The sequence below is a fragment of the Pseudochaenichthys georgianus genome, chromosome 17 (genome assembly GCF_902827115.2).
Source record: "Pseudochaenichthys georgianus chromosome 17, fPseGeo1.2, whole genome shotgun sequence".
NCBI classification, from domain to species: Eukaryota; Metazoa; Chordata; class Actinopteri; order Perciformes; family Channichthyidae; genus Pseudochaenichthys; species Pseudochaenichthys georgianus.
The window spans coordinates 21,527,352-21,671,530 of record NC_047519.1 but is presented as its reverse complement, the minus strand read 5'-3'; the positions used below and the strand labels follow the sequence as shown (position 1 = coordinate 21,671,530).

The 144,179-nt window shown below is 41.7% G+C and overlaps 4 protein-coding genes and 1 long non-coding RNA gene across 6 annotated transcripts; 1 reads left to right on the top strand and 4 right to left on the bottom strand.

Moving 5' to 3' along the window:
* Positions 1-1,063: 1,063 nt before the first annotated feature.
* Positions 1,064-45,836, bottom strand: LOC117461728 (myomegalin-like). Its single transcript, XM_034103615.2, is given in 47 exon segments — positions 1,064-3,899; positions 9,139-9,193; positions 9,389-9,435; positions 10,388-10,526; positions 11,115-11,258; positions 13,160-13,380; positions 13,586-13,687; positions 13,801-14,037; positions 14,348-14,469; positions 15,569-15,758; positions 15,840-15,956; positions 16,037-16,168; positions 16,404-16,652; positions 16,778-16,939; positions 17,045-17,149; positions 17,240-17,466; positions 18,452-18,506; positions 18,627-18,744; positions 18,881-18,998; positions 19,174-19,388; positions 20,418-20,677; positions 20,769-20,885; positions 21,012-21,216; positions 22,076-22,352; positions 22,465-22,607; positions 22,771-22,883; positions 25,177-25,279; positions 25,281-25,317; positions 25,402-25,508; positions 25,623-25,679; positions 25,767-25,883; positions 25,964-26,146; positions 26,231-26,425; positions 26,731-26,910; positions 27,039-27,176; positions 27,554-27,655; positions 27,741-27,899; positions 27,980-28,204; positions 28,313-28,405; positions 28,493-28,612; positions 28,684-28,821; positions 36,046-36,099; positions 36,728-36,884; positions 36,977-37,134; positions 37,226-37,349; positions 39,450-39,526; positions 45,243-45,836. Coding segments are annotated over 47 exon segments (6,666 nt in total). The 5' UTR covers positions 45,384-45,836; the 3' UTR covers positions 1,064-3,768.
* Positions 30,517-32,548, bottom strand: LOC139435561 (uncharacterized). Its single transcript, XM_071206294.1, has one exon. It carries the CDS (start codon positions 31,825-31,827, stop codon positions 30,517-30,519), a length of 1,311 nt encoding a protein of 436 aa, XP_071062395.1. The 5' UTR covers positions 31,828-32,548.
* A 12,303-nt stretch (positions 45,837-58,139) lies between the features above and the next one.
* Positions 58,140-61,455, bottom strand: LOC117461854 (uncharacterized). Its single transcript, XR_004553759.2, has 3 exons — positions 61,366-61,455; positions 61,180-61,273; positions 58,140-59,383 (listed from the first exon to the last, which is right to left on the bottom strand). It is a non-coding gene; the product is annotated as an uncharacterized lncRNA (long non-coding RNA).
* Positions 61,456-63,243: 1,788 nt separating this feature from the next.
* On the top strand, positions 63,244-73,797 carry tm6sf2a (transmembrane 6 superfamily member 2a). Its single transcript, XM_034104698.2, has 10 exons — positions 63,244-63,534; positions 68,907-69,010; positions 69,107-69,204; positions 69,308-69,411; positions 69,495-69,577; positions 69,655-69,779; positions 70,249-70,350; positions 70,470-70,562; positions 70,640-70,759; positions 70,844-73,797. Exons 1-10 carry the CDS (start codon positions 63,443-63,445, stop codon positions 71,051-71,053), a joined length of 1,131 nt encoding a protein of 376 aa, XP_033960589.1. The 5' UTR covers positions 63,244-63,442; the 3' UTR covers positions 71,054-73,797.
* Positions 73,798-73,851: 54 nt separating this feature from the next.
* LOC117462451 (neurocan core protein-like) lies at positions 73,852-143,046 on the bottom strand. 2 transcript variants are annotated; one of them, XM_034104695.2, is made up of 20 exons: positions 142,681-143,046; positions 130,852-130,931; positions 126,021-126,224; positions 124,886-125,068; positions 124,138-124,312; positions 123,263-123,390; positions 121,018-121,302; positions 120,450-120,593; positions 120,244-120,324; positions 119,993-120,150; positions 118,695-118,857; positions 102,679-103,764; positions 99,059-99,175; positions 89,624-89,737; positions 84,841-84,892; positions 84,549-84,655; positions 84,091-84,173; positions 83,140-83,284; positions 75,700-75,882; positions 73,852-75,058 (listed from the first exon to the last, which is right to left on the bottom strand). In XM_034104695.2, the coding sequence occupies exons 2-20, from the start codon at positions 130,922-130,924 to the stop codon at positions 74,940-74,942; spliced, it is 3,600 nt and encodes a 1,199-aa protein (XP_033960586.1). In that variant the 5' UTR covers positions 130,925-130,931; positions 142,681-143,046; the 3' UTR covers positions 73,852-74,939. The 2 variants fall into 2 exon arrangements, with proteins under 2 accessions (XP_033960586.1, XP_033960587.1); XM_034104696.2 differs by having other exon boundaries at positions 102,679-103,761; positions 142,681-143,045.
* Positions 143,047-144,179: the final 1,133 nt, after the last annotated feature.

Here is a 144,179-nt window from a genome sequence, read left to right as displayed (position 1 = left end):
GTACACCATGTACCTTTGAACTGTAGTGGAGTAGAAGTATACCATGTACCTCTGAACTGTAGTGGAATAGAAGTACACCATGTACCTCTGAACTGTAGTGGAGTAGAAGAACACCATGTACCTCTGAACTGTAGTGGAGTAAAAGTACACCATGTACCTCTGACTTGTGTTCACTGCCAACCTAAAAGTACCTCAACAATTAATCAATAATGTATTGAAAAGTTATTGGCTGATTGTTTTATATTGGCTCAGACAGGTTATATGGGAGGCCCAGTCTACGTACAGATTACTAATTTTGAAATATTAAACTTAGTTTTCTTTTCTTTAATTGTTCATCCTCATGTAGAATGCTATCATGAAACACACATTTGGTTGTTTATAGCATAAAGAACATCTGATTTAATGTGAGGTAGGGAAATATTCATTTGAGTATGTGTATATAAATATGTAATTTACAACAGCTGTAAGATGCTTGAAAAGCTGGAAAATGCACCTTGAAAATGCTTGAAAAGTGCTTGAATTTGACTTTGGAAAAGGTGTAAGCACCCTGAAATAACCTCAGCTCAGTGAGGTTAAGGCACACCTTGATATTATCATTATAGTTATTAATGAGACATTAGAGACTAAATGAAAAACAGGTATAAAATACTATGACAGTAACAAAAAAGTTGTTAAAAATAACAAGAATAGAGTTTAAAAGGGGAGTGATTTGTAAAATTCAATAATTTGTACGACCCTCGGAGGATGTTGTAAAAATTGAAAGGAAAAAGGTTCCCCACCCCTGCTGTAAATTATAATAAAAACCCTTGATTTATAACTTAATATCTATGTCTCCTATTGATCTGAGTATACTATAAAGGATAGCAGTTAATTGAAGCATTATAGCACAGATGGTATATTACGCTGTTTTTGTCCTGCTTCGAATAGTTCTCTCTTTTTTCACCATACCTGTGTTTGCATCACTGTTAGATACTCTTTTAGGAATAAAGGTCCAAACATTTACCCAGGCAGAAGCTAAAGGGGATTTAATATAAAATAAGAACCAAAAGTCATCCACACAAACTTTTTGAAGTGTTTTTTTATTCATTCTTTCCCCAAATCTGTCATTGCTAATACTTTTTCCAACACGGTACACTGTTAACTGTCATCAGAGACAGGATCTATTCGAGTCCTGTATCGGCGTCCTAGTTCCTTATGCACAAACTCAGAAAAAGCTGCTTTCCAACCACATAAAAACTGCACCAATCAAATAGCATTATATACACATGTAACGCAGAACCAACAAAACATCAAACTGCTGTTTGATTCCCTTCTTAATAACAAATAGCAAAAAGGCTTTGCTTACGCTCCAACAAGGTGCAGCGTCCAGGCAGCTCCCGTTCGAGCATATGCCTTGAGTAGACAATTCTTCAAAACCTTTCCCTTTTAAATTTCAAAAAGGAAATATCAAACTTGTTATCTCTATTAAAATACTTTGCATCTTCAGTCTTTTTCCTAAGACTCGAGCGCAAACAAAACCTAATTTGGCAGATCTCAGGTAGATGAGCACTAGTTCATTTCGACCGCTGAGAGCAGATTGCAGCTCTCAGGCTAAATATAAAGGCAAGCGAAGCAACATTATCAGAGCTTTGTTATCGGTGATGATTGTGATCAGTGACTTAGATATCATGAAGGCATAGTTTGTGGTTTCTAATCAGACACAGCCTATGTGACTAATTGATACAAATTGACACAATGCATATAAATCGCAGCAAACATACTCGTAATACCATGATGTTTAACATCAAAATAATATAAAGCTATTGCACAGCTACCCAGAAAATCAACTTGTCAAATGTTTTTTAACACACACACACACACACACACACACACACACACACACACACACACACACACACACACACACACACACACACACACACACACACACACACACACACACACACACACACACACACACACACACACACACACACACACACACACACACACACAACCAGCAGGTAATATACAGCATAAAATGGCAAATGTACAGCTAGAACACATCAAACTTAATTTGAACTGTTATGAGTGAGTGAATCAAAGAACAATGGTCCTACCAGTAGATTGCCAAAGTTTGCATCCTCTATAAGAACTTGATAACCTATATTGCCATTGCCATGGGAATGCTGGGACGGCCTGAACCAAGAGAAATAAAATAAAGACAATAGCATATGGCCACGTGGTAAAAATCCACTCTGTTGAGTTTTGGTCCAAAAAAGGAGCTAATTTCCGTCATACAATTCGAAATACACTGAGCAATCTGTCTAACGGTTACCGTCTCTGTGGTTCTGGAGGCTCTCTGAAAAGAAGACACCTCGGTATCCCTGCGGTCTGATCAGACCTGGGTTTGTCATTCGCATGGATAAGGCAAGTCAAAGTACTGTAAGTTAGAAGTTTAAACTTTGGCAAGTATTGGCAATCCCCTGTTCCATAGCTTAGGTGTTTACAATCTCTGTCATGCATCAACACTCTGGTAAATAGTACAATCGTAACACTAATCGTGTCCTAACGTTATATAGAGTGTGACTAATAATCCAGTGTCAAGCTAAATATTAAATAATAACTCGGTGCAGCATGATCATTCATGAAACATCATTATTGCACATGCTCGTATGAGAACTCCTACTGAGGAGCTTGAATACGCGTGTTTAGCCCGGTTCCATTTCAGCACTTTAACCTCTGTTTTTAATTTGTTTTCAATCCTGCATTTTGCTTCGGAAATCACAACCAACCAGATCGATCTACTCCCATGTTTTTGAAGTATTCAGTTTTTCAAATGTAGGTACATGCCAAAACGTACCATTAGAACCCTAAAATAGCATTCAGAAGCTTCCACAAATACCAGTACAGCTAGTACACAACTTGTTTCGCATCGATCACCTACCTCCTCTACATTCCCCTACTGTGTGTAGTGATACATCGTGGATGTCATTGTTCTTTGCATTGCATTTGCAACAAAAAAGTCCTTAAAAGCGCCACGAGAAGTACACTTGCATTTCTGTGGCAGTTGAAGTTGAGGAAGTGTTGTCTTTGAGTGAGCCGTTTTAGATCACACATACAGATATAAATGTGTGTGTACATGTGTACAGAATTCCTCTCTCAAGCCACGATTTAACATGCAGGAACATCTTTTCCGTCCACAGGCTGCCTGGCTCTCAAAAGAGGATGCTCTTACTGTAGATACAGATCTCAGGGTGTACTATGGAAACTCATGGTTTTAATTGAAAAAGTTATGTTATATTTTAAAATGCCTAAATCAGGTTTAATTATCCTGAAAGTTTCTGTTTTACAATCCATGAAACCAAAAATCAGTTTAAGAACAGACACCTGTTCTGAGATCAGTTTCTAGGAGCATCTTCAACCAGCTCCATCAGTTGGACGCACGTCACTAAACCACCAGAGGCACATTTCAAACACCTTCTTCTGTCACACACACGACGAGGCAAACTGCCAACTGTATCACTCAAAGACAATAATACATGGCGGGGGAGGGGGAAGAGTGTCAGAAAATTGGGGGTTTAGGAAGTTTGGTAAGGCTCAAGGTGCAGATTATACTGCGCACGTATTGCCTGGAGGAGGGAGGAAGCACTCTCATGGCGGGACGGAGGCTTGGTGGGACAAAAAGGCTGGTGTCGGGGGGCTGTAAAGAGGCTGGGGGGTGTTATATCTTGGCTATAAGAGGTTAGAGGTAAGAGGTGGTAGCGTTGAGGCTGGTTCTTTAAAAGTCTAAAGCAGGCATTGGCTGCTGCGCTTCCTCGCTGCTGGACGTTGATTGGCTGCAGCTCCGGAAGCACTGCTGATTTTCAGGAAACTGCGATGAGCAGGCCGCTCTCTGGCAGAAACTCCTGGGTCCTCATCTGGGTTTATGGACAGAAAGAGAGAGGGAAATCAGGATGCAAGTTATTATTCAACATTCCTGTTACAGGAAAAACTGCGTCCGAGGTGAAATGTTAAAGAAATATTTTAGCTCATACACCAATTTTGCCAAGAGTTGTATCAGAAAATACCACACTGTAAACCAATATGAAGCTAGATCCAGGAGACCACTTATTAGCTGGACAATTCCTTGATCACTGATCTATGCAATTAAGTGTTAATTAGTAAGCTTTATGGGTACAGGTATCTTCGGACGGTGTGGGCAACTGTTTCCAGACGTTATGCTAAGCTAGGCTAATCGTGTCCTGGCGGTAGTTTCATGTTTTACCTATAAAACATGATAGTGGAATAAATTGTCTCAACTACCTCATGAAAAAGAGAGAATACATATATTTATTAATATGTTGAATTATTCCTTTTAAATCAAAGTAACATCACAGCAAGAACTAGTTTACTGCTAATGTTTTTGTTATGTTAATGTTAATCGTAAAAAGAAATCACTCACACACACACACACACACACACACACACACACACACACACACACACACACACACACACACACACACACACACACACACACACACACACACACACACACACACACACGTTCTCACTCTCATCCCGTCACATATTGACGGACGGTCAGGGCCCCTCCCCGTCGCTATATTACGTACAGGGTACCCCTTTCCCGTCATTTTCTACGGGCAGGGCGTCCCATAGACCTTCATTGCGGACACAGCGGACCCCTTGCCCGTCAGGCTTCTACGGGCAGGGCGTCCATAGACCTTCATTGCGGACACAGCGGACCCCTTGCCCGTCAGGCTTCTACGGGCAGGGCGTCCCATAGACCTTCATAATGCCTATTTTAAGGTTAATTTGGCCATTAAAATGCGTTTTGATCTCATTTTATGCGAGTAATGAGTTTTTATTTCGGATTATTTGTGCAGTACATGTACATGATGTTTAGTTTGCTAGTTATGACGAAGATTACTTCATGAATGTGTACACATTCATGGTTGCTAAGGTGGTTGCTATGGACGCTGCAACAGCTCCCAGACCACGTGATCAACAACAATGGCTGTCCTTCGTGTTATTCTCGGTGGAAAAATGCCTATTTTAAGGTTAATTTGGCCGTTAAAATGCGTTTTGATGTCATTGTATGCGAGTAATGAGTTTTTATTTCTGATTAGTTGTGCAGTACATGTACATGATGTTTAGTTTGCTAGTTATGACGAAGATTACCTTACGTCTGTGAGGAACATGCATGGGGCTCAGAGCCTCGTATTTTTAAAATCTTTTTTTCCTTCTAATTTGTTATTCTTTTCAAAATAACACACTGTTATTTACTCACCAATAACATACAATTATCCTTGCTTTTATTTATTGGTTTAATTCCATAATCTCGGTCTTTTTTGGTGTTCGTCAGGAACTGAATATAAAAATAACCGGAAACAGACGTGGGCATTTCGAGCGATTACCCAAGATTCTCAGCTACGCTGATTGGATGTTTTAGCCGCAATGCATGCTGGGATTTGGTGTTTATATTATATGAAATCCGGAAAACATTTGAAAAGACTAAAATAATACTTAATTCCGAGTGCTCTTGCTTTTCTCTTTGAAAGTCATCACATAACGGCATTGTAATACACGGTTCGGCTGCATTAAATATTACAGATCTGCCGTAGTTCTTTATTTATAGCGCCCTGATGATGAGACCTATGGAAAAACTGAAGAAATGCCGCCGAAACTGAATACTTGACGTGGATCATAAATATATCAACAATTAAAAAACTTCTCAATTTCTCTTCACACAATACGTCTCCTTGCAGTATCAACACTAATTCGGCTGACTTTTACATTTGATGTAATTCATAGATAGGTTATATTTACACCATAACGGTGCACAGCTGATAAAAAAGGACTGTAGTTTTTAAAGATATTACTGATTTGAATTGGATTGCATTTTGAATGTAAGAATGTAAATACTGATTCTGAAATAGTATAGCAATATGCTGTAAAATTATGTGAAAGCACGAATAAAACTACACATCTTCAGATGTTGTACATAAGTGTCTGTGTGTACCTTGTGTGCCTAGTGGTTAAAGCACGTTATTGAATTATTGTTTTTATGTGTTATATTTGATTAAAAAAATATTAAGAGTACATATACTTTCATAGGGGGAAAGTAGAAGGTCTGTGATAGAAATATAGAATATAAAAAATCAAGAAGATACTATAAGTGATCTCTTCAATAAAACAGTTTAGTGCAGGATGTACAAAGATATTAATAGGAGGAGGTGCAAAACAGAAAAACGAATTAACCTTTATTTAAACATTAAATAACAGATTACGGTCTTCTTTTAAATAAGAAAAAAACGTTGGGGGTATCTATCTACAGATAAATACAAAGTACTTAACGTCTAATATATTGCTTTCCTGCAATGTTAACTATGTTGAAGCACTTATTTTAACTGATATTATACATATGGATTATACTCTTATGTATGTAGATAGAATAAGAAATGTGCAGAATATGACAGTTTAATGGTGGAGGTACACACATATTGATAGATGTCTTGTACTGCACTGTTGAGGGACCTGTGACCCACGTTTTTCATTCATTTCATAACTACACCGTAAGTTGTGTAAATGATATGTCAATACACCTTTAAAATCTTGAAATCTTGAAAGGGATGTGCAAAATAGCCATAATATATAGTCTTTAATTAACTATTAGTAGAGAATAACGAGTAATTAATATACTTTATTACTCGTTTCCATTAATGTCAATTGCAGATACATGTTTAGTCTTCTCAAGCACAAGTATCAAATATCTCTCCTGATTGTTGGCACTTGACAATCACCTTCCCTGAATTTTACTCAGGTGTAACTAAAGTCTGATTTAAGGGTTGTTTATATTTCACATCATTAATCAGAATCTGCAAAGTAACTCAAATAAATGCAGTGGAGTAAAAATACCAGGTTAACCTCTGAATTGTAGTGGAGTAGAATTACAAAGTATCAATGAGCTTTCATGTGGGTATATTAATGCTATATATTGATGCTGCGCATTATGGACAGCGATTTTTATCCATTTATTAATTATATGTTTTACATTTGATAACACCAATGTGTTTAATACTGGCAACTTCTAATTGTGGGAAAACGAAAAAGTTCAGTAGAGACGTCCCATAGAACATTTTGCGAAACACAATAGTGTAGTGTGTAGTTCTGGGGGGGCGTTCGATTCCAGTTTTGGATAGTCTGGCGTGGTTTCGTTCCATTTCACACAGCTGTTTGACGCTGTAACCTTGGCGCACTGCCACTCCAACATCCAATCCCAGACCTAGAAGAGTAATCACGGGGACTGTAGTCCTCAACGATAGCTGGGGATTCTGGGTAGTGTAGTGTCTTCGGCCGTCCTAAACTCAAACATTTTGACAATCGCAATGATGCTCGAACTATCCCTTATAGGCCTACGTCTGTTTCCGGTTATTTTTATTTTGAAATTCAGTTCCTGACGAACACCAAAAAAGACCGAGATTATGGAATTAAACCAATAAATAAAAGCAAGGATAATTGTATGTTATTGGTGAGTAAATAACAGTGTGTTATTTTGAAAAGAATAACAAATTAGAAGGAAAAAAAGATTTTAAAAATACGAGGCTCTGAGCCCCATGCATGTTCCTCACAGACGTAAGGTAATCTTCGTCATAACTAGCAAACTAAACATCATGTACATGTACTGCACAACTAATCAGAAATAAAAACTCATTACTCGCATACAATGATATCAAAACGCATTTTAACGGCCAAATTAACCTTAAAATAGGCATTTTTCCACCGAGAATAACACGAAGGACAGCCATTGTTGTTGATCACGTGGTCTGGGAGCTGTTGCAGCGTCCATAGCAACCACCTTAGCAACCATGAATGTGTACACATTCATGAAGTGATCTTCATAACTAGCAAACTAAACATCATGTACATGTACTGCACAAATAATCCGAAATAAAAACTCATTACTCGCATAAAATGAGATCAAAACGCATTTTAATGGCCAAATGAATCTTAAGATAGACATTATGAAGGTCTATGGGACGCCCTGCCCGTAGAAGCCTGACGGGCAAGGGGTCCGCTGTGTCCGCAATGAAGGTCTATGGACGCCCTGCCCGTAGAAGCCTGACGGGCAAGGGGTCCGCTGTGTCCGCAATGAAGGTCTATGGGACGCCCTGCCCGTAGAAAATGACGGGAAAGGGGTACCCTGTACGTAATATAGCGACGGGGAGGGGCCCTGACCGTCCGTCAATATGTGATGGGATGAGAGTGAGAACGTGTTGCGCACACACACACACACACACACACACACACACACACACACACACACACACACACACACACACACACACACACACACACACACACACACACACACACACACACACACACACACACACACACACACACACACACACACACACACACACACACACACACACACACACACACACACACTGTGCTGTTTGGGTGACATGACACCGATCATATTCAGGGGTAGCAGTGAAACCTTGTTTTTGAAGCGGTCACATACATGTTGTTGTGCGTTCATCCTATAGCAAGGCTGTGACATCACACACACACAGGATGGAAACTATGCAGCGTGCAGCTATTCCAGGGATAACTGTAGGGTTAGAAGCTATGAATAGACTCAACTTGAATACAGGGGCATGTGGAAGTAAACAATACTTTAGTGCAGTGTTATCCGAGTGGAGGGGTGTGTGTGCAATTTGGTGTCAGTGTTGTGGGAACAACTCAGGGCCTCTTAATGCAAAATACAGCTATTACAACAGCTGAGTCGTTGTGGTGGGATTTTAAGATCAGGTGAATACACACCGCGGTAAAATAAAGCGCTTCGTGGAGCCATGTGTTTTTTCTACTCAGGATAACCTCATGTTTAATCATCCCTAATAAACATTATTAAAGCTGAAATGTCATGTCATAAACAGTGAGTTCCAGGATGCAGTTGGCTGTGACGAGATGGCAAGGCAGTGATTTCAGCATGGTGAGAGAAAGCAAAACCACACGGAGGTAAAAGCTGCCCCAGACCACAGACCTTAAAACCTACAGTTTAAACAATAGGCCTCAAACTACTAAAGTCATACTGCATCTGGGACAACATGTACCTGTTTGCAAGATCACAAGATGTCAAACATTTACCAGCGTAAGGAGAGGAAGAGGAGGAGCTTAGAGAGGAAAGTCTCAGCTCATTCTTCTGGGGGGTTTCAAAGAGGAGAGACAAACGCAGGATGAAGGAACAAGTGAGGCAGAAAGCCGAAAGAGATGAATTCACATCAAAAAGACACCAGGGACATCACAAAGTACTTATACACATAATAATACTGTGGAGAATGCACACATATAACCTACAGAATGATGATATACTGGATATGAAGGTGATTTTGCTTACCTCTAAATTTGTTCTGGCTTTCTTCAGCACATCACGAGTCCTTGACACTGCAAAAACAACAAGGAAAATAGGTTTTTATATATTGTATTTATAAAAATGACAGGCAGACAGATGATACCTCCACATAAACACTGTATGTTCTGCATGTGTTAAGATAACTCCTTTTAGGTCTTTGAGCATTTGGACCTGGGTTATAATTAAATACAAAACTTGTCTTTTTAAGTGTAATCTCTAATAGTGTGCATTGCAGATCTGTGAATGATTGTTTATTGTTTCTGTCCAATCCCCAGCCAGGGATTTCTCCTCACTTCCAAGAGAGGACAAGCAGCAAGGCCGGATTAGTACCTCCAGGGGCCTGGCACTGAGCGCTCATGGCCCCCCCCCCCACCCCAACCAGTGGCGGACTGGGGGGAAAAAGTGGCCCAGGGTTTAATTGACTGACAGGCTCACTTAATGCGCGGCATATTGTATTTTTTTTCAAATCCGAGTGGCCCTCCGGCCCACGCACAGCACCGGCCCACCGGGAAAACTCCCGGTATTCCTGATGGCCAGTCCACAAAATGTGACATGAGTGAGGGTGGGGCTGTGATTCGGCTATACACCGCCGCCGCGTAGTAATAAAGCTGAGCGCATACATAGTGAGATCTACAGTACAGAGACTATTTAGAAAATATTTGACCCTATAGAAAAGCTGTGTTATTTATGGTGAAGAGTGAGTGTCATTTAAAACAATGTATGATGAGTGAGATTGTGCCCGAAAAAAAAAAATCCGGCCTTGACAAGCAGTGTTGTCTTACTTCCACACTCAAACCTTATTAGGTTTTGTTTAGCACTCGCCCTTCCTACATTTCTTTCCCCTCTCAGCCTGGGTCCAATTACATGGCCATGCACCAAACGGCACTTAAAATTATCCTTGTCCGTCTGTGCGACCAATACCCACGGCTTTGTGTCTCTCTTAATCTCCCCTGCTCTCCCTTTCACACACACAAAAACACTTACACTGGTTGACTATGAAGTGCTCCATGTTCTCCTTGGTGCGGCTGGTGCTCCTCAGTCTTTGAATCGTCCCCTTAAGAACCTCTTCCTGCTCCGACACACGTAGCTTCAGGGACAAGATCTCCTCCTGCATACACTGCTCCTACACAACATCACACACACACACACACACACACACACACACACACACACACACACACACACACACACACACACACACACACACACACACACACACACACACACACACACACACACACACACACACACACACACACACACACACACACACACACACACACACACACACACACACACACACACAGTGGCATTTGGTTAGAAGGTCTGCTTTCTTTTGAAACATGTTTGGGTTTCACTAGGATCGAGGTATTGATTTTTCTCAACAATTCATTGATCACTAGCACCACATAGTATTGCCTGTGTGACAGAGAGCTCCACTGAAAAACAATAGACACATCTTGAGCCACACAGGTGCTCCAAGTATCATGTTTACCATAACAAATAAATAAACACATTCTAAGCCTGAAAGTAACTTTTGGAAAGAAAATGTTCTGCTGTTTTAGGATAGATTTAACCGTGTTTGAAAATCTGTTTATATTTTAAAAACATTTAATGTGATTCGGTTCTTTCGTGGGAACAAATAGGCGTAATGCTGAGTGCTAGGGAAACATGCTGGGGTTATAATAAAATATCATAATGTCTCCTGCACCTTCTTGAGGTTCTGCATGGAGGGGTCAGAGCTCGGCAGCGCTGCTCTCCAGAACATCTTCAGCAGAGACATGGCCTCCTCCAGGATCTGCCTCAGAGTCTTGGTGTTGGACAGCAGACTCTTCACACATCCATAGTCCAGTCCCTGCATACAGAGCTCAGTTAGATATTTACTTTAAATGTGTCATAATTTTTGTAATATAATAAATAAATTAGGGCTGTCAAACGATTACATTTTTTAATCAGATTAATCACAGCTTAAAAATTAATTAATCATGATTAATCACCATTCAAACTATGTCCAAAATATGCCATTTCTTTATGTATATTGTAGGGCTGTCAAGTTAACGCGTTAATAACGCGTTAATAACGCGTTAATAACGCGTTAATAACGCGTTAATAACGCGTTAATAACGCGTTAACGCAAAAAAAGAATAACGCCACTAATTATTTTAACACGATTAACGCATGTGTATTTTTTTTCCTCGGCCGCCCCGTAGTTTCAGAGCGCATCGAGTTTAAAATACCATCTACAAGCTGATGCTGACAGCCCCGCTCCTGCCGCCTGCTTGCAGCAGACCACACTTCCACGCTCACCGGCAGGCACCGACTGGCCATCTGGAGGACCGGGAGGGTGTGTGTATGTGTGGTCCGAGCGAGCGAGAGAGATACCTTAAGTGTATTGTTGTTGTTAGCATCTGGTGCTAGCTAGCTGCGCTAACGGATATAAGGAGCTGTTTAAATGAAAACAGAGGAGCGACATTTCGCCACAACTGCGCCGAGCACTTGACTTTATGCAGGAAGCCAGACAGTGGGACATTGTAGGAGAAGTCAGCACACTCAGTACGGATAGTGCGCAACATGATTGCAGCGTCCAGGCAGCTCCCGTTCGAGCATATGCCTTGAGTTGCACATAGCTCCAACGATCCATATCACACACACACACACACACACACACACACACACACACACACACACACACACAAACACACACACACACACACACACACACACACACACACACACACACACACACACACACACACACACACACACACACACACACACACACACACACACACCATTTGTATTGTATGAGAGAGGTTCCAGGTTGAATTGAGGCGAATATTTGTAAAGTTCAGAGGTTGTTGTGTATTCGTGAGAATATTTGTCATTGTTCAAATGATAATAAACATTTGCATAAAGCATATTTGTCCACTCATATGTTGATAAGAGTATTAAAAACTTGAAAAATATTCCTCTAAGGTACATTTAGAACAGATCAAAATATGCGATTAATTTGCGATTAATTATGGACAATCACATGATTAATCGCGATTAAATATTTTAATCGACTGACAGCCCTAGTATATTGTTGTGGGAATGGAAAGATAAATGAAAGAAGGCGGATATATCCATTTCACATACAGTATGTATGTTTATTATAACATTTTTCTGTGTGTCAAAATGAAAGATATCCCACACACCTATCAATCATCAAACCGTGGGGTCTTAATCCATTACGTGTTGATTTCTATCAACGGGGGAGTACTTCAGGAAAGTCGGGCGGGGGGGGGGGGGCAGCGGCTAGTGGAGTACTTCGTGACCAACAACTTCCTGCAACAACACCACGCCGTTATCTTGATTCTGATTGACCAGAAGACATTATCAAAGATGTTCTATTGGGAACTACGTGACAAAAGTTTTCAAAACCGTTTCTGGTCTTCGGTATTTCCGTATTTCCAGACAAGTGGCTACTGAAATCAATCTTACTAACTGCTGTCTGTGCAATTCTCGGTGCGAGTTGGCGGACTTTATTTTGCTTACTTTAACATCATTTTTCATGGTGGGGCTAAGCCATTTCTTGGTATGGGTGTAGCCTACCCCAGCCATACCCTGACGCTGCCACTGGTGGGATGTATGGGGCGGGCCATTCTGCACATGCGTTAAATGCGTTATATATTTTAACGCAATTAATTCAAAAAATTAATTACCGCCGTTAACGCGATAATTTTGACAGCATTAAAATAAATACATGGCTCTCACCAGCTCACTGCTCTGTTTCCGGTCGCCCTCCAGCAGCGGGGGGCTGAGGCAGGCCTGCAGGGCGGTCTCCATGCGCTGGACGAGGCTCCGGCCCTCTAGCACTTGCTGCTGCAGAGCGCCGAAGTCATCCACATGGCCGATGGCGTGGCGCCCATTGCGGTTTGCAAACGATCCATCAGGGGCGTCGCCCTCCAACTCAGAGTGAGGGTCAAGAGGTTCTGCTGGAGGCAAAAAGAGCATGAATGTATATGGAGAAATAACTCTGAATGATGATTGTATTTCTTGTATTGCAGAAGAGAGTGATTCAAACATATTCTGTCAGGCAAACTACAGAAAAACAAGGAGTGATAACTGTTACAGAGCAACACAGTATCTTCACAGTCATTTAGATTAAGTCACAGACATGCAGTGCGGTTAAAGTCACACCATTGGCAGTGCTGTGGCTGTCATCCAGGTCTGAGTAGGGGGGACCGGGGGACCCGCAGTTAAACAGACCAATGTCCCTGACCGGAGGAGAAGGAGCAGGGTCTGTGGAGATCACAGAAACACACACCAGGCTTGGATACACAGCAAACCACACCACGATGAGCCGTACAAACATGATGTTGTTATTAAGTGTTATAGAAAGAAGAATGTCTCACCGTGCAGTAGCTGTCGCCTGTAGAAGTTATCTCTCTGCGGACTGGCAGTGAGGGCGGAGAGGGAGGGGGTCCGAGGGGAGCCCATACCCAGCTTCTGCTCCAGCTGCTTGTGGAGCTCCAGCTGTTTGAGAGCACTGTTCTCCTGGACGCTGTTCTGCAGCTGAGCTCTCAGACTCCTCACCTCCCCCAGCAGCTCGCCCAGCTCCACCGGCAGACCTGGCAGCTCACACAGGAAGCCTGGAGACGAAACACACCGTCACTGAGCGGAGAGTGGGAATAATTCTGTTACAGTGCATGCAGAATTCAAGGGTTTTATTCTAGCACAATATTACAGTAATATTGGGTAGATGTAGGCATTACTTTGGATTTTAACATGTTTAAAAGGTTCAATCATAGGCAGAATTTAAGCAACTTAGGTGTATTGTTTGCCAATTCATACCAGTGTCCCATAACGCCATTCTTAATACAATCACCAGATGGAGCCAAAGTGTTACATTTAAAAAGGAGTGTGTATTAAGCATAGCTAGTGTAAAAAGAGCAGACTGACCTTTCTTGGCTTTTGTGCTGGAACACACTTGATCGTACACTTGTAGTTCGTTCTGCAGGGAGTGTATGAGCTCTCTGCTCTCACAGAGCTGCTGCTGCAGGAGAGACACCTCATGCTGGAGCCTGAGGAAACATCACAGCGCATTTCAGTCAAAGAGTAGATATTTATACCCACATACATACGCAGTTTTCTCTACTAATCAGTCACTGTCAGGGGCGGCAGGTACTGTAGGCTAGGGAAGGCTAAGCCTTCCAAAATATTTGTGTCACTGCATCCTGGTAAAATAAAAAATATAATGTAGCCTATAATGTTTGTGTCTTTGACATTAGCGCTGCTATGCAGCCACCTGTGCCCTGTACTACGAAGCCAGTTCAACAGACCCTGGATATGTTTGAGTTATCTTAACTAACCCTAACAAACGAGATCTCGCTAAGCGGTCATACGACTGGTTATCAACTCGGTAAATCAAGCCAGGGTTTCTCTCTCCAGCTGAGAGCGCGTTCACATGAAGGGGGCTGGGTTAGCTACATGTGACCAATCACAAACAGGGACAAGCGTCATACTTCATTAATGAAAAGTAAACTAATATTAGACAAATATGAACTTTAAACATCCATGACTTAAACATATAATCCAGGATACAAGCCACATAGTTGTACCTGCAAGGTGAATATAGAACAACTTGTTACAAAATAAATAAACTACATGTGTTTGAAAGCGTACAGCAGTTTTATGATATCACTGCCCCGTCTAAGACACGAGTGGATCTGACTTTAATTACATGTGAGTGTTTCGTCAACTTAATGTGTTGCTTAAAATAATACTTCTGCATACAGTATGTGTGACAATGTAGCCTAAGTGTTGCACGGCCAGATACGGCTCGAGAAGCTGACTCAGACGGAAATATTGTTTTTGTAATATGACGGACATATATGATATTATATGATCGATGATGTGATATGAATGTAAGTGCGACACGTCGGCGTCTTCTCTGCAGGCTACTGCAGTTTAAACTGTATTACCTTTATCCTGTAATATGACTTGATAGATTTAAACTCCGCACACTGAGCTCTGATTGGTCAGCAGGCGGTGCTTTCACTGAGTTGATCTCTTTTCTATAGATGCTGGAAGCGGGCAGCGTCAGGTAAAACAAAGTTATTTAGCCTTCCCAAACCTGAGCCTCACGCGCCGCCTATGGTCACTGTTTGATTCAGCACCAACCTGTTGGTTTTCTCCTGGCTGGCCAGCCGCTCCTGCCTCAGGATGTGAATCTGCTGGCCCTGTTCCTGGCTGTGAGCCTGCAGTCGTCTCAGCTCCTCTTTCCACTGCTCCGCCTCCAGCTCTGCTTGTTTCAGGCGAGCGCGAGCTGTAAACACCGCTTCCCGCAGCTGCACCACCTCCTCACATGTGTCTGTGAGAGGAGAGTTTAGAATGGGTTACGGTGTATTCCCAAAGATCATAATGAAATATTTAGCTGGCTTTCAGATGTTACCTGTGCTGGCCTGCAGGCGTGACTGTAGGCCCACATTTTCTTCCTTCAGGACTCGGATCTCATTGGACAGCTGAGTGACTGTGTCCAGTCCCTGGATGTAGATGTTTGTAGGTGCCCCTGGAGAAATAAACAGGGGTTATGTTATGCAATTTATTGCACGAAGAACATGAAGAGTGTTGTAATGAGGGCTACAATACCTCCGTTACGCCCATTGGAGGCCAGTCTCTCTTCCAGCTGCAGTCGGAGCCTCTCATTGGTCCTGATGGACTCCTCGAGACGCTGACGGAGACACCGCACCTCCCGCAGGTGCTCCTCCATCAAATGTACCCCTAGATACAAACAGCATAAGAGTAATATATTTTCAGAAATTTCACAACACTTTCTTTTTTAATCTTGCTTTGAATTAATTACATACAATAATATCTGACTTTGTTATACCGGTGTTGTTCTCATGACCTATTTTGTTTTTTGTGTTATGAAAGCTGCCTTATGAATACATTTTATTATTATGTGACTGCTTGTTCGAATGTACTTTCATAATAAGACAACAGTATGGAGTCTCACCTGTATGGCTGCCTCCCTGCAGGTGTCCCGATCCAGAGTACCCTCCGCCCTGCTGACCCCTGTTGTCCATGTCCCACAGAGTCCCTCCTGTCAAAAGACCTGAGTCCGACTTCAGCGAGTGGCTTTCGGGAATGCCACCCAGTGGATACTGTTGAAAGGCATGATGATGGCTGTAGCTGGAGAGGTCGTGCTGGTTGTGGCCACCAGGTGAGAGGCTGAACAGAGGCTTGTCATGGGGGACTGCAAAGCCTGGAAACACCCACACAGAAGGGAAAGTATGTGACCCATGATGTAAGAAGGAAAGGGAAATGATCGTAGATATTATTATCTTAATTTAAGCTTTCTACACATGGCACACCACTCCCGGCCCTCACCACTGTTCCTCTCCATCATCTGTCTGTACAGCGTGTCCAGCTCTGGGCGGACAGCGAGCACAGACAGGGCCCTGGGCCGGGGGGCAGAATAAACCTCTCTGCCCCAGGCGTCAGGGCCACAGGGGCCAGACAAGGAGAAGGAGACGGGATCACTGAAAAGGGCTGGAGGAGGATGACAGGAAGTGACACAAACAGAAAATGAAGGATGAGGAAAAAGGAAAAATGTTGGGGTACTTTGCTTTTCATAGCCATCTGTAACTCTTGTACCTCTGGAGGAGTGACTTGTGAAACCCACAGGGGCGGAGCAAAGCATGTTGGGACAGCTGCTGGAGGTCTTGAGGAAGCCATGAGGAGGAATGGAGGATGGAGGGACTAAAGGAGGGGAATGGAAAGAGGGAGTGAAAGTGGATAGAAGAGGTATTTCTCAAACACGGAGAGGAGGAACAGGGGAATGAACTTTACCGTCTCGTTCTGATCCGTGTCCCGGCAGCCCCTCCTGGTATTCTAAATCGGAGCACATCTCCAGGTCTTCATTGGTTCTGTACTCATCGGACACCAAGGACGTCCTGTCTGATTGGTCGGTGGTCTCAGAGAGGGCGTGGCAGCTGGATGGGGTCTCTGGACGCTGCTGCAGCTTGGTGTGGAGGGACTCGATGATTTTATCTTTCTGCTGAAGCTCTTTACTCAGCCTGCACATGCACACAAGAGAATCAACCATTTATAAATGGAATACTCAGCAGTTGTTAACAAAGAGGGAGGAAAGGAAAACTGTTTTTTTTTTGGTGAAACCAATATAGTATACATTTCTTGTTGCAACGAATGAATCCAAGTCTTTTTAATATATTTGCCATTTTTATTTCATGAATCTTTTTGATTCAAGTCAACCATCTGCTGTATGTCAACAGATCTTCCTAAAGTGAATGCACCTATGTGTCAAGTCATTTCCCTTACTGTTTGAGTTGCCGAAGCAAGAGCTCCCTGTTTCTCTCCAACACCATCCTAACACAAGCCGTCTCTCTTGCTTGGCTTCGAGCGGTAGAGAAAGACCACAAAGAGTCCCTGTATATGGAGCTGTTCTTAGAAATCATAGATTTCCAGAGAGGAGCCATCACACCATCAGTCCAGTCCAGAAAGAAAGTTCTTGATGCACTACAGACTCTTCGTCTTCTGATTTGAGTAAGAATATCAGTATCCGAAAGGGTTTTTTTTAACCAAAACTCCAAAGAAAGTAGTTATAATTTAGTCAAAATAACTTAAATCCATGTATAAGAGACTCCAACGGAAACCATCTTTCACAAGTACTAGGACTGAATGAAGAAAAGGGACACACAGCCACACAGTCCTCCTGAGCCTCTTAAGCTGCTGCTGGGACACCTGTACTGTAAGTCCATTCAACTAAAGCAACTTAAGGGTGAAGGCTCCATGCTGTGGCCTGTATGTGGATTAACAGCACCCTTCTGTCTACTCCACCATAAGGAGCCATGTGGTGTGCCGCAGCGTGTCACATGACAAGGTAAACCAATCACTAGGACAGAGTAAGTGCTCCACAAAGAAGGCTAATAACTTCACGGGAGGTCCACAGATCACAACGCTGCAGGCGCTTCTGTAGGCCATTCTTTTGCTAGTTGCAAAGGTTTAGGGATTACAATGTGTCTGTTCTGAATGCTGACTCACCGTAGTGCAAGCAACTCATGGCCTGCCTTGTCATCGTGGCTCTCTGCACGTTCACCTATGGAAATACAACAGGAGAGAGGAAATGGTGAGAGGAAAGGTTAAACATTTACAATTTGTGCACAAGAATGAGAAATTATAAAACATTTCTATTCTGATTTGGAAAGATTTTTCTTACGTCCAATGATCTTGGCGACCGCTCTTTGTGCCAGGGCAGAGTTTTGTGCCAGCTGCTCCCTGAAGCTCTGACCCATGTAGTAATCTATATCATTCGCCCGCAGCAGCTCCTCGAAGGCCTGTGCGATGTTGAGAATTTGAGCAAGTTTAAGGATAAAGCCAAAAATGTAACACTTATATTATTTCCGCATTTTGGTAATATGCAGTTGAATGTAGTTTAATGATTGATTGAGTTTGCAGAAAAGTTCTCAGCACCTTCGTGGTGTCACCCAGGTGTTGGGTGAGGATATGGCAGACTCCTTGCCCCTCTCTCATCCTCTGCCTCAGATGAGACAGCTCCCGAGCTTGAGCCTGGATCAGAGTGTTGTACTTCCTGGAAAGGGAGCATAATAACACAGTATTAATAGAGGGCTGTAGGTAGGATGACTTTTTATACTTATGTGCAGCTATTAAATGATTTTAGATCAAATAAAAAGGCCTTTACGGTACACGGGGTCTAACAGCTACTTCTATATTTTATCATGGCCTCTCTGTCTCTGTCCCCTCACCCGGGCCAGGTGGCACATTTCCCCTCCTCTGCTTGGCCTTTGCCCTCCAGTCTGGAGCTTTTAAGCTGCGACTCCAGTGAAGCAACTCGTGCCATCAGTTCCTGCAGCTCCCTGTTGGGCTTGGACCCCGAGCGGACCCCTTGGGTGTCTGACATCCAGCCTTCATCCTCTTCTGCACCGCTGGGGGCCGGTGACGTCTCAAAGGCCCAGTTTACCTAGAAGGTGAGGATAAAATGTGCATCTTTGTTAGACTTACATTAAAGCTCACCTATTATGCGATTATTGTTGTGCACCGACAGAAATGCTAGAGAGGTTCATGTTTATGCTTCTTGATTGTTTGCACCTGTCATCCATCCTGTGTCTCCTGTGCTCATCAGTGTCAGCCCCGCCCCTGATTGGTCCCACCTGTGTCTTGTCACCTTGTGCTTAAATTCCCCTGTCTCCCAGTGTTCTTTGTCAGTTCGTATTGTCTTATGCTATGGTCAGGTCAATGTTTCTTGTGCTCGTGAAAAGTTTCATTCCTCACTACGCGAGCGCTTTCATTTTTTGTTCGCTATTTTTGTCATCTCGGCTAGAGATTGATAGTTACCCTTTTTGTTGTTCACTGCTGTATTGGAAAATAAAGTATCTTACAAATACTTTACCTCTGTCTCCCGGGTCGTACAATTGGGTCCTACATCCTAAGTGTCTGAGTTCGTAACAATTATGCACGCCGGCAAACAGTGAGGTCTGCTCTGCTCAGATACAGCTAAAAGCTGCGGTGATTAAGCACCATCATGTTCCAAACCACATCAAGGATTATTTCTGAAACAGTATGGAGCTCAAATGCTTTTTCTCTCACAGGTTTACCACAAGGTGAGTTCCTTTTTTTATTTCCTGCTTTTTTACACACTCTCTCCAGTACAGGTTAGCTCTGAGTGTTAGCGATGCTTGCTAATGTAAACACAGACCATATTACTTCCAAAACACGTTGCGCAATGTTTCCGATAGCGACGTTTCTGATAGGGCCGTGGGCGTAAAGCCAGCCCACATTTGACCCCCGATTTTTGAGATTTGGGTATGGAGGAAAAGAGAGGGTTTTGTTTTCTAACACTTTGTGAGTTTCCTGACACACCGGGAACAAATATTTATGTATAAAAGACATCAAAAAGTGCATTTTGCATAAGAGGGGGCCTTTAAATACTCCTGAAAGACCACGTAGAGTAGCTTGTTAATGTTACAGTAGCTTGTTATTGTTCCAGTACCTTGCGGGGGGTTCTCTCCAGGCTGGAGGCGTAGTCGCTGGTGGTGGACAGGGAGCGGACTCGCAGCTGCAGCCCCCGGATCACCTTGTGGCAGCGGGTCAGCTGAGAGCGGAGGTCCTGGACGAGATGCTGCAGAGAGGCGGACTCATCGCCCATTTCATAACCGTCTGTGTTACTGCTGCCAGCGTACCAGCTGCCGCCCCCACCCTCATAGTCCTGCTGATTGGACAGTGATGTGCACATCTCCAGGTCATCAAACTCTGAAGGAGGGAGCGAGAGATGTAGGATTATTGAGTGTATTTGCAGGAGAGAACATGGGGTGTTTATGTTGGAGGGGAATGTGTTTGTCACCTGGGCTGCTGGCGTCTTCTCGCTCTGCTTCGTTCTCACTACGACCACAAGTCTCGTACCCCAGATCCTGGAGGTCCACCTGCACCTGCTTATTGGCCTGCTGGACGGATGTCTCGGCTGCAGAGACAAGGGAAAGAAATAACTTCACTCTCAGAGTTTGATTAAGGTTTTGAGCATGTGTTTGTTCTTCCATGTGTCTAATAACACTTCTTCAAATCATGAGTGTTCCTGAGAGTGACTCACTGAGCAGATCTCTGTAGTCCTTCAGTTGTTCGGCCTGAGTGTGAACCGTTGCCTCGGACACCATCAGCCTCTCCTGCAGCTCTCTGTTTTCTTGGTGGCTCACAGCCAGATTGGAGCTCAGGCGGGACGCTTGTTCACGAAGACCCTCCTCTATATCCTGCCAGAGCACTCCCACCTCACTGCTGTCACCAGGAGGCTCCACTTCCTGCAACAGCAAAGGGTTTAAGCAACTCTGATTTGTAATACACAAAAAGGATATCGCAGGTACGTAATTTTAACATGAGAACATACGTTTTATTTGACATGCTTATTATTATACAAATAGCAGAATTGACTGAAGGCACAGCGGGAAGATCTCACTTATATAAACAATCATGAGACTAAAAGAACAAAACACCCGCACACAGAGCCTGTGAATGGAGACCTGGTGATGAGAGCAGGAGGGCAGGGCCTGGAGGCAACGCTGCTCCAACACCGTTTACTGAAATACTTCTTGAAACCAGCAATGAGATTGCTTTGGTTACAGAGGTGGGGCATAACTTGTGTTAAATCCATCTGGTGTCTGATGTTTTTTACCAAAGTATCGTTTGACATGCAAAATATATTATGAGCTTTAAAACCAGATTAATTTTAAATAACAAATAGAGGTTTCAACCTGGATTATTGACGATTTTATACTCTTTCATACAGCTTTTTCATGCCTTCGTTGTTTTACGATATTTTCTTCTTATTTGAGCCCCTTTTCCATTACCAAGTATAATATTGTTTGACATGTTTCTCTCTTAATAGTAAAATCATTTTCAGATTTGTTGAAGGAGAGATAAAAAAACTTTTTTTTTTTACATACATTTTTGTTACAACGTACCACAAAATACCTCAATAAGCATATTTCATGCCCATCATATTCACTTTCAACAGACTTGTGCTTTCTACCTTTATTGGAAAACCCTGAAAATCTTTAACGCCTCAGAGTTCAAATAATCTGAATAAACTTTGCAGCAGCTATATATATAAATATCTGAGATAGATAGTTAGATACAGTAAAAGTGTGATGCTGTTGTTACCGTCTCAGGCTGTTGTGTGTGATGAGGGGTGGTCAGACAGCGCGGCCTCTTGCAGTCCCTCTTTCCATGGTCGTCACTCAGACTGACACACAGATGACCACGCTTCCCTGCCGGCACCAGAGATGTTTCCTCCTCTTCATCTTCTTCCTCGATATCCCAATCCTCTTCTTCTTCTTCCTCCTCCTCCTCCTCCTCCTCCTCGTCCTCCTCTTCCTGGTTCAGTCCTCGACTGTCTTTCAGAGCTTGCTTCTCTTGCTGTAGACCCTGCAGTGCACTCCTGGCAGATGACGGGAAGAAAGACAAAAGTTGAAAGCAAGATCACTATCACATTTCTTGCTCCATACATGCAATAATGTCGAGTTTCAAGTGATCAGCAAACAAATAGGCACCTCATCTGAGCTACGGAGTTGTATCCATCCCTCTCCAGTTGTGACTTTATCTCTTTAAGCTGGACTTCAAGTGTGTTCTTTGCTTCCTCAAGCTGCTTCACATCAGACACCAGCGCGCTTGTCACACCCTCAGCTCCACAAACCTTAACACACGTCAAAAGAAATATATTAAATTATTTATGTGCAACTGTTTAAGTAATCAACGGCTTTCTACAAGGTTAAAATAAGTAAGAGATCCATAAATATCGGGTTACAAACATCGATCTAAAGGGATTTAATATTCAAATGTTCATAAAAGTATCTTACCTGAATGGAGGCCAAACTTCTGGCTGTCACTTTTTCATCATCCTCTATGCTGTCAGTGAACTCGTCACTGCTGCCTTCTTCATCATCTCCCTCCTCCTCCTCTGTGCTGAGCTCTGGAAAACACAACAACCATATAAGCACAAAATCCACCTTTATTACCCCCTTTGTTTATCTCTTAATCTTCTGTTCCACTTCTTATTCTTACTATTTGTATGTTCCTCCCTCTCCTGCATCCACTGTCGTGTCTACCCCATTATGTCTCTTTGTACGCTGAATCCCTTGTTTGGAAGTCATGGGACTAAAGGGAAATGCTTTGTCATACCTTGCCTGCCATCCAAACACACACTGGAGGCAGAGCAACCCGGGAGGGGAGTGTGTATGTGTTCAGAAACTATGTAAATGGATATGTATAATATTATACATTCACACAAGTGTTGTGGTGATTTTGGGCTTAATACTGAGTATGTATGATGCATGTTTACTGTTGTGTGTTAAAGTAAGTATACATGAACAGGAGGTATCAGTGGAAAGTGACTGACAGGGACTTTAAATGAATATTGTATAACATAATAGGCCCTAATCTCACACACACACACACACACACACACACACACACACACACACACACACACACACACACACACACACACACACACACACACGGTATCAGTCGATTTGTGTATGGGTGTGTAAGTTAAGTTGCTTGGTGCATTTTTGGGGGCTTATTGGATTACTTCATAATATTAAACTAATACAACATATGTTAAAATCACATTTATGAAATATCTTTTTGAGATGGCAAAAGGTTCATGGAGCTACCTGCTGGGTTATTATATATTGTCCAACAATAACAATGTGCTCTGTAAGCTTAAGTGACTGAATGTGGGGCCCTGTTTACACACTGTGGCTCGACATATTGTCACCACTCTCGTACTACAAACATATAGAAAAGGACACACTGTGTTTCTTTGTCATTTCAACAAATGTGGATTTCATGCTTTTTTTTTCAGAATGTCAGTAGAAGGGCTCACAAGAGTTTCCCTTATTTAGTGTTGTGAATATCCAATTAGGCATTACAGCAGGACAGCCATGCACACATGAAAACCATGCCACATCATGCATGAGGACGGACATGAGGGAGAAACACTCAATTGGATTAGAAAAGTCTGCTGATTTACATTATAGTTTCATGTTCAAACTGAATCTGTTGACAAATTCAGATATTTTGGATAATATTTCAACACATTTATAACATGTGTTTTCTTATATAAGTAAACTAAATATAGGACAAACTCGGGGGCTGGGTTGCATAGGATTGGTTCGGATAGATAACAAACCGTGGGTTGATCTTTGGGGAAGGAAGGAAGGTCTATAAGGGACCAAATAGGGGAATTCAGAGTTGGGATATTATAAACACAAACTCCCAATTAAACACAACAAACAGAAGTGCTTTTGACAAAAAGCCAGCCCATTTATTTTATTTCTGTTAAATTAAAAATACAAAAAGTTTTGACAATAATTCCATCTCTGAGGCTAGATGAGAGATCAGGGCACAAATCCCAGAAAATGAACTCTACCAAATGTAAATATTTAATGGGTAAGTATTATTTCTGGCGTTGACATCTCACGATAAATAGAGGGCACAGTCCAGACAGTGAAATGACTTGATAATATATTATCTTGCTTTATGGCTGACATAAGTTCAACAAGCAGATCAAAACAACACAAACTAAACTAGCATAATTTAAATTCATCTGCATTGTCACCGTAGCTGACCGTATGTTTCATGCGTAATTAGCAGATTCAAATGTAAAGAGCAGGTCAACTATATGAGAGAAATCTTTTGGGATTACTACTTAATGTTGGGCCTTGTTGAGTATGCACATCCTGTCCACAAACAGATGATATAAAAACATGATGGATGGGGAGACGTTTCACTGTAAGGCACGAGCTTGAGTTTCTCCACAAGACGTAACTTCACTGTGACGGTATAGGCTGGAAGAGTGACAGCGGTGAGAGACAGCACACAGAAATGGCAATACAGAACAATCGCACTGCAAAGCAATACGCAGGCTGTTTTTAGAAACAATACAAAAATATATTCACACCACACAAAATATATTAATAAAAAAAACTCTGGGTTGCACGTTGCCACTTCATATCAATGAGGTTAATCTGAACAGGCTTCTGCTACTGAAGTAGTGCCTGTGCTACGTGGATAAAGCTGCCTGAAGACTGAAAGTCAGATATGATTCTTACTCTCACTTGGAGCAGAATTTCCTGATCCTATTCACTTTTCTTTGTAAATCTGACTTCCAGCGTCTCCAGGCAGCTCCAAGTCACTCAGCAGTGCTGTGGTCAGACATCACAGAGCGTTAGTGACAGTGCCCTCTGGACCCTGCCCACCTCCAAAGTCAGGCTGCCTGTTAGCTTCCCGCTCCAGCACCACGGCCATGTTACGGGTCTTGGCCAGGACCTCCTCCAGCTGTCTGCGGAGCGCCTGCACCGAAGTCGAGCTCAGTGTGGAGGGCCTGGATCTTCTCAGAGCTGAGGAGAGAAGAAGACTTGCTTTAAAAAAAAAACCCCAGCGACTTACTGTTTTCACCGGAACACTGGGTGCAGCGTCTGTACCTGTCACTCCTCGTGTGAATGTTGGTGAGATTTTGGTACACTCTCTTCTCCGCCCTCAAGGCATCATTCAGCTTGTTGTACTCTGACACAAGCTGCTCCAGCACACACTACATCAGAACGGCACGCAGGATGGAGAAGGAAGCAGACACATAATGAAAACATATTATTAAGCCGCATCTTTACACACTGTTTAATCTGTCGAGAATAAAGCCAATTCCTACTTGGTGATCAGTGATGTCCTGGTGAGCCAAAGATGAACGCAGAGCAGAGAGCTCCGCCTGCAGGGAGAGCGCACAAGTGAGTTAAAAAAGAGGGGGGAAATATAGTTGTTATGCATCACCACAGGTTCCACATACTGTATATACCTGAGCCTCCTTCTCCTTCTTGACTACCAGCTGCAACTCCTCCTGTAAAGCCGTCACCTCGTCCTCCCTGTCTGTGAAAGATGGCTGCATGGACTCCTCCTGGCTCTGCATCAGCTCCTGAGGAACAAAGCATACTGTTCAGATCAAATGAACAGGAGAGAAAGGGAGAAAGCCAAGGGAAGCAAACAAACATGTACCTTGATGAAGGCTTCTTTCTCTTTGAGGAGACTCCGCAGATTCTCCGTGTCTCCTTCAGTTTCCCTCTCCTTTTCCTGGTTCAGCTTGCACAGCTCTTGCTCTCTGGAGGACAGGTGTCGGCGAAGCTCTTGCAGCTGGCCGCTCCGCTCACTGATCACAAGAGAGAGCCTGTAGGAGGAGTCCTACAGAGAGAGGGAGATATCAGGTTAGCCTCAGGTTATTTTGAAACTTTCAATCTGCAGTTTGCTCGGTGGTGATTTATATACCTGCAGATACTGGTCTTTGGAGCTGAGCGTGTTCAGCATGTCCTGGACCTGTGCTCGGTGTTCACTAGACTGGCGACTGCGGTCTGACAGCAGTTCCTGGAAGAGCTTTTCTCTCAGCGCCAGCCGCGCCTTCAACTCCTCTACAACCTCAGTTGGACCGTCCTGAACTCTGGCAACAAGGGTGGCTGTCAGATCCTACACACACACACACACACACACACACACACACACACACACACACACACACACACACACACACACACACACACACACACACACACACACACACACACACACACACACACACACACACACACACACACACACACACACACACACACACAAAACACAAAACAAGCCTCGTCAGCACACCTGTTGTGTTTGAGAAAGTCAAAACAAGCAGGAACAGGTTTGTCTACATGTTCTGTTTTTTTAAAGCTTCAGGCATTGCCATCACAATAAGGGCAATACATGAGAGAGTGTGTGTGTGTGTGTGTTACCTGTGCCTCCTGGCTGTGTGTCTGCAGAGCCTCCTGTAGCTGGCTGATGATGGAGTCTTTCTCTCTCAGGGTGTTCCTCTCCTTCTCCTCGCTCTGCTGCTTCAGCCACTGGAGGTTCCTGTAGGCCTCGGCCGCCTGCTCCAGCTCCAGATCTTTACCGCGCACCAGGGCGTCCAGACTCTGAAGTTCAGTCACAGGTGGAAACACACCAACAAATATTATTCCTCATATTTGTCTAAAAATAAAAACAGAATCCACAATTCCTCTTCCTGCTCAGCCAGGAGCTTTATGACCAAAATCAAGCGTACCGTGATGGTCTCCTCGTTGTTGGACAGGATGCAGCGCAGTCTCTCCAGGTCTCGCTCCTTCTCCCTGAGGGCGAGCTGCAGCCTCCTCACCTGGCCCTCGCGCTCCTCCACGCAGCGGAACTTGTCATCGATGGAGCGCTGCAGATGGCGGAGGAGGAAATATATGTTGTAATCACACTGATGCTAGTCTGGGCACCCTGTACTGTGATATTCAGGAGCAGGTGTGCACTATTTGAAACTCCTGCTCCTTCTTTCACACTGCCGTCGGGATGCAACAGAACAGTTAATGTTGGTTGGTTGTGAAATGTAATAATGATTTATACATGGCACTTTCGACTGTTGCAAGATGCATACTTGTCTTTTCTCTCCGTAGTATACAGGGATGACTGTCGTATTGATAACATGGGTCCAAGTCTACATGGAGCCGTAGTTTGGGGTCATCTCACTATTTATACCGAGCTGACATTCATTCGTGTCCCAGCTGTGTGTATAAATGTGCATGTGTGGGTGTTCACCTCCAGAGCTCGGTCTCTATCTTGAATACGCTCCCGAAGTTTCTCCAGCAGGGCATCTCTAGGTTTGGAGCTTCCTGTGGACTCCATCATCTCGGAGTACTCCTACAGATACAACGGTTTTTAGAAAGGATCCGAAATGTGAAACTACATATAGTATGAAACGATTGATTGGGATTGTGTACACTACCTGTAGCTGTTGCTCCTTGTCCTGCAGAGTGTGTTTGAGCTGTGCGATGCTCCTCTCCTTCTCCCGCAGCCCAGTGTGTCTCTCTGCCTCTGCCTCCTTCAGAGCTGCTTCTTTAGCCTGAAGCTCAGAGCGAGTTTTCTGAAGGGCGCATCGCAGATCCTGCAGAACAAAGAGGAGAGGTCACACATGCTGCATCCTTCATCCTGCCAAGACTTCTCTCACACATTGACAACACTTACCTGGTTGTGCTTTTCTGTGACCTCCCTGTGCTGCTGCGCCTCCTGTAGGTCAGAGTTGAGTCTGTCCTTAAACCTGGACATATCTTCTCCTTGTCTCTGGTTCTGTCTCACACTCCTCTGGCTGGCCTCCAGCTCCAGCCCGAGGGAGAACAAGGAGCTTTGCACTGCCAGCAGCTCGCCCTGCAGCTGGGCGAGCTTCACGGACTCACGGACCCCCTCTGGAGTCTAAAGAATGAGGACACAGAACCAGTTCAGTACGTCATAAGGCAGGAGACGAGATTTCTCACTATTGATAAGGAATGATCCTGGATCAGGGTTTGTGCCACGTCTCACCGTGCATTGAGTAAGCTGGTTGCGATGGATCATATCTCTCAGCTTACACAGAGTCGAGTTCTGCCCCTCCATCAGCTGGTATAGCTCTTGGGCCTTAACGCAGAATAAATCAGGGGTATGAGAACCTTTTCAAACTCAGGTATCATCTCACACAGGCTGACAACATATACAAACACTAACCTCACTGTCCTTGGTGCTGATGGACTCTGAGAGACCCTGAATGGTTCTCTCCTGACTCTGAGCAGCCTGGCGGATTGAACGCAGCTCACACTCCATCTCGTGCAGCTTCTCCTGCAGCTTCTACAGACAGAGAAAGGTCACCGTTACCTTATGTGGATTCATCAAGCCTATTTCATTATCATGAGACATACCATGTTGTTGGCCTCGCTCTCATGGATCTTGGCCTGCAGGGATTGGACCTGGAGCTGGGCCTTCTGCAGCTCTCTGACACACTGCCCGGCCGCACACTCATACTGGGTCAGCTGACTCTGCTGCTCCTCAACGAGGCTCTGCAATGAACAGGAAGGGGTGTGAGTGTTTCTACTTGCTCATTAGTCTTCTCAATAAATCCAGCAGCTGAATTATTTGTGTGCAAGATTATTTGTTTGTCGTGAGAAAAACAGAGGGCTTGTGTACCATGTGTACAACATTTACAAACTCTGATCATTCATGTGTGTACTTGTCGGGGAGAGTGGTGTGTGGCAGGTTGCATGCATGAGTTAGCACAAGGGAGCAAGATCAAAGTGCTCTGTGCCACTATTATCTTTGCATAACCTTGTTTCCAATGTGCACTTACTAGAGGAAGGATATCAATAAGACACACTGACCTATGCTTGATTCCACAAGATCCTTAGTTGTTTAATGCATTTTTTAGAACCGTAAATGATTATGTTGACATTTTTAAATAAGGTTATTGAACTAGCCAACCACAGTTGAGATGGAAGAATGGTCTGACAATGTGTGGATCATTTAGCCTCAAGGGCTCAGAGTGAAAATAGGCCAGTAGTGGAGTCACTTTGTCTTAATGTCTCCCCACAGCTAACCTACTTCGGGTGCAGCCCTGGCAGAGATCACGCAGAGACAAATGCACACTCTATCCAATCCAACTATTGTTGAGGATTATTGGCTTGAATATTTTAGTATTGCACACACGCAAATGTTGGCCTCACATAATGAAATCACACAGATAAATCCTGTTCTACAACGTGCTCGTTTTCAACAGGAAAAACCAGCACGCAGTTATTTGTTTGCAGGCTGTGTTCATGCGTTGGTGTATTTGGCAGTTGTGAGGGAAGACACTGTACATCCTCAACATCTTCATTTAGAACCACTTAAATATATAAGCTTCACATTAAAATTATAGATATTTACACTTTCTAAAGGGTCAAACATGACAGTGCTTTCTACTTCATTGACATGACCAATGACCTCCTTGCGCTTGTACACTCCAGTGTTTCCCCTACCATTGTCTTGGCAGGGCGCTGCACCCTGCCAACGGAGCCCAGTGCCCCCCCTGAAATTCAAGGTGTTTTTTATTTTTATTTTTTTAATTAATATTTTTTAAATAATTGTTGTTTATATATATATATAGCACCACATTGTAACTGAAGTAATCTATCTACGGTCAGTTTTCACATTGAACATGTGCTCTTTTATTAAATAAACTAAACACTTTCATTTTAAGTTGTGAGTATAGTATTTTTGAACCTAATAAACTCTGATGCATTAATCAATAACAATAATCCACAGCTCCTCTCTGCTCCAGAGGATTTAAAAATATATATACCCCCCCCCCCCCGCTCAGGCAGCATCCCCCCAAAGCTGTAAACCTAGGGGAAACACTGCACTCCGATGCACACGGTAACTAGGCCATGTGTTGTGTCACAGCTTACCCTCACCTGACTGCTCATGTAATGTTTTCCCACATATAGCCAATTAAGCGACACGCAAACCCACATCTACACACAAAAGCTCAAATCTTCCTGTGTAAAAGCTTGTTGGAGAAGCTGTGGGCAGGACAATTGAGAGAAAAAAAAATAGTAGGAATACACGTTTTGTGGGGATTGTCTGTCAAACATCAAAGCGTGTTGGGTTGGTTCACTCATAGTGCTGCAAATTCTGCAAACTTGCAGTGCATGGGCGAAATGATGATTCATCATCCAGCAATAGTGAAATCCCTGTATTAATCACCATCACTGTCTGGTTTATACCTGGTGAGGACGTGGGGAAGGATATTCTTTGTACAGATCTTCCAACAACTCTTGCATGTTAGCCAGGTTCAGATCCTGATCAACCAGCCTGATCACAGGGGTCTCCAGCTCAGGAGTTGGCGTGTGGTCATCTCTTTCTCCCTCTGGATTCCCAAATGACATTCCCAGAACTGGATCAGGGAAGCAGAATCTATGACCTCCATTACTGCAGCTGCGTTGGAGCACTGGCAGCTTGCTCCCCTTAGAGCTCAGGACTGGCCGGTAGGCAGCATAGCTCTGCAGCAGACAGAGAGCCAGAGAGAGGCTGGGGCCGGGTGAGGCTGGGCCAGCTGGGGCTCCCATGTGCTCCTCAGAGAGGGAGTCAGATATCCGGTCATCTATAAGTTCCCTAGGGGAGCTCAGCCGCCCATCTGTTATGGCTCCAGACTGAATATATTCCTTAGTCAGCTCTAAGGATGCTACAGAGGGGCTGGAGCTGGCTCTTCCAGCCAGGGTGCGTTCACTGTCTGATGTCCTCAAGGGGTCCTGAGAACCAGGAACCAGTGTTAAAGAGGAGGGGGGTTCTTCTGAATCCTCCACATTATTTCGTTCTCGTTCTCCCCCACCTCCTACGGTCACACTCCCTCCAATAACACTGGCTGAATATCTGGATGATGGGCCGCAGGAAATACTCCGTGCCAGCTTCCTGGGCACCTTACAAACAGCTTCATAGTCAGAGTCGGCCACTCGCCAGTAGGAACATCCGCGACACTTCCTGGGAGTGCTGGGAACACAACGCTGTGAGCCTGTGACCTCTGACCCTGGACCAGCAGGAGGGTGTTGGTGGTGCTGACAGTCTATGCCTTCGTCGGCCCAGGACTCGTACAAAGAATAGACCAGATCGTCCTGGAGCAGGGAGCAGTACTTTGCATGAGTGAGGCCTGAAATGTCCACCATTCCATCTCCAAGTTCTTCATTGTCTCCAGATGTTACAGCACCTTCTTCTGAGTTTGTTTTCCGGTAGAGCCCGCCGATGCACTGCCTGAGCCGGTGTTTCTCCTGCAGGAGCCGCTGCAGCCTCTCAATGGACAGGGCTTCCACGCGGGCGATCACAGTGTCGAAGCGGTACATGCGGTCCAGCATGAAGGTGCACTTGGAGCAGGCAAACTCCCCTCTGCCATCCCGAGTCAGCTCTTGCCCCAGAGCGTGAGACAGCAGCACTTGCAGGTTGAGCTTGGGGGTAGGATGGAAGATCCATCGACGCTGGTTACCGCAGAGCTCCCGTCCACAGATGCGACACGCTTCCTTCATCTTCAGATCAAGCATTCCACAGGTTTATAATTATCCTTATTTACTCTGACACAAGGACACCTGAGTCCTTAGAATGAATTTGATCCACAGGAACACAAAAGAGCAGTGCTTCAAGCTGCATTAGACTGAACCTGTAATGCATAATAAAAGCTGTTTTAATCTGAAATAATGTAAAGCTGCTGATGAAATTAGTCCTTGCAATGGCATTAAATTCAATGGCTTATGCAATGAGGTAGACAATATATGCTTGTAGAAAAGGGTTTCACATGAAATCCTTGGCAGGATCAATAAATACTGTCTCTGTCATTAAAAAAATATCCATCAACCCAGGATAAGCATTCATTTGCTGAAGGTGCTGCAGGTGCGTCGGGAATATGCCGCACACCCCCGTAGCGAAGTCATGTGAATGTTTCGTCAATCAGATGCAGTAGTATCTGTCTTGGTATCGTCCTCCCGCTGTCACACAATCCTTCTTTCTCATTGTCCAACAGACCCTCACGCTCTTCTGCACCATCAGTCGGGACACACGAGCCGCACCGCGCGCAGTCAGGAATAATGACTCGGGGAATGGTATTAATCCGGAAACGGACGGAGAGCAGTATCAGTCGCGCCGGTACAGTCTTAAGAGTCTCTCCCTGGTATCTATGTCCACAGAAAGGACTCTTTCATTCATAACAGAGCCTTTTCTGACAGCTCGAGAGGCAAACACGCGCTCTGCGGGATCGGTGCCGCGTGCGGTCGGAGATCCTCCGGGCTGATAACGATGTGGCTGCCTGAATCAGACCTGCAGCGGTGGAGCAAACCATCCAGAGAATACAGGGGGTGGTCATACAGAGATGCTCACGGTTTATTATCCTCTATGATGAAAATTCCAAACAACAATAATTATTTTGAAACACAAAATTATATGGAAACACTAATCATTAACTTTTTTTAAGGGGCTTTTGGTAAAGAGACAGAGTGATTATCCCCTGGGAGTCTTTGACTTCCTCCTGCCCAGTTTACTAAACTCTGTTCGCCTGACTGAACAGGTGAAATGCTCGGGAGCATGGTAACATTAGTGACGCTCTGTAAAATTAAAGAGTAGACTATTCTAGTCTATTTTTATCTTATTCAAATTGTAATGGGTATGACCGTACAGTTTTGCCATATTATGTTGTACCCCGTTTACAATGTAAGTCTATAACTATACTATACCTAAATGTATTGTCTTTTCAATTTACACACGGCATCTATTGCACGTCTGTCCGTCCTGGGAGAGGGATCCCTCCTCTGTTGCTCTCCCTGAGGTTTCTCCCATTTTTCCCTTTAAACTGTGGGTTTTCTCCTGAAGTTTTTCCTTGTACGATGTGAGGGTCTAAGGACAGAGGGTGTCGTATTGTCATAATGATATTCTGTACACACTGTGAAGACCACTTAGACAAATGTAACATTTGTGATATTGGGCTATATAAATAAACATTATTGATTGATTGAAAACAATTAAATTAAATCACTTTTATTCTCTGTTATATTTGTATACATGTTTTTTTTAGCTGCATATCCTCTATTACAACTACTGCCTGTCTTCTATTAAGTAGTTAGTAGATGGTAGTGGAATTACTGTAGGCATTTTTAAGACATGACTGTTTATTTATTTGTACATTCATTATTTTAAATGGCATGACAAAGTATTATTGCATAATTAAAAAAAGAATATCCTTAGATCCATTGGTAGTAAAGCTCACTTAGTTGAACGCAAACTTACTGAGCTTTCTAAATGCTATTTTAAAAGTAAAATCATTCTGGGGTTTTGTTCTTGAATAGCTTCCTCATCAGACCAGTGTAACTTGTGTCAAAGTCAAAACATGCTACTGGCTCAATATATTTATAACTTGTATTTCTTGTTGCTGTGGTGCAGATATCTTCAAACAATGATTTGACTGTGATAGTCAAACAACCGACCCTTTCTCATGCATTTGACTGGGCATCTCTGCAGTATCTCTGCAGTGACCACAATTTTTGTTTTTTACGAGGGTGCACAAAACAAATGGTCTTGCTGTCACGCTGCAACTTCCCTGCAGATATGCAGTGCAAACTCTCCCGTTCTATTGCTTCAGGACAGAGTTCAGATCCTGTGCCCCCTTGTTAGTGTGAAGGTCAGTGTAGACCCTTGTGTCTGCATCAAGATCATGATTGCTGATTCTTTCAAAGTAAACTCAAGCTTCAGTTATTTTCAATAAATTGTCTTGGCTGTTTAGTGAAATTGAAAGATCCTGGAAATAATTGTCTTAAGAGGTTTCAGATGACATTTATTTCCTGCCTCTTCCTTTCCCTTTCCAGACAGATTTGATCTTCACGGCTGTGGTGTCTGGGGAACTAATTAAGAGCGCTTGTTGTGAGTGTCTGTCTGAACCAACACAACTTGATATCAGTGGTGGCGTCGCTGAGCACTCAAAGGTCAACCTGACATACCGACAACCAGGCTGAAACCAGAGCCGCTAAACTGCTAACCAGCGAGATGCCTGCCTCAGACACGCACATATGAAAGATGGCACCTCATGGGCACGTACGCACTCACGCACGCACGCACGCACGCACGCACGCACGCACGCACGCACGCACGCACACACACACACACACACACACACACACACACACACACACACACACACACACACACACACACACCTCTGAGTTGATGCAAATTGACCTGTATGTACAGTTTTGAAATGCAAAAACATGTTCCATGGTGAATTGGATAATATGGAATCATTGCATCAATCATATCTGTCTATATGTGCTCTCATTGCTGCGCACACATACTGTATGCACCACCACAAAACAACTGTCCCCTCCCTTTGCAAATGCTCTGTGCATTGATTCATAAACTTGCATTCAGTAATTTTACTTTAAATTAAACCCTCCCAAAACATCCCCTCCTTGTTGTTCTTATTTCAAGGCTGTGTCTTTTCTTATCTATATAGACACAAAATACTGCACATAATATGCAAATGAGTTTTTAAAAAGAAACTATCCCACAGTGTGACCACAGTGTACGAGCCACACACTCACACATGCATCCAGTGTGAAATCTGAGCAGCCTGCCTGGCAGGGATCATTTGCATCATTCATCCACCACAACTGATTTACAAGTTAAAACTTCTTACATAGCAACAACAAATACTGCGATCCATTCACGGTATTGTCAAAAAACATTAAGCAACGTTACAAAGCACCGGAAAGATTAATAATCAAGCCAACTAAGGTTATAATCATTAATTTATAGAACTGCAAATTGATAGTAAAGAAGGTGGGCTGACTTGAAATGGTCCCCCTCCATTATTGTTTCATTAGACATCAGGGCAGACATGTGTCCTTGGGGATGTCGGTGCCGCTAAAGCCTGTAAATGTAATGAGGTTCTGGCACTTTCAATGATGAGATAATCCATCTGCAAGATACTTCACTGAGAGCATCACATGGTGCTCCATCCATCGCAGTATAATAATAATAATAATAGATTCATTTTGTAAGCGCTTTTACAGGTGCTCAAAGTCGCTTTACAGAGATAGTGAAAAGAAAAGAACAACAAATAAATATGGTTATTAGTCAAATTATAATCAAGCAATACAACAACAATCACACATTAAGAGACAGATTGAAGAGGTGAGTTTTTGTACGTTCTTTGAAGGAGGTGAGGTCAGTGCAGTCTCTGATGGGTATTACAGTTATGTCTTTGCCTCAGTTTGTTCACTTTCTAGGAACATTTATTAAAACATTTCTGTGTTTTTGCCACTGTGGATGACATCACACCACAGGATCTTTTTAACTTACTTTTACCCATCACTTCTGATACAGAGAGTAGCGCTATTGATTTCTAACCTTTTGATTTGTGCATTGAACATTTTGCAGAGACTGTATGTCGATAACATTTTGAATACTGCACTTTTTTTTAAATGAGAATAAAAAACACTGAACAAATGATACCTTTTTGTTCCAGATCCTTGGTCATATTCCACTTTTTCTGATTTCCCTCTTTTTTTCCATTAGGACATTTACAAATGATTCATACATGTGTCATGTTGCATCTACAGACGTCAGCTTCTGTGTGAAAATGCTATGCGTCGCTTGTCCATAAGGAGGCAGAGTGGGTCTGGTATGAAACAAGGAGATCTGTGATGCTGTTCTGACACTTAGTGGAGAACTCTATAATGACATGTGAAGTTGCATAAACAAAAGAGCTGCACACATACCTGCATCTCCTGTTCGATGCGCAGCCTCTCTTGACCGAGTTCCTCCTGATAAAACTGTAACAGAGGATACAGACAATAAACCTACTGTACTCATATTCACATTTAAAAAAATACATATTATGTATAGATACATTATTAGGATTACACACAGAAAAAAAGAATCCTTCACAGAAATATTAAATCCTTGATGACTTCATACTCTTGTGACCTACAAAGATAGCTGTTAAGATAAGGTTGAGGAATGTCACATATGTTGCTTCAGGACTCTTTTTAGAATACAAGTCTGACAAGAGGAGACATGGTGGCCCAGAGGAATGCAGTATTATTAGAAAGCTCTTGTGTGCAGGGTTTGCCTGGATGGCTATCCCCACTTACATGCCTTTAATGTATTGTCAGTAGTATGTGTAAATGTATTAACATTAGCATTTTTTGTTTTTTAGAAGGTTAAAGTTAAATCACATTGAAATTGTGCCAATACTAAGCTGAATGCTTTAATATTACGTACTTTTTATCTATTGTTTTCTATGAACTCATATTGTTATTTACTTTGCTTTTGCTTATTTTAATTATTGTCTTTCATAATAATCGTTATTGTGCTTAATCATGCCATTAAAGCCTATTGAATTCAATTGAGTTGGAAATTGACTGGATGTTTCGTGTTAGAACTAAAATGTAAACATACGTCCACATCCTTGTCCTTCTGCAGCAGAGAGGAGGACAGCTCCTGAACTTGTCCCTCCAGCTCGTCCACCCTGAAGGTGAGAGTCGTCTTCTCCCCGCTCAGCTCGGTGATGAGCACCTCCTTGGAGCAAAGCTCTTTAGTCAGCTCCTCTATCAACCTGATCACACACAGATAGAAACAGTGAGGCAGGGAGGTGGATTTGGACTGTTCGATAATGTTGGTGGTGGAGGCTGAGAAAGTGTTTTGCACCTGTCTTTGTTGGTGTTGAATGGGGACAGCAGGCTCGGAGGCCTTTCGTCCTCTGGGATGTCCTCCATGGGTGTGTCAAGGGAGCGGAGGGAGTTGTGGGACTGCGATCCAGCCAGCGAGGCCATCCTCTCAGCCTCGCTGTGTGCTAGCTGGGCTTCCTGGAAAAGTACATACAAAAACCATTCTGGTTTGTAAATCTGAGGCCCCTGACTGTGTGTCAGTTCTCGCTGTAGGGGAGTGAGGACAAACCTCCTGCAGGAGCTGAATCTTGGTCTCAAGCACTTGCTCCATGTGGTCAATTTCTTGCTGTCTCTCCCGACAGCGTCTCTGCAGCTCTGCCTCATTGTGATTGGTCAAGCTCTCCGCTGTTGTGCTGTTTAACAGGGGAAAGTGATTTGATCAGAGGGTATTGCACTCTCAGTCTATGTGCACATTCAAAGATAGCAGAGGGGTTAGCATTGCAACATGACAGAGAGTGGAGAAACAATGATGTCTTCACTTTCCTGTCTGCTACAGCGCTCATGGGATACCCAACCCCCTTCCACTTATAGCAGAGATGATATAGTAGTAAGTTGCCTCACCCATGCAGTAGGCTTTTATTGTTGAAGTTAGTATTATTCACAAAGTCTGATAGTGGTGAAAGGCTCATCATTGATTAATTAATTCATCCTTTATTTTGACCTGGGAATATATTAAGATAGAGACCTCATTTATAATATAGCCAAACAAATAAAAACAACAAGAAAAAAAACGTTGGCCTGAGAAACATAATCAAAACAATGAAAGGCTAATTCATAACTAAAGCAGGAAATAAGAGGATATTATTATCTTTAATATCCCTTAGGATAAAAGTGACATAAGCATTAGATTGGTGTGCAGGTTGTCCGATGTTGCAGGTGCACAATGCGAGAAACTGGACTTTCCAAGCTCAGTAAAAAGCGGCTGGTGTATGCAACATTACAATTACAAAGAAATCATGTGAGCGTGTTACATAAGAGCACACACTGAAAGACAACAAAATCGTATGCAATACAATATAAAAAATAGAGGGCCTGATACAACTTTAAAAGTATCATGCCTTACAGAGAGAGACGGTCAAACTCTGACCAAGGTCACAGCTGAAGCAAGCACATATATAATGTCAGCATAATCCTGAGAGGAAAGTATCCTCAAGAAGCAGCAGTGGATGCAATTGTTTCTTTGCATTCTTGTTTCATGATGTAAGTGTTCCCCTCACTCCTTCAGAACCCCAACTGTGTGAGCATCTGTCTTTATTACTTAGTCAACGACGCTCTCCCAACATTTCTGCTCCCAGAATGGCTCACGCCGCTCTGTCGCCATGAGTCCTGTCCTGGGCCCTGTCTATGTACGTTTTTAACTCCGTCCACCGCATGCTACAGCTCAAATAACTGGGATATTTTGAAGCAGTCTGAGTAAAGCAAATGTCTGTCTCATGGACAAATGTTCTTTATGTGTAGTGGACAACAGCCAGCATATCTGAGCAGCATAAGTAACTTTGGTCAACAATGCAAATCATTCAAACTACAGAGAAATGCTGCAAGGCTAACAAATCTAGATTCAAGACACTGTCAGATGTGTAATTATATGCATACAATGTGAAAAGAGCAGGCAAGAACAAGTGGCGGACAGACTGTAACAATACAACACAATGTAAAGACAGGGAGTGACAATGGCAATAAAAATAGAAAGCAGTAATAAGAGACAATCTATCCTTTCCAGGAGCACCAACAGTAAGCCAATGATGAATTACACTGATTTAAAAGGTCGACAACCCTGACCTTTAAGCAGCATCTCTGTCGATTTCAGCAGTAACGCAATGCCAGGTATTATGAAGTGTAAGCCATACAGCGTGGGACTGAAATGCCACTATCCTAACAACCCAGGAGACCTCCACTCTCGACTTCACTGCCCATCAATCTACCAAACTCTGCAGCAGGTTCAAGTTCTCTACGGAGCAACATCTGTTTTAAAGGTAAATATATTTATGGCATGATACATGACACATACAACTTTCAGGAGTTAAATGGGCCCACGGAGAAAAATAGACTATATCCTTTTTGTTATCAAAGCCTACAATTCAAACAGGCCATTGAAGCAACTTGTTCATCCGACAAAATAACAGTTTTTATTAAAGAATATTTGACCAAATAACATATTTAAATAAACTGATCAAAAAGGAGTAAATGAAAAATGAAAACAACATAGTAATATGATATTGTGCGGTTAGTATCAATACAAGGACAGAAGATATCTGCCTGTCTAGTCTGCCATTAATTACAGACATTAAAGTGCAGAAAGGTCCTTTTACAGTGTTTTACAGTTAAGTTAAACATTCTCTTTGTTTTAAAATATCTATAAATAACATTTTGACACCAACATTCACACTTCAATGTTTAAATAAATGAAGGGTTGCAAATTAATAAATAAATATGATAAACCTGTGTGTACTTACAGTGCCTTGTCCAGATGCTGCTGTTTCTCCTGGAGCTCCTGCTTCAAGCTCTCTACTTCCACCTTCAGCTCGATGTTCTGCAGCAGAGGAGCAGGGAGCAGTTATCAGTCATTATTACTCATCATAAACACACATCATCTCCCTTCAGCATAACATCTTGATAAATGGTCATTTGAATAACTATTTACATTGTGAATACTAAGGTTTAACGCCGATAGTTCACACACCACCAGGTGTTTTCACTGTATTGGCTGATTAGACCTCCTCTCAAGACTATGTGGGGTATAATCAGCCAGAACTGGCAACACCTGTGTAGGCCTATTAAAAATAACATTTAACACTATACCATTTTCACTGTATCATTTTTGACTTGTCAGGACATGGTGCTGATTGATAAAAATGAAAAGACAGAACTGGTTTTGTGCATATATGGTATAAGAACACATTAATAAAACATTTTTTTAAGACAAAGCCTGTCATGTATTGCAGTGACTAAGGACTTTGAAGCCATGTTAGGTTCATGCATTCATGTAAATCGGGGTAATACATATATCTCATCTCTTGTGTAAATTGTGTCTGTATGTCTGTTCTGTATACCTGAGGCTATTACAGATACTATATAAAAAAAACACAGTATTGATCTGGTTCTTGAGTATTCTTGCCACCCTCACATCTTGGGCCCTTTTTTTGCCTTGTTTCTTACATCTCTTCATGACACTCTTCTCTCTCAGCAGAGTGATCAGGGTGAGAGCTGTGTATCATCAGCACTGAACATCTGACCGTGCTGTCAGTGCCGGTGTATTTTTAGAGCTGCAGAATCCAGTGCACCTCAGATATTCAACCCAGGGGCCAAAGGCTAAACTCCACAGTTTGTTTACCTGCTGGGGCCAACGGGGGGATTTCTCGGCCAATCAGGGCTCTAACACTGGGCTGGGTGGACAGAGGATTTGCAAAGCAGGATTGGTGGGGCAGGGCTCAATCTTTCCATTTTGATCGTGTGCGTCAGGAGTACCATTTATTTCATAGTGACTCATCAGATAGCTGGTTTGATTGTTCACTTTCTCTTTCCCTTGATATGTATGTAGCTGCTTCTCTGTCCATGTGTCTCTCTATGTCTGCCTGTCCTTGTCTGTCTCTTCTTGAAAAGTTTTATTGTGTCTTTAAGCATGTCCAAGTATGTTGACCTTACAATGTCCCTGCTAGAGAGCTTTGTGTTCCCATCACTCACACAGTTCTAGGCTACAAAGGCTCCATCGCACGCAGCCTGAAGCCTGCAGTGCTCATAAACATGTTGCTGAGAGGCACACTGAGTACTCAACACCAACACACTGCTGCTCACTACCCACACACACATCCATTCTGCTCGTGTGACCAAAGAACATAACACTTGCACATAAACTGGTCACGACAAGTCTGAGATTACACATTTACACATTTTCACTCCTTGCAGAATGAATTCTAGGCTATTAAGTTACTTTGCATCGAAGAAAGAACAACAATATCTTATTTGCTAAGATGGTAGTATTATCAAAGTTGAAAAAGGTTGGCAGAAATGAATGAATAACAGACATTAAGTTGTGGTTAAAAATACCCTTTCTGTATTCCTCTGAGGTTGGCTGCAGTGCATGGTAATGACACTTATATATCTAATAACTGTATTCAGTGTTAAATATGTTTCATATAATTCTTGAATTCATAATTAGTTTTAAGTGTCTTTAAGTACATAGACACAAAGCTTCAGACCAAATCTGTAATGCATTCAACTGTACCGAACTGAGTAAAGTAATTTAAGTATTCTTAAAGCTAATGACGGTAAATGATCACTCAAATGCTCTAATAAAAAATCATGTAACACGCAAGTAGGAGGAACTTTTATTCCTGCGTGTGTATCAACAACTTGGCTTATGGTAAGAGAGACATCGTCCCATCTTGAAAACAGCGCTAAATATAGACGCCCATCACCGAGCACCTGCTATTCTGCTGCCCTCCGGCCTCAGCAACAGACCCCCGAATAACCAAGCTGTGCAAGAGAAGGCTGCACTGACATGAACACAACTAACACACCTGCAACGCTGTGAATGATCTACTATGGACAGATATCACTTATTAGAATTGATATGTTAATGATGCTGCACATTTCTCAATAATAAACCTTGAAAATTCTCTTGTTGAATCGTTTGTTAACATTACTGTGAAAAACAAAATGTTCAGTACAATATGCTACATCTGATATTATTTTCATGCTTCGATTAATCTGCTGTTTATTTGTTTATGAATCAATTATTAGTCTGATCTACAAACATTTGATAAAATACTGAAAAATTAAAGACCATGCAGTTAAGTGCCACTTAATAAATACGTGCCAGTTAATAATTAAATGTAATTATTTATTTTTAGATATAATTAATTTACATTTAAAGGCCCACCACTCATCTTTCTTACTTTACTTTCAAATATTTTCTTTTACTGACTATATTTTGAAACTAAATGTAACTATTTATTCTATTTTGATGCTTCAGTATACAATCTGGCACCTTAATAACATTAAACATATTCAAAAATATGTGTTTTTATTGTGAACTAAAATATTGTTGTTGGACTGTAAGTTGCTTATAATTTTAAAGTGTATTAATGAACTGACGTGACTGAAATGAAATGCTTTTACTCTAACAAACGATATGGTAAGGAGAAACGTAAAACACGTATGCATTATGATGCTTGACTTGAATCATGTCATGTGTCACATATGGACACTCGTATGAACGACTGCATGTGATAAATAAGTCAGTGCACCGAGGCCTGCTCTATAAATAGAGTCTCTGCAGCTCAGAGCGAGATCACTATGTGCCCAGGACCAACACACCTAGTGTGCTATATTACACTGAATACTTTGGAGGGAGGACGGGAACACTGACACTCGACTAACACCTCAGGTCAGATAACAACTACGGAACAAAGATTTAGTCCCCAATAAAACTGTGATTAGACCGATTAACCTTCAGCCACACAGAGAGAGAGATTGAAGCTCGGGGATTGAAATCCACTCTGATGACGTGGGATCAGTTTACCCAATCACTGCTGGTATGCAGTAATTGTGAGGATAAGTTACTGGACTCTCAGGTCTTGTTCGGCAGGATCAAAGAGATGTTGATGATCAGCAGGGATTTGAAATGAAGGCAGAGAGAAAGAGGGGAGTTTTAAATGTTAGCTGCCTCCTGTAAACAGACGACAGCTGAACCGGGTCACCTTATTGTCGGTGCAAAGTGTACACGCACACACAGAGAGACACAGACACAGTTAGAAATAACACACATGCATGACACGTACAATGAAAAAGGAGGCCATTTTAGGACTACAAGATATATCTAATTTGTTAACTTTTTATGTTGCATCATTATTTTGGTCAATTGTTTAATATAGAACATTGTGAAAAATGCTTGCAACACATTTCCACAAACAGCATCATATTTTCTGTTTTGTCTGGAAAGTCCAAAACCCAAATATGTGCTGAATACGTTTTTTTTTTTTTAAACAGAACAAAGCAAAAACTCCTCACATTTGAAACAAGATACTGGACTTAAAGTGTTCAGTCAATAGATTGATCTATCAATCGGCCTATTCTGCAATAAAGCCAGGCAGCACAGCAGCAACAGAGTAGAGTACAGAACATACAGTAGTTAAAGTGAGTTTTTTCAATACCTATTCACATGTGTGACCTTAGCACTAACGATTAAGTCAAACAATGTTCCCTTAGCAAGCCTCGAGGGAAATATTAAAAACTTTAAAGTTATTTATTTGGTCTCATCGATATCAACTCTCTTCCTGAAATGATAAAACCACATTTTTGCCAACATTTATATCCAACAATTTCAAAAAGTGTATCTGTTGCAGTAGCTATTGCAGCAATGAATGGAGATTGTCAGTAAATCAATTGTATTAATCAGGGAAACATGTGGGATAAGAAAAATACATTTAAATCGGCAACGTGTTTTCACCCTACTCAAAACAGAAAAAGAATAACGTTTTAATTGTCCCCCAAACCTTGACTGAATTTCGGGCTGACAAACTAAGAGCTGAGGTCACCTCTTGGCCTATAGCTTACTTTGAGAAAGACAACTTTCTCGAAGTAAGTCGGCACCTATCAAGAGGCACCTAACTTATCCTAGATTAAATACAATTCAAAATTGATATTTAACTATTTAAATCAGGAAGTAATTGATAAACGCAAGGAAGATCTTCTCCCAATGATGGCTGATACCCAACATACATAATACGTTCAGTATCAGCAGCAGTACTGAGCCAGTGTATCAGCTTGATGGCCAGGAAAAGGCTAGTCACTGTGACCTTTTTATCTGTGCTGGACTATGGTGATTTGTTGTATATGAATGCACCTGCCCCTTGCCTGAACAAGTTAGATGCCACCTATCACAGCGCACTGAGATTTGTCACAAATTATAAAGCACTTACTCATCACTGTACCCTGTATGCCAAGGCAGGTTTGCCATCACTTACTGTAAAGAGGCTCAGTCATTGGTACACGTTTATTTATAAAGCTTTGTTGGGTAAACTCCCGTATTATATCTGCTCTCTGATAACACAGACAGTTGCAAGCAGCTATTGCCTGAGATCGCATGATGTAGTCTTGTTAGATGTGCCAAGAGCAAGGACTTTCGCAGCTCCACTTGCTTGGAACAATCTTCAGCAAGAATTGAAACTAAGCAATCTCATTCCTCTGCATGTTTTTAAAGCTAGACTAAATGAAATGCTCGTTGATACTATGTAAATGTCTATAACTATGTAAATGTATCCTGTAAATATAATGTATGATGTCCTTTATTGTTTTATGTTTCATGTGGAACCTATATGCTGCAGGTCTCCCTTGAAAAAGAGATCTATGATCTCAATGGGACCAATCTGGTTAAATAAAGGTTTGAAATGAAATGAAATGATACATCAGTAGATGATAGCAATATTGAACATGAAAAGCATTCTGACCAGGGATGTCAACTTTCAATACCTTCACATTGTTATATTGGAGTTACTGACACATTTCATTCAGATTTCAGTCAAAAGGAAGTAGGGAATCTGCATATTTGAAGGGCTTAAAACTGAATTTTTCACAAAGGTTGCATGAGAAATTGATTTAAGGACTAATTCATTATCAATAAAGTTGTTGTTTTTTTATTATTTTTGTGTCAAACGACTAATCGTCAAGGCTCTTAAGGTCACCACGTATGCCACCGGGTCTTTTATTTATTGAGGGTTGCAGGACGGGCAAAACTAAATGTACACCGTACTAAGGATATAACAATAACATAATAATGATCACAACTACCAGTAAAAGACAATCATGGAGAGCAAAATAAAGGTCCTTCTGGACAATTTTTGGCACAAACTTCATCAATTATTACTGAGCAAAGAACTAGCTTATGTGTAGTCTTTCAAAGGGAAGCCATATCTAAAAACAGCCACCTGGTAAAACAAACAGATGGCCGGTCACATCACTTGAATCACATCAGTGCGACAGCTGGGTCAACAAACAGTGGAAGTGGCTCAGTAAAGCAACCTTTCAGGATAACATACCTGCATAATGCCATGATGATAGACAAACCATGACACAAAGACAGCAATTACCTCTCTTGATAAGCTACTCACTGTCAAATCTCTCTACAGGGTAAAGTCCATCTTTTTGATCAACCCTACGCCCCTAAACAGCAATACCTAACATATATTCATATTAATCATCAGTCAAACAGGTTTCCACACACATTCTCTGAGAGGTGCCCTACTCACCGTACGATAGACATCCTCACTGCTCTCCTCGTACTTCTGCTGAATCCTCTCCTCCAGGAAGTAGATTCGGAGCTTGAGGCTGAAGTTCTCCTTCTTCAAGTCATTCAGGTGCTGTGACAAAGTACGGTAACCGTTAGACATGACGTCACAGAGCACCGATAAGGTGTGACATGTCCGTTATAGGTAAAAAATGAACGTCGTCTTCGACCTCTCCGTATCACGGGGGAACACGAAGTCCATATTAAAGGACATTGACTGTAAAGCCATGTCCATGTGTTAGAGTCCGGTAACCGTTAGACATGATTCTCCAAAAGAGCATAATGTCAAAATAAAAAATTATTTACAAAATGGCATCCTAGCCTCTAACAGGCCATTGGGATACCCTTTACAAACACACACTAAAACCAACACGTTCACTAGAGTCTAAAGGGGTGTTTGAAGTGCAGAGGGCGGCTCTGCAGCCGGCAGTCAGAGATGCAGCCATGACAGCTCCATGCTGGGCTCTGATCTACTGGGGACGGGCTGGTGCTTATTTTACAGGAGGAGACATCCCTGGAATCCCAGACTGCCAGGGGAGAGGGTGGAAGGGGAGACGAGGGGCCGAGGGAGGGTGTAGGGGTGAGGTAAAAGGCAGAGGGGATCACAGGCAGTTGTGATATGAAGAGAAATCTCATGCCTCTGCAAAACAGGAGCACCAGAAGGAACAAACAGGCACATGATGAGAAAGGCGGGGGCTGGATGTGGGTCCTCTTCTGTCTTTAGTATTTTGTCTAACTCGTTTGATGTGGATTCAACTTTAATTTAAAAGCATACGTTATGCAAAATGGCCATTTAAAGCACCAGATATTTTTTTTATTATTTCATAGTAAATGATTGTTGCATTAATGTGTGCATCACTTCAATGTTGCACTTGGTAAAGTGGGGTGTATTGAATTAATCTAAACTACTGGGCAGCTTAACCTATGATAATATATAATAATGTATTAGCTGATTAAAATGGTGCATTTATAATCTAAATGTGCAAAGTAGCAGGGGCGGTTCTAGGGGGACAGGGGGGGGCAGTGCCCCCTAACACTGACCTCTGACCCCCCTGTGGCCCCCCTAACAATGAAACGTTTTTTTTTTAATGTATATTTTCTGGTACTCGGTTTGCCAAAAACCGCAGGATTTTGTTGCTGTAATGTGAGATTGTGCAGACACCCTTATGTAAAGTAGAGATGTAACTGTTAATTGCCTTTGTTTTTATATAAATATGGTGTTAGTGCAAACATTGCACTATAACTTAAGCTGAAGCTAACAGTAATAACTATAAGATCTATCTGAAATAAATAAGTGTACTGAAACAAATACCAATAACTGTTTTGCATTGTTTTCTTATGCGCAATTACTTCATACTGTCTAGTTCTCTTTTTCGTCCTGCATTTATTGCGCCCCCCTCAGAAAATAACTGGCCCCCCAGTGGCCCCCCCAGTCAAATTGGTCTAGAACCGCCACTGCAAAGTAGCTAGTAGCTAGTAACTAAATATGTCAAATACATGTAATGGGGTATAAACACATTTGCCAAAAAAATGTAGTGAAGTAAAAAGTAGCATAATATAAAAATACTCGAGTAAAGTTAAAGAGCCTGTGACAGCATCCCAACAACTGTTGTGCAATGAAATATTGGGCTACTAGTAATCTCGAACCGTCAGTTTAAAAAAGAAAAAGCGATACCGTTCCGTTAAATATCAATAATTTCGAACATCGCGGGGAAATTCCTTCGAGTCATTTTGAAGTTTTGGGGGAAGCCGGAAGTGACGTCAATGCGGGAACGCTTCGAGAGCCAAACACGGACAAAGTGTGTTGTCATGCGTAGAAATTGTGAATTACTGAGATTAGGCACGTTAATAATGTTGTAATGAAGTTGACTACAGTATATTCATATTTGTCAGTGCTTTCATGTCAATTCGGCGACATAAACATAAATGATCGTGGTGAAGATGATGATTACATTAGGATTAAAAATCGGGAGTGAGAGCTGCTGAATTTCCTCCCGTCGGATGTGATATCAAAACAAATCGATTATTTTTGTAGTTGTAAACTCAAGTGGATGAAACTACATTTATTAGTGCTTTCATGTCAATTCGGCGAACATATGATACATTAAATGATCGTGATGATGATGATTACAAATCGTTTGTTTGAGCCGGTCTGCATTTCCTGATGAGAAAACAAACCGATGCTTTTTGTAGTTGTAGTACACAAACAACATGGATTAAACGTGTGGTTTTTTTACCACAATGTTGGGGAAATTAATGGATAAAATGCACGGATTATTATTATTATTCCCACTCCGATCGGGACACTAGGTCCACCGGGTCCACCGTTTCCCCGCAGCGAGGCTCCCCCCGTTGACAGTTTACGTGGGCTGGGTACAGTGGCGGACTGGCCATCGGGACGAATCCCGATGGGCCGGTACCGAAGTGGGCCGGTCGGATAAGTAACTAGCACATCCCCCATAGGCGGCGCGTGAGGCTCAGGTTTGAGAAGGCTAAGTAACTTATTTGACCTGACGCTGCCCGCCTCCGGCGTCTAGAGAAAAGAGATCACTCAGTGTGCGGAGTTTAAATCTCTCAAGTCATATTACAGGATAAAGGAAATATAGTTTAAACTGCCGTATGCAGAGAAGACGCCGACGTGTCGCACTTATCATTCATATTACATCATCAATCAGATCATCGATCATATAATATCATAATATATCATATATTTCCTTATCTGAGTCAGCTTCTCCAGCCTCATCTGGCCGTGCAACACTCACAGTGTCACAGACTGTATGCAGAAGTATTATTTTAAGCAACACATTATGTTGACGAAACACTCGAGACAAATGTAATTAAAGTCAGATCCACTCGTGTCTTAGACGTGAACGCGCTCTCAGCTGGAGAGAGAAACCCTGGCTTGATTCACCGAGTTGATAACCAGCGTCGTAGGACCGCTTAGCGAGATCTCGTTTGTTAGTTTGTTGTTGTTAGTTTGTTTGTTACTCAAACATATCCAGGGTATGTTGAACTGGCTTCGTAGTACAGGGCACAGGTGGCTAGCAGCGCTAATGTCAAAGACACAGACATTATACATTATATTTGTATTTTACCAGGATGCAGTGACACAAATATTTACATATTTACATTTACTATCTACAGCAACCGCCGCCCCTGACATCCCCCACTCCCCCCGTTGACAATTTACTAGCGGTACCGAAGTGGGCCGGTCGAGAGTCCCGGGATGATTTTTAGTCCCAGTCCACCACTGGCTACATGACCGTATGATCGCCCATATTGACGCACCTCATTCCTAAACTTCTAACAGATCCAACATAAACCGATCCTTCAGCCTCATGAGCTCTCAGACACGTTCAAAATTAAACTGTCATCGCTGTCATCGCTTGCTGCTGTGTGCACCATCGTGCGTTTTCATGCAGAAGCTGGGATCCTGAACGGTGCAGCTGGAGCGCTGTGCCCGCAATGACGTCACCCATCATTTGGCGGGACTTGAAGAATCCGCGAGAAGATCCAGAAAATTGTCAACATTTAAGGCAGATTAATGGTTATCAAAGTACAAATATCCAAAATCAGTTCAGTAACGGTTTTCAAGGGGACAATATTTACTCAAATTGATGGGTTTGGATGATGGGGGAAAACCGTGTCACAGGCTCTTTAAGTACACGTATTTCAATTTTTTTACTTAAGAAGAGTCCTTGAATAAATGTACTGTCTCATATTATACCACTGGTTAACACTAATGTAAAAGGGGGTCAATAAACATACACATACTTATCAGCCGACTAAGCAGCTCTACGTTTGTCTCTTTTAGCTAGCTAACTGTAGCTAATTATTTTGTAAGTAAGGTGAGGACATTAATTGCATGGTTGTGTCTCACTTGTCACAGAGGTTTTAGTTTTTAAGCTGTCGCGGGTATCATTTCTGAGGAAGAAACATAAAGCAAAAACAAGAATCAACAACATAAGTTGATAAGAGTAACCGCGCTACCTGCCCAGAACCAAAGGAAACACAGGTACAATTAGCCACTCGCTAAAGCTAGCCTCTTAAGAAAGTAAAATATTGTCAGATAAATGCAATGTCCAGATATTTTGTTCAGACGTTGCAGGAGACCAAAACAGAGCTAAAAGCAGAGTTAATGTCTGACTTACAGTCGTTTGGTGGCACGAAACACGAGTCAAAATGAGTGCTAATGTTGTGCCTGCTGGATATGACACTAGCTGTTTGCTAACATGTTAGCTATAACAACTGAATGAGTGACAGCATCCTCATCACAGAACTGACAGCCTGTAGCCTACACTTACTGGCCAATACCTAAATAATGCACTAAATGAATAATTCTTTTAGACTCTCTTAGTGTGAATATTATTGAAGGGGATGTGATTGTGTCATCTGAAATCTATGTGAAAATATTTAAAGTAATTATGTTTTCCTTCTATTCATTCAGAAACTCCCCTGACAAAGGTTAGCAGCATGGTAAGGTAATGGGAGCACGACAGACAGGTGAGTGGAGAGAAGTTGGATGAAATAGGAGACCTGGGAGCTGGGAGCCACAGGGCTATTAATAGGGAGGTGTCCTGAATCTCACTGAGTGGTGAATCCCCGACTGACGTCCCACAGAGAGATGAGTTATCAAAAAGGAAGACACACTCCACTAAGTCTGGTTTATCCTATATAAAAGTTACAACAGAAACAGTGCAAAGAGCATCATTAATAAAATAACACTGACACATGTTACTAACACATGCATTTAGTGGTGGACAAAGTATTCAGGTTCTTTACCTGGTTAAAGTACTAACAGTGACCAAATACACTGTTACAAGGAAATACCCTGCATACTAAATATTGTTTAAAACTCAAAATTATTACCATTAAATTGGATTAAAGTATAAAGTAGCATAAAATGGAAATAATCCAGTAAAGTTGAATTACCTCCAAATTGTTTTGTTTTGATTTTGAAGGACAGTACTTGAGTAGAGTTAGCCTACTCAGTTACTGTCCACTGACTGTTGGGTGCAGTTACGTCACTATTGTTGCTTGTTGCATTTAGTGAGTGTGTCTATTAAAGTGTCACATTACGTGCTGTTGCTAAATAATTCTGGGCAAAGATAGGTCAGGCGCCAGCGAAGTCTCCTCACAACATTATGGATGACCTCATGTACATAGTGTGTGTTTTTGAACTCCACACATGACACAACTCATACACACTCACTTTACATCGCTCCATCAAAGACAAATACACAGGAGTGAATGTGTGTAAATATGTGCGGTTAGTATGTGTTTAGTTCAGTGACACATTTATGAATTGGCAGCCATGCAACTGACTTCGAGTCCTCTCGTGACTAGTTGGTGACACCTCCCGTTTTAACAGAGCTCAGGCACCTCCAGAATAACATTAAGGGACTATTATAGTGCTTGTTAAGCGTTATATTCTGATCTGGTATGCGTCTGAACATTGACAGATTGGGGGTGTGTATTTAAGAAAAAGCGTATTGGACTTGGAATTGATTTAACACAGTCTGGTTATTTCAGAGGATAAGATAACTATTGGTTACAATACACAATATTACAAATAGACAGTGTAAACTCATGCAAAGTGGGTTACTTGCTGTTCTCAACACAAGGCAATATGAATTAAAGTACTTTAGTTCCTAGACAATGATCTCTGTTGTATATTTAAGGCAAGAACAGGTAAAAGGATGGAGGTATAAATCGGTGTGGGTACTTTGATACAAGATGTTTTGGACTTAACGTAAAGCTAGATCCTGACGGCAATAAGCTTAGCGAAGCAGGCATCCAAGTCTTTATGCAAAGCTTAAATTATATATTTTTTTCATGTGCACATGTTTTTAAAAGAAAGATGAGCCCGAGAAAAAGTAAATAGATTAAAAAAATATTTTCATTTACCAATCAGTCAGTCAGTCTTTTTCTTTGGATTCATAGTCATGATCATTTAAAGACATTTACATTGTTGTGTCGCATCAGACAAAACATCCAACATTTGCCTTGTTGAAGTACACTTTATCAGCATAAATTATAATTGTCATATTTAGGTTTAAATTGTGATCTGGACTGTTCTCCAAGCTCATTCCAACACCCTGCTGCCAAACATCAAGAGGGATGTTGAATGTAGTCTTTTTGAACAATGCAACTGGTACAATGCCTAAAAATAGTGCGGCTGAGTCTGAGGAGAAATCCTAAAGTAGGCCATGTCGCCAGGGGCACGCTTTCACAACCAGGAGGGATCAGGGTGTTTTCCATCTGATATCAGCTGCAGGAGTTCACCCTTTCTGTACAGTCATTTAATAAAATGTGTTCCCGAGAGAGTATGGATATGAGTAAGGATATATGTATTAGATGTCCTCAATATTCAGTAATCTTCTTCCATAGCAGGATTACTGCATAACAGCAGACCAAAATCACCTCATTACTTCTTGCAGGAAGATGTGAAGCCACTAGATGGCACTGTATGTTATTACTGATGAGAGTAGTGTTCATTATGGCGGAGGACAAAGAAGTGTCACTTTTATTAAGCTCATTGACAATTTAAAATAAAAGGTCTCACCTGTTCAAACTCCCTGAGCGTGTGAAGCTGAAGAGGAGGAGAGTTGTCTGTTTCATTACGACACAAATCTAAGCAGAGGAAAAATATGTTTTGAAATCACCAAATATCTGTGAATTAGCAAACCATATTAGCAAATATAATTTAACATGATCCTTGACTGCTGTGTACCTGTCATGCGACCTGGGTTTTTGGATGAAGTCTGCTCTTCCACAGCACTGTCGAGAGAAACAAAAACATATTGTCAACACTTACATAATACATAAGAGAGAGGAGAAAATACCTATGAAATCAGAAACCCATATCCGCATATCCATTTATAGATGTGTGAATATCTTACAAAATAAGCTTTGTAATTCTGAGAGAAAGAGCTCTTCTGGAAATTGAAAAAGCTGCTCAAATCTTTTCTCTAACAGCATAATCTTATTTACATGTCTGTGGGGAATTGGGGGTCATCAGGGAGTCCCAGCAAGGGGAGCAACTGCGGCTCAAAGTTGAACCAAGCCACTCAGAGCTTTAGTAGACGTACCTACCTGCTACCAACCAAAACTCAAACCTGATGTGCACATGACAGATGCAATCAGTGCAATCAGTGTTCTCTTAATCTGGTTTTAACAGAGTAATTTCCAATTAAATAAAACAAGATTAATGAACGGGCGTACATCTACAAAATGTTCTACAAAGAGACATGCCAACCAGGAAGAGACTGGAAATAAATAAAATAAATAAATAAACACAAAACAATGACAGATAGGCACAAAATGACTACAATAAACATGACATTACTAAAAAGATACACACAGAAAAGGCTTAACAGCTATAAAATCTGTATTGCTCTTAGAGGTTGTGGGGGCTCATGCATGTCTTTGCCCAGGTGTCGCTTGTCTCATAATCTGTGTGCACTGACCACAGCACAACAGTAGCAGCATAAGCCCACTATTTTTGCCAACCATTACCCCTCATACAGGGCTGCATTCTGTTCATTAGCTGTCCCCTTTCCAATCTCTGTGTGTACATTCCTCCGACAGCTGCTCCATCAGAAAATGTATAGACAGTTGCTGCATGCCAGAGGATTAAACCTTTGCCAGGTGGATGAATAGTCTACATGCTGCATCATTGTGGTGGGCAGGGTATCAATATCACTACGTGTTCACTACTGTTGTGCAAATATCAATGTGATGGTCCATTTTTAGTAACAGTGAGAGCCCCTCTGTGTGGGAGGGATTTGGTGATGCAGTAACCTACATACAATACCACACACTGCATGGAGACTTTGAACTCCAATAACTCTGAATTAATGATAAGTAACTCTTATACTCCATATTGATGCTTAACGTGGGTTGTGATGAGTCAAAACGATTTTTATTATTGAAAGTCATGCAGTCAGTCCTTATTCAGTCGTGCTCTCTCGAGTATTTGAAGGAATTTAATCTTAGTTTTTACTTCTTGGCTTGTTTCATTGAGTGTCTCCCGGCCATGTATCCCAAATGCAGTGTTGGGCCCTTTAAATGTTTGCTACTGTATTGCAATGTAAGTTCATTTGTGCAAAGTAGGCCAAAATTAGCCTCCTGAATCATGTCATCCTATAGTAATCAGAAGATATTATGAATGCATTGGGCTGACAATAGAGACATCCGGTGCAATATAGCAAATGAACGTCAGCAATTTTATCGACAGTGGCTTCAATACCTTTAACAACCGACCCATAAAGGATGCTACTGTATGTGATACAGACACGGCCCTTATCACACCGGAGGATGCACGACAGAACGCTGGAAACCACATATAGAAAATATTCACATAGAAACCGATATTACGTTTTTAATTCACCCAACAACAGTTTATAAGCCCGTTTTTTTAAGATACCCAGTGAGGGCTATAGTGTTCCTCTGCGGTGTTCCCCCGCACACAAGCATCCTGCGCCTCACCTCTCAGACTCTCCCCAGATTTGCTCCGGTGGCGATGAGATCCAATCCATATAGGCTGTTTCCTTCAGTCAACGGGCATTCATGCCGGTAAACCGCTGCTTTAAATCACCAGTCCATTGTTCATTTTGACAGAAAATACAACCACACAGTCAGGAACATGTCATAGTGTACGCGCTCGAAGCACCGCGCTCAGGTTAGGGGGGGGTGTGTGCGGATGCGCGCCCTGAGAATAAATGCTGGATGTGATAGAGCCCCGTCCCACAGAGCAGAACCCCTGCTGTTCAACCTGAACACCAGCGCGAGCTGAGGGGAACAATGAGCTGCTTATAGTAAAACTGCATTCTGAGTAAAAATAATGTTCAAATCAATTCCTGATTTGACTGAAAATTGTTGATTTCCCAAGAATAAGGTTTCCATGACCATATAGGCAACATGTTGATTAATACTCCAGTTTACTCTGAGACAGAAGATCAAACCGTTTTCATGTAATCCTTTTATTTATACATCACATATACTGAGGTAGCTGGGCCAATCAAATTTGGACTGAAATATCGAAATTACATCTCTCTTTGATATTGACTACAATTATTGCTACAATGCATCAATTCATTATCAAGCAAATGACTTGTGCATGCACTCTAAGCAGTGATGCAATACATATTTCGATTTACTTTGATTTATTAATAGTTATATCACACTAATAGGACACTCAATTATTAGTTATGCATGTTTAAAGTACAAATAAACTGCACAATTCTGAATCAGAGAAATATATATAATTTTTAAGATGCAAACAGGGTTGCAGTCTGTTTTAATCCCATGACATGATCTCTCCTCTAGTTTCTCTTAACTGAATTATTGCAAAATACTTGGAAAATGGTTTCTGCACTAACTTTTGCTTTATGCATACTTGGCAACAATTCTCTACAGTTGAAACAATGTGGTATTCAGGGCAGAGAGTAATAAAGGCTTTACAGCACACATTGTTCAAATTTTGCTTAATTATTAGTATTTTTATTTCATTATTCTTTATCCAGCAACTTTCCCATGTTAAAAACACAGATTTAGACAGAGTTAAGTTTTGGGAGTCCGACTCAACGGTTATTTATATGAAGTTGTAGAGGCTTTTGATTGAAAGCTATTTACATTGACTCGAGAGTCCTGCTCTGAAAGAGAAGGGGATTAAGTGGGACGAAGTTAATAAGATTATATCGTTGTTTGGTTTAGCAGTCAGTAACAGTAAAAGGGTGTGTAGAGGGGAAGAGCTGTGTTAATCTTGTTAGAGGAAACAAAGCCTGTGTGTAGTTTCCTCTCAAAATGAAACAGATTTGAATGATTAGAGTGAGTTCTTATCTGAGCCTGTGGCACCATGAGCCTGAAGGATGAAGAATTATAACTGCAAGCTAGTAAAAGACCAAATATATCAGGCTGAGTTTAGTTCAAGTACTTCTTTTTCAGAAGCCTGGTGCATTCTTATTTCTAACAACATACACTCACATCAGTCCTAAAAGGTTTCTCAGCTCCTTGACGCTATCATGTGTGGTGACGTGGAGTTTATTGTGACTTGTTTTTGTTAACTATGGCGCCCTCTTCTGGAGTGGGGGTGTTCAATTCAACTAAATGTGTTTTAGTGCTGCATATATATTATACATTCAAAAATGTTTTCCACCTGTTTTTATTAAAATAAGGCTACTGTGCTATTGTATTTAACATATACTCTTGATACATTTCCTGTTGGATTAATATCAATGCACTACAGGAGAGACAAACATTTCTTGCTCATTATTTACAGATCACAGATTGTCATTTACAGAATAAGTAACAACGTGTTGAGATTTGCAGCGATGACTATGGTATTAATTAGCTTTATTTGTTTATTTTTAAGCCAGCAAGTTTACAATTCTCTTGTAGTCAGCCAAATTAGCTGCAATGACTTCATCAAACACTAGATGTCCTCATAAACCTGCTTTGCACTCACGCATTTAGCAGTCAACATCTCCAACTATACACAGTAATACTTCAATTAAACAACACATCAGTCCTCTTAAAATAATCACTCCAGATACAGGAGGATCTTGTGTTTCTTAAAGGTCCCCTATTATACTGTTTTTCATCAATATATTATATGTCTCAGATATATACAAAACATGTCTCTGAAGTGTTTGGCTCCAAATACCGAACAGATCATGCATTGTAGCATCCCATCAACCCCTCTGTTTCAGCCCTGTTTCAAAAGTGCTGATTCTCTGTCTGTTACTTTAGATGAAAATAAGGAGCCCCTCCCCACGCCCCTCTGAGAGATATTTGGTTAAAAAGAACACAATGGTGCTCTAGGAGGATATTCAGGTAATAAGGTGTGTGTGTGGGGGGGGGTGTTACCTTGGTTGGTTATTGGCTAATGGTTACACAAGCCAAACTTGATGACATCATAAAGTGACCAAAATCTGATCAGCTCATTTTCAGACAGGTTTTTATATAAATGGATCAGGACAAAAAGAGAGAGAATCTTTTTTCCTGAAACTTTCAGAATCTCTTTACACAGAGGGGACACGTGTTTCTGTATAAAAGACATGAACAAGTGGATTTTGCATAATAGGTGACCTTTAACACCTTCTCTCAAAGACTACCCGGGGTGCCGACTTGACCCCCAGAGGTTCTGAGATTAACAAAGGGACGGGGGCTATTGTGGGGTCTTTGTCCATCATCATCATCATCATCTCCTCAGCCTGGGCCATCACCTCCAGCTCGGGGCAAGTTTCTGGGTACCAGTCTACAATGAATTTATCCTTGGCCTCACAATAGTTCACCACCACTTCCTCAGGCTGCTCCCCAAACACCCAGTCTGGAGAACAGGAGGGAGGAAAGAGAGTGGATGAAAGAGAAATGCTGTTAGTGATGATATGCACATAGTAGGGGAGACATGGGTGGATAATCTGAAGAATGGGCCTCAAAATGTTAATAATCTGCTAATAATAAAACATTTGAAAGTCACCAACATGTTTCGTCAGGCAAACATTTCAGTTTTATAGTAGCTCATCAAATGCAACATACTAGTCTTTGGACTTAACATACAATACATCTGTTAAAAATTTAAAAAGATTAACACATATTCTATTAAAAGTTAATATTTGTTCAAATCTTGAATTAAATGTTCAAATTGTTTATATTCTTACTTTAACTATAGCATTTTAAATTGGCTACCCAACCCTGTGATGGGACCATAGTATGGTTTGCACACATGCATAACGACTTTAATCATTTATCACCTAATTATAGAAAACATTTGTCTACATTCAAACAAATCTATAGCTGTTTGCTGAACTGTTCATTTGCTGCTTGTGAAATATTTAACATAAATTATGATAGAGACATGAGGCAGAGGGTGAAAACTGTGCCACTTACTGTAACCCCATCCCCTTACCTCTGACTTAAAAAGGACCTACAGCACAGAAACAAACCTGCAAAGTCATGGATGAGGTCTATGATGAGGTGGCCGATGATGGCATAAAGAACACCCAGCACCACGAAGACGGCCATGATCAGGTAGAGGACATATGGAGGCAGGTTGACAGCGTCCCGAGAGGGGGGAATGTAGCTCTCAAACAACACCGTCCCATCGTCTTCTCTGTAAGGAAAGTTTGAGCTGTCCTCCGTCCACTCCATCGCTGAGAGTCTTCAAAGTCAGCCTGGGAATCCTCTTAATGTCTCAGAGTCATTACTGTAAGGAAAGGAGCCGACACATCTTTTCAACTCACAAAGTGATCAGGAGGAAGTACCTCATTGCTCCACAATATTTAACACAATGACAATGCATTAACCTTTCAAACGTGTAGCTTTCAGATCAACTTCCACTTACAGCAAGGAAGCAGCAGGCAACGACCTTCCAAAACACCGGGTGTCTTTACATTCTTGTGAACACCAAGCGAATTTAAAATCATAAAAAGTACCACTGCATCTCTCATCCTGACAAGTTTTTAATTTTGTTTCCCTGTGCAAATGTTCTGTCTGCCTGTGGAGATACACAGATGGGAATAGATTAGCTGCAGCAGCTTGAGGCAGTGAAGGTCAGAGGAACGCCTCCACCAGCACAGTCTATTAATTAGGTGAGGGATATTTACCTGATGAATAGAACAACATCTATGTATATATACGCATGTTTGTATGTATGTATTCATTTATGTATGTATCTATCTATGTATGTATCTATGTACGTACCTTTCTATTTTCTTCTTCTTACAGCTTTATCTGACAGTATTTAATATAACTAATGTAACAGTGACCCTTGTCATTATGGATAAGGTCACTGCCCCTGACGTACCCAGGTATTACAAGAAGGTAAGATGGATTAAAGGACACAGACAAGACACTCTCGTATGATTCAGTTGTTTACTAAAGAGAAGCTTAGTCCAACACCAGAACAGACAAAACTGATACACTTTTTTCTTCCGCGACACATTACAGCAACACGTCTGACGTTATGGAAAACTTCAGGTTATGATTTTGACTGGACAGTGAAGAAATAAACAGATTGTAATTCTCATACAATTTTATAAAACTTTCTTTATATTTTCATTCAGCTTTTCTTATATACTGTATAGATACATATATAAATATATAGTCTTTGGATTTACACTTAAAGGTGGGGTAGGTAAGTTTCAGAAACCGGCTCGAGATACACTTTTTGTTATATTCCATGGAATGCTCTTAACATCCCGATAGCAATGAATATCTTAAGTGCTTTGACAACAAATCCATTAAAACATTTCATCTGTGGAAGCCGTGGTACTGTAAAAAGTAAAACCACCGTACAACCACCGCCCTTCTGTCAGCCTTCCATCTCGTGCACGCACAAATGTATCTCGTGCCCTCATTGGGCGTGCATTGCAGCAGTACCTCAATGACTCGCCAGCAACAGGCCACTTTCACCAGTCTGCTGACGTCATGTGCGCGTTCATGTGTGTTGGAGGAGGTGCTCTGTAAGGAAGTCTGAAGGAAGGGGCGGATTCTTTTTGGCTGCGTACTTTCAAATTGTAGTGCACTCGAGCCGGTTTCTGAAACTTACCTACCCCACCTTTAAGTTATTGAAATATAGTGTATTTATTTAGCTCACATAAACATATTTAAAGTTTGTAGAAAATGTATGAGACATTATGGAATATGTAAGTTATCAAAGTAAGCATTTGTTTCGTATTAAGATAAGTACAAACTTTACGTTATATTAAGCCACGTGTGTTTTTTATAAAACTAAATTACCTTAGCATTAAGCATCACTACAGCAAGAGACAACTCTGATCAATGCATTGAAATCAGATCAATATGCTAAAACAAAAAAAGTGATCTGAACTCAGGGGGAGGTGGCATAGGAGGTCATGGGGCAGGTGAAGGTCACACTATGAGCAGATATTCTTTTTTCTCCGGGGTATGGAGGATGGACAGATGGACGGTGGTAGTCCACATCTTCCGGCTAGAAACCCGGCAGCAGGCCCTCTTTTTCCATCTCCATCCTGTCTTTCCCCATCAGCTTACTGCAAGCGCTCAGTCGGTGCCCTTCTGCTGTTTCCGCTCTCCCTTCCTCTGAATTATCCTCCACTATTTTGGGACCAAGGAACCAGTCTGTAGAGAAACAGAGAAGAAATCAGACAGTAAAACAAGAGGATTTGTCTTTGACTCCTAGTGTAACTTTCAAAGGGGCACTGCCCCAATTTTACATATAAAGTGCGGTTTTACTCATCAGTGAACCTTAAGAAGAAAATATAGATGTTCTTCTAACGGGAGCTCTCTCAAGTAAAAAAAGACTACACATTTTTAAAAGAAGTGGGCATTTATCAGGCAGAGGCGGTCAAGTTAAAGACGCTTTTGAGTTGCATTGTTCTTAATTTAGGACTAAAAGTCTGGATATCTTGGCCCTCTCCACTTTGTAAAGTACCACTTAAAGTTGTTACTTTAGGAGCAGTTATTCACTTTAGTCAATCACATTAATGGTATAACATGGAAACAGCTGGGAAGGTTGATTTCAGAACACAAACATCAGGGTAAATGTTACTGAAAGTCATTTTTTCACATTGTCAGGGAAAGATAACACACTGATGTAGTCTTGGCCCAACATGTCGGGAGGGGAAAAGTGACACCAGGGTGAAAAGAGTGATTTGAAAGGAAGTGGACGACACCAGCCAGGCTGTTACCTGCGAGGTCATGCATCAGGTCATTAATGAGATGTCCTACTATGGCGTAAGTGGCCACTATGACCAACACCACCGCGGCTACGATATAGACTACATTGCGCGGCAGAGTAATAGCATCTCTCGCCGGCGGTATGAAGTCCAAGAAATAGGCCTCCTCCTCTTTCCTGCTGGTCACCTGCAGGATCTTCCGGTGCTCAAACACCCACTGTGAGAGGTTCAGGAGCAGGGCTCCTCCTGTGGCGTTCAGGGACACAACTGGTTGTTGGTTCATGGTTTAGGTTGCTGTGGTAGAGTTTAAAAGTGGATACTGTCTTTCAAAAGATAGCCTGTTCAAGCAACGTGGTGAAGCTTTTTGGATGTTTCTTTGGGTGATGTATTTCCTTTCTTCTTCACGGCCCTCTGAAAGCTTAAGGGGGATAAAGGCGCATTGGGGACGAGGAGGGAAAGTGAGAAGAAGATTTTAACATTTTATTTTCTGAAGTTGGTAAGTATGGCCTGATGGATGACGGATGGAAATGTCAATATGGTCCAAAAAAGAGAAGATGGTCTCTTATGTGAGTGATGCAAAACTACGCCAACAGTGCTAATCTTTCGTCTAGACCTAAATCTCAGAATCCCTCCTTCTAGTATTTTGAGGGGCCCTCGGTCACACCATCGGTGGGGAGCAAGGAGTGTGAGACGGACGAGAGGTGAATATAGGACAGACAGAGCTAATAGGATTGAATCTGTCACAGAGCAATATCAGCTTTCCATCTGTAGGGATTAGAGATAAGAGTGAGGAGAGGTGGACAGTAATACGACAAAGAGGCTTATGGTCCTCCATGAACATGCTGCATATATATATTTATATACATGATACATATTCTATATTAGAGTAAACCCTCTTTCTCTGGGCTTTTAACTTGCATCACTTTATGGATATCCTGAGCTTTCAATCCATCCATCCACTTCTTATATTCTATAAATGTCCTTTCACATAATTTACTGATATATTTTCATGGCTCATTTCTTGCTTGATAACACAGCAGATGGTGATATTTCAAAGTGCGTCCAATAAATATCCCCACGGGTAGTAAAACTACATCATCAAATGCAATTTATGAAAGACTCATATGAAAATATGTTAAGGAAAGAACATATCTCCCTGTCTCGCTTAAATTATGAAAAGCTATAAGAGAAGACAAAGAGCAATTGTTGATGAAATGAGGAAGTTTTATGACTCCTTACCTTGGGATAAAGAGTTGAAAAAGCTCCTCAGTTATTTTCTTTGACTTGCAAATGAAAGGATTTTTGGATTGGTGAGTGTTGTACACAGGCGTCTCTGGAAATAACCACAAAAATACATGTCAGAAATGTATGTCACACAGAGAAACAGGCCAAACAAAGCTTCAGTCATATCACAGCAGAACCCACCATCAAGGATAAAGTGGGCAGGTAATTGATCTAAAAATATTTATTTTCTCGTCTCAGTTGTTCTCGATCGAGCATCAGGATGTAGATTGCTTCGTAGATTTATTCTTTTGGTTCCTCGCGAACTCTACAAATCCTGGACATGAGAAATGCCCATTCCATTATGGTGAAGGCAATATTCGCCAAGAGGGTGACCCAAGAGACTGGGTGCAGACCAAGGTAGAAGTTGTCTGTCATGTTATGCAGAAGATATAAAAGCAAGATTTAAAAGAAGGTTAAACTTGAACGAAAATCCAGTTTCCAGTAGAGGAGGAACCAGGTGACAAAGAGACAAAACAGAAGGATTGGTGTATAGGGAAAAAGCAATGTGAGGTCTCTGCATGTTCTTCAGGATGAGGATCTCAGGAAAGTCAGGCTGTCTGTGTCAGTATTAAGATGTTCTTCTGTAATCCATGACAGCATAGGCTGGATGCAAGCCACACTATTATCTGAGTCAGCAGACAGCAAAACAAAAGACGCAGGTCATTAAGCATCACTTGCAAAGCCTGTTGAAACTGTGTGGTGCAGTTTCAACAGATTATTCACACTGTAAGCCACAAATACGACTTAAGGACAACTCAAAGACAATAAAAAGGTGCAATTCAATGTATTTACCTGTGCTAAGTTATTCAATAAATCCAGGCATTAGCTGTAAGAAGGACTCCTTTCTCAATTGGTTGCAGGATCCCTTCAGTTTAGTTAGTTTGCAAGTAGGTGAAACAGAAAGATCATAAGCAGACTCGACAGAAAGCACTACTAGCTGCCCTTACTCACTAGTCCTAAAACAAAACAGTTTCAGTCAGTCCATTTCGACCCTCAGGCCGGGGTGACGATCTTCTTGGGTTTGTCTTCTGGATCCGTCTGCCACTTCATGTAGGAGTCGCCCAGAATGAAGACCCAGAAGACGACAGTTAGAGAAGTGTTCACGACTATAATACCTAAAATTAGAGGATGCATCATAGCAGCAAACTGGATGGACTCTAAAATGATCTGTCACCTCAAACTAACTGTGTGTCTGCTGTGCATGCGAAGGTTATGATTTAATCGCATCTCATGTCGGCTCTAAGGCTGGACTCTCCACCCCTCTCCACTCTCGCTTCCCACTGGTCACTATGTGGCAGCAGCAACTTAATCCTCTTCAGCTGCTTTGATACAGAAGATAGCTGCATCAGATTTAGGTTTACAAATGCTTATCCCTGAGATGTTGAGGCCTAGTTCACACAATCTGAAGAAAAGTAGAGTGGTAAGTGACAGTATTTTTAGAAACTGCCCAGTGACTGAGAAAAAACATAATCTTTGTTCTGAACTTTATGTCCTCTCTCAGATATAATCCAGAAACTAATCAAGACTGTAGACGTTCTTAATCTTACACCAAACCGGACAGATGGCCTTAATCGAACCCCAGGGGCCACAGGATCCCAGACAACACTTCAAGATTTCCAGCATTAACCCAGTTTTCTTTTCAAAGTAATCCCCTGTAGCACGATTTAATGGGTGACATTAGAAAGGAATAGGCACAAAGGTGAAATGCAGTGTCTTGAAAAAGTCACTAAGGAGATAAAGTTGAGATAATCGTGTCCACCAGGTGGCAGTCTGTGCAAAGACACGCCGAGTAAAAATAACTAGTTGTTGTATGCTAGTAGCAAGTGTGTGACATTAGCATAGAATTCACCTATTCAGTGGCAGAAATTCGAAAGTGCTTGTTTCCACAAAGACAAAAGTGTATTTTACACATTACACACGACCCAGAAGTCCATAATCTGCACTTTGGGCCGCTCTCCCTTTACAGTTTCTCCCAGCAGACATGACACCTGGTCTGAACTTTGAGACTAGATAGCAAGTTGGAGCAGCAGTTTCACAACAGATCAAAAGGCAACGGGCTAGGCTGACACTCCTTTTAATTATCTCAAACTCCCTCGGTGTCAGTGGAGAGGACACATTATTCTAACATGCCAAGCTTCACAGCTCATTGTGTTTAGAAGAAAAATACTTCTGGGTGGATATTTCTTTCAAAAAGAGGTCAAACAATAGGATTTCAACAATGAGGCCGCCGGTGGAAGTCAGCGTGTTGATCGTCTCTCTCTTGGCTCCTGGAGTTTTGTACACTATTAACAACATCCCAGCGCTTCAGGAGTAAGTGAACAAACTCTCTTTGATATTTCCACTATCGTAAGGGCCTGATGTATGGAGGCAGTGCACAGTAAAGGAGCTGCTGATGTTAATAGGCTTATGAAGATCTTCCGGCGCAGACTAAAAACTCATCTCTTTCGACTCAACTTCGAGCAATACAATTACTAACAAAGCACTGGCTTATCTAAATATAGTTGAGTAGCACTTGAAATGTGTTGGCTCTATGAAACCTGATGTACTTACAGAGTCGGCTCCAGAACAAATCGAATGGGGGGGCAATCATTTACCAAGGGGGGCACACACTGCGGTCAACAAACAACACACAAACACCAACGCAACTTCAATTAAAAAAAACATGCTGTAAAGTGTATTTCACACACATTGCAGGGGTGTAGTGCTATTGTATAGCGCACCTATGACTTGTGCATACATGCACGGTTGTGGCGCGACCACCAAAACAGAAATATATGGACATAGGCCACCATATAAAAGTGTGCAAATGTATTTACTATCCTATCCATGTGAACATGTTTTAGGTGGGGGTGGACCTAACCTCCTCTAGGAGGGTCTGGGGGCATGAAGATTATTTTTAAAATATTGAAGTTAAATGCATCAATCTGGTGCACTTTGAGAGCAAAATGAAGAGATCTATGGATAGCCTACATCTCTCAGCATCCATATGAAACAGAACTGTACACAGCAACACACTCTCACTCCCTAAGCGTCCAATAGCGACGTTTGGTCAGTGTCCGTGGCGTCCAATTGTGACGCTCCTAGGCTCCTTCAGCGTCATAAAGGGACGCAAATAGCTTTCAACTGATTGCAATGTATTCCCATCTGCGTCGGGATTTGACGCTCATGGAAGCACGGCATTCGTTTATGTCGGCTGCCCTTAAAGGCAATGTGAGCGTCCATTCCCATTGGATAACGGAGAATTGTACACCTGGAAGTAAGTATTCCTCTTACTGTCGATTGATTTTACAGTGATATCTGCACTACTCATCGACTAAAAAACACCAGATTATCCTTGTTAATTACACAACATTGATTGGTTTAAATTGTGTGCAATGCTTTTGTATTTTTCCCCTTCGATTCGGAGAAACAAATATTTTTTCTGAGTAAAGGATGGCAGTAGACACTACACTTCCCAGAATCCCTAGCTATCGTTTGGACTACACCATGTGCTCTGTTTGACAAACCCCGTTTTTTTCACCATTCATTCCGATGGCTGGCGTCTATGTCACATGATCTTCAAATTTCTCCCTGCAGAAAAAGAAAACATGGCCGAAATTCGTTTTATTCTGGGTGTAAAATGCCTATTTTAAAGTTAGTTTGGCCATTAAAATGCGTTTTGATGTCATTTGATGCGAGAAATATGGGTTGTTATTTCAGATTATGTGTGCAGTGGATGTACATGATCTTTAGTTTTCTAGTTATTACGAAGATTACTTCAGGAAATCGCGACGTTTTCATTGTTACCAAGGTGGTTGCTAGGGACGCTGCTATCGATATTATTTCTGTTATGTTGTGTAACTGTTTAATGGTGTTATCTTTATTGCTACCCCCTTCCCCGTCAATGTATAGTGTTGGTCCACAGCCTAAACATATTAGTTTAACAAAATCCGCATCTAAAGATAGCCTACGTTATTTTCCCCTGTGCAATTCCAGTCTCACATCTCACAGCACATCGTCATTAACAAATACCGGAAACAGACCGAAAACATTTAAAAAAATAAATAATAATACCTTATTCTGAGTGTGCTTGCTTTTCTCTTTGAAAGTCATCACATAACGGCATTGTAATACACGGTTCGGCTGCATTACATATTACATATCTGCCGTAGTTCTGTATTTATAGAGCCCTGATGAGAAGACCTCTAGACAAACATGAGGAACTGAAAACGTGACGTGGATCATAAATATATCAGCCATTAAACAACATCTTACATTTCTTTTCACACAATACGTCTCCTTGCAGTATCAACACTAATTCGGCTGACTTTTATATTTGATCCAATTGGTAGATAGGCTGTATTTACACCATAAAGGTGCACAGCTGATATAAAGGGACACCTGGTGGTTAAAGCATGTTATTGAATTTAATTATTTTTATTATTAGATATTAATACGATCCCTATAAAGTATATTCATTACTCGTTATTCTCTACTAATAGTTAATTAAAGACTGTATATAATGACTATTTTGCACATCCCTTTCAAGATTTCAAGATTTTCTAAGGTTTATTGACATATCATATAGGCCTACACAACTGTGGTGTAGTTCTGCACTGAATGAAAAACTTGGGTTGCAGGTTCCTCAATAGTGCATTACAAGACATCTATCAATATTTGTGCATACCTCCAGCAATGTTAACTATGTTGAAGCACTTATTTTAACTGATATTATACATAATGTATTATACTCTTATGAGATGTATGTAGATATTTCATCTCCGGTCTTGTCAGGTATTGAACAATCAATAAATAAAGAACACAGAATTGTTGAATATAAAACACAGAATTTGTGTGATTATACTAAATGATTTTCAAATAAACACCACTGCATATTTAACTGTTACACATGCTGATGTAACGCAAATGTTCCAACTTGGGATCAATAAAGTATATCTTATCTTAAGCTGATCGATGGCTACTGCCATATTTGCAAAATGTGCCTCTGAACCATGACAAGTGCATGTTTCAGGCTTATCAATTAATGTAATGTAATGTTATCACAGGGGTCACACACATAAGACCAGCTGTTAAATAAAGCTCTTCTGACCTTAGCTGGCGTGTGGGTATATATATTAATACTGCCCATAATGGGCACAAGCAATTTTCACCCATTTATTAATTATATGTTTTAAATGTGAGTGTTTCCTGTCCCCTACACCTCCAGGGATGTACACAGTTTAATACTGGCAACTTCTTATTATGGGAAATACGAAAACGTCTTTTAAAACTACAACTCCCAGTAGAGGCGTGCCATAGAGAACGTGTTGCGAAACAGAATAGCCAGCATGTATAGTTCTGGGGACGGGGTGGGGGAGGGGGGGACGCGGTGGACCCGTTCAAATCCAGTTTTGGACAGTCTGCCGTGGTTCCATCCCATTTCAAGTGCTGTTCGAGAATCGGCTTAACCCTCGGAGCACACTCTCCAATCACAGAGCTTGAGGACTATCACAGGGTTTGTGAAACAGAGCACATGGTGTAGTCCAAACGATAGCTGGGGATTCTGGGTAGTGTAGTGTCTTCTGCCATCCTTTACTCAGAACAAATATTTGTTTCTCCGAATCGAAGGGGAAAAATACAAAAGCATTGCACACAATTTAAAGCAATCAATGTTGTGTAATTAACAAGGATAATCTGGTGTTTTTTAGTCGATGAGTAGTGCAGATATCACTGTAAAATCAATCGACAGTAAGAGGAATACTTACTTCCGGGTGTACAATTCTCCGTTATCCAATGGGAATGGACGCTCACATTACCTTTAAGGGCAGCCGACACAAACGAATGCCGTGCTTCCATGAGCGTCAAATCCCGACGCAGATGGGAATACATTGCAATCAGTTGAAAGCTATTTGCGTCCCTTTATGACGCTGAAGGAGCCTAGGAGCGTCACAATTGGACGCCACGGACACTGACCAAACGTCGCTATTGGACGCTTAGGGAGTGAGAGTGTGTTGTACACAGATGTACTTTTTCTTTATGGATATTTTACTAATCACTCCCCTTTTTAACTGTATTCTTGTGTTACTGTCCTATAGTATTTCATACCCGTTTTTCATTTATTCTCTTATTCTTTAATAACTATAATGATCATATAAAGGTATTCCTCGCAAATACTTGTTTACATAAATGGTGACCAAACCGTTTGAGACCCACTGAGATAACCTACACTAAAGTTAACTATCTAAACACTGAGAGAGTCCTTACCTCACTGAGCTGAGGTTATACGATCCTCTCAGTCTGACAGGAGAGGACTCTCCTCCACCTTGGTGTAGAAACAGCTCTTTATATCCGTTAGCATAGCTAGCTAACCAGATGCTAACGACAACATTCCACGTTACCACTCGCGCACTCACAAAATGCGCTCGTGCCACACACACACAGAGCCGAGCTTGAATGAAACACAGAGACCCAGAAGTAGGCTACTTGTACTGTACTATATCATATTATTTTTGATGGCTTTACTGTATAATCAGTGTAACAGATGAACAGATCGCCACTGGGCTTTCATCTAAACACACAGCCACGTAATGATAACAAAACAAAGGTCGAGGGTCATTGGTCAAGCAACACACCAATCAGAGAGCAGCAGTGAGCACACCTCAGGCTGTGTTTTATATTTGTATTCTTTATTTCTGATGTATTTCACACAAAAAACCTTTAGTGGAAACGTTTTCACTGATATGATTAAAAAAAACGGCAAAGTGGCAAGGCTTGCCCACCCTGCGTTGGGGGGGCACAGTGACTCATTTGGGGGGGGCATGGCCCGCGAATGACCCCCCATGACGCCGACCCTGTGTACTTATATGATTCCGAATGCACTTACTGTATTGTAAGTCGCTTTGGATAAAAGCGTCAGCTAAATGCAATGTAATGTAATGAACAGGTCCAAGCCTGAGGGAAAAGAGGTTTTATTGAGGGCGTGTTTATCCTGAGGTAACCTTGTTTAAAGTCACTGTGCAGGTTCATAAAGCCCACAGAAAACAAGATTCACTTAAGTCTTCAGGATTAAATGTATTACATTTTGAAGAAAATGTTTTACACTTCTTAAAGTAAATTTAGGTAACACATTGACTACATTGTTTCAAAGCTTTGAACTGAATCACACACACTTTCATCAAGGTAGCTTGTTCCAAGACCAGTGACACAGAGAGCAGCACCCTTTAAAAGTATCCTAATGACCACAATTTGAATGGTGTACAAAACTTGACCAGTGTTATTTCAAGACCAAACTAAGAATAACACCAAAGAAAACCTTGAATTTAATAACAAATCTTCAAATCTGATGTCTGAATGAGAGCAGGAGCCTTGAAAAGGAGGATTATGAGAGTTCAGGCCCATTTTTAATTTCATATTTGTCTAGAAAGGAAACAAAGGGAATAACAGGTTAATACAAATGTTTCTTGGTTTGTCTATTCACATTCACTCTAATCTCTTTGTTTCTGATGAAAGTATAAATGTGATGAACATTATTTATAATCAGGGCTGCAGCTAAAGTTTATTTTCGTTTGGACTAGTCTACTGATTATTTTCTAGATTTTTTTAGTTCTAACTTGATTAACAAAATGTCAGTTGAGGAAACGTAGTATGATCATTTCCTTAAACACAATTGGCAAATTGATTTATAATCTCTCATTATTCCTCAGGCCTCTTCCGATCCTGGGATTGGGAATGTTCATCCTGGGATTTGTACTCCTTCTCCTCCGCCTCACTGTGTCAAATCAGACGAAAGTAGACCCCTTATTCTATGGTAAACCTAGAACCAGACACACACACACACACAAACACTTTAACATATTAGTCAAATGAAGGGGTCGTTTTGTTCATTGTGGCTCTTTGTGTTCAGTATTTGCAGAGTTTTCCTTCACCTGCATGGTGGGTCTAACTAATGCTTTAGAGCAGGATGGCTTCATCTCTGGCTTCATGGGCTTCTACCTAAAGAAGGTGAGAGCTAACCATTTCCCTTCCTTTGTCTACTTCTTTATAATGCTTTGTATTGTCTTCACATGTCAAAAGCTAAAATTCCTTATGTGATCTGTCTCTTTAGGGTGAGCCCCATCTAAGCACCGCCTATGCTGTGATGATGTCATACTGGGACGGCATCGTACACTTTATCCTCTTCCTCACCATCATCCACCGCATGTTCAGAGGGTAAGCTGTCAGCAGATAAAAAACGGTCTGCTCTGTGTTCAGTGAGTCCTCTAAGAACAACTGTTGTTTATTTGTCCATGCAGGAAGTCCTATCGTAGCCTGGGGCTGCTGTGGGCGGGCTCCTCAATCGCCAATCAAATTGTTCACATCCCAGGAGTGGTGATAGGTGAGATATGCCACATTTGATTTAGCACATCCTCTGTCTTGTTTGTGTTTGTTTACTATAAGTTCCTATTTATGCAGGTAAATACGGGTCTAACATTCGACCAGGTTTTTGGAGGAATGTCCCCTTCTTTTTGGCCCCTTTCTGGGCGGCCTCTGTTCTCTTTAGCAGACCCAGAGAGATGCCGGTCGTCACTGCAGACAAGGTAAGTCCCAGCAGATTTACAACAATCTGTGTATCTGTAGAGTAGTGGTGTCCAACCATTTTTTGTTTCATTTGAGCTTCTGTCAGTGTACAGAAGATATGAAAATGTACAAAATTCATATTTACAGTAAGAAAAAAGATTAAACAACAGTTTGTAATTTCAATAACAGTTTGTTTATTATTTCATCACCCTGACAAAAGCGATTGTCTGGGTCTTTACCCCAAGGTTGGAAACTTATGGCACAGAGGATCAACTAACTTAACTAATGCTGTTTTTGTTTTGTAAATGCAACTTATTCATTCACTAGTAAACCTAACTGTTTATTGAATAATCATCAATAATCACAGAGAAAAAGAAAATGCAGCCTATGCAAATCTGCATATAATAATCTTGCCTTATAATGACTGTTATGTAGTAATTTAAGTATGTGGATGTACAGTACTGTTACCTATTTCCCTGTGTTGACTAGATTTCAGCAGAGCAGAAGAAAGGTTTGCTCTTTCGGCCCATTGACCTGCTTCTGTCTCTTATGTTGCTCGGAGCGATGGCCTTCTCTGTTTTCAGAGGCTTTGTGAGTAAAACTACATGTGGGCTTTTGTATCTGTCCTGCATTACTGCTTCTGAATGAACTCACTGAGTCATGATGGTGTAGTGTGGATGCTATAACCCGCTCTTCCTGCTCTGCTGCAGGTGGTGCTGGACTGTCCTCTCGACACCTGTTTCACCTACATCTACCAGTACGAGCCCTACCTCAAAGACCCAGTGGTCTTCCCCAGGGTGATGGTGAGTGTGGAGAAAATTAAACCAGAATCTTAATACACTGTATCTTCTTGTTTATAATGATTCGTCTTTTTGTGCAGATGTTGGTGTATTTGTTCTATGCGATGCCCCTGATGGCTTTCTTCACCCATGGTCTGAGAACACCTGGATGCAGCTGGATGTTGGACTGGACGATCTTCTTTGCTGGGGCCATGGCTCAGGTAACTGCAGTTATGTTTTTTGCTGCTATTAATATTCCATGCAAATACAGCATAAATGCTGACTTCCCCCTGCTGTACCCCCAGAGCCAGTGGTGCCATATCGGAGCATCTCAGCACTCCCGCACTCCCTACACGTACCGAGTCCCAGCAGACAAATGGTGGCCTGTTATCACCCTCAATGTGCTGCTGGCTGCTTTGCCGGCTCTGCTGGCCCTGCGCTGCCACACCAACCCCGTTTATTTCATGAAACCTGTTTCTGAGGGACAGACCAACAAGGAGAAGAAGAAAAACTAGACCACACACCAGCCACAGACTGTCGAGAAATACTTCACGCTGTGACAAGGCTAATGTTTTCAGGGGACTCTCTTTGGCACACAAACTGCATTAAACACACCATTTTTCAACCTGAAACTCAGAGGAGAGCTAAAAACGTTACTCTCTGAGTCAACCGTTCAAATACCTAGCACAGCAGCGGCAGCAGCGGCACTCCCCTCACGGACTATTGGACCCTGATAAGAAGGCTGTTGATGAGGTCAGCTTTCAGGTGACTCATGCAGACACCCAGTTGGTATCTTCCCAAACTGAGACTATTAGCCTGGATCAGACAGTTGGCAACACACTACTGGAGAGCAGCCCATGGTGCATCCTTTTATGAAGATAACCACACTACAACTCCACAGCTTGAATTTTTAGTTTTACTGAGTCAGGGAAAACTATCACAGTTTTCTGTGTTTAAAAACTGTGAATATGAGAGGACGATTCACTGAATTCCTAAAAGGCTCAATAACTTAAGAGTTGCTGAAGTGGGTTGAAAGAGTTATTCAAGTGGAGAATTTCATAAAGGAAAAACTCCTTTATAAAAAGACTTTATATCGTGTTAAAATATTCGATCCTTACATGAGGTCACATGGGAGGCAACTAACATAACTTTGTAAGGAAATGTTAAATTATTTAGTCTGGAAAATAATGAAACATGTCTATCACAATTAAAAACAGTACAAGGTGACATATTTTACATTGTTTTGTGTTTTCATCCCAACATCTTTTAAATGATTACCAAAATAGTGCTGTACTAATTGATTAAGCGATTTCATCTCCAGTTGCATCTCAGTGGTTTTTCATGCTTTATGTTTAACTTTATTTTCAATAAAAACAAATAGATAAAACTCGGATACAAGTTATTTGCACCAGGGATTTACATTATGTGTTTTACCTAATGTATACCTTTGAAAAAAATATACATATATAATCTAGATCGTATATCTAAAGTTCTGCCTTTTTTCAGCACCCGAGCAGTTTGGTTATCTCTTTAGCTGTCAATATTGCCTTCGGTCGGTGCTGTCATTGTACCCAAAGTGCAGTGAACCGCTGGCCCAGTTCACTTTGCTGTGAAACTGATAAGAGGTGAACCCTGAGTTTGGATGAGCGACAACATACAGTACAAATTGTCCCATGACACTGAGGTCAGCTGTTAGTGGCCCAAACGTTTTTTGTTTTGGGTGCCAAAGTGACATTTTCACATGGTGGATCAAAGTCTTGTCCTTTTTTATTTTGAAGGAGGATACTGATGTTTTTGGTTTCGGAATTTGACATTTAGGCCAATTACAAAGTTAGGATTTACATAAATGATGTATCATTAATAAAATCCTGGCTATCCATGGCCATTAAATGGATACATTTTAGACAGAAGTAAACAACCATAAAGAGAGAGGAACCATAAATATATTTCTGTTTTCATTTTCATATCATGTTAAAATCAAATTCACCAAAAGAAAACGTAATGGATAATTTGACAGCAAGGTTTCTGTTGCTCCATTCTAGCTTTTTGTCTTTTATGGGCCACTCACCTGGTGGGCCGTCTTTCTCTCTTAAAATATGCTGCTCACATACACACAACAGAGATGAGAACATTGCCTTTGAACCAAACAGGATACAACTATTGCTCGCTGTGCAGAGTGCAATATGAAGTGTGCAGCAAAGCTCAGAAAGATAAAGCCCAAAATAAAGGGATTTGATTGAGTTTCCTCTGTTGGGGTAGGAAGGTGACACGAAAGAAACAATCTGGGGATAACAGCCCTTTCCTGTCTACAAGTAATGGATTATAGGATCACTCTCCAGTAAAACAACCCCAAGTCTACAGCTCTGTGTGAGGATTCTTAGGTACAGTGGTGCATTGAGCTAAATGATAATGTCAGCATTTAAATTAAACCTTAGGGTCTGAAACATGAAGCCAATGCAGAAGGGCTATCAAACATCTAGCAGGCAGAATAAGAACATTACAAAATAAACTTCTAGTTGGATTTATTGCCTTAGTAAATATTTCCTTGAAAAGCTTTTTGTTGTAATCACTAGTATGAAGTCCTTCTCAATAGTTTTATGTTCATTTTGTAAATTTGATCCCAATTGGAGAAAAGATTGTGACAAATCAGGGTATGTTTTAGGGCATACCATCCTTTTGATTGACTTGTTGCTACCACTCTGTTGTTCATGTTAATGAGAGTTAATTTCAAAGTATTGGTTGCCTCAAAATTTCAGCATTCAGTCCAAAAGACTAAATGGCTACGGCCAGGATGCCAAACTCAAGGCTTTAAAATCGTAGTCCACAAACCACAGGTGACGTTATATTAAATGTGTCGACTTCTTATACTGTTATAGTCTGTGGTTAGGATGCTAACATGCTGGTGTTTATGTTTACCATGTAAGGGTGTAAGTGTATTAGTTCAGTTTGTAAGGTTGCCAACATTTGCTTTCCAAAACGTAAGCTAGCTGAGGCCCATGGGAATGTTGTCAGTTTTGAAAGTATATAAAACCAATGCGTTAGACAAATGAAAGTTTTGATCTGATAGATGTCCTTGTGGTGTGTGCTAAAATGTATTTGATCATTCAGGACAAAAATGATCAATACATACATAAATTGGATTGATCCCCTGGGGACCATGACTGCAAAATGTTATCCATCCAGTGGTGCATTGTTAAAATATTTGTAACATAAGTGTTGTAGCGCTATCATGGCCTATTAAAATATGCATGAAGAAGAAGCTGAGAACCAGCTGTTGGTTTGTGAGCTTGAATAAAAAAATGCAGAAATGCTATTGTTCATTTTTTTACTTTATTAAGAATGGAATACAACAGCAGGACAAAAAGTCACAAGAACACCAAAAAAGTGAATGACCGATCAAATATCAAAGACAAAAAATGGTGTCATTCTACTCATCAAAGTAAAAATAGCCGTGCAAAGATTGAAAGTATTTAGCAATTCAGATACAATCAAGTGGTTATCTCCTAAAGTATAACCCCATCAACACTATCTATGTCATCGGGACATTTTCATTAGTTGAGAGTGCTTATAGGGATGGGGGGATCTATTTCATTAGACAAGGTCCAACTATTGATCAGGGATCAGCCAAAAACAAACACCACAATATTTACAATACAGAGATTAGTTTAGAGGCAATCAAATGATTAATTTAGTTTATTGTTGACTGTTGGACTTATATACTGGTATAGAAAATGATGTTAAGTCGGCTCTTTGAAGTATAAGTAAACAATGAAAGCATACTCACTAGCAAACGATTTATAATAAATAGTAACATAACACAAAAACATAGCAAAGATTAGAAAAAGCATGTCAGTAGAATAAAAACAGGTCAGCTCTCAGTTGCTCTATGGAAAAAGTAACAGCTACAGTACACATACAAAAAGCTCAGGGTCTCCAGGGACTAAATGCATCAATTACATCTGTGCTTTGTAAACAGAATACTAGTAAGAGAATCGTTTTCATGTAGAACAAACAAACCTTTGCAAAAAGTGACTCAGCACTTTTCTAAGTTTCTCACATGCATACGTCACACACTGCTGTCAGTCGCGGGGTTTAGTTCGTAGACAGGAAGAGGATTAACTTTACTCAGATGTTAGGGAGGGAGTTAGTGTCATAGCTAGTGTTCGCATGGACCTCGGTTAAAGGAAGCAGGGTGAAAACATAAAGAAGCATCAAAACACCGGGAGAGTGGTTATGGAGATAAACTGTACAGTATGTTAGAGTAAGAAAACCTAATTGTTAAGGAGGAATAAAGCCAAACGGAGCATGGTTAGAAGCAGGAAAGGAAATGGGGGTGAGCTACTGTCTTTCTTTATAGGCCGTGGTTAGCACATGGGCTTTGCAGACGCTGTATTATTTGGTTCAGTAGTAGCTGTGTGCGTCCTCTCTGGCCTTGTGTCCATCTCCTCCGTGTCTCCTGTGGCCGCGGCGCTCGTTGTGCTGACTGTGATGGTGGCGTCTGTACCGGTGTGACCGCCGGGCTGAAAGAGGGAGCACAAAGGCTTTAAAGTTTATTGTGGTTATATATGGACCTTGAGTCTGAAATAAAGATTGGATACACAACTGTAATTTTATTCTTTCTTTCTTTTTACCTCTCCTTAATATATTAATCCTGTTAATTAGGAGATATTTGAAGTAACCAATAGTTTGTACCAAAGCTTGACTAATACAGGACTTAAGACTTGAGCTGATATGGAACTTGAGTACACAAATCCAATAAAATTGAATTGGAAAATAACAGTTTATTTTACATAGACACATAACAAAAATATTTTTGATAAGGATGCATTATACTTTATGTGTTTTTTGTGATTAAATGTATCATATTTATCTGCTGCACTACCTGTATTGTAAGTTGTTCTGAATATGAGCATACAAAATGCAGGTCTAAATTAAACCATGGAAATCCAACACGAAACAGGACAGAATATCAACAAACACAAAACTATTTTACGGAGTGTCATACCACCACAAGACAGTAAAAGGCTATCATAAGAGTCAGAAATTGATAATAATTAATTAAAAAAAAATGGATACTGATAATCTATAACCTCTTATCAGTAAGTAAAACAAGCCTTTACACACCTTTACACAAATGATAAAGGTTTAAACGGACACTCACACTTTGTGCAGATGATCCTGGGTCTCTCCCAGCTCCCGTCAGCCCGGCAGCGGGCGGTGGGGATGTGACGCTGGAAGAAGCCCTCGGAGCACTGGTAGCGAACCACTGCATGGATGTCGTAGTGTGACCTCCTGCGACCAATCAAATGGGCGTTCTCCACTGCGGGCGGGGTCCCACACAACACTGCCAAAAATAATTAAATCAAACCATATAAATCATCAAGATGAAGGTTGGCATATATCCATAACAATATACTGGTATACTGACACGTATACTGTGGTGACACGTATACTGTGGTGGCAGAAGTCTACATGTGTATAATAGTGTTAATTTACTTGCATTAGGTACAAATCCCACTGCAAATTAAAGCTACAACTGGGGCGCCAGCTTCCTCTTGGGTTTAGAGTAGCCTATACCTCCAATGGACTTTTTAATGTTTCAATGTGTTATACATTTCATACGAGAGTACATACAGCAGGGGCTATGCGCAACATCCACATATGCATTTCGACCATGTGTACTTTTTTTTTTTTGCAAAGTCGAATTCTGTTTGGAAGCAACTTTAGAAATGTTGCGATTCGTTTGAGAGAAAAATGAAATAAACAACTCTTACAGTTTGAATAGGGTCCTCCCAATCTCATGGTGCTCAGACCATAGAAATACAACTGTACTTTGTACCATATTCAGTATTGCAGGTGTGAATTACCTCTAGGTGGCAGCTTGTTGCTGTATCTGAGCTGAGCTATGTTGATGCCAGAAGGAGGTTTTGGGTCTTTGCAGCAGAGAGGGAGTGCAGACCCCAGGAAGTTGAGGAACTTGAGGAACGAATGTTTTTAATAAGGGCTATACAAACGTTCATACTGGGTAGTTTATTTAGTTTAAAAAAAATTATCCAACGAGTTACAGACCACTCTTTCCCAATGTAAGGCTGAAGTTGAATTGTCCATTTAGCTTAGGAACCTTCCTAAAGGAGTGAAATGACCCGGAAGTCCCTCAGTGGCAGCCATGATAAGTGCCGTTCGAATTCTCTAGAATGATGAGAATGATAGGAAAGGAGGTTTCAAACTTCCTTTATAACCTTCTTTAGCTTAGGAACCACTGGACCTCCCTAACCGACAGGAGAAGCGAAAATTCTGCCCCACAATGCCTTGCAGCCGCAGCATTTGCCGTCACTCAACAGTCGGCCGTTCACGGAAACAACCGATTATGACCGAGAAATTATATCATGAAAGTTACGGTGCTTATTAAGCATTTTAAAACATAGGTGGTAAGTTGCCAAAGTGCTTTGTTTTGAACGTTTATCAGTATTATAATCAAAAAGAGAAATATGAACGTTAGTTTTTACTGAAATTATCAAATAAAGTCAACATTTCAGTCTTTACTGAGCTGTGTGGAGTTTGTTCAACTATTAAAAGATGTTTGAATGGTGATATACACAGTGATAGATGTTAAGGACTAACGTTTATAATAAATACATCTGTATTGATTTTAAGATCTTTAGTTCATACAATCATACGTATTGGGATCATTGGTATTAATGTGGACCGGAGGGAGAGGGTGACGAGCATAAGTTTCACTTTCCTTTTTTATTTCAATTCCAACTTTGGTCATGAAGAATATGTTTCTCTGTTGTCCACGTTCATAAAGCAAAGCAACAGCATCAGCGCACGGTGCAGAGTCTCTAGATGAGTCCCTCGTTCTTATTGAACATCCATGTTGTAGTCCGCTGTATAGAAGACTGTAGTTTCCATAGTTTCCCCACAGCAGCAGACGCACACAATGACGTCCGCTGGCGCATCATAAACACGTCGGATAGTGAAAGTGCATTCGGATTCTCTAAAGTACCGCAGTCTCTTCTCCTAAATCCTTTTGAATTCTCCTGTCCACTATCCCTTAACCCCGTGACGTTTCACTCAGAGGTCAAGGAATAGACGATAGGGTTAGAACTTAGGAGCTGATCTTTGGACTATTCGACTGCAGCCTAAGTCAATGGGCCGGGCCAGCAACCTAAAGGAAGTGTAGTATCGCCGTTTGACCAGCACGAATATTCTCATCAGACCTGGAGTGAAACGTCACGGGGTTAAGGGATAGTGGATAGGAGAATTCAAAAGGACTTAGGAGAAGAGACTGCGGTACTTTAGAGAATCCGAATGCACTTTCACTATCCGACGTGTTTATGATGCGCCAGCGGACGTCATGAATGTGCGTCTGGCTGCTGCTGTGGGGAAACTATGGAAACTACAGTTTTCTATACAGCGGACTACAACATGGATGTTCAATAAGAACGAGGGACTACTGTAAACTCATCTAGAGACTCTGCACCGTGCTCTGATGCTGTTGCTTTGCTTTATGAACGTGGACAACAGAGAAACATATTCTTCATGACCAAAGTTGGAATTGAAATAAAAAAGGAAAGTGAAACTTATGCTCATCACCCTCTCCACATTAATACAAATGATTCCAATACATATGATTGTATGAAAATATCTTAAAATCAATACAAATGTATTTATTATAAACGTTAGTCCTTAACATCTATCACTGTGTATATCACCATTCAAACATCTTTTAAAAGTTGAACAAACCCCACACAGCTCAGTAAAGACTGTGAGATGTTGACTTTATTTGATAATTTCAGTAAAAACTAACGTTCATATTTCTCTTTTTGATTACAATACTGATGCACGTTCAAAACAAAGCACTTTGGCAACTTACCACATACGTTTTAAAATGCTTAATAAGCACCGTAACTTTCATGATATCATTTCTCGGTCATAATCGGTTGTTTCCGTGAACGGCCGACTGTTGAGTGACGGCAAATGCTGCGGCTGCAATGCATTGTGGGGCAGCATTTTCTCCTCTCCTTTCGGTTAGGGAGGTCCAGTGGTTCCTAAGCTAAAGGAGGTTATAAAGGAAGTTTGAAACCTCCTTTCCTTTCATTTGGAGAATTGGAACGGCACTTATCATGGCTGCCACTGAGGGACTTCCGGGTTGCTCGCGTTGACTCCACAAGCTCAAGACACGCCCACCGCCAAGCGGCAACGCACGCCGCCGTGTGTAGGCTCAGTTACTCCTCTGCTTATTGATAGCCAGCAGGCCCAGGTTGCTGTTCCGTGCATCACCACTGCTGTTTCTTAGATAATTATTGATGCGACGGAGACAGCAGAGGTCACAGGCAGAGTCAGGGAAATGCATATTAGTCTGTGTAAATCCATAAAGGCATCCTTGTAGGGTCGCATTAAAGCCAGAAATTCCGCTGTGTCCTTCAGTTCATGTCCCTGTTGTTTCTTTCTTTCCAGTAGGCGCTTAACCTGGTGTAGCTCTGGGGTCAGGTTCTCTTCCGTCACTCCATAGAACTTGGCCATGGGTTGCAGACATTTTCTATCTAAGAAGGATGCATGTTTGGGGCTGAGTGCCGAGACTCCGGAGAGGACACCACCGGCCTCAGTTGAGAAACGTCTTCTCATTTCAACCACAAGTCTGTCGATTACTGGGTAGAAACACTCTGTGCGCAGCGCATCTGGGGATGTAACTGGTGTGCGTTCGATTTGGGCTTCCACAACAAACTCCTGTAGATGTCGAGGAGGCTGTGCCTGTCTCCTTTCGGGTGTCTCATTGTGATTTACATTGGCTTTGGTGCACAGGTCGCTTGCTCTGTCCCGAATTTCCCTCCATGACTCCTCTGCGCGTCTGCCTGTCAGTGTCGCTATGACCGAATCAGCCAAGTCCATTGCAGAGGACAGCTCAAGGCTGGGCGATTGGAGCTGGTCAGACATGAATTTTGTGACACGGAAAAGATCCTCGAAAAGCGTAAGAAGCAAGACAAACTGCTCATCAATTAGTCCACTCACCGCTCTGGCCTCCGTTTTCCTCCGCGCATTGGGCTGAGACATGATCTCTGTAAATGTTGCCTTTACTGCAGGCAGTGATTTGCGGATAGCCACCAGCGCTGTATATTGACATGACCAGCGTGTTTCTTAAGTTCAACTGGTTGTGAAGTTGGCTCCATTTCTCTCTGTTTCTTTATGAGAATATCATGGGTGACTGAGTTGGCGAAGAAGTTGTACAGCATTTGTACAGTTTCAAAAAAGTAGGCTGCTGCTTCAACATTGCGGTCCACATCAACCAACACAAGGTTAATCTGTGTGCATGGCAGTGGATATACAAAGCATTTGGCACTTTTTAAACTTCTGCTGTACTCCGTTCTTGCATCCCAACATGACAGCAGCCCCATCGTAACACTGTCCAACACACATGTGTGGGTCGATGTTGCATTGGCTGAGCGTCTGTTTGATGGTACTGAGGAGCGAGTCGGCGTCCAGGCCCTCTGTGCGTCTGAAGTGCAGGAATTCTTCACGCACTTGTTCTCCTTTTATATAACGTACAACGATGGACAGTTGCTCGCTTTTACTGACATCTTTGGTTTCGTCAACCATTAGGGCGAAACATTCAGCTTCCCTAATTTCTGCACTTATTTCACTTTGGACCAAATCTGCCATTATCTGGAAAATCTCGTTTTGGATGTCTTGATGTGTGTATTTAGCATTTTGAGGATTGCCGTTCAGTTTCATTGCTACAGTCACGTCAAATTCACCAATTAAGTGTAGCAGCTCTCGGAAGTTTCCCCTATTAACCGAGTTCTCCTCACCCTCCTGCTCCCGGTGACCTGGCTGTGCAATGCCTTGACATGCAGTATAACGTAAGGACATCACCACGGCCTTCATGTACTCACGGTTTTCTTTCACAAGTTTTAAATGACCTGCATCAATCATGTTTCCCAGTCTTGAGCCATCTTTCGTTGTCTGTTTAAATTCAGCCCATGCCTCCATGGCAAACCTGTGTGCTGCACTCCCGTTGTGTTTTTTGAAAGCTCCTGTTGCATTTTTCCAGTTTTTAAATCCATTGGTAAAGGCAGGCTCGGAATGGAATCGCTTCCCAGCACCCAAAAAATGACGACAGGCAAAGCAAAACACTGAGTCAGTTTCAACTGAATATTCGACCCAGCTGTATGTGTCAAACCAGGCCCCATTAAAAGACCGTTGCTGGCTTCCAATCTGTCGTGACGGATAATTTTTTCTAATTGGACGTTTTGGTCCATCTCCGGGTCCTTGGCTAATGTCGCTCACGTTATCGGCTTCCTGCTCCACATTTTCCTCATCTTCGCCACCTCTGGCCTCTCCAATCCCATCTGGTCCCCGCTGGCTGGCATCCTCTTCAGGTGGGTCGTGTGACTCTGGTCTGGCACCTGTTCGACTTGTTGTACCTCAATGCGAGGGCGTTTAAGAACAAATCTATCCATCCGATCCGAAATATAAAATGAAGCATAGAAGTTCTGCTGTCTGTCTGCAATTTACTCGGCGCGAGTTTGGGGACTTTTCACTGTGAACGTGACGTATCAGTAATGCATGACGCAGCAACGTTTTGTTGCTCTGATTGGCTGTAGGTCTATTCAAATTGCATTCGGAGGCATTTTGATCTGACCGTGGCCACGCTGATATTATAACGCAAGAGAATTTCCACACCTTTAGTGTGTAAAACTCCCCCACTACTTAGACTATTCCTGGCACCCCTCTAGCATAAGCCCAAATGGTCTCAACCATATTGCATCAGTAACGTGCACTTGTTGTTACAGCAGGATCAGTTTGTGTGTTGTGGACACGACCGGTAGATTTTCGCAATCCGTGTTCTCAACATGCTTACTTTAACATCATTTTTCATGGTCGGGCTAAGGTAGGGCTAAGCCATTTCTTGGTATGGCTATAGCCTACCCCAGCCATACCCTGGCGCCGCCACTGGTTAAATGCCGTCTCTGCGAGTTACTGTGAAGACGGGAAAGCTTGTTGATCCCTCTCTACATTCACAGAGGGCCCGCTATAGTAACTCAACGAGAGAGTAATATCAAATGACAGTACAATTGACCAATCGTATCTTCCCTCTAAATGGGCGGGCTTTATTTTCGCGGACTTTATGACAGGTTCCGCCCGCTGTGAGGTCTATGCAAGTGGTGCAGTGACGCGTCCTAAAACCCGGAAGTAAGCTGCGCTCGGATTCCCTCGACAAAAGAGCAATGGGATTTCTCCATAGGATTTTGGAAGATAGCTTGAAATAAGGTCTGTGGAAAACGAACTTGTTAGATAAATGCACGTTTTGTTCAGCCGGATAATATCCACATGTCTACTGTACCTACTTTTATTATTTTCGAATCATAAATCAAATCGATAGATTTATGATCGATAGATTTATGATTAGCATAAGTTTGTTCATGATGACATCGTTTGCAAAATTATTAACCGAGTCATTTTCAAGATTGAGTTACAATGATAAACTGGAGTGGCAAAGGATCAGCTGCATGACCCGCCATCAAGTGCTTCATCCAAAAGGACAGGAGGATGGACTTTGTGTTTGAGTGATTTGATCATCAAAGGTAGGCCTAAGTCATTTTCAATGTGGGCCGCCGTGCCGACTTAATTCATTTGTAATTGTTACTTGGCTGTGGGTGCCCTGTCATGATAGGTGTTTATATAAATGGTGTTGTTTTGTGTGGTAGAGGGTCGCTGTCATTGATGCGTTTTGCACCCCGGGCCGCTGTTTTGATATTCCGCTGAAGTATACGGTGTGACGTAATAACTCTTCTTTTTTTTCGGGGGGGGTGGGGTCAGAGGGCCTAGGTATAAAAGTCACAGCTCGCCACTGGTGCAGCCAGACCACAGAGCCATGAGACCGCAGCCAGACAAACAAACACTCCTAAACTACTTAATCCTTTTCTCAACGTCCTACTCCATCTTTATCCAACCTTTTCGAACTCCTCTCGAGCATCCTCCGTTTCTCCATTATGTCCCAGTCTAAAGCTTTCTTTGCATCCTACAAGTTCCGCTGCATTCACATTCAGGTCGGCTCCCAGTCTGCCCAGAGAGGGAAGTTGTGGGAGAGTATTAGGAAAACCTGGCAAAGCTGGCTCAGTGGAATTTCAGATCATATTTGTGAACAAGAGAGTAATTGGCAATAACGGCAACTAACGGTTCTGCTGTCTGGACAACTGTATGTGAGCCCTGAGGACGAACGGCAATAAGAGGAAGATTGAGATTGATATTGCTCTCGAAAATCAATACAGGTTGGACGCTGATTCACAATCTTCACTTAAGTTTGTGTTTAGATAATTTTTTTAATCGAGCATCTGCCGCTGTGACCTTTAATGGAGAAAAAGTGGAAGAGATGCAGCTGAATGGTTTCTGTATAGAGAGCACAATAAATGATGATGAGCATGAGCAGTGATGACAAACAGCCGCCATCTGGTCAGTGATAACATATAATATAAGCAACCACATTCTATGAGGACGGCAACAAAATCTCTCCAAATGAATGGATTTTGCTTTGATTTGCTGGGAAAGTCACACGAGACCGTTTGGGTCCTGCACAGTGAGACCAGCAGCATAACAGTACCTGTGCCTTTCTTGCAGATGTAGGGCAGGTTGTAGTTGCAGGGCACATCGTTCCACTTGCCGTCCTCGTGGGCAATGGTCACCACGCAGTCCTCTCCACCTGCGAAGAAGTTATCTGGCTGGCTCTCCCTCCAGTTCTCATATACCTGAAAAACAACAGGATTCAGCAGAAGTTGCTATGTGAGCAGTGGGTCCTTTATGAAAGTTCAGGCATTCTTTTTTTATTTTCTCTTAATAATAATAACTTGAATTTATATAGCGCCTTTCATAACCTCAAGGTCGTTTTTACAAAGAAACATACAAGGACAAGACATAAAACATAAAACAGGGGGCAGAAATGGAAGTGTAAGTGGGGCGGGAGAGTGAGTTATTGTTGGAAGGCGATGTTGAACAGATGAGTTTTAAGGGTTGATGTGAAGATGTTGAGATGTTGAGAGAAGGGGCGTTGCGGATTTCTGCAGGGAGGGAGTTCCAGAGGGTGGGGGCAGCAACACTGAAGGTACGGTCCCCAAAGGTGCGGAGGCGTGAAGGTGGAATGGAGAGCAGGCCAGAGTCTGAGGATCGAAGGGTGCGGGACGGGATGTATGGGTGGAGGAGATCTGTGAGGTACTGAGGGGAGAGCGCATGGAGGGACTTGTAGGTGAGCAGGAGGAGTTTGTAAGTGATGCGGGACTCTTAATAAAGTTGGGCAATTTATTAAGGGATTTCCTTATTTGTGTCTCTCTCTGTGCTCTTCTCACTTGCACAACATCTGCCTAGCTTAGCATTTAGCACCATTGGAATCCTAAGTCTGTCTGCTGATGTTTGAAAGATTCTGTAATTAAAATCTGAGGGGTGTTAAACTTTGATTCAATAATAACTGAGGTTGTTCCCAACAACATATATTAGTAGCCCTTAAAACTGGAGTTTGAGATGTTCACGAGAGCACAGTTCAAAACTGATGATCACTGACCAGATCGTTGCTGTCAGTCCACTGAAAGTCTTCCTCCACTGTGCGATCGTTCAGACCGATCCAGGCGTTGTCGTGTCCCAGACCTGTGAAAAACACAAAAAAACATGTTCCTTAACTTAACTACAATTGTAAAAACTTTGATATACACACAAACTAGGAAACATACTGTTCTCAAATATGTTTAAACCAGGGCTGTTAATGTTAACGTGTTAATACTCGCAATGCATCTTGCAGTAAAAAATGTAAGTATTTTATTGTTTATCCTGTTACGTTCTTTGTCTTTGCTTAATGATATGTATGCTATACCCTTATTGTATATCATTTTAAGAGTATTTTCTTCTAGAATATACAAACATTTAGTTGAAACAAAAAACATTAATTGAATTTATTTTTGGTGGGTTTGGTTTTGTGAGTATTTGTACTAGGGTGTAGGTTGTTTATGACAGAAAAACACCAACCGTTGATGAACTCCTGCTCAGTGGCTGAGATGACGCTGCTGAGGTGAGCGCTGTGCTCTCTGCAGTCTTTCTCTGCATCCTCCCAGGTGTGTCTGTGAGTGAAGTACCTTTGGGAAAACGTAGTGAAAGTGGTTATGAAAATACATATTTCATACATTACGCAGCAAGACAAGTTTAAATGACACAGAGCTCCGTGGTAAGTATATCAGGGATACCTCCAGGGTATAATGTAGACAGATGAGGCAGCACTGTGTTCAGGTTCATATATTTGCCAGTTTTTCACTATTTTTACCTGTAGCAGTGGCCGTGGAACTTCCTCCAACCGTGCTCGCAGCCTTCTACGTCTGTAAAGATGAAGAGAAAAGAGGAGTGGAAGTGAGAGAGCTAAAATAATTTCTTAAAAGGACATTTAAGTGTATAGTTAAGTGCAGGAAAATGAAGTAACACCAAATGGTTTGAGAGAGGATTTTCTTTTACAGAACGTTGCCTCCCATTTGGCAAATAAAGACAAAAATATATGACTGTGGCATCTTGAAGGGCTAAATACATGAATTGTAATTACACAGGCTCGTTTTCAATTCACAGCACATGTGGCCCTCTCTCTGCACTATTAGTATTCATTAATAACACCAAAGCCAGTGGATTCATTTATAACTGCAAAGGTTGGATACTCATTCATTCTCACTGCCACTAGTGCACCACACACACACACACACACACACACACACACACACACACACACACACACACACACACACACACACACACACGCACGCACGCACGCACGCACGCACGCACGCACGCACGCACGCGCACGCACACACACACACACACACACACACACACACACACACACACACACACACACACACATAGGGCTAGAGGTGGTTAAAACCAGTGAGGTGATGAATCACTGACTGTTGGGATGAGTGTGTAGTTGGTGGGTTAGTGCCACCTACCACACAGACACACCTGTGACTAAATTGCATCTATTTGCTTATTATGGGCTGCCCAGCTCGTGTTAGTTGACTGATTTCTGCCGCAGCCCTGTTTTGATTACCTCACACTAATCCTGATTTGCCTACTTTGATTTAAGATTGCATTCATCAGACTTGTTTTGCACCCAGCAAGTTCATTGCATGCTTTAAATTAAGGAATGAAGCCTGCATGCTTGTCTCTCTGGCTTTCCATCCTTGATTTGAATCATATCTGGCTGTGCAGGTTTTGACCACTAATAGTGATTTTGAGCCTGGATCCTGCAGATCAACAGTTATTGTCCACATCAAAAGCATGGAAGAAAATTAAAAGCCAGCAAAACACCTTTAATTAAACTACATACAATAAGAATTACTAACCCCAAAACAATATTACTATCAGATCAAACATATCAGAACTGTGTTTTTCTTTTATCATGGGTATAAGGATATACTGTATGTGCATATATGCTTACTGCAGTGGTTCTCAAACATTTTCTGTCAGGCCCCCCCTTTGGAGAAAAAAAAAAGTTGGGCCCCCCCAACACAAGTCAGGCTCAGTTTTGGGTGCTGTGGGGTAGCTTGACGTTTCATAGAAGGTGTTCAAACATTTAGGGTTTCCCATTAATGTACCGGTCGCTACAGTGGAATTTTCTACTGCAACACTCCCCACGCAAATACACAGTGTGACAGTTACAATGAAGGCTCGAGGGGGTGTAAGCAGGGGTAAAGTGCTATTTGTATCAAGCTCCCCCGGGAAGATTTACTTTTAAATATTGAAGTTAAAAGCATCATTTAACTCAGGGGTTCCCAATCCCCCGGTCCGCGGACCGGTACCGGTCAGACAACTATTTGATTGCAGACTGTTATGTTGATGTGGGGAAATGGCAGTGCATACTACATTATTTGAGATATATTTCAAACTCGGACAGGGGTGTAGAGCTATTTGTTTAAACACCGGATTGGCAAAACAGGAGAGTAAACCAGTCTGCCTTGATCTATGAATTCATGTCCGGGACTCTCGCGGTATCTGCTGCCCGTAGCTGTTTTATAGAAGGAAAACCTCCTTCACTTCATGAAATGGCTGCAGCATCAGGAGGCCGCGGGACGTATAACTCAGCCTTGAGAAGTAAAGCACCAGCGGGTAAAGATGTTCCTTTTTACGCACCACCTTCGCTGTGTTTACCTTCATCAGAACAGAGTGACTGCAGGCTGCTACGTGTTAACCACACACACCTCTACACACATCGAACTACCCGATTACTCCCCCTTTTATTAGTTTTATGAAGGAGATGTCCAGTTACCAAGGCGCATGATGTGTGTGTGTATGTGCTCTGCTCAGCTCAGCTCATGTGTTCGGTGTGTTTGTGTCTGTCCGACACCGGCATTTGTTTTCAAATGACCATGAACAGTAATTTACACACATCTGGCTAACTCCATAGGTAACCTATATGCGGGTGTTCCCAAAATAAATTAGTTTAATCTTAATCTCGATGTAGTGCTAAATGCTGTCGGACGTGCACCGGAACGAACGTGTCACACACACACACACACACACACACACACACACACACACACACACACACACACACACACACACACACACACACACACACACACACACACACACACACACACACACACACACACACACACACACACACACACACACACACACACACACACACACACACACACACACACACACACACACACACACACACACACACACACACACACACACACACACACACACCCCTCCTTCATAATGCACCTTCTCCTTGTTTTCCCATGATTATCCGTAAATCATACAAACAAAACCAAAACGTTGATTTATCTGTTTTCCCGTTTTGGTTTAAAAACTGAATAACGTCGGTTTTTTGGTTTTCCGTTTTTCCGAAAAAAAACAAAAAACGACACCAGTTCTTTTTTAAACAAAAAACATATGTTTTGGATGCATATTGTTCTAGTATTTGTTCAGGCTGTTACATACAATTAGCCTCTGTTGCTACCTGCTGGTGGTGAGTAAATATTAAAATCAGTTCAAATTGACAACCGGTCCGCGATTTTTTTTTAATGTATCTGCCGGTCCTTGGCACAATAAAGGTTGAGAACCCATGCTTTAGCTCACTGATTCTCTCAGTCTGACAGGAGAGGACTCTCCTCCACTTTGTTGTTGAAAAAACTCCTTATATCCGTTAGCGTAGCTCGCTAGCACCAGAAGCTAACAACAACGTTTGGCCCGAAGAATCTACGAAACAAATTATCTAAAGATATACTAACTATGGATGGCATTAATTTGGCCTCCAGTGAGACTGTAAGGAATCTTGGTGTTATATTTGATCAGGATTTATCCTTTAACGCCCACATAAAATCAATTTCAAGGACCGCCTACTTCCATCTACGTAACATTGCAAAAATCAGGCATATCTTGCCTCAAAACGATGCAGAGAAACTAGTCCATGCATTTGTTACTTCAAGGCTGGATTATTGTAGCTCCTTATTATCAGGGTGTACCAAGAAGTCAGTCAAGTCGCTTCAGCTGATTCAAAATGCTGCAGCTCGTGTACTAACCAGAGTAAGGAAAAGGGACCACATTACTCCTGTTCTGGCTGCCTTACACTGGCTCCCTATAGAACACAGGATAGAATTTAAAATTCTTCTTCTCGCCTACAAAGCCCTTAATGGGCAGGCGCCATCTTACCTTAAAGAACTTATTATACCCTACTGTCCTATTAGGGCATTGCGTTCCAAGAATGCAGGGTTGTTGGTTGTTCCTAGAGTCTCTAAAAGTACAATGGGAGCCAGAGCCTTTTCTTATCAAGCTCCACATTTGTGGAATCAGCTTCCAGTTTGTGTTCGGGCGGCAGACACCCTATCCGTTTTTAAGAGTGCGCTTAAGACCTTCCTTTTTGATAAAGCTTATAGTTAGGGCTGATTAGATTCAGCCCCTAGTTTTGCTGATATAGGCTTAGTTTGTCGGGGGACATCTTACTTCTTCCCTCTCTCTGTCTATACCTGTGTACTCTCATGTTCCGATTAACCCAGCTTCCCCAAATTTCTTTCTTTTTGGTGTCTATATACGCTGGGATCCGGAGTCATGGATGATCCTGCGGTCCTGTGTCCTGGATCGCGAGCCCTGGATCTTGAGTCGTGGCTGTGGTCCTGGATCATTGGTCCTGGATGGATATCCTCGTGGATTCATCTTCCTATTATACACACATGCATTTCCAAACATTTGGACTACCTATGTTGCAAATGTATTATCTTTTCAATTTACACACGGCATCTATTGCACGTCTGTCCGTCCTGGGAGAGGGATCCCTCCTCTGTTGCTCTCCCTGAGGTTTCTCCCATTTTTCCCTTTAAACTGTGGGTTTTCTCCGGAAGTTTTTCCTTGTATGATGTGAGGGTCTAAGGACAGAGGGTGTCGTATTGTCATACTGATATTCTGTACACACTGTGAAGACCACTGAGACAAATGTAACATTTGTGATATTGGGCTGTATACATAAACATTGATTGAACGATCTCCGGTACCGGTACCGGTGCGCGCGCTCTCTCTCTCTCTCTCTCTTTCTCTCTCTCTCTCTCTCTCTCTCTCTCTCTCTCTCTCTCTCTCTCTCTCTCGCTCGCGCACACACACACAGAGCCGAGCTTTAATGAAACACAGAGACCCAGACGTAATAGTACTGTACTGCATCATATTATTTTCGAATCAATAATTATTCAATTTATGATTTTTTTTACTTACTGAAACCAGAGTGTATATTGTGTTGCCTGCAGAAATCTCAGTTGAGACATACACTGAGACACTGTGTCTGACAACAGCTGAGGAATGCATCTTTGTGATGTTGTGTTGTGACATACAGCTGTAACAGGCACTGCCTACTGAGCAGAATATTTCCACTAGCAGTTTGCAAGGAACAAAGGGTTCATTTGCAAGAAAATATGTATTTCTTTCTTTATTCCTAGATCATATGTGCAATTCACAGAGTATCAATCAAACTAGTGTTAGTGCGGTATGATCAAAGATCAAGTCCACCACTGCAGTTTCACACACAACAACTGAATGTGTTGATGCAGTGTTCTCATTCTCACCTTTCTCACACGTGTCTCCTCCATAGCTGGGCAGGCAAAGGCAGAGGAACGAATCAATCTTGTCAATGCAAGTGCCTCCATTTTCACAGGGCTCGGACTGGCAGTCATCGACATCTGTGAGGAGGAGAGAAGAAGCAAAAGAGGGCGGGTTGTGGATCTAATTTGTGTTCAGATTAAAAGAATGTATTCAGCTGGAGACATGTTGTTCATAAAGAAAGAGAACTGTGTGGGTGTTTGCTTCACATACGGACACAAGATGAGCGGGTAATTAGTCCTGGTTGGAACAGTGAAATGTGTTCATGCTGGTGAGTACAGTATCATAATGTAATTCCAACAGTGATGAGAATACAGACATGTTTATCAGTACAACCACTTTACATTCCTTGTTTGCTCTCATTCTCTCACAGAGAAATACACTCTAAAAGCCTCTCACATCCTTTATGCATTTGCAAAGCGTAAGGTTGATGTCTTATTTATTTTGTCAATTGTTTTAAACAAAGGCTGAATTTGGGAAGAACAACACGTTGCAATGGTTTTTCTTCAAAGCATTTAAAGTGTAGACACACTTCTGGTGGGGTAGACAGCAGAGAGGGTTAATCCAACCAGAGTATCTGGGTTCAAGCCCCCTCTTTTCCGCCATCCAACTACTGGAGAAGCCTAATGCCCCGGCCACATGAGGACGAAAACGGTCTTTTGCGTTACTGTTTAGTGTCATAAAGACTGTTCGGCCACACGAGGACGACCGAATACGGCACTAAACGACTGCGGAAACGATAACGGGTCCCAAGGTAGATAGAATGGCATATGCAACGCTCTGGGGGGTCCAACGGCTCCGTGTGTACGCCCTATACGATCATTTTCTGATAATGATGAGGCAATAGCCCCGCCTCTCCCCACCTCTGCTGCTCACCCCCGCGTCAAAGTAAACTGCACACTGAATTCAGATTATTTATCTTTCTCTCGATATGGACATAAACGCGAGTGAAGTCTAATCCGACAGGACGGAGACACCTCTCAAACTACCTAAACTAGTTATAAATATGTTTATTTTTACTGTCGGCCGGGTCACTTATTACTGGATCAGCTGCTGCATGAAACAGACACTGGCGCTGTCCAAAGAGAGGGAGAAAAAAGAGATGTATAGTGTTGGTCCACAGCGCAAACGTATTCGTTTAACAAAATCCGCATCTAAGGATACGTTATTTTCCCCTGTGCAATTCCAGTCTCACATCTCACAGCACATCGTCATTAACAAATACCGGAAACAGACCGAATTTTTTTTTTTTTAAAAAAGAACACTTTATTCCGAGTGTGCTTGCTTTTCTCTTTGAAAGTCATCACATAACGGCATTGTAATACACGGTTCGGCTGCATTAAATATTACATATCTGCCGTAGTTCTCTATTTATAGAGCCCTGATGAAAAGACTTCTAGACAAACATGAGGAACTGCCGCCAACACTGAAAACGTGACGTGGATCATAAATATATCAGCAATTAAACAACATGAAGATCTTCCGGCGCAGACTAAAAACTCATCTCTTTCGACTCAACTTCGAGCAATACAATTACTAACAAAGCACTGGCTTATCTAAATATAGTTGAGTAGCACTTGAAATGTGTTGGCTCTATGAAACCTGATGTACTTACAGGGTCGGCTCCAGAACAAATCGAATGGGGGGGCAATCATTTACCAAGGGGGGCACACACTGCGGTCAACAAACAACACACAAACACCAACGCAACTTCAATTAAAAAAAACATGCTGTAAAGTGTATTTCACACACATTGCAGGGGTGTAGTGCTATTGTATAGCGCACCTATGACTTGTGCATACATGCACGGTTGTGGCGCGACCACCAAAACAGAAATATATGGACATAGGCCACCATATAAAAGTGTGCAAATGTATTTACTATCCTATCCATGTGAACATGTTTTAGGTGGGGGTGGACCTAACCTCCTCTAGGAGGGTCTGGGGGCATGAAGATTATTTTTAAAATATTGAAGTTAAATGCATCAATCTGGTGCACTTTGAGAGCAAAATGAAGAGATCTATGGATAGCCTACATCTCTCAGCATCCATATGAAACAGAACTGTACACAGCAACACACTCTCACTCCCTAAGCGTCCAATAGCGACGTTTGGTCAGTGTCCGTGGCGTCCAATTGTGACGCTCCTAGGCTCCTTCAGCGTCATAAAGGGACGCAAATAGCTTTCAACTGATTGCAATGTATTCCCATCTGCGTCGGGATTTGACGCTCATGGAAGCACGGCATTCGTTTATGTCGGCTGCCCTTAAAGGCAATGTGAGCGTCCATTCCCATTGGATAACGGAGAATTGTACACCTGGAAGTAAGTATTCCTCTTACTGTCGATTGATTTTACAGTGATATCTGCACTACTCATCGACTAAAAAACACCAGATTATCCTTGTTAATTACACAACATTGATTGGTTTAAATTGTGTGCAATGCTTTTGTATTTTTCCCCTTCGATTCGGAGAAACAAATATTTTTTCTGAGTAAAGGATGGCAGTAGACACTACACTTCCCAGAATCCCTAGCTATCGTTTGGACTACACCATGTGCTCTGTTTGACAAACCCCGTTTTTTTCACCATTCATTCCGATGGCTGGCGTCTATGTCACATGATCTTCAAATTTCTCCCTGCAGAAAAAGAAAACATGGCCGAAATTCGTTTTATTCTGGGTGTAAAATGCCTATTTTAAAGTTAGTTTGGCCATTAAAATGCGTTTTGATGTCATTTGATGCGAGAAATATGGGTTGTTATTTCAGATTATGTGTGCAGTGGATGTACATGATCTTTAGTTTTCTAGTTATTACGAAGATTACTTCAGGAAATCGCGACGTTTTCATTGTTACCAAGGTGGTTGCTAGGGACGCTGCTATCGATATTATTTCTGTTATGTTGTGTAACTGTTTAATGGTGTTATCTTTATTGCTACCCCCTTCCCCGTCAATGTATCGTGTTGGTCCACAGCGCAAACATATTAGTTAACAAAATCCGCATCTAAAGATACGTTATTTCCCCCTGTGCAATTCCAGTCTCACATCTCACAGCACATCGTCATTAACAAATACCGGAAACAGACCGAAAACGTTTAAAGAAAATAAAATAATACCTTATTCCGAGTGTGCTTGCTTTTCTCTTTGAAAGTCATCACATAACGGCATTGTAATACACGGTTCGGCTGCATTAAATATTACATATCTGCCGTAGTTCTGTATTTATAGAGCCCTGATGAGAAGACAAACATGAGGAACTGAAAACGTGACGTGGATCATAAATATATCAGCCATTAAACAACATCTTACATTTCTTTTCACACAATACGTCTCCTTGCAGTATCAACACTAATTCGGCTGACTTTTATATTTGATCCAATTGGTAGATAGGCTGTATTTACACCATAAAGGGGCACAGCTGATATAAAGGGACACCTAGTGGTTAAAGCATGTTATTGAATTTAATTATTTTTATTATTAGATATTAATAGGATCCCTATAAAGTATATTCATTACTCGTTATTCTCTACTAATAGTTTATTAAAGACTGTATATAAGGACTATTTTGCACATCCCTTTCAAGATTTCAAGATGTTCTAAGGTTTATTGACATATTCACAAACGGTGTAGTTATGCATTGAATGAAAAACTTGGGTCGCAGGTTCCTCAATAGTGCATTACAAGACATCTATCAATATTTGTGCATACCTCCAGCAATGTTAACTATGTTTTAAGCACTTATTTTAACTGATATTATACATATGTATTATACTCTTATAAGATGTATGTAGATATTTCATCTCCGGCCTTGTCAGGTATTGAACAATCAATAAATAAAGAACACAGAATTGTTAAATATAAAACACAGAATGTGTGTGATTATACAAGTGCATGTTTCAGGCTTATCAATTAATGTAGTGTAATGTAATGTTATCAATTAACAACAGGAGGGGTCACAAACATAAGACCAGCTGTTAAATAAAGCTCTTCTGACCTTAGCTGTCATGTGGGTATATATTAATGCTGCCCATTATGGGCACAAGCAATTTTCACCCATTTATTAATTATATGTTTTAAATTTGAGTGTTTCCTATCCCCTAAACCTCCAGGGATGTACACAGTTTAATACTGGCAACTTATTATTATGAGAAATATGAAAACGTCTTTTAAAACTACAACTCCCAGTAGAGACGTGCCATACTGTAGATAGAGAACATGTTGCGAAACACAATAGCCAGCATGTGTAGTTCTGGGGACTGAGGCGGGGAGGGGGGGACGCGGTGGACCCGTTCAAATCCAGTTTTGGACAGTCTGCCGTGGTTCCATCCCATTTCAAGTGCTGTTCGACGCTCGGCGTAACCCTCGGAGCACACTCTCCAATCACAGAGCTTGAGGACTATCACGGGGTTTGTCAAGCGAAGCGGAGAGAATACTTACTTCCCGGTGTAATATTCTCTAAAGAAAATGAGCTGCTCCGACCCTCGGTCCTGACGGACTCCAACTTGTGTTTATTAATCAAACAAATAAATAAACACAAGGATAATTATGTGTTATTGTTGAGTAAATGGAGAATTGCACAGGGGAAAATAACGTAGCCACAATTTTAAATGCGGATTTTGTTAAACTAATACGTTTGCGCTGTGGACCAACATTGACGGGGAAGGGGGTAGCAATAAAGATAACACCATTAAATAGTTACACAACATAACAGAAATAATATCGATAGCAGCGTCCCTAGCAACAAGTAACAAGTAGTTAATAATAATAAAAGACATTAATAAAAAGGCATTTTAAACAGTCATTAACAAGCAACACAATCTACCTGCATTGCATTACTCTAAACGTGTAATAATGTGCTTTAACCAGTAGGTGGTTTGGGTTAAAAAGCTGTCAAGTTTACAGTGTTAACAAAATAAAATATACTGCTGTTTCTGGTTTAGTTTACGACGGATATATTTCGTTATTGTTTTAATGTTTGTAACACAAAAGCGATGGAAAAAACCCACAGCAACACAGAAAAGATGGTCTTAACATGACCCAGCGGTCTAGTAATAAAAAACAATAATATCAAAACAAAATATTACTACAAACTTTATTGTGAAATTCAAACTGAACGGTAAAAGAATTTGTTTCCGGTCTATTCTGAGCCGATCTCTGTAGATAAATAACAATAAAGAACTACGACAGATGTGTAATATATGTAATGCAGCCGAATCATTTATTACAATGCATTCATGTGATTACTTTCAAAGAGTAAAGCAAGCACTGCTGAATAAAGTATGATTTTATCTTTTACGAAACGTTTTTTTCCATATGGAATGCAGTTGGAGGTCAACCAATCACAGAGCTTGAGAACTAATCACGGGGTTTGTCAAACAGAGCACATGGTGTAGTCCTAAACGATAGCTGGGGATTCTGGGTAGTGTAGTGTCTTCTCCGAAAAAATATTTGTTTCTCCGAATCAAAGGGGAAAAATACCAAAGCATTGCACACAATTTAAAGCAATCAATGTTGTGTAATTAACAAGGATAATCTGGTGTTTTTTAGTCGATGAGTAGTGCAGATATCACTGTAAAATCAATCGACAGTAAGGGGAATACTTACTTCCGGGTGTACAATTCTCCGTTATCCAATGGGAATGGACGCTCACATTGCCTTTAAGGACAGCCGACACAAACGAATGCCGTGCTTCCATGAGCGTCAAATCCCGCCGCAGATGGGAATACATTGCAATCAGTTGAAAGCTATTTGCGTCCCTTTATGAAGCTGAAGGAGCCTAGGAGCGTCACAACTGCACGCCACGGGACCCTGACCAAACGTCGCTCCTGGACGATCATGGAGTGAGAGTGTGTTGTGTCGGAAAGATCAAACTGACCGTACAACTCAAATAAGACCTTCAGAGACAGTTGCAATGGCAAGGATTCTTTTCTGAAATAAATTGTGGTTTATCAATGAAGAACGTTGCAAGGTCTGAGTCTGTATGTTCAGAAGTGTTTTGCTGCTTCTTCAAAATGGTTAGGGTTTAATCTAACTTTAATCTGACAGCAGCACAGGTTGTCTATCTGGTTATAAAAATGGCAGCTGAGGCTGTTTTTGGAGGACAGATATGGGAACTGAAACCAGAGATTTATGCTAATGCTTTTTCACTCCAACAGGCTCAAAGTTGTGTGATCGGTCAAACAATGTTGTTTGTCTGCAAGATAAAATAGAAATCGAAGAGAATAAGAACCCTGAGAGTTTTTTCAAATGTCACTTTTCTTATTGAAGAAACCGTTCTTGACGTTCATTGGTTTATATCACATAAAGACACACTGTGTAGATTTGATGACATGTTTTTGCAGTATGAGGAATGACACAGTGAAACCATATCTGAGTATAAAATACATCTTGGATTTATCAAACAATAGGGAAACTGTAAGAAACGGATGAAACAACTCTGATAACTTGAGTCAAGGAACTGATGTTTTAAATAATGATGAATTGAAACCTAGTGGTTGCAACTCAGCCTTGATTTAAATTGTTAAATAAACTCCAAATGTCAAGAGAAAATCAATCAGGAAATCAGTTGAGTGTTTTATTACATTACATGTTACTTGTTAGACGCTTTTATCCAAAGCGACTTACATACTCAATACTGTGGGCAATCCCCACAGGAGCAATTTGAGGTGAAGTGTCTTGCCCAGGGACACAACGACATGCTGACTGCAGTGGGGTTTGAACCTGTGACCCCCTGATCCCAACACCAAGGCTCTATCCACTGCACCACATGCCTCCTTTTATCAAGTGTTTCCTCAAATTGAAAGATAATTTTTATTATATTAAACGTTTTTTTCTCAGGCCTCACACTTGTTAAATGCTTTAAATAAAACCAAAACTTAGCCTATCATTTTAAATGTCACACTGATATGAAATGCACCTGGGCTTATTAAGACCTTGAATGACCTCTCGCTGTGTTGGTTCATAAGTAAACACACATCACCAGCTCTTTCAATCAAAATCATACGAGGTCTTTGTTGTTCAATATAAAAAATCTGATCTCCTCGTCCCTCTCATCCATTATTCAGCGGGGAAGCTGCTCCTCAGAGAAATAATACTGCAAATTCTGCAAATCCATAACAGAGCCCTCCAGCATACCCACGCATCAGCTGGATGTCTGTCCGTCCATTCTGTGACACTGAACAGTGGCTCTCAGTTAGTTTGAAGGTGTTCACACCCAGATAACAATGATTACATGAATGTGTGATGTTTACTTATTCCTAAAGTGATACCTTCCATGAGGAATGGCTGCTAAAACAAGCTGATTATACATACATTATTGACAGATTACAACCCTTAAGGCAGATTTAAACCTCCATGTCAAAGCATCAGTGTGCCTCTGTGCAGGTGCCTGCTTTGGGGAACTAGAGTGTCCCTGAATTAGGTATACAGTTGGGTTTTAAAGTTGAAGGTAGGTCACGAGGGATTAAATCTACAATCATTGACTACATCATGTCTTAAATACCTGAACAAAAGTTTTACTTCACCCCAATGCAATGATATTATTCAAAGCAGGACTGCTCCTTGATTTCAACTACCTGAAATGGTCTACAACCATAACTATTAAAAGGGTAACTTTCTTTATATAAACAGTGAAAACATTTGAATTGACTAATTTGTATTGACTCATTTCGTAATTGTGAGCCTTACTGAGAATTTGTATACCAGACCAGTGACTTAAAGTCCCAGCAAACATGTTTTCATTTATATCTGCTACTCTAAAGCCCCGTAAAGACAATCATTTGTGATATTGGGCTGTATAAATACATTTTGATTAATTGATTGACTACCCCCGCTCAAGATAAAGTTGGGCAGAACTGCGTAATATTTTTCAGAAAAGTAAATGTGCCAGTAAAAATGTTAAAGTTTTGAGTTGTATCACCCAAGCAGTAGCAAAAAGGAGTAACTTTTTATACGGCCTTTTTCATAGGAGACTTTTTGAATTGTGTTGGTACGAAAAGCACTAAAAACTTCAACAATATTTTCTGTGAAATAAGCAAGCACAGTCCTGAGACAAAGTAAATCAAAAAACATGAGGGTGTGTAATGGGTGTGTATAGCCCCATCAGGTCCAATGATTCAAATAAGATATTACAGTGACAGCCTATGGGTGGAGTTTTCCCATTTCATCCACAACACACCTTGGTAAAAATGTGTTGTTTATGTTTTGCTTACATCTGCCGTATAGGAGTTTATCCGATAAGCCTAGTTGTCTGCAGATGTTTATTATCCTCTTTAAAGACACAGGATCACATCTGGCTTCCTTGAAACGACTACAGCATTATAGAGTACACCTGTGTGCAGAACATAATAGACCCTCATCAAGGCATGTTGGCATATCAAAGCAGGAAAGCACGGTTGTATAAATTCACATTAAAAAGGCTCCATTGCATTAAGTGTCTGAGTAGGCCATTTCTAATCAGCATGAACAAAACAGACACCGCTACTGCAGCCGTCTTTAAAGTTATTACTTTCACCTGTGCTTTTCCTGCTTTGGCAAGTCAAAATGTCTCCCTTGAATGAAAAGGGTCTATTCAAACATGACCTTACCATGCTACAGCCAAACAGATAGGGGAAACAAAAGGAGAATCGGCAGAGAGAGAAAGAGAGGAGATTGTGTGTAGGTGACGAAGAATTGATCCTGGAGATTTTGAATCTAGATACCGTCAGTCGCTTTTTGTCTTGCCGTTCCTGCAGGTCACAATCTGTTTTGTACAACATGGCAGACCTTTGGCCCTGACATCCTGTGGTATAATATATATAATCTGTAACCTCTGAAGCTGTAATCACAAATAGCAGCTATCAACACCTCTCAGCCATCTTTATACTAGGAGGTTATGTTTCTCTGCTGATAGTTGCTGCTTCTGTCAGCAGTGAATCATACTCTATTAATAGATTTCCATGAAGTTTCTTGGACATCAAGGCCCTTGTGAACAATTGATTTGTTCTAGCTGCTGATCCGAATCTGGGATTTCCGCCATTAAAAGATTTATTTCTGCCAATGACAAAACTAACAAAGGCCTTGACTGGATTCCCAGAAACAAGAAATCAATTCAGCTCAAAAATGTAATTGACTGCAAGTAAGTCATTTTTGTTGATAGAACAAAACCTTTGGATCTACTAAGAGTTAGTCCTTGCGGGACCATTATCGTCACCCAACTCTGATGGCTTGATTTGAACCTTTCACCCGTGTTAAAACGTAACGTCCTCCCTAAATATGACGTGTATATTGGCCTCTGACCTGCCAATAGGCCGTTGGAGGGCCTTACGTCAATATGTACTAAAGCAGGGCTGACTTAATCATGCTAATGTGTGGATATATGCATGCGTGCTTATGTGGGGGATGTGTGTGTATTGTAAGCATCACTCACCAATCTCACAGTTCTCCCCAGTGTATCCCTGTGGGCAGTAGCAGCTGTAGCCCGTTCCCTGTGGAAGGCACTTTCCTCCGTGCAGACATGGGTTTGTCACGCAGGGCTCCGATTCGTCTACAACAGACAGACAGAAGGATGTGGGGTGTAGGGGGATGTAAAAAATGGAGCTAATTAGTGATCCTGTTAAGGAAAAACGTTTTTTCTTTATGTAAATGGGAACACAAACAGGTGAATCCAAGCTGTATTTATTATTGGTGAATATCCCTAACCTCTCCATAGATAAATAGGCATGACACAAAAAAGAAAACCACCCTAATTTTCCTTCATTGCCGCTCAGCCACCACCAGCTATAGTTAAAACACGCATATCCATTTCACACTGTCTCTTTTCAAAGAGATCAGGAGCCTCAACCCCGCCATCCACTCACAGCCACAGTTGTCATGGTTACCATATGGAAAGCGAGGCCTTGGCTCACTCCAGCGAGCGTAGTGGGCAGCGTGAGAACTTCAGACCTTAGCCATCCTCAACAGAAACGAGCAGACCTCCTGCTGAGTGCCTCGGCCCCGCTATTCAGCCCCTAAACGTGTGCGTGTGTGTGGTCTCCTTCCACAATTACACATTTCCATATCAATTGACACACTACCACGTGTTTCTCCCCTGAGCCGCTCATTATAGCAACCTACGGTCTTTGAAAACCACCACTCGTTCATCCTGGCCACAAAAAGGCTTGGCTGTGGGAGTCTTTGTTCGGTCAGGTTTTTCCGTCACTGAGGATTGCTTAGGAGGGGGTGGTGTGTGGGGTTGACATTGTGTGTGTGTGTGTGTGTGTGTGTGTGTGTGTGTGTGTGTGTGTGTGTGTGTGTGTGTGTGTGTGTGTGTGTGTGTGTGTGTGTGTGTGTGTGTGTGTGTGTGTGTGTGTGTGTGTGTGTGTGTGTGTGTGTGTGTGTGTGTGTGTGTGTGTGTGTGGAGGTTTGCGGGTTTGTGTTTGCACGGTACATTGAGCGAGAATCTGTCTCTGATTAGCCTGCAGGCTGATCCTGTCCAATAGCTACCCAGAGGCAGACATTTCAAGCTCTGAATCACCGTGATGCCGGCTGCTATGTTGCACGAAATGAATGTAAATACAAAAATAAAGGATTGAGGTTTTCAATCCCACAAGAAAGATTTCTCAATAGCGTCCAAAGATTTCTGTTAAGTTTTGCGAGCTAATCCTCGGCTCGTGGTTTGAATTTTGCTGAGGTCAGGTGATAAAGCCAACCATGCATTTCATTTAATGTACATCAGTTCAGGCCAAAGTGCACTCGCACCCTCTGCTTCAGTCAAGGGCATGGCACGCCTTGACAAATACCAACTGTTATGACAAGCAGATTTACTGTGTGTGTGTGTGTGTGTGTGTGTGTGTGTGTGTGTGTGTGTGTGTGTGTGTGTGTGTGTGTGTGTGTGTGTGTGTGTGTGTGTGTGTGTGTGTGTGTGTGTCTGAGTATTTGAGTATTTGTGATGGATAAACCTTGTACGATTGGCCGTTCATTAAAGCTAGTGGTGCAGAAAAATCAATAGTCCGTGGAAGAAGCTGACGGAGTGGACTGTCCCTCGCTCTGCACAGCCGACACCACCGGCACCAACAACAACAATAAACCGGCAACAACAAAATCTAACTAATACGTTTACAGAAATAGGACAGGAAGGGGATAATACGAGGAAACGCTGAGATACCTCAAAGTAATAATCCACACTTCACACATTGCTTCGAGTAATAACAGCCACGAACACGGTGGAAATGTAGTTTACTTTGGAAATATGATTTTCAGAAAAGCGCGTTCACTTCAGGTGGCGTTGGCATTTCTGGAGAATGAGATCACAGAGGGAAGAGAAGTTGAAAGCATTGTGTGTATTCGTGCAGTGTCTGCATCTGTTTGTTTGAGAACAATTTGCTTTGCTATTAAAAGGTCCTTGAATCTAACCTGAGGCCATTCTTTTTTTTCCACTCCTCTCGCATTGATTGAACTGACTGATGAAATGCTCCCTGATCCAGTCAGGAGAGAAAACACTGACAACAACCATGAATCCCACAAGGGACTTAACTGAAGCCGAGTGTGTGCAAAAAAAGAGGGAGGGAGATGTAAGCCATTACTCTGGTCCAATCTCCTGCCAGCGCATCCATCCACTTATTGTGTTTGTGTAGCAAAGATGTAACTGTGTGTTTGTGTGTTTGTGGCCTTCTGCATGCATGACTCCAGGGTGTCAGTCAATCAATCAGCCCTCATACTGTGCCCCAGGAGCGCAGATGGCTACCCTCGTCTTCTTGTCGATACAGTTTACAGCTGGGGGAGCAAAATAAATCAGCATAGAAATGTGCGATAGCATGATGCCTTCAGGGCTTTCAAACACTGGCTGATAGGATGTTCCCTGTATGAGCTCTCATTATCAAGCGAAAAATAAGTAAACCAGGTGGCCAGCCAGGAGCTTCACTCAGATATAGCCTACTGAGCTGCAGACTTAATCAACAGATTGTGAACGGTGGCGGGGAGATGGTCTCTGCTTTCGTTGGAAAATAAAAGCTGTGCAGCCGAGGGAATACACAATGAGATTTTTTGAATAAATATGCCATTGGCAAGGTCCAGGGAGGAAATGAAATGTGATTTTAAAGGATACTTATATTTATTTACAACTTGGGTCTTATTTTCAATGTATTTCATCTGCAACCAAGTGAGTCCAAGGAAGGAACACAAACAGTCAGGCGATCAAACATCAAGACATTGAATTACTCAACAGCAGAAGTTGTTGTTACACCACTGTACCTGTGGTTACTTCTGGGAGCCTCAGCTCTGAGATACAATTAGTTAATTCTGTGTCCCCCTATTTCCAGTCTTTGTGCTCAGCTAAGCTAACCAGCTACTAGCACTAGCTTTGAAATCTAATGGTTAGACAAGACAGGAGTCCATCCTGTGATCTTATTCTACTTATTTTACTAACAAACCAAAATAGCAAATGTTCCCTTCAAGAAGCAGTCAACCTCTAATTTGGAGTTACTTTGACCATCAACAGCTAGCTTCAATGCATCCTTATACAAAGGTGTGTGGTGGTACGAAAAACTGCCTTATTTTCTGTCTACATTTTATCTAAATGAGTGCAGAATCATAACACAACAAATAAGTACACATTAGACTTGGGCCACAAACAGCGTCCCACTTGGGACGATTCCTGTGTTTTTTGAGCAGTCGATCCATTTTGCACTCCTCAGTATGCAGGTATCGATGCTTATCATTCTACTTCACCTGAATTCCTTAAAGGCACCTCTCAACGTCCTTGGTAACAATTACATGGACTACATACCAATTGATTACATGGGTTTTATATAAATAAAAGTGTATTACTTTTCGGTGGTAAAATTACGATCATTGAATCTGCTAGTTTAGCTGCAATTCCAGACCTAACAGTAAAGCAGTGGGGTCCACATATTGTTAATATTCTCAATATAAAGATGGTCAAAACAACAAAAATAAGACGTTAGTCAAGTTATCAAATCAAAAATGTGCTTCAAATATTTCCAATGAATACAGATTCATGGACGCACCATAGGATGCCAAATTACCTGAGGACAGAGAGACACTACTAACCTGAGGGGCTGAGGGTCATATTGCTGATGTTGACTCCCCCTCTGTTACTTTCCTCCTCCATGTTGCCAGGTAACAGGGCCCCTGACCCCACAGTGTGAGACCAGGCGGGCTCCTCCATGTCTTGGGGTCCTGACAGTAATGTAGGATAATCCAGAGAGCTGTTCACAACGGCTTTCTCCACTGGGACCCAGTGAGACGAGGACAGGGGGTCAGTAGAGCTGTCCTGGCTGTCTGAGTGAGTGGATGGAGCGGGGTCTCCTGATCCGGCGGTTTGAAACGGGGAATCGGAATGAGGGGATGAAGGTGATGTGGAAAGGAATGGGGTTTGGGAATTGGCTGGAGGTGAGGAAGTTGGGGATGGGGAGGAGGAGGGTGATTGAGATTCAAACAGGGAACGAGCTGGGGATGGAGATGGAGATGAGGACGCAGTAACAGACTGAGACGGGGAGGGGGATGGGCTTGTATCTGTTGAGCTTGATGGAGAGGTGGACGGGGATAAAGATGTAGATAAATCAACAGTTTCAGTTGTTGTCATCCCCAGAGGACCAGCAGTAGTGGTGGGAGTTGCTGTGGTAGTGGACTGTCCCTTCCTGTGGCCCCTCTCTCTAGATCTTTCTCTGGATCTTTCTCTTGGTTTGCCTGAATCCGCTGGTCGACGTGAAACTTGTATCTCCCCTTTTGCTTCTACGCCACTGATCTCTCCACTCCCTTCTTCTTCTCCTTTCCCCTTCTCCTCTCCTCTGCTCCTGTCCTCCCCTCTGTTCTTCTTCCCCCTTCCTCTGCCTCCTCTGCCGCTGCCTCTGGAGGTCACCGTCTCCTCCCTCTTGTCACCCGGCTGGGTTGTGGTCGCTGATTCAACGCGGACCCAGGTTTCCCCGCTGGATGAGTTGATTCTGGGTGCAGAGCTGGAGGCGGTGGACGTGAGCATCTCTGAAGTCTCCCCTCTCTTTTTGCTCTCTGTAGTCTGAGAGTTACTGGAGGCGTCCAAAGTAGATGCCAGACGAGTGGGCGATTCTTCACTGGCTGGTGTAGAGTTTTTGCTCGAGGGATCGCTGAACCATGAACTTCCCCAAGAAAACAAACCTGCTGAGGTCACAGAACAAACAAAAAAGAAAAAACAGAGTGAAGTCAGGGGATGAACAAAGCAAAAATCCTGTATTCCTGCATATCCTGCATTCCCTCTGCTTTGCCAAGGGAGACAACACAAACACTTCTAAGCTGTCTGAGCTGCCCGTCAGCTGTTTGTGTACCAGCAGCTGTCTACACTTCAATATGATCAGCATGCAAACCTGCGCACACTGTGAATAAATGACTGTATGTTAAACATTATTATCACAAGGATAAATGCAACCAGAGAACACTGTATTTATGGATGAATAAACAATGGGAGCGAGATAAGTGAGGATTAAATTGTTTGCCAATTAGTAGCAGAAGGTGCTACCATTATGAATGTATGAGTAAGCTTTCAAAACAATATCACGCCGCCTTCATGACACATCAGAACCACTGTAATGACCTGTTTCTGACTCATGAATGCTGTTCATGTCAACATCAAAGTTGTAATTACAGCAAATTAACTACCATTTATTTCTGAAACGTCAGATATGTTCGACGTGATGCTTAAAATGTTCATTTAAAACAGCCACCATTAACTACAGCAGATAAATAATGAGGACAAACCTGAGATGGATGAAGGACCAAAGCCTCTTTAAAAAAACACACTGAAGCAGAAACTAAATACCACCACAGCCTCAGAATGTAATGAATAAAGATGGAAAACAGTTTTAACAAACACCAAGCTTCATCCACAGCCAGCCTATAAAGACCTGAAGAGCTGCTGAACCACTTAGACACAGGAAAGACTACAGACTGATGGGATGGATTTCACTTCTTAAATTCTGCCTGTTGGAAGGAAACTTGATCATTCAATTCACGGTGCAAGGATTTAACAGTATCCCACTACATATGCACTTCTATGGAGCATTTGTTGAAGGGGCTTTAGAGGACTTTTGTCTGTAGATTCACATCCTTATGATCAGAGTGTTTCTTTCTGTGAGCCTCAAATTAAGAGCTGAAGGCTGAACTTCATGGGAAGCAGAACAAGACAAGGTATTTGGCCTAACATAAGACTATATATAACATAATCATAAGGGAATAAGGTATTAAAATGCCAATAAAGGCATTACTCTCTACAAAGTTTGTCAATGCCTGCAGTGTTTGTGTTTCTCACTGTTATAGTTACAGTTACACTGAAACAAGATATAAAATCGATTATATTCTTCAGGCTGTGAGATGGATGCCCTGGTTTTCAGTTCAATTTATTAAAGAAACGTTATCGTAACTGAGCTCTAACAGCAATACACCACACAGTGTGAATCCACTACTGTAATACTGAATAGCCTTAGGCCACTGAAGACAGCTATAGAGAGGCGAAGTCCCTCCCCTTCTGGGAGCCTCCATGGGACCTTATTTCGGAAAAATTATGTATTGAAGTCAATGGAGAGAGAAAGATTATCTTTCGATCGTTTGAATTGTGCCACGAATTACACATAGGCCTATGATGTTTGTCAATTTAAAAGATAATTTTGCAAGTCAAAAAAAAATGTGTTTGTGTGAAACGCTCAATGAACTACATCTCTGGTCTCGCAGACTCTCACAACAACACACGTCACCAAGATGGCCGTCACTACTGTCTTGCCAAAAAAGATTGACTACCTTATTATACATCCATGGACTACCCTCACTGTGCAAACTTCCCTGCTTTGGGACGCCCCCCAGGCAGTCCAGAGACAGTTTCGGCCCATCCACACAGCGGCGTGCGTTGAAGCTTCCAACGCTTCTGCCCATTCACTTTGAATGGGGTGACGTCACTTTTAGCCGAACTGCATTTTGGGAAGCGACGCGGAGCGTTTCTGGCGTTGCTGGCGTTGCTGGCGTTGCTGGCGTTGCTGGCGTTGCTCGCTTCAAAAGTTGAGCAATGTTCAACTTTTCACACCTCGGCAGAAGCGTCAGCCAATGAAATCATATGCCAGTACAAGCTCTAGCCAATCAAACCGCTGCTTGTGTGTCAGGGGCGGGAGATTCATGTGATTGGTTGTTGGTCGAGTGTCAGACACGCCCGCCGGCAAGCGTCAACGCACGCCGCTGTGTGGACGGGCCGTTACCGGACGCACCCCTCACACTGTAACATCATTAGTCACGCGCAGCGCGCGACCGGTCATAAACAGACTTTCAGCGAGTGAACAGGTCGTTGTGTGTTTTCCGCGTTGTGCGTTTATGAAACAGTAAGTGTTGTTACTGTGGCACAGAGCCATGTAATAGTAATTCTCTCTATATGGCGCTGCTGTGGCATAAGCACCTGTTTGTATATGTATTTGCATTTAATATGTAAATAACAGCTAACAGACAATAATCGGCGTAGTATATATTGTTTACAGTACTTGTTTGCCGTAAGTGTGACTGCCTGTTAAATGTTCAGTAGTTTCACTTTCTGTCCGCTGTGACTGTTGATATAATTATATTTGGTATGTACGATCGCTATATATTTCCAGTCTTGTGCTATTGCGGCGAGCTGTGTATAATTGTATGCCTCTGTCAGACGCCATTACCGCATGTACAACGTTATCCCCCTGTAAGCCGCCATTAAAACCAGCCTATGGTTAAAACACTTGCACCTGTTGCGGTCAAGTGAGCCCTCTTGCGGGGATTTCTGGTATTGTTTACCATGAATATGGAGTCAGATTTGGGTCAATATTCTAACGCGCAAAACAAGCTACTCACGAGCGGAAAATGTGCTTTTACACGCGCATGAAATGACCCTTGCGCGCAGATTAAACCCTCGCGAGACAGTCCTCTTGCTCCCTCACGGGAGTGTCAGCCTCACTCGCTCGCGGAGTCTGTCTACGCGCGCGTGAAAAGTTTCTGGCACTTTGGGGCGGAGCCACTGGACTTTGATTGACAGCTGCAAGGAAGCCCGGAGTTGCCAGGTTTGATAAATGCCTGAACTACCAAGAGCCGAGGAGTGAGAGCTGCAAGATCAGTTGGACGAGATTGAATGGTAAAGTTGTCCATAAAAAACTATTATATTCGTTAAGTGTACAGATAATATATATATATATTAATTAATTTTATATAAAACAATATATTTTTGAGTGGGCTGTATCTGTCGAAAATTGCTAGCTATACTGTCTGCTGTATGCACCTCCCTTACGAAATGAACTATAGTATTACTATAGTAAGAGTTGTATAGTGTCCTATAGTAAGTTTGTAGTGTTCTGTAGTATTTTTCACCAGCTATTGTATTACTATAGTTTTTTCTGTAGTGCCATTTTATTAGCTATAGTAGCCCTATAATATTTCAATAGTAATACTCTGTATCTAGATCTTTGTAGTATTCCTATATTATTTTAAATAGTATAATATACAGTGTTTCTGTATTTGTTTTTTAAACACACTATAGAACACTCCTAATAGCATGATATTGTCATAGTAATAATAATAATACATTTTATTTTTAGGCGCCTTTCATGACACTCAAGGACACCATACGATTTTAAATTTTTTTTTTTAAAAAAAACAAAAAACTAACTAACTAAATTAAAAATAAATAAAATAAAAGCTAATAGGCAACAGAACATGATAAAAAAACACACACAGGAAATCATGGAGGAGACAGTCAAGTGGACACAAATGGGACATATAATGGGGGCACTACAGTGAGTAAGCAGATTTGAACAGGTGGGTTTTTAATTGGGATTTGAATATGGTGGTTGTGTCTGACTGTCGGATGTGCGGGGGAGGGAGTTCCAGAGTCTGGGAGCAGTGCAGCGAAAAGCCCGAGCACCCATGGTGACGAGGCGTGGGGTGGGGATGGTCAGCAGACCAGCAGAGGAGGAGCGGAGGGAGCGAGAGGGGGTGTACTCCTGAAGAAGGTCAGCCAGATAGGGGGGGCCAGGTTATTTAGGGCTTTGTAAGTGAGCAGTAGGTTTTTGAAGTTGATACGGGATTGAACAGGGAGACAGTGGAGTTGGATGAGGATGGGGGTGATGTGTTCGGAGGCCTTGGTACCGGTGATGATCCGGGCTGCGGAGTTCTGTATGATTTGTAGTTTATGGATGAGCTTGGTGGGTATGCCTGAGAGGATGGCGTTACAGTAGTCGATGCGGGACGTGACAAATTCATTGACCAGGACTTCAGTGTTTGATTGAGAAAGGGATGGGCGGAGTCTGGAGATGTTGCGTATGTGGAAGAAGGCAGTCCGGGTGATGTTATTTATGTGAGGTGAAAATGAGAGGGAGCTGTCCAGGATGACACCAAGGCTCTTAACTTGGCCAGAGAAGGGGATGGAGTAGCCATCAATGATGAGGTTGGAGGCAGGGGAGGATGAGGTTTTGGAGAGGGTGGTTTTGGTGCCAACCAGCAGGGCTTCGGTTTTACTGCCGTTGAGTTTTAGGAAGTTCCTGCTCATCCAGCTCCTGATGTCCTGGAGGCAGTTGGTGAGAGAGGTTGGGGGGAGGGCAGTGTTGGGTTTGCTGGAAATGTAGACCTGGGTATCGTCGGCGTAACAGTGGAAATGGACATTATGATGATGGAGGATAGTGCCAAGGGGGAGTAGGTAGATAATAAACAGGAGTGGACCCAATACTGACCCCTGAGGAACACCATGTGAGACAGTGGAGCAGCTTGACCGGTGGGTGCTGAGACGGACATATTGTTTTCTGTCTGTGAGGTAGGATGAAAACCATGAGAGTGCAGTACCAGTGATCCCAAATAGTGAATGCATATTATTACTATAGTGTTTGTAAAAGTATTACTATAGTGTTTTTGTTGGTGTTTCCGTATTAAGACTATATTATTTTAAATAGTACTACTATAGTATAATATATAGTGTTTCTGTAGTTGTTTTTTGAACACACTATAGAACACTCCTATAGTAATAGCATGATATTGTCATAATGAATGCATATTATTACTATAGTGTTTGTAAAAGTATTGCACTCCTAGAATTAATGTAATTTTTTTATATCAAATGAATTGATATATATATATTAACTGTACACTTTACGAATATAATAGTTTTTTATGGACAACTTTACCATTCAATCTCGTGCAACTGATCTTGCAGTTGTCATTCCTCGGCTCTTGGTAGTTCAGGTATTTATCAAACCTGGCAACTCCGGGGTTCCTGGCAGCTGTCAATCAAAGTCCAGTGGCTCCGCCCCAAAGTTTCAGAAACTTTTCACGCGCGCGTAGACAGACTCTGCGAGCGAGTGATGTATGGGGGTTATTCCCTATCTTTATTCAAGAGCGTGGTATTTAAATTTGAGAGCATACTTTATGTATTTATTTCCCTCAAACTCTGTCCTCGCACTCAAATAGTGCCCTCGCACTCAAATAGTGCCTGCTTGCACTTAGATTTGCTCTGCTTGTGCTCAAACTGTACGCTTGCACTCAGATATATTGCTGCTCAGAATTATTCTGTGTGCGCTCAAAACTTTTTCTGCTTTTTCTACTTTTGTGCAACAATCCTGTCAAAATCCCTCAACCAATAGGAGGCCAGGTGTCCTTGCGGGTGCGTTCGCTTTACTTATTACAGCGTCCCGTAAGGGCGGTTACTCTTTGGTTTATAAACTCCCGCCCTCCACGGCTTTATAACATAACATGTACATCACTTCGCTGTACAACTTTTTTTTTGGGGGGGGGGGTGTAAGCACAGTTAGTACATGTTTATAAAACGGACAATTCAAATCAAGCAATCTGATGTTTCTTAGTCGTGATATAATGAGCGTATATCCCGGGTATAATTGTAGTTACTTTTCACAAGTCAGTATCCCTCCGCGTCTGAGAACCGTTACAACCATATGGTTACAACTGTTACATTACGTCCGTCACGAAACTAACTAACTAACAAAGCTTAAAATGGAAACATTTAAGGTTAACTTCGACCTCCGGGGTAGCCTTACTATGGAGGAGTGGATTGAGAAGTGCCTATCTCCAGAAAAAAAAGCACCTAAACGACGACAATGCTGTCTGTCTATTATGTTCTCTAGCTGTTATTGTTGTTGCATAGCAACCACCTCGCACTATGTTTTGTGCAGAAGGCAACAGAGGGACTATTTTATATTTATCATTATTTAATAATAAAAACTATTTAAATTAGAGTGTGTATTTTTCTTTCACATTGCCAGCCACACGTGGTAACCGTTTTATAAATGCAATAGCTCACTTCAGGCCGTGAATCCCGTGATATCCGAGATATCACGGGCCGCGTCGGGCCGAACCAAGCTGTAGCACAACAGTACTGGAGCAGAACAACAGTCTGGAGGAAGAAGTGGGCCGGTCGGAAAATTCACTAGCAATCCCCCCTCCCAGAGCTCCATATATGACGCTGCCCCCTCCTCCCGTTGACAATTTACTAGCGATAACGAGCGCCGGTCGAGATTCCCGGGCTGATTTTTAGTCCCAGTACGCCACTGAACGTAGCTATTATGTAAGGTGCTGGTATATATATATATATATATATATATATACTAACTGTGCTTCCTCCCCCCCCCCCAAAAAAAGTTGTAAATCAAACAAGTGAAGTACATGTTATAAAGCCGTGGAGGGCTGGAGTTTATAAACCAAAGAGTAACCGCCCTGACGGGACGCTGTAATAAGTAAAGCGAACGCACCCGCAAGGACACCTAGCCTCCTATTGGTTGAGGGATTTTGACAGGATTGTTGCACACAAGTTTCGAGCGCGCACAGAATAATTCTGAGAGCAGAAAAAGTTTTGAGCGCGCACAGAATAATTCTGAGCAGCAATATATCTGAGTGCAAGCCTACAGTTTGAGCACAAGCAGAGCACATCTAAGTGTAAGCAGGCACTATTTGAGTGCGAGGGCACTATTTGAGTGCGAGGACAGAGTTTGAGGGAAATAAATACATAAAGTATGCTCTCAAATTTAAATACCACGCTCTTGAATAAAGATAGGGAATAACCCCCATAGTGATGCTGACACTCCCGCGAGGGAGCAAGAGGGCTGTGGGGGTTTAATCTGCGCGCGAGAGTCATTTTATGCACGTGTAAAAGCACATTTTCCGCTCGTGAGTAGGTTGTTTTACGTGCTAGAATATTGACCCAAATCTGACTCCATACATGAAGCTGACTGTTCCAGCATTTATGTGTATGTACTGTTCCTAGCAGGAAATCGTAATGTAACTATTAGGATTAATATTGTCATTCACTAATTTGATCTTCTCTGTTTATTTATATTTCATAGATAACCACAACACATCACAACATAAAAAACGAACATCCTGTAACACCTTAACTCCTGTGAACAATTAAAGTTTGGATATCTATACCCCCTGGATTGCTGCAATCTTTCTGACAGAAGATTTAGGCCAGACTTACACCAGCATTCTTTATTCATAATTTCACACTCACTATCACCACAATGAAACACGTCCAGAAGAATGTCATGCAAAGCTGCCTGACTGCCTTCCGTTGATTCTCTCTGAACTGCCTGATCTTTTTAATATTTAATGTCAACCATTTGTGCAGATAGCAGGAAGTAGGAAAGATCGCCGATGCTAATGTAGCGTTAGCATTTCTCCCCCGGGCTTAAATGGTGTATTATAGAATGATCACACCGGTGTGATAGTACTCTTCAAAGGGTTCACGAAATAGAAAAAAGACTACTACTTTTACTGTTTAACATTTTGAGTTACTTCATGTTACTTCATGTTAAGGCTAATAAAAATGACAAGGCTTAATAAGGCTGTAATGCTAACTAACGTGCTTGCTACTAGCTATAGCTAACTTGATCCAGCCACTGGTCCTTTCATCAGACGGGAAGCGAAAGAACGAACAAGACCCATTGCTGGTATGATAACAACCTGGTACTAAGCACACAGGCATCTTGTTAAAGTTATCTTATCTTAGCTATCTCTTATTTAGTGGAGGAAAACAATTGTGACATCACTTACGCGACTCTGGTATTTCAACCCAGTCTCACGGCATTTCGTGTTCACCAACACGATTTTTAATCTATTGATTCGTGTTCACCATCACGATTTGCCCCTTTTTTTCGTGTTGCACAGCACGATTTTAAAAGCAATGTATTTCTACTGGTAACGTGTTTCGTGCCTGCAGGGTGCAGCACGTCTTTTTCTCCGGTCGGGTCGTGGAAGACCGGAAGCTGTGTGGTTCATAAAAACATGTTCTTACTCAATATAAAGCCACAGTTATTGCTTTTATTTTAAATCGTATAATTTAGGACTTTTGTTGTCGTCTGTGAGGGAAATAAATGGGGCTCAGAGCCTCAGGATACTGAAATCTGTATTTTTTTTTTATTTATCCTTTATTTATCCAGGAATGTCCCATTGAGATACAAGATCTCTTCTTCCAGGGAGTCCTGACCCCTTTTAAATCTTTTTTTCCTTCTAATTTGTTATTCTTTTCAAAATAACACACTGTTATTTACTCACCAATAACACACAATTATCCTTGCTTTTATTTATTGGTTGAATTCCATAATCTCGGGCTTTTTTGGCGTCCGTCAGGAACTGAATTTCAAAATAAATATAACCGGAAACAGACGTAGGCATTTCGAGCGATTACCCAAGATCCTCAGCTATGGTTTTAAGCTCTCTGATTGGATGTGTTAGCCGCAATGCATGCATATATTATATGAAATCCGGAAAACATTTTAAAAGTATAAAATAATACTTAATTCCGAGTGCTCTTGCTTTTCTCTTTGAAAGTCATCACATAACGGCATTGTAATACACGGTTTTGGATGCATTACATATTACAGATCTGCCGTATTTCTTTATTTAGATAGCCCTGATGAGAAGACCTTTGGAAAAACTGGAAGAAATGGCGCCGAAACTGAATACTTGACGTGGATCATAAATATATCAACAATTAAACAACATCTTCAATTTCTCTTCACACAATACGTCTCCTTGCAGTATCAACACTAATTCGGCTGACTTTTACATTTGATCTAATTCATAGATAGGTTATATTTACACCATAACGGTGCACAGCTGATAGAAAAGGACTGTAGTTTTTAAAGATATTACTGATTTTCTTTTAATGTAAATACTGAGTCTGAAATAGTATAGCAATATGCTGTAAAATGATGTGAAAGCATGAATAAAACTATACATCTTCAGATGTTGTACAATGTACATACACACTAATAATACAAAGTTGTTATGGCTGTGTGTACCTTGTGTGAACCTCCTAGTGGTTAAAGCACGTTATTGAATTATTGTTTTTATGTGTTATATTTGATTAAAAAAATATTAAGAGTACATACTTTCATAGGGGGAAAGTATAAATATAGAAATATAGAATATAAAAAATCAAGAAGATACTATAAGTGATCTCTACATTAAAACAGTTTAGTGCAGGATGTACAAAGATATTAATAGGAGGAGGTGCAAAACAGAAAAACGGATTAACCTTTATTTAAACATTAAATATTAAATATTAAGCCTGACAAAGTAATTAACGTCTAATATATTGCTTTCCTGCAATGTTAACTATGTTGAAGCACTTATTTTAACTGATATTATACACATTAATTATACTCTTATGTATGTAGATAGAATAAGAAATGTGCAGAATATGACAGTTTAATGGTGGAGGTACACACATATTGATAGATGTCTTGTAATGCACTGTTGAGGAACTTGTGCCCAAGTTTTTCATTCATTGCATAACTACACCGTAGTTGTGTATGATATGTCAATAAACCTTTGAAAATCTTGAAAGGGATGTGCAAAATAGCCATAATATACAGTCTTTAATTAACTATTAGTAGAGAATAACGAGTAATGAATATACTTTATTACTTGTTTCCATTCATGTCAATTGCAGATACATGTTTAGTCTTCTCAAGCACCAACTATCAAATATCTCTCCTGATTGTTGGCACTTGACAATCACCTTCCCTGAATTTTACTCAGGTATAACTAAAGTCTGATTTAAGGGTTGTTTATATATTTCACATAATTAATCAGAATCTGCAAAGTAACTCAAATAAATGCAGTGGAGTAAAAATACCAGCTTAACCTCTGAATTGTAGTGGAGTAGAATTACAAAGTAACAATGAGCTGTCATGTGGGTATATATTAATGCTGCGCATTATGGACACAAGTGATTTTCACCCATTTATTAATTATATGTTTTACATTTGATAACACCAATGTGTTTAATACTGGCAACTTCTAATTGTGGGAAAAACGAAAACGTTCAGGAGAGACGTCCCATAGAACATTTTGCGAAACACAATAGCCAGCATGTGTAGTTCTGGGGGGGTGTTCGATTCCAGTTTTGGATAATCTGGCGTGGTTTCGTTCCATTTCACACAGCTGTTTGACGCTCTGCGTAACCTTACGGGAACTGTAGTCCTAAACGATAGCTGGGGATTATGGGTAGTGTAGTGTCTTCGGCCATCCTAAACTCAGAAATGTTGACAATCGCAATGATGCTCGAAATGTCCCTTATATGCCTACGTCTGTTTCCGGTTATTTTTATTTTGAAATTCAGTTCCTGACGGACACCAAAAAAGCCCGAGATTATGGAATTAAACCAATAAATAAAAGCAAGGATAATTGTGTGTTATTGGTGAGTAAATAACAGTGTGTTATTTTGAAAAGAATAACAAATTAGAAGGAAAGAAATATTTAAAAATACAGATTTCAGTATCCTGAGGCTCTGAGCCCCATTTATTTTCCTCACAGACGGCAACAAAAGTCCGAAATTATACGATTTAAAATAAAAGCAATAATTGTGGCTTGATATTGAGTAAGAACATGTTTTTATGAACCACACAGCTTCCGGTCTTCCACGACCTGACCGGAGAAAAATACGTGCTGCAGTCTGCAGGCACGAAACACGTTACCAGTAGAAATACATTGCTTTTAAAATCGTGCTGTACAACACGAAAAAAAGGGGCAAATCGTGATGGGGAACACGAATCAATAGATTAAAAATCGTGTTGGTGAACACGAAATGCCGTGAGACTGGGTTGGGTATTTGTAGTCTTTCTAGTTTTCATAGTCTTATATTTCAACGGTTTTGCGACAAACTGTGACTTTTTTGACATGGAAATAATTTTTTAAGATTGACAAACATCATATGTGTCACGATTCTCATGTTATGTCACGTTTGTAGTTTTGTCTGTGTTGGTGTTTTTCTTGTCTTTGGGTTTCCTGTTTTATTGTGTAAAGTGTTCACCCCCGTTTCCTGCATGTCTGCTTTCTGTCTGTTTCCCTCCCTGATTACCCGATTGTGTTCACCTGGTGTCCTTGTGTTTCTCCTCCCCTGCCCGGCTGTTTCTCGTTGTCGTGATTACCCCTCCCTGTATTTAGTCTTAGCTCTTTCTGTGTTCAGTGTTGGGTCATTGTTTGTTGGTGACTGAGTTCACCGGTGAGTGTTCCGTGTTGATTATCCTTGAAATAAAGGTTGTCTCAAAGTTATCTGCATTTGGGTCCTGCTTCCTTCACTCGACATAATAAAATACACAACGGCTGTAGCCTGATTATGCTTTAGGAGCAGTAGGTGTGTGTGTGGGACAGTGTGTAGGTGTGTGTTGTGTTGTACAGTGCGTAGATGCGGCGGACAGACGGGTCTCAGTTGGTTTGGTGTCCTCTGCTTACTTTTAATACTTGTACAACTTTTGGCCCGTAATTTCAATTCCCCATTTCAGCGACCAGAGAGAGGGGGGGGGATATATCCACTCTCTGATTGTATTACGTTATTATGAGAGTGCTCTCATACTTGTTTGATTCTGAAATTGTATATATTTATATAAATATATGTGTGTATATGTCCGCATCTGTAGCCTGTTATTGTCGCATTATACCGCAGTGTGAATGAATGAAAAGTAAATATATATGTCATCATGAACACATCTGTCCATCAGACAGAGGGCTGCTGTGCCTCCTGTCATCATTAATGGACGTCTCTTTAAAATGACCGCTCAGGGGTGAGGAGTTCTCATTTCTCTAACCGCCTGCTGCTTCCCCTTCTCTCTCCTCGGTTCCCCTCCTCAGTCCTCGGCCCTTTCTCATTTCTCTAACTCCCCTCCTCGACTCCTATCCTCGAGACTTAGTCCCGCCCACAGGAGATGCGAGCGGAGGAGCCGAGGAGGGGAGCCGAGGAGAGAGGAAGGGAAGCAGCAGGCGGTTAGAGAAATGAGAACTCCTCTCCTCTGAGCAGTCATTTTAAAGAGACGTCCATTAATGATGACAGGAGGCACAGCAGCCCTCTGTCTGATGGACAGATGTGTTCATGACCACTTATATTTACTTTGATTCATTCACCGTGCAACTCCAATGTAGGTAAATAGTATAGAATTAGGTGAGAAACCTAATTGCTGCAATGCCCTTTTATAATTAAATAAATATTTTCATTTTAAATTCATGACATTTTTTGAGCTTGGGTCCCTTAGGACCACAACATTTCTGTTTTGGGTCTCATGCTGAAAATGTTTGGGAACCCCTGATCTAGTGTATTCATACCCCTCACCCCTCATCATTCAATTCATTTTATATTTTATTCTGTAGATTGTGTACATTACTTGTCACTTTACTGCTTGTTGTTGCACTCCTGGTTAGAAGCTAAACTGCATTTCGTTGTCTCAGTACCTGTAATCTGTGCAATAACAATAACGTTGAATATAGTCTTGAGCAGGAACAAATGTATTTACTTAGTACATATCTGACATTAACAATTATACACGTGTGCATTCTTTATAAATGCAAACCGAGTCGAGCCGACTCCGGAGGTGGCGATATTCACCTTAAAGTGGTTTGCAATCCGCCAAAAAACCGAGAGAAGAAGAAAAAGAAGAAGAAGCCGACTCCGAGCTGTCCGACTTCAGGCGAGCTTTTTGAGACCTCCCCCGGCTGCGATCGGCTATTCTCGTCTACTTTCGAGGCGAGCCGCAGCTCGTCTCAAACAAGCCTACTGACATACATGCTAGGCCCACATCATGTTATGTACACAGGAGGCTTGTTTGAGACAAGCAAGACCTGCGCAGTTGCGATTAACGTCTTGCTAGTGCGTTGCATGATGGTTAGTCATTTTGTCCGACTTGCTCTGGAGGCTCGCCCACATGAGACTTTGAAATCTCGCGGGACAAAGACGCCCGCAGCCTTGAGAGCGAGGCGAGGCGAGTTGGCGCAGTTGCTCTCCACGAGCTGCGGAAGCGAAATGCTTGATGGGAAACGGCTCGCTGGTATCTCGAGCTGAGCGCTCATTGGTGGTTTTTACCACGTGCTGCTGATGAAACTCTCCAATTGGCTGGCAAAAGTTTGTTGTTGTTTTGTGTCAGTTTCACGTCGCCACATCCATTCCCATTTTTCATCATTGTTCCACAATGTTTATCATCATGAAATTAATATCTATATATTTTATACTATACTGCTTACCGTTTTCATACTTTATATATCTTAGCATATTCATACACACTGTTCATACTGCTCACAGGCTGATATCTAGTGTATTCATACCCCACTGTTTATTCATCATTCAATTCATTCTATATGTTATTCTGTAGATTGTGTACATTACTTTCCACTTCACTGCTTGTTGCACCTGGTTAGAAGCTCAACTGCATTTCGTTGTCTCAGTACCTGTAATATGTGCAATAACAATAAAGTTTCTCTTTAAGTTAAACCAAATCATTAAAATAAAATATATTGTAATGTAATGATTTGGTTTAACCTTATTTATTGAATACATCATTTAAAATGGCAAGATTAAATCAATTTCCGCCATTGCAAACCCAGCCAGTCAAGCCGACTCCGAGTCCGAGCTGTCCGACTTAAGACGAGCTTTTTGACACCTCCCCCGGCTGCGATCGGCTACTCTCGTCTACTTTCGAGGCGAGCCGCAATGTGTCTCAAACAAGCCTAGGATCTACTTAGTTGGCCTATCCAAATGTTCTCATCATGTGCAACTCCAATGTAGGTAAATAGTATATGATAATTTTAAAATTAAACACAGCATATGTATATGATGCTACAAAAACGTATAACCCAAATATAATTTAATACATTTGTGTGTGCTAGTTCGCTAGATGTGTTGCTGCTCAGTAGGCTACACTGAACAACTGAAACGTTGACTTTAATTAAATGTATCATGTCAACAAATCTCACAAAACTGTATTATGTGAAAGCAATTAAGTTGGACCTCATATTTTATTTAAACGTAATACTATTGCTTTCAACTAACCTTATACAATTATGTGAAATCTGTTTCCATAATACATTTAAATAAAGTCACAGTTCAGTTTGTTCAGTAGACGGCATACAGGTTGGCATATTCTTCCATAATGCTATAAAGAATACACATTTTTTTTTATTTTAGCCTCTATATAATTTAAGTCAAGTAATTATTTAAATACAGGTAACAGTAACAGTGAAGCTGTGAGTGAAACCACAGCTGGAGCTTGTCAGCTACCACACCTGGAGTCAATCACAGCTCGTTAGCGGCTCTACACATCCTGAGTCTTAAAGTCCTTTCAGGAGAAGTTGAAGCTGTTCAAACTCTGCTCTCCTCGCCAGGCTCCTACTCTATCCCTTATGAGTTATTTGTTTCTATAGTTAACTCAATTCATGAGGCTTCTTTGTACTTTAATTATTGTATCATCATATTGTGTTGCCCAGCTGATCACATCACAGACCTGAATCAATTAGTGCCTCCACAGCAATATGTTCAGAATACTGCTCATGAACATTCACTGACTTCAAATCTTCCTGGTTTATAACTCAAGTGTACACATTTCCTATTTTTTGAAGCTCTTTCTTGGTTATTAGCTTTTTATCTGACATTCTCTTCTGACTTGCAAGTAGAACAAAATACAGCATCTACTTGTAAAAAATCCCTTTTATCCTTTGGACATTTAAGATATCCTAAACCCCAAAAATCCTCACTGGTAATTGTAATGCAATAATTGAAATACAATATTATGCACTGTATAATCGCACATCAGCCTTAATCCACTCACGTTTGGATGGTTCAACGGATGGCTTTGACTCCTCTTCTGTTTTTTTCGGGACTGTCTCCTCTTCCTCTGTCTGTTTGCTCGGTGCTTGGGTTCCTTCCTCGTCTTCACTCCCGGCCAGGTAGTTCCAAGGCTTCCAGACGGATTTCATGATCTTTGAGATCACCTGAAATAACGTAGATGCACAGAAATGTAGCTGGCTCAGTGATGCTGCTTAAGCCCTGAGCCTGTTTTTCAGGTCTCAGGCTCGAAAATGACATGCCCAGAACAAATGACTATATCTTCACTTCTAAAAGGGGTAAATTAATAATCTTTTTTCTCAAAGCAATGATACACTTTTGAGTTGGATGTAGAAAAGTCAGAATCAATATAGATTTTTATTTTTAAAGTAAATTCACATTGAACTATAGTCAAAACATGTAAATTATAGTTTCTGTCCCAAAAACCAGGTTTAAAACCGGAAGCTCTCATACACTCTCGTAGCTCTCATAGCAGCTATATATGGAAACTCTGGTTATTGACATAAATGTTATGATGGATTATCAGTAATCATTAGTGACACAGACACATTGGATTAACTTTCAGCAGCGTTTATATGCGTTTTAAGGCCCTTGAACACAGCTTTTGATCAGAAAACAGCAACGGTAAGAAGTATTGTCGTTTTGGCTACGTAAAGTGAAGTTGTGTGTTGTCTTTGCTGGCTTTTGCTGCCGCGAGTTTTGGGCGTGAAGTGATGATACTTATACCACTGGAATCCATGGAATCTCAGCTTTCAAACACTATCTAGTTTTGTGCAGATCCGATATACAGTATACAATATTTCTACCGTGAGTTATGTGCTAAGTGCGTTAGCACTCTTTCGCTTAGTGCTAATTCAGAGGCTCGGCGTTAGACTTGTGTTTTGTTTCGGTAAAAATGGTTAATGTCGTCAGGTAGCTGAGTTTCTTCCCATTAAGTGGGTATGACACATTCATAGTTTGTTAAATGTTAAGAAGCCCTCAGACGCTGTTTCTTGCAAGACGTGGCCGGAGCCCCCGCCCCCCGGGGGAGGTTAAAATCTTTGACTAGGGCTAAAACTAAGAATTACTTTTATCACCGCTTCATCTGCTGATTATTTTCTAGACTAATCGATGAATTGGGAATAGAAATGAAACATTACTAAAGTCCAATGTGATGATTTAAAATGAAAACAGAATTTTTCTTAAATGTACTTAAAGGATGAATCAGTAATCAAAATAGTTAGTGATTATTTTCCTGTCGATTGATGGATCGTAATAATTGCAGCTTTAGCTCAAACCAACCTTCTTGTCAGCCACAGTAGGGTGGACTGGTGGTCGGAGGAACTGGTCTGAGTCGGGTCCGGGCTCCAGTGGCTCTCCCCAGTCTGAGAGGATCTGTCCTGGGATCAGCTGGAGCGTTACAAAGGACCCTGAAGACTCTGCAGACCAGGGGTCTGAGGCTGAAGAAACAACCGAAATAGGTGTTACAATAGATCCAACTGTATAAGTGATCAATACAAATAATGAATGAATATATTAGAAATCAGCCCAACAGGCATCAGCGCTGTGAAGCGAGGCCTCGTCTTCAAGGTCGACCAATCCCGTCCAGTTTGAAGGTGAAGCGCTGCTGCCATCTGAGGAAGGATGCATTTGCAAAAAAAATCAATCTTACTGTATTTATGTTTACTGATTTGACGTTTGATCCTGTAAATAATCAGCTTCATTATGCTACTACTGATATTTTAGACAGATGTGAAACCTCTGGCAGTGGTGGTTTGCGGTGTAGTCACGTCCGGGCTGCCGGTCCCTGCAGAGTCAGCATCACTGGAGTCTGTGAGGTAGCTCCAGGGCTTCCACAGGGAGGTGTAGATCTGAGAGATGGAGCCCGAATCCTTCATTTTACCTGGGAAACAAGTTTAAGAGATTTTCTGTTCACATGGCTGTCACTGAAGGATTTGAACCAGCTTGTCTCAAAGCTTTGCTGTGTATTAATTTTGCAGTCAAGACAGAAACCGCACATCTGAAAATATTTTAATTCAACACATCCTGTTCTTGTTTCTCGCTCTCCCACTGCTGCTGTCAATCCAGCAGCTTCACAGACTTGACAGTGAGATGGATAATGTGGAACCAAAATCATTGTTGCCATAGCTACACCAGTGGCAGTGACATGTATTGTAATTGAACAATAACTACATTAACAGCACTCTTCCACAGATTTGCTTTTGGCCAGCACCTAACTTTTCAAATCCATCAGTAACGATTAATTAAATTCCTTTTCCATGATTAAGAATATTATGCAGGTGCAGATTCAGTGTCTGATTCATTACCTCTGTAGCAGTAAGCATCATACAGTGCTGTGGTATTGTCAGTTGTGCTGTTGGGTGTGATGGTGCGGACCCCCAGCTGGCCCCCCCCACAGTCCGGGCGACGCCAGGTCACAGGGTAGCGCACGCTGCCGTCAGACAGCCAGCCCGGGGCGCAGCTGTCCAAGCCGGCTCTCCACGCCAGATGGAGCTGCCCCACGGTGGCCAGCTGCCCCCCCAGGGACACACAGCGGTCTGAGGCGGAGGACAGGGACAGCCTGCCTGGGACCGAGGAGTGGAACACTTCACCTAGAGGACGGAGACAAGGGAACTTGCAGTGAAACACCTGGGTTCTGCACAGGCTTTGAAATCTATTGAATTACTTAAAAGCTTAGGCTATTGTATTCTACTTTTTCTCAACAAATCCCATGGAAAGGCCAAAACCAATAATGTTTTTCCCTAGCCTGTATGAGGCAAACATCCCAAAGCCCATTGGTTGCTATTGAAGATGTAAATCTTTAAAGGCCCCATGTCATGGTCATTTCTACTGATCATAATTCCATTGTTGAGGTCTGAATAGATTTATATTGTGCAATTTTCCAAAATCGCATTGGTTTCTCATACAGCATCTCTGTATAGTATGTGTATTCACTCTCTGTCCTAAACGGCTTGTTGGAGCTCCTGCCCCCCCTCTCTGTGAGCCCAGTGGCCGTCTGCAAGACAGCGAGACACCGCGAAACCCAGCCCGAACACACACACACCCGCAGCCTGGCTGGGAGTTTGTGTGTGGGCACATCACTGTACCCAGGAAGAAAACAATGGAAAAAGAGAAATCTCCAACGAGGCGTTCTGGGGCAGCATAGACTGGTCTTTTCTGTGTTAGAGTTTTACTCGCTACAGGGTGTACTTTGAGGGGTTTGACTCTCATAACACACAAGGGGACGGGTAATAACCGGAAAAGCATGACATGGGACCTTTAAAATAAAAATGCACAGAGGTTTAGTTACTATTTATGTTTCTTAAGTTTAAAAATTATTTGTTGGTTGTTTCACTAGATTGATTTAATTATTATTTAAAAAATATATAGAAAAAACAGAATATTGCCATTTTATATTGTAGCAAAATGCAACCATGACAGTTTGTATGTGTGTGTGTGTGTGTGTGTGTGTGTGTGTGTGTGTGTGTGTGTGTGTGTGTGTGTGTGTGTGTGTGTGTGTGTGTGTGTGTGTGTGTGTGTGTGTGTGTGTGTGTGTGTGTGTGTGTGTGTGTGTGTGTGTGTGTGTGTGTGTGTGTGTGTGTGTGTGTGTGTGTGTGTGAATTATTTAAGCAACCATTTATAATTCACTTGCATATTTGCCCCTGTGTAAATATGATGCAAATTCCAAATCCAAGTGTGGTTGTAAGTGTGTGTGCTTGTTCAAAGACTGCAAAGGCCTTAATCAGGCCAAGTTGGGTCCCATGTTGATTCATGACACACACATACACCACTGTAATGTTTCAGCTCCTATAAAGCCCAGCACTAACCCCAGCGATGTCTTCACATCGTCTGATAGCCAGTTAATAAGACCGGACCGTGCTGGATGGCAGCTGGAGCTCAAGTGGCTGGAAAATGTAAATGGCTGTGTGAACAAAAGCATCTGCTCAATGAAAAGCATTGAATGCAAACCAGTGCCTCTAAGTGCCCTCACAGATGCAGTATTTTTCATTTCTTATTAAATTATAACATTAGTAAATAAAATGGATACAAGACATTATCCGCCCCGTTGTGGATGCTACTAAATCACTTAATTTGCCTGAGATAGAGATCCTGTGATCAAGGCCATTTCCTTGTACTTTATTTGATGAAGATGGCCACAGAGCAGTTACTCACAAAAGGGGATGAATCTAATAAATCATGATTACATTGGTTTATCCAAAAACATTGTGCAGGCAGCAGTTGTTTTTATGTCGGTAAGATTTCATGCTGCTTTGATACCTGTAGATGACAGCTACTCCTCATCATGTGTTTGTGTGTGTGTGTGTGTGTGTGTGTGTGTGTGTGTGTGTGTGTGTGTGTGTGTGTGTGTGTGTGTGTGTGTGTGTGTGTGTGTGTGTGTGTGTGTGTGTGTGTGTTGTGTGTGTGTGTGTGTGTGTGTGTGTGTGTGTGTGTGTGTGTGTGTGTGTGTGTGTGTGTGTGTGTGTGTGTGTGTGTGTGTGTGTGTGTGTGTGTGTGTGTGTGTGTGTGTGTGTGTGTGTGTGTGTGTGTGTGTGTGTGTGTGTGTGTTTGTACCATCCAGTTCTTTTGCATAACAGTAAACATCAAAAAGCTCTTTCGGGTCCCTCTTCCCATAATTCCTCACTCCAGCAGAGTACTCCTTGTGTCCATAGCAACCAAGCTCTGGCAGCTGGACAGAATAGCTGTGGAGACGAACATGTGGGAGTCAAAACTGTGAATGAACCTCGTTTTACTAATCATACAGTCTTTTTAACTTGGGGACATAGTACCAACAACGTCTTAGCTCACATATCAAAGTGTATATCTTCATTAAGACTCTAAATGTCAGTTAGAAAAACATTCTTATTTGCAATCTCTTTTAAAGGGCAAGAGAGCAAAATACATTAAAATACATTAAATATCATTAGCAGCAATGGAACAATGTTGGTAAAAGGAAAAAACATGAATCTAAAGCAGATGAAATTACAAAACTGAATACTAATTAAGACTGCAGATAGTAAGATACAAGTGGAAACGAACTGTACACCAAACAATCTTAAGGTTTTGCTTGACCAATCAGATCCAGTGCCTAAATGTAGTCCCAGACACAAATGGTTTTATACTTTTCCCCACAAGTTGAATTATTATTTTAAGCAAAAATGCCTAATAATTCAGTCCAATTTCAGTCTTCAAAACGGTGAATATGAATTATGCTTTCTTGTTTTTCTATGACTGCAAATCGTTTATAATTGGGATTAGGACTGGGGGTCAAGTAAAACGATCCATTTAAACATAAAAAAACCTGGACTGATGAAGATATTGAGAAAATTATCTTCAGATTTAATAATAATAATAATAATAATAATTAATACAATTGCTTCACACAATGCAACTAGTGAGCAACACCAAGTATGTGAGGATCAACAGGAAGTTATTGAACGCCTCCTCACCGGACAGTCTGATCATCCAACCATCCCGCCGAACAGCTGGCGAAGCCGTCATAGTACGCCGCCCACAGCTGGGCAGGTGTGGCCATCTGAGCCGAGTTCTCCTGGCAGGCCCGCTGGGCGTCGGTGAACGAGAGGGCGTATCTGGAGCTGGGAGCCTGATAGTGAAACACCACGCCTACACGAGGAGACACAGGGACAGGTGGGGAGGTGTTTATCTGAGATATACAGCCGGGTTTAATGTGACTAAATCAGTGGGATGTAATCAACAAACAAGTCATTCTGGCCCCAAACAGATCAATCTAACAGTGGGTGACTTTAAGCTTACATTTCACAGATGGGCACACCGAACAATTATCATGGGTACTCACTCCAAACTCTTCAATTAAAATAATTACACAATTGCTCAAGTGGAAAACTAGATAGCAGGAACAACACAAACACACGGAGCAGTATGCTGCATTAATGAAGTCAGTCATTGTACTGATATAGTGAATCAATGTTATTAATGTTTAATTAAATACAAACGCTGAAAAGGGTTGGCAGTGCTCTTGTTTTCCAGCTGCCATTATCTATTTTACACTATCACAACAAGCCTGGATTGCAATAAATGAGAAAAATCAATGAAGAATATTAAAGTATTTGTGTGCTGCTTGGTCCGTTAGAAGTGTTTTATTCTTAATACAGTATGTCCGTTAGGCACTAAACTTTTTTCACAGTAAAGTCTCCCGTCAGTGGTTGCTGCACTTACCGGATACCACCAGGGGCACAGTGTCTCTCTCATAGTCGTTGCCCATGACAACCTGACAGTGGTAAGTGCCTGAGTCGTTGGTGCGGAGACTGGAGATCTCCATGGTAGCATTCAGAGCATTGGCAGCGTATCCTGGCAGCATGACGCGGCCACTGAAAGCCTTATTCACCTTTATTACATCACCTTTGGCACAGAGAGACAGGGTTCTTCAGTATGAGTGTCCATTGGCATCTTGCAGATAAAACATAAACTTATAAAGGGTCTAAGATACATATTAACATGTCTTCTCAATGGCTCGGTCCTATGTCAATACGCACTTTTCTGCTAAACACAGTTTAGGTCATTTCCCACGAAATACTTTTGTATTTGTCTTTACTTTTCCCACTGGGTAGTGGACGGGGATCAGCTAACAACGTGACTCTCAGTCTTCTGTAGACCATTCAGGATTCATTTACTAATTCAATGTGATTCATTTAAATCAACACAATACTGACAAAGCAAATGATCTCGAGTTAAATAATGGTTTCATTTCTAACTTTAGATTTAATTGTTGCTTATGTAGTCTTTAACATTTCACATTATAAAAATAGAAAAGGAAATTGAAATGTAATCTTTTCAGAGACGTTAATATAATCAGTATTTTTATTTAATTTGAGTGGTTTAGTTAAAAGTAACGATCTGCAGCCTAACTCCTACGTCCACCTGGTTGAAAACACTGGTGAATGGGCAACCAGTATAGTTTCTGGACCTGAAACAAATGAGTAAAAGGCACCAACACTTTAAAGGGGGGTAAATCCCATCAGTTCCGTGCTTTGACTTTGCTTAAATAATTTCACTCAAGGTTTTTTTTGAAGCATTTACAAGTTACTATTAGGATTTATGTCCTTTTAATACCAGGAGCTACAATTGTAAGCTTGTTATTCACAACTCTTTATCTCATGAGGTTTGGATTTATTCATTACATTCTTCCAGCTGAGGAGAGCTGCAGATCAGCGGGGACGATTGTGTTAACACACACACATAGTTTAATGTTAGTTTAATATAAAAACATCGATTAGCACACCTTTCAGGTTTACTCTCTAAGAACTTGAGTCTCAATCAACAGCTGACCCAGATCATCGTGTCCTACTTTTACCTTTAGCAGAAAGCACAGTCTGCTCATGAGGAGCCCCCTGTCCCTCGGCTGATCCTCTGATGCGGGTCCACAGGACGTGGGGGGGCTGAGGGGAGGAGCTGGTCTGGAGGGTGAAGACACAGGAGAGGACGGCTTTGCCTGCCAGCGTTTGTTGGACTGTAGGATGTGTGATCCTACGCATGTTAACTATGGAGGAGGCTGCACCTAGAGGACGAACAAGACACCAGAAACAATTAGATTATCTAATTAAATGTGTTGGGGGTAACTTTGCTTACAAGGGAAGAAAATAATGGACGTTTAATTGCATGTGTCTACAGTCTGACAGACATGAACACGGCTGGTGTTTGATTAAAGAGGAAATGTCTCACAGTATTCTTCACTCAGCAGAGGAGGAGATGTACAGTATACATATATGAGCTGTATATACTGTAACCTCTAAGTCTGCTACAGTAACAAGACCTCAGGGATTCATTAGCAAGTTCACATTCATGTTTCCACACAAGGAACTGCTTCTACTGTACCCGCAAAGAAACATAACACTGACCCATTATAAGAATCCCACACATAATTATATACATGTATATACACAGACAAGAGTAGAAAATGTGTGTACAAAATCACACATAAGTAATCACAGCGGCTCCAACCTAACGAGGCCTGATTATGCTTTGTTGGGGTTCCCCTTCCCTGATGTGTCATATATGTTATTGTATATGTAAATGGTCTGCAAAGGCTAACATCCCCAAAGTTCCCTCTCGAAGGAGTTTCCCACACACTCTGCCCCCCTGCCTGAAACGCCTCCATTGAACTCTTTGGTTTACTTCTATAACATAGTGACACTCGTGCTTCTATTGGATGTATGTATAGGCTAAGGGGCTGGATATCTCTAAGGGGTTGACCAATCATGACAGAGCCAGCCAGCTAACAAATCAGAGCAGACTGGGCTCTGGTCTCAGACAGAGGGTGGAAAGAGGTGCTGCAGCACAGGCAGTATGAGAAAAATAGAGCACTTGTTGAACATTAAAGCATGGAGGCACTAAATACAATTATGAACCTGGTAATGAGGAAAACATCGTCCTCTTTAATATTTTTTATTTCTAATCTAAGTTTTCATAAATGATTCAAACTGTCAGTCAAACCATTTGATTTACACTTATTTCACACTTTATTTCCGCTCAGCTACCTGTACGACGAAGCCGTACAGGTAGCTGAGCGGCTAGCCTGGTCCGGAGCAGGTTAGGTTCCAGGATAAGAGCTCAACTCAGTGAAAGCACCGCCTGCTGACCAATCAGAGCTCAGTGTGCGGAGTTTAAAGCGATCAAGTCATATTACAGGAGAAAGGAAATACAGAAATACTGCCGTTGCAGGAAAGACGGCCGGCAAAAATCCACTGACTGTGAACGTGAAAATTAATAGGATATCACGTCCCATCTTCAAAGCAATCTGACTATTGTAACATTAGCACTACTTAAATATCTGCCACAACATAAGTAACCGGATCAAAGTAATTAAGTACAGTCCCGGCACTGTGAGTGCAGACGTCGATGTGTCCCATTATCATTCATATCACATCATATAACATCATAATGTATCATTTCCTTATCTGAGTCAGTATCTTGAGTCAATCTTGAGCCGTATCTGGCCGTGCAACACTCACAGTGTCACATACTGGATGCAAAAGTATTATTTTAAGCAACACATTGATTTGACGAAACACTCGAGTCAAATGTAATTAATGATTACAGTGATATCATAAACCTGTTAATGTTTGCATTCAGTAGTGGCAGTAGCTCAGTCAGTAGGACTGGGAGCTGTAGGGTCGCCGGTTCAAGTCCCCGACCAAACCTACAAAATATGGAGTGTGGACTGCTACTTGGAGAGGTCCCAGTTCACCTCCTGCCCTGCCGTGGTGCCCTCAAGTAAAGCACTGGACACCCCCCCCCCCCCTTCCCCCCTTCCCCCCTCACTCCCATTGCTCCGCGGGTGCTGTACAATAGCTGCCCACTGCTCCTAGTACTAGACTCCTGGTACTAGGATGGGTTAAATGCAGAGGCCAAATTTCACTGTGTGTGCTCTGCATGTGTGACCATTAAAGAGGGTTTCATCCCTCCCAATTCTATTCAAACACGTTTTCTTTTACCAGCTGTATTCACCTTGCAGCTGCAACTATGTGGCTTTTATCCTGGATAAAGTGTTTAAGTAATGGACGTTTAAAGTTGAACGTCTTCATATTTGTCTAATTATAGTTGTCCATGTTTGTGATTGGTCGAATGCTCCAAATACCACCCCTTTCATGTGAACGTGCAACTAACTAGATAGAACACGGCTGGCTTGAGTTAACAAGTTGATAACCAGCGTCGTAGGACAGTTTAGCGAGAGCGCGTATCTTTTGGATTAGGTAACCCGGGTAACTCAAACATATCCAGGTTAGGTTGAACCGGCTTCGTAGTGCAGGCCTCTGCTCTCTGCTGGTTGCCATGACATGTTGGTTCCATGTTACCATGACAACATGATCACTTGTACAGACATCATCGGCTACCGAAATATTTCTTCCTCTTTGTGGCTTTATTTATATAAAAAAGTAAATAATTGTTTTGATCATAAAAGTTAATTTCCTTTTTTCATTTCACATTTACATAATGCTGATTGAGCTATCACCATGACAACTGAGCCCTCTCCTTGCTAATGAAGATTGTGAGATGTGGATGAAATCTGTAAAGACATTAGGAGGACTTTGAGTACAATTTGTTTATTGTTCTTCTTTTTTTTCATTTAGGTTTAAATATAATTAATCTGACTATATACAAATAATAATAATGAGCCGTTTTTGCTAACAAATCCGAGGAGTAACATGGACTGTGAGGCACATTAGTCCTCCTAGGCAACATAAAAACAACAAGGCAGACGACAAAATGACAAAGCTTTAATGAGCTTAAAGCACATTTGCTTAAGGATTGTGGTTTTTCTTTTCTTGTCCTCTTCATTAAAATTGTCACCATTAGCCAAATGCACCAATGTGTAGCAACTAATATGAGCGTAACGAGGAGTGAGGAAAAAACAAAGCCTTGTATGGCACTTTGCACATGGAGGAAATTAATCCCCTTAAGATATTTCCATCTGCATTTAGATTGGACGGCTTTCACCAGCTGAACCCCCTGAGAGCATCTCGCTGTGCTGAGCCTCTGCTGCCTTCCCCCAAAATCAGATGTAATCACAGAATCACAAATACCAGAGACGAGCACGAGAGCCAGAACAACACAGAGAGAGGAGAGAGAGAAACCCGGAGATGAAGATGGAGGAAAAAGAGAGACTTTGGATGACAAGTGGGCCCTGTAGCATGGAGGTGGTGACAGATGGGACAAAGAGAGAGCTGTTAGTGACATGAAAGGACACTCTCTATCATTAACAGATGCCGTCTCTTGTTCCTGTCAGGCCTCTTTCAGAGTCCATATGCTGTAAACTGCAAGGAGGCTTTCAAGGCCGATATCAATGTTTATTAAACTGAAGGGACTGTACTGAGTTTGATCCTTTCATGCCAAAAATAATGTTGCATAAAACATATAATAAGGAAATAAAGGCAACAAATCATACAGTGGGATGTTTAAGTGTGAATGATTGGTTTTGACAGAGGAAATTGACCATTGATAAGATGAATAAGGTTTAACTACTTGGTTTTTCAGGAAGATTTTAATTGCATCTCACAATTTGTAATGGCAGTTGACTTAGTTGTTTAAATTGTTGTTGTAAATAATATGTATTTCTTAAGTGCAATAGTTGTACACACTTGTAATTCTGTTTATAGCTCTACAAAAAGGTGAGTAAATATACCTTGACATTAGGAGTACCTTCCACGTTTCCACCTTTATACTACGCTTTTTCATAACTAAGGTAGCCAAGGTTGAAACACATTTGAATCAAACAGCTTTAAACTCCACGTGTTCTTGTTAGTAGGCTGAACATGTTGTGATTAACAGAACGGTGCAGAGATGATTGATGTTCAGTATTTACCATTAACCCGGTACCCTGCCAGCTGTCCATCAGTAAAACTCTTAGAGTGAATGATGTTATCCAGATGTCCCAGTTCAGTATATCGTGGGACATTGTTGACTACTTGAGGGCAACTTTGTGATGAACTTGAACATTACTGACTCAAAACGGTCACGATTCATAATATATATACTTTTACTCATGTTAAAACAACATGAAACACAATGATGCTGTCTACTAGTCTGTACTGATTCACAGTCAACACCAACACGACTGAATGTGGAGCAGTAACTTTCCGCTGTCAAGCAAAGTAATGTTTTAATTTTGGAAATGAGTATGCAGTTTATCCACTTAATGAAAACCCAGGCTGACCAGCTCCCATCATGCATTATCTTTACCACAGGCAGTCAGCAGGCTGCACGTGGGACCTCAAACCTGCGATAGTTCCCACCAGATGTATGCTCTGAGATGTATTATCTTTTTGTTCCATAATCGTGAATTGTATGTATAGTTGTAAGGAACAGATGGTCTACTAAACTTGCAGAAATAGGTTTGGATTTGTTCCAGTTCAGTCCCACCGAGCATGTCTGCAAAACCCCCAGCATGTCAGCTCTCTCTTTCAACAATCAAATGAGTGCAGACCTGTCTTCTGTATTCATGTCTATGGGATGGGAGCTGATGTTCTGTGTAATCTGCTCCAGCTGCTTCTCTTCCCTATCCCTTTTTTACAAAAGCCACTTATGTGCCGACATCACCTGTTACTATTTTCCTTAATTTCCTGCAGTTCCTGGAGATGCAGCAGTTTATGGAAACAATGAGTGGCGGTAGGAGACGGATAACTTACCTTCTCCTAAAAAGACCGACAGCATTAGAACAAAGAGGATCAGCCGCCCAGCTGCACACAGATTCAGAGCCATCCTGGACCTGCAGAGGGACAGAGGAGAGGAAACAGAGAGGAGAGAAGTGAAGCTGGATGATGAAGGAACACAGACATGCCAGTGAACAGAGGTTGAAATATAGATATCTGAGTGTAAAACAAAGACTTCCAAGACACTTCCAGACAATAAAGTTCATGGTGTTCATCTTTCTGTTTAGCGACATATAAAATATTTGAGATAAAAGGGTCTCCATCTTTCAAAATGTATGCATGTCATCATAATAAAGCATTGCTACATATGTTCATTCATTGGAGTCCAGTGTTGCCATCCTCATCATAACATGCTTTGTCTTTGAGGTCAACCTTAAATAGGTGTATTGCATACAAACAGGAAGTACAAATTAATTGCTTTACAAATTCAACTTTGTAACATGCATAGGTTGTCATTTCATGCTAAAGAACATGAAATAAAAAAGAACTAAATATGTTGGTCTATAATTCATCAAACAGGTCCAGTATCTGGGTTTTGTCATGTGGGTTTGTACGAATCATTAAATGAGAAGCAAAATATAAAAATGCGATATAAATGGAGAATATTTCAATGACAGGTGACAGACAAAGAGAAGCTTGCATGGCTGTTTTGGTTTACAAAAACCTCTTCAAAATGAATTACACCAATTAAATCCCCCCCTCCCCACACACACACACACACACACACACACACACACACACACACACACACAATAAATGTCGCTCTTTTAGAGGAACACATGATGAGGAGTAGCTGTCATCTACAGGTATCAAAGCAGCATGAAATCTTACCGACATAAAAACAACTGCTGCCTGCACAATGTTTTTGGATAAACCAATGTAATCATGATTTATTAGATTCATCTCCTTGTGTGAGTAACTGCTCTGTGGCCATCTTCATCAAATAAAGTACAAGGAAATGGCCTTGATCACAGGATCTCTATCTCAGGCAAATTAAGTGATTTAGTAGCATCCACAACGGGGCGGATAATGTCTTGTATCCATTTTATTTACTAATGTTATAATTTAATAAGAAATGAAAAATACTGCATCTGTGAGGGCACTTAGAGGCACTGGTTTGCATTCAATGCTTTTCATTGAGCAGATGCTTTTGTTCACACAGCCATTTACATTTTCCAGCCACTTGAGCTCCAGCTGCCATCCAGCACGGTCCGGTCTTATTAACTGGCTATCAGACGATGTGAAGTCTGATTTGATGTTAGACCACACACAGAGTCTTAGAACAAAAAATGATTGACTCGTATGACAACCACTCCAAAAGTAAAAGACTGGATTCAGTTTTGGCACGCTGCAGTGAGAAGGCACTTCTGGTACAATACTATAGCACAACATATTGAGGAAATCCTACCGCATCAGAAATGAGCTGCTGACTTTGCCAGAGGATTTGGCTTGGGGCCCGAAGCTTTCAGCTGAATGGAAAGACTCCCGAGAGTTTTATAGCCCTGCACTGGTATGAAATGAAGAAGACGGCGAGAGTATGCTGAAGGAAAACAAGCTTGACTTTAAACTCTAATCCTAAGGGGAGTTAGGCATCCAAATAACTATTCATTTAAAAGTGATTGGTTCCGTATATTTCCCTGACAAAATCAACAGTGAGTTGCAATGGACCAAATTAAGAGTTTCGTGTCCAACGAGTTTGGGCGATCTCAATCTCAGTGATCTAAGTGAATTATTTATCCAGGAAATCAGAAGAGCTTTTAGCATTCACCAAGGTAACAGCAGCTCAACCCTTCAGCATGCCTGATGCTGAAAAAGAAGATTATGCAACACCAGTTCAAGCCTTTATAAATTACAGGAATAATGGTCTCTCTCTTCTCTGACCATGTGAAAGCGCAGTAAAACCTTCAACCGTATACAACTGGAGTGTGTGAGAGAAATAGAAACATTCCTCCCAGATAAGTAAAGCACTCTGTGACACCTGCCGAACTAAACTGCCATTAACAACAATTTGTTGAAGGATTTTTTTATCGTTGGCAACCAAGTCTGGACTGTTGGAAAAAGGGGGAGTTCTGGTGGGGGTGAGACGCTGCTGTGCCACACACTTTGAGGCAACCCATCCTGAAGGTGGGTCAGGACCCTGTGATGGGCCGTGACAGATTGGGGTTGAGCCGTTGGACACTTTGCATGTAGAAGGCCCGGACCATTGGTGGAGCTAGCTGGGTGGGTGACAAGGGATTTCTAAAGGCTTGGAGAGGGTCATGACACCGAGGAGTTTGCCCAGCTTTGTAAGCAGAGAGCATTAGAGAGCGTTGTATTGGAAAACCTGGGACTGGCAGGGGCCCAGAAGCCACTATCCACAGCAACAGAATACAGAGTTCAGCCTATGGACATCTCTATGGCCGCTTTACAACCTACATTGCTGTGTGTTCTATAGACGAGCGCCTTTCAAAGTGTTACTAGAGGGGATTTACAACATACAGTGCATTGGCTATGCAATGACACCAGCCGCATACTAACCAGCACCTCCTTTTGTTGAGGACGAGACATCAGATGTCTTGAACGCCTCCCTCTAAATCGCCCCCCCCCCCTTCACTTTCACAGGCACAGCTGTGTCTTGAGGAGAAAAGAGCCAGAAGTCTCTAAAATGCTTCAGTGGACATCAATGTGGATGTCCGTCCGACACATTTTCACGATGTTGTCTGAATAGGATGCATTCTTAGCTCATTGTGAGTGCGGACGAGCGGAGTGACAGAGATCCAAAGAGGGCTAACAGACGAGGTTGGCAGACCTAGATCACGGCTCAGCACTAAGCTGTCAATCTGTTGAAGCAGGAGACCCACTGGCCTCATGTTCATCATGACCAAAATCTCCTTCGGTTCAGCCGTTGGTGGGAAAATTGCTTGAAGGAAAAGACATGAAGAGTGTGGAAGAACTCATGTCAGCTGCTGTTGAGGCTATGAGGTAAATCACATTTGTGAGCACAGCACGACAGCTTTATGCTGACAATGCCTCTATCATGCTACATTGAAGTGTGTGAGTCTCTGAGTCTCTGAGTGTGTGTGTGTGTGTGTGTGTGTGTGTGTGTGTGTGTGTGTGTGTGTGTGTGTGTGTGTGTGTGTGTGTGTGTGTGTGTGTGTGTGTGTGTGTGTGTGTGTGTGTGTGTGTGTGTGTGTGTGTGTGTGTGTGTGTGTGTGTGTGTGTGTGTGTGTGTGTGTGTGTGTGTGTGTGTGTGTGTGTGTGTGTGTGGTTGTAAGTGTGTGTGTGTGTGTGTATGCGTGCTTGTTCACAGACAGCAAAGGCCTTAATCAGGCCAAGTTGGGTCCCATGTTGATTCATGACACACACACACACACACACACACACACACACACACACACACACACACACACACACACACACACACACACACACACACACACACACACACACCACTGTAATGTTGCAGCTCCTATAAAGCCCAGCACTAACCCGATCGATGCACAAGGTAGGTCAGTGAGTTTCACCCTCTGCATCATGTTCGCAAAGCATGAGCACAAACACATTGGCTAAATGCATTATAAAACACACACGCCAATACAAACACACACACAAACTGGCAGCTGGGAGGTAAGCTTCCTGTATTACAGTTTGTTAATTGACCCCCATAATGCATTTTACAAAGATAACAGCGGGAGATTTCCTGAAAAGTCAGAGGAGTCTTTAACAATGGGTCCCGGACTTCAGAAAGAAGTGGATTTAAATGATGTTCACTTTCAACAGGTGACTTTGCTACCATTACTGACACATTTTATAGCCTCACTTTATGGCTGGCTGGCAAATTAACACCAACTCCATGTTTGTAGTTCTGGTTTAGAGTTTAGAGACTCCAAACATGCTGTTTTAGATAACATTGGAATTCAAATGTCAATCGTTATAAAGATAACCCTGCTTTCATGCTTACGATAGAAAAACATACCTGGGTAAAGATTTTACATTTTTGTATTTTCAAACAATATGTTTCACTTCGGGACATACCAGGGCTTTTGGGAAATGTTGCTGGAGTCTTCCCAAACCATATAGCCTACAGCAGCAATAAAAGACTCAAATAAAAAAAAATAATGAAACCATAATGTTTTTCTTTCTGCCTCTAAATTTGAAATACAATTGTTCTCCACCATAAAGAAAGAGCTCAAGCTCGTTTTGCACCTTTGGGAAATGAAGTTTTCTTTTGTATTTTTACAGGAAGTTCCAACGTCTTTCTTGGGCGACAGCACTATGAAAAGAGTAAGCAGCTGAATTAATATCTAAAAATACAAGGTGCTAAATAAAAGAGGCTGAGGACTTTTCATAAATCTGTACTCTTAGACTTCGGGATGGAAAACGGAGCCAGTTTTAGCCATAAGGAGTCAAAGTGTGGCTCTTGTGTTCCGCTCCTGGGACCTGACAGAAAATGTGATTTCTCTCCCTCCCTTTTTCTTTAATCATCTCTCTCAAACCTATTACCTCCAGAGAGCGGCAGAATAACAGCTCCGGATGAGTGACAGACAAAGTGGTGAGCTGGGAGAGGAAGAGGAATGAAAGGAAGGTCATTTTATCCCCGTTGTGACATTACTTCTCTGCTATGATGAGAGCTCTTCAGAGAATCAGCTGAAGCTTCCTCCATGTGCTGTTTGCAGGAGTTGCTGCATCTTGATATATTCCTGGCAGAAATGATGTGTACTTACACAAACACAATTTCCCTTACCCAATTATAAATAATACAGCAATGATATGTTGCAGTGGCCATAACAGAGATTTTAAACCGGACTACATCAATATCAATTGCTTAATACATTAAAAAAATTAAAATAAACACTCTTAGAGGAAAGGAATCAGGTATTTACTTCCTGCTACATTCAAGCACACTTTTCCTCACACACACACACACACACACACACACACACACACACACACACACACACACACACACACACACACACACACACACACACACACACACACACACACACACACACACACACACACACACACACACACACACACACACACACACACACACACACACACACACACACACACACACACAGACTAATCACACAGACTAATCACACTCAAAGCAACTAATGACTCATGCAGCTCTACTGGCTTCAGATGGAGAGAGGACTCTGGAAAGCTGGTCCCTGCGATTGGAGATGACACACTCCTTCCTCTCACACAGACACCATTGATCTCACTGGGCATGGAGACAAAGGTTATTTAAACCAGCTTACTAAGGAGAGGCCAACTTTAGATTTGGCTCTAAGTTTGTGCAGTAGGGCCCAGAGAGCAGGCAATTCACATCACTCTGAAGGCTCCTCAACCGACAAGTGAAGTGGAAAAAGAGACTAATGCTTGTAGTTCCTGTAAGTAGGTAGTTACAGGGTTCCTGTTGTTTTCTTTAATGATTCATTGGTGCACAGTAACCTAAGGGGAAATACACCGATGTGATGTTTAGTGCATGTATCAACAATTAGTGCAAACCTGTGAGAGATTGACGGCTCTTATAACATCCACCTGTTCTGACTTCCTGTCTGGCTGCTGTGGAGCGACACTCAGCAGACCTGCAGCGGATGATGCTCATTTTCTCTCTCCACCTTTTTATTCTCAGCCACTTTATGGCACCATTGTGCGCGTGTTATTGTGCAAAAGGAGTACGTTTCACTACATGAGATACAATGTATGTAAGCCAACTGGGAGTCGGAGAAAACAATCTATTTGAATACATTAGATTAACATATGAGCAAGCTGCACTATTTACAAGTGTGCACCGTTATATAGACAGTCTATGGTGTGCACATACATATGCTGGATGTATTGGAACAGCTTTTAGAGGAAATAGAAACGAGGGAGAGCCAGAAAGTGACCTCGGCGGAATCAATCATCGCTTTGTTCTGTAATGGATCCAAAAGGATTGAACACACACTGACATCAAGTGATTTGTTAACAATGAACCTCCTCACTGGTAGAGGAATAATGTTTTTATAGAAAGACTTTAGAAAAAAAAGAAGGCCATTTTTATTTGAATTGTAAAGTATTTGCCTTGGAGTGATTTGATTCAGAATGGTTCTGCCTAGGACAAATAAAAAGACTGATGTAAAGCAAATATTAATTGATTTAAAACATTAAAATACTTGAATACAACATTTTTAGTTGTTGTTTGTCATATCACTTAAACATGTTATGTGATAATGATTTTTTTTAAATAAAACAAATCAAACATGTATGAGTAGTACTTTGCATAGTAATGTACATTTAAATCTACTAAATACTGACAAAAATCCAATTAAATGTTTGGCCTCCTGGGGCTATGGTTATAGCCTAGTATACGTTAGTCAGGCAGATGTGTTTTCATACAGAGGTTGATGAGGAAATCCAGCCGACACATAAGAATATATTTCAGTCAAATATCCACTGTGCTGTTTGCTCTGTTTTTGGTCTCCACCCACTCTTGAGAGGCACGTCTGACTCTTAAGCAGCCTAACACTGCTCTACTATATGTTTACCAGCTGGTCGCCATGTTTGTTTAACTGTCAGGAGGCTGATGAACCAAAACAATCAAGATGAGAAAAACAACACAACAAAAAGTGCAGAAAGATGCTTAAATGCTGAATCCATAGTTATTGTTCAAGCAGATTTAAAGACAATGAGGATCATGCACATTTGAGGTAAATTGTTGAAGTGAATAGCAATATTGAACAGGATATTGACAGCCAGAGGTCTAATCTATATATATACGTAAGTAGCCTCTCAGCAGCTGGGTTGTAAAAGCACCAGAGGTCAAAGGTGAAGGTCCTGAGGTCAGCACTTGGTAACAAAGTCAATAAAGGATCAGGTGCAGGAGACGCAGCTATCATATTAACTATATTAGTCTATGGCCACACACACACACACACACACACACACACACACACACACACACACACACACACACACACACACACACACACACACACACACACACACACACACACACACACACACACACACACACACACACACACACACACACACACACACACACAGCACAACCACATTTTCCTCCACAGGGAAAGGTGGTCAGGAAGAAGCTTAGCTGTGAAATGACATGAAATAATAGACAAAAACATAGTTATGCATCGTGCTGGGACCACATCCAAAAACATCCTCAGCTTTTATACCATGCTGAGTCTGTGGAATATTAACAAGGTGAAGAAAGACAAAAAACACTCTGTCCTTCAAGAGTTTACCACCAAGGCCCACAGCGGCAGAAACCATGTCCTCATTCTAGAAAATTGAGTGTTCATGTTTTAAACGGTGGAACGTTGAGAAACAAATACATGTAAAAAAAACAGCAGCAATCGCTGTAAGCTACCTCTTTGAAAGTGACTAATCATTCTAATCCTCTCTGAGTTGCATAGGCGGATACAAACTTTGGTTCAGCCTTAAAGAGCTTCTTCTTAGCCGACTGTGAAGCCAAACATTTGTCTTGCACCAGTCACTGCCTTAGAGGAGAGCCTCTGGCCAAAGACAAAGAGAGGGACCCTTCTCTTTGTGTGGCTGAGCTGTTCAGCTGTGGTCTCATCTACTCTTGTAATGATTGGCCTGGTGGGCTGCTTTAGTCCCTCCCAGGCTACAGACTGGAGTTGATTGATGGATGGGTCTGCCCAATCCCTTTTGGGTCTTGTCGACTGGGGATTCACTCGGGTTTCAATATTCCAGGGAGAGATGAAGCCATTGCGTTTCTATCCAGCCACTCAAAACACATCTATTCAGGGTTATTTTTCTATTTGACAAATGTTTGAGGAGGGACTGTTGGGCTCTGAGATTTGGGAGCTGTCCAGTGCTGAAAACGTGAACCGTTTTAGCTCCAGTCACTGTGAAGTCATTGTTAGTCTAAAGCCAATTCCACTTCTGGCTGTTAACGCATCACAAAGTTCAAACACAGCATACAATCTCTACTTTAGTTCACAGTCTAGTTCACAGTTGGATCTGCTGTTTATAAATGACTGCTTGTAAAAACTGAACAAAGGATCATGATGCATGTTCTGCTTTGTACATCACGAGCATCTGATCCAAACCAAATCTACTTATGTTCAGGTCAGTATAGCCATAAAGCAACAAGCCTTTGGCTGACTCAGAGGTGAAGCTTATTTTGATCGTCTGTATAAGCGAGCGCCGGTTCTGATTTGCATTTTTATGGCGCTATTTTGTTAGCTATTAACGCTGCATTAGAGGGGGATGGACCCCATAATCACCAGAGTGACATATTGGAGTGGGCACTTTTATACCATAGAGAATAATATAAAACCCTGGCAGAGAATGATCTTGTTTCTCTTCAAAATACGCCATCTGCGAGACTTGAGACAAAACTGCTCACTGATTGCATTCCTCCCTTTATTCCCTATCACTAACAACTTTTTAAATTATCAACTGAACAACAGTTTGTTTTCTCCGTCCCAGTTTATAGAATGTCATAAAATTGTGAAAAAGGCCCGCCACAAATTTCGAAAGCCCAAGGTGACGTCTCAAAGCCGTTTGTTTTGTTCGACATACAACCCAAAACAGAAAAGCATTGAGCTTACAATGATGTAATGCATAGAAAAGCAGCAACTTGTGATATGTGTTCATAACAGTTGCTGCTCCTAATTGAACTGGTTTTGTTGATAAAATGCTAGAAGATAGAGATATATTTTGTTCTATTTGTCCAGTTAAATGCAACATAATTCAGTTTACTGTGAACAAAGACAAAGAAAAGCTATACACTCTCACAATTACCGAGAGAAACAAGGAAACATTTGACATCTTTGCTTGAACAATGGCTTAAAACCCTCCTAATTCTTTTTCTGTGGATCTACCGCTTCTTTCATGTATCTAAAAGCATCAGACATTACTTCCTGTTCCCATCTCCCAGTGATGCAAAGTGACTCCTGGAATTGCAGCCGTCTCAGAGTCAGACATGATAAACAACACTGAGACTGATTAAGTGCAAAGTGTGCAGCAACAGACAGCGAGGAAGCGGACCTTTTCCTTCCCCACAACACCGCTCTCTGATCCCTCGGCTCGTGTGAATGTCGTCACGCACACATCTCTACTGTACTGTATGCGTGCCGGGCTCATGGATGCACTTTCAAAGACACACATGCACACATCCGGACAGAATGAAAAATGCATGCTGTAAACTTTCAGCATGGGCCTCTTAGCCTCATTCCTCACTAGTCTCCTCATGCTCATCCCACAGGCATTACTGCTCTGTTATCTCTCACACACGGGCTATATTTCCTCAGCTCGGGTAGGTCTAAAGAAGGGGTGCCCAACCAGTCGATCGCGATCGACCGGTCGATCGCGGGGAGATTCCCAGTCGATCGCGAGATGTGTCTAAATATAGAACAACAATGTTCTGTTTTATCGTTAATGTCCTGTAACATAATCTTCCTGTGCCAGAATAATGCACTTGAACGCATCAAAGCTTTGTGATTGGCCGGCGTGACCCCATGTGTCAGGGCGTGGCTGGTGGGCAGTGAGCAGTGCACTAGTTCCCTGACGTTGTCCGTGTCAACGGGAGTGACAGTCTTGACACCTATGCTTGACACACAAGACCGCAATTATGGCATAAGCAAAAAAGCCCAAAATATATAATGTTCACTCCGAGTGGGAGGATGATTATTTGTGTATGTATTCCAAGTCCATCTGTCTCATCTGCAATGCGAGCGTGGCTTTATCGAAGAAGGGTAATTAAGGAGCGGCATTTCAAAACAGTGCACAAACGCTACGAGACGGAATTCTCTCCTAATTCTGCCCTACGCTCCCAAAAGGGGAGGGGCCTGAGAGGACAGCTAAATGCACAGCAGTCCATTTTCACCAGGCCCAACAACAAGAGCAAGGCTGCTACCAGAGCATGTTATCGTGTCAGTCACGTTCTTGCGAAACACATGAAGTCTTTCAAAGACGGTGAAGTTGTGAAAGAAGCTTTCCTGGAGGCTGCGACGCACTTTTGGGGGACAGTAAAAATAACAGTAGCATTTTAACAGGTTTTTGATATAATAAAAAAATTAAGTTAGATACCGTTATTAATCAGCAGTAAGTTTTAGTTTGTTTGAACTTATTCATTATAATTATTGTACAAAATGGTATAAGAATGCAAACATTAAGATCTGTTCTGTTTAAATTGATTATAGTCTATTATCAATTCAGGTTAAGAAACTAGTGTTGCTTGCATCCTATTTTAAAGGAATTTCTTTTTATAATCTACTAAAATGCAACAAAAAAAGGGTTTGATTCTATTAATTTTGTCTTTTTTATTGCATTTTGGCAGCAGATTCCTGTGTAGCTTCAGATCTGAGTTGTCTTATTAGTAAGCCTCATTTATACTTTTGTAGCAACACTATTTTTATATAATGGCAAAGAAAGGGTTCAGAGTCTTTTCTTTTTCCCTGTGTCATATGTGGCAGCACTGTTCAATGTTTCTTGAAAACATTACCCACTATAGTATGTGACGTGTGAATAAACTCCAACTCTGTATCAACAACACTGTTGTGTAACTTCAGTTAAATACTTGTATGTGTGTAGATTAGAAAGAGGAAAGATAAAGGATCTGCAGTATTTTATGAAGTATTAATCGTACGAAGGTCAGTAATGGCTACGCCTCTCTCTTTGGACTGGTAGATCTCGGCAGACTGGCAACTTTAAAAGTATCTCTCGGTTCAAAAAAGGTTGGGCACCCCTGAAAGTGTGGCGTTGCCTGCCACGTCCTGACACACAGCTGGTGGTTGCCGCACTAACAAGTCAAAGAAGAAAAGACTTTGGAGTCTTTTGAACCTACACAGAATAGGCTTTATTGGCTGCAGGGGCTCTTATATTCTCAGACAACACAGCTCATTTGTCAAGGTGACTCCTTCACTGTGATGTGTGAATGCCACAGTTTGTTTACAGAGCACAAAGTCATTAATACAAGAATTTCAAATATGTTTTCCTTGGCAGCAGGTAATCACTCATTTTACCATACTTGAGTATTTCCAGAGTTAGTTTACAAGGCGCAGAGACTTTGATGTAAAGATAAAGTACTGTGTGATCACTGATAATCCAGTTTACCTCACAGGGTCTTTGATGTCCTGCCCAGGTGACAGCTCTGGAGGTGGACCAACATAACATCTGAATTTGGCAGTTATTCAACACATGTTGTTTGTTCACCAAGTGACTCTGATTTACATAATAGATTTCACAAACACCTGTTCAAGTGTTCAGATCTGCTTCCACAATTGCATCAGTCAACAGAAGGCGCCCTCCCCCTTGTCTTTTGATGTTATCATCTGTACAGGATGATTTAAAATATGTATGTGCATCTAAAGCTCTTAAGTTCTTATGAAGACAAGAGCTCTCCAGAGAGGAAACCATGTAAAGGACACACCAACAAGGTTACTAGCTGCATTTATGATTAATGCATGCATGCCTCTACATCGTAAATATAGAGCAATATTAAAAGCTATGAGCTGTAAATAATTAAAGATATCCCACACGGGTGCGATTTGTGTGCGTCTCAAATCGTGAGAGAGGTAATGCGTTGATTGGTGCTCGGGAAATAATAAATACCTCTAACATATGCAAAGAATTTGATATGGATGGATGGGCAATGTGAAAAAAATGTGTTTTGTGCATATCGCAACCAACAAATGCACGGACTTAAAATCCTATCCGAGCAGCTGAGTGGTCTCAGACGGCTTCTAACACCCGGTGACTTCACACACTGACCAAATGATTGATTTCATAAAGCCATGCATGCGAAGTGAATTATTTCCGTTACTTCATTCTTACCTTTGCTGATAAACCGAGACGCGTCCCAATGGTGCAATCCTGAGGAATGTGCTCTCCTCAGTGCAGGTGCTCCCCAAAGCTCCCACAGGGTGCAGACACGGAGAAACAGCACTTTGCGGAGCAAACCAGACCGGGTGAGTGTGAGCACCGGCGCTCCACAACTTGGACTTTTCACTCCTTCTCCAACGTTATCCTCGCCTCGCTGAGCTGCAGCCTATACGCCGTTCATTCCTCACACACACACACACACACACCGATATCTGCCAGATCGGAATATATGCACACACACACATACACACACACACACAGCAAGGTGCTGCCTCCGACCCCCTCCTCGCCAGCATCAACGCTGAGGGAGAGAAGCAAGATCAGTTTGAACAAAGAGGCAAGCGGTGACAGGCAGACGGCTCCAGCGCCCCCATTCAAAGAGGGGGAGACACAGGGAGGGGGGGGGGGGGTGTAGGAGAGAGGGGGGGGGGGGGTGTACTTGTATGACCATAATCCGATTCCTACATAAACCTCAAAGGTTGATCCCGTGCCTGTAAATTAAATTCAAATTTACCCATGAGCTTACCATGACAGTCTGGCCATCAGCTAAACCCCCTGATATCCTCATGTCACATCCTCTGTTATACACTGCTCCTGTGAATCAACTGAACTTGTGTAATCACATATAACCCTCAGGCCTTCTGCTCTAATGAGATAAACAAAATAAAGAGCATACTGTATCTACCCAATTAACGTGTGCAGGAATAACATTTTGACTGATGCTGAGCAGGATTCAATGTGAAAACACAGCTGCCTCAGCCGCAGCTCACAACCTGGCAGCAGCCAACATCTCTACACTGCAGCCGGGTCAATACACACCCAACAGTCTTCTTCATTAGCACATTATGAAGAAGAGCTTGTTTGTTGCTGGTGGCAGCTCTGGCCGTCTGACTGCTGCAGGTCCAGACACCGATTCCTCTCAATGATAACTAAACGCTCGAGATGGTTTTTGAATGATGCATCTTTTCCCTTGAGTGATGGAGGCAGGAGTTGTTTTTTGGAGTCGTAATAGAGCCACTAATCATGGTCATCACATTAATTCAAAACTGAAATATTTGATGAAAATAGCACTTTTGTCTGTTTATTTGAGGCCTTGTAGAGAGTTGGTTTAAAAGAATGAAGGTAACATGTTTATAATTGTAAATGTATCAGTGTTGACGCTTTAAATGATACAAATCAAAGCCAGGCAACTGAAAAAGCTTTTGGTTTTGACTTTCATTTAACCCCATTCTAACCCAAATGTTGTTCAACTTTATTTCAATTTGTAGTGTATCCAGTTTCCAAAGGTACTTATCAGGCTGGATTTTGAAATATATATATATACAAAAACACATTAGGAATACTTCCATTTTGATAGTGCACACAGGGGTGTGTTGTGCAGTAGAGCTCCCTGGAGCAGTTTCCTGAGGCCTTTGCAGTAAAACGTTCAGTTTAGATCTTGTTCATCTCGT

Excerpts from the sequence above, each read along its gene's own strand:
- LOC139435561 (XM_071206294.1), bottom strand. The coding sequence starts at position 31,827 with ATGCTTGATCTGAAGATGAAGGAAGCGTGTCGCATCTGTGGACGGGAG.
- tm6sf2a (XM_034104698.2), top strand. The coding sequence starts at position 63,443 with ATGAGGCCGCCGGTGGAAGTCAGCGTGTTGATCGTCTCTCTCTTGGCT. Across the intron at positions 70,351-70,469 it reads TCTCTGTTTTCAGAGGCTTT|GTGGTGCTGGACTGTCCTCT; the intron begins GTGAGTAAAACT and ends GCTCTGCTGCAG. Across the intron at positions 70,563-70,639 it reads TGGTCTTCCCCAGGGTGATG|ATGTTGGTGTATTTGTTCTA; the intron begins GTGAGTGTGGAG and ends CTTTTTGTGCAG.
- LOC117462451 (XM_034104695.2), bottom strand. The coding sequence starts at position 130,924 with ATGGCTCTGAATCTGTGTGCAGCTGGGCGGCTGATCCTCTTTGTTCTA. Across the intron at positions 124,313-124,885 it reads TGTGCCCCTGGTGGTATCCG|GCGTGGTGTTTCACTATCAG; the intron begins GTAAGTGCAGCA and ends CTCCTCGTGTAG. Across the intron at positions 75,059-75,699 it reads CAGGATCATCTGCACAAAGT|CCCGGCGGTCACACCGGTAC; the intron begins GTGAGTGTCCGT and ends TCCCTCTTTCAG.